Source organism: Chlorocebus sabaeus, chromosome 16 (genome assembly GCF_047675955.1).
Source record: "Chlorocebus sabaeus isolate Y175 chromosome 16, mChlSab1.0.hap1, whole genome shotgun sequence".
In the NCBI taxonomy this organism is placed as follows: Eukaryota; Metazoa; Chordata; class Mammalia; order Primates; family Cercopithecidae; genus Chlorocebus; species Chlorocebus sabaeus.
Genome location: NC_132919.1, coordinates 15,363,307 through 15,505,802, shown reverse-complemented (window position 1 = coordinate 15,505,802; position 142,496 = coordinate 15,363,307). Strand labels below are relative to the sequence as shown.

The 142,496-nt window shown below is 44.0% G+C and overlaps 4 protein-coding genes across 11 annotated transcripts; all 4 read left to right on the top strand.

Annotated features, from left to right (window-relative positions):
* The first annotated feature begins 7,156 nt into the window (after positions 1 to 7,156).
* On the top strand, positions 7,157 to 14,026 carry LOC140708551 (zinc finger protein 558-like). 4 transcript variants are annotated; one of them, XM_073004702.1, is made up of 6 exons: positions 7,157 to 7,250; positions 7,592 to 8,402; positions 8,487 to 8,584; positions 10,766 to 10,854; positions 12,329 to 12,476; positions 12,770 to 14,026. In XM_073004702.1, the coding sequence occupies exons 4-6, from the start codon at positions 10,822 to 10,824 to the stop codon at positions 12,880 to 12,882; spliced, it is 294 nt and encodes a 97-aa protein (XP_072860803.1). In that variant the 5' UTR covers positions 7,157 to 7,250; positions 7,592 to 8,402; positions 8,487 to 8,584; positions 10,766 to 10,821; the 3' UTR covers positions 12,883 to 14,026. The 4 variants fall into 4 exon arrangements, with proteins under 4 accessions (XP_072860803.1, XP_072860802.1, XP_072860801.1 ...); XM_073004701.1 differs by having other exon boundaries at positions 7,169 to 7,517; XM_073004700.1 differs by having other exon boundaries at positions 7,169 to 7,690; positions 8,279 to 8,402.
* Positions 14,027 to 39,456: 25,430 nt separating this feature from the next.
* On the top strand, positions 39,457 to 65,901 carry TRIM16 (tripartite motif containing 16). Of its 2 annotated transcripts, none has more exons than XM_008010449.3 (6): positions 39,457 to 40,307; positions 49,797 to 49,892; positions 54,991 to 55,224; positions 58,291 to 58,456; positions 59,302 to 59,397; positions 61,801 to 65,901. In XM_008010449.3, exons 1-6 carry the CDS (start codon positions 39,810 to 39,812, stop codon positions 62,382 to 62,384), a joined length of 1,674 nt encoding a protein of 557 aa, XP_008008640.3. In that variant the 5' UTR covers positions 39,457 to 39,809; the 3' UTR covers positions 62,385 to 65,901. The 2 variants fall into 2 exon arrangements, with proteins under 2 accessions (XP_008008640.3, XP_037843216.2); XM_037987288.2 differs by lacking the exon at positions 39,457 to 40,307 and adding an exon at positions 49,521 to 49,683.
* A 5,465-nt stretch (positions 65,902 to 71,366) lies between these two features.
* On the top strand, positions 71,367 to 114,014 carry FBXW10B (F-box and WD repeat domain containing 10B). Its single transcript, XM_008010444.3, has 13 exons — positions 71,367 to 72,295; positions 75,788 to 75,952; positions 76,953 to 77,153; positions 77,252 to 77,379; positions 78,158 to 78,280; positions 83,277 to 83,386; positions 85,549 to 85,749; positions 91,396 to 91,517; positions 93,456 to 93,604; positions 95,224 to 95,366; positions 104,934 to 105,092; positions 107,485 to 107,756; positions 113,139 to 114,014. Exons 1-13 carry the CDS (start codon positions 71,791 to 71,793, stop codon positions 113,957 to 113,959), a joined length of 3,099 nt encoding a protein of 1,032 aa, XP_008008635.3. The 5' UTR covers positions 71,367 to 71,790; the 3' UTR covers positions 113,960 to 114,014.
* A 1,875-nt stretch (positions 114,015 to 115,889) lies between these two features.
* TVP23C (trans-golgi network vesicle protein 23 homolog C) lies at positions 115,890 to 142,015 on the top strand. Of its 4 annotated transcripts, none has more exons than XM_037987292.2 (7): positions 115,890 to 116,013; positions 123,652 to 123,734; positions 125,198 to 125,342; positions 131,784 to 131,873; positions 133,025 to 133,156; positions 137,614 to 137,742; positions 140,309 to 142,015. In XM_037987292.2, exons 1-7 carry the CDS (start codon positions 116,002 to 116,004, stop codon positions 140,333 to 140,335), a joined length of 618 nt encoding a protein of 205 aa, XP_037843220.1. In that variant the 5' UTR covers positions 115,890 to 116,001; the 3' UTR covers positions 140,336 to 142,015. The 4 variants fall into 4 exon arrangements, with proteins under 4 accessions (XP_037843220.1, XP_037843222.1, XP_037843221.1 ...); XM_037987294.2 differs by lacking the exon at positions 115,890 to 116,013 and adding an exon at positions 116,024 to 116,226; XM_037987291.2 differs by lacking the exon at positions 115,890 to 116,013 and adding an exon at positions 116,285 to 116,495.
* Positions 142,016 to 142,496: the final 481 nt, after the last annotated feature.

Sequence of the window (142,496 nt, the reverse complement as noted above, 5' to 3'; positions counted from 1 at the left end):
TCAATCCCTCCAGGCTTACCTGGTGTTGTTAGTGGGGCCCTTGTTCCACAGGGGGAGGAATAAGTCTACGTGGGCCATCTTCTATTGCTAGGCTCGGGGTTATAAGATGCCCTACTAACATGATGTTCCTCCAGTCCTGCGGTCCCTCTCTACCCAGTCCAATTTCCTTTTTCTACCTGCCAGAGTTCTTGTTTGTTATTTCCAGTGTTCATAGTAGTCAGCAGGAAGGAACGAGGAAAAATAAATCTACCACACCTTGTCTGGACACTTCATAAACTTATAAAAGGAATGTGAGATCAAGAAGGTATAATGACTGAAAGAAAAATCAGTAATTGTAGTAGGAAAATTTTTCATAATCCTCTGAAAAACTAATATATCAAGTAGACAAAAGGAAGGAGAGCTTTAGGAGTTTCAGTAACAGGATTATGAATCTCAAGGTAATAGATCTACATGCAACTTCATATGCGACAAACAGAGAATATACATTCTTTTCTAGCACACATGCATTATTCAGGAAAGTTGACCTTATGCTAAAACACAGATGATTCTTCAGTGAATTTAAAATAATTCATATACATCAATACCACTATATATAGAGAGAAATATAATGTCAGCTACATATGTAATTTTAATTTTTAGTTGCTCTATTTTAAAAACTTTTTAAAAGAGGTGAAATTAATTACATAAACATATTTATTTAACCCAACATATCCAGCTACATATGTAATTTTAATTTTTAGTTGCTCTATTTTAAAAACTTTTTAAAAGAGGTGAAATTAATTACATAAACATATTTATTTAACCCAACATATCCAATATATTTTATTTTAGCTTGTAATCAATATCAAACTTATCAATAAGATACTTTATATTGTTTGCACTGTCTTCATAATTTGGAGTTATTTTACACTTACAACGCTTCTCAATTCAGACTAGGCAAACTTCAAGTGCTTGGTGCGCCCATATGGCTATATTGGCTGCCATTTTGGACAGCACAGATCTATTGCTGTTTGAGATAATGCAATAAAATTAGAAATAAAAAAGAAAAGAGAGCTAAAAATGTTTTCTGAATATTAAAAACAAAAATAAAGAAAACCCCACAATACTAAGTAAATTTGGGGTTAAAGAGATAATAGTGTAAGAAATTACAAAATACTTAAACCTGAATCACAAGCTATACTAAAATTTTAGAGTACATCTAGAAGAGTATTTAGAAAATATGTATAATTTAAATACATTTAAGAAAAATTGGAAACAAGTGAGCTAAGAAGTTTATTCAAGGAGCAGGTTAAGCCAAAGGAATACTAAACAAAGAAATAATAAATGCTCAAAAATCAAGGAAGTCCTGGCCAGGCACTGTGGCTCACGCCTGTAATCCCAGCACTTTGGGAGGCCGAGGCAGGCGGATCACAAGATCAGGAGATTGAGACCATCCTGGCTAACACAGTGAAACCCCATCTCTACTAAAAATACAAAAAATTGGCTGGGCGAGATGGTGGGTGCCTGTAGTCCCAGCTACTCAGGAGGCTGAGGCAGGAGAATGGTGTGAACCCATGAGGCGGAGTTTGCAGTGAGCTGAGATTGTGCCACTGCACTGCAGCTTGGGGGACAGAGAGAGACTCTGTCTCAAAAAAAAAAAAAAAAAAAAAAAAAAAAAATCAAGGAAGTCGTGTACACAAAAACCAATAAAAAGATTATTGAAACCAAAAGCTGGGCTGGGCATGGTGGCTCACACCTGTAATCCCAGCACTTTGGGAGACCGAGGTGGGTGGATCACCTGAGGTCAGGACTTCAAGACCAGCTTGATCAACATGGTGAAATCCCATCTCTACTAAAAATACAAAAATTAGCTGGGCGTGGTGGCACACGCCTGTAATCCCAGCTACACAGGAGGCTGAGGCAGGAGAATCGCTTGGACCCAGGAGGCAGAGGTTGCAGTGAGCTGAGATCATGCCACTGCACTCCAGCCTGGACGACAGAGTGAGACTCCGTCTTAAAACAAACAAACAAAGACCAAAAGCTGGTTTAATGAACAGATTAATAAGATACACAAACTTCAAATGAGAATGATGAGTTTAAGAGAGCAGACGAAGTTATACAACTGCAGATTGAATAAATAGAGAGGTACATCGTACATTATTAACCACCAATACATTTGAAAGCACAGATGAAGTAGATAAATTTAGGAAAACATGAAATAAATAAAAAGGTACAAAATGAAATTGGAAACTTCAATAGCTCAATTACCACAAAAGAAATTAAAATGTGGGGCCACACTCCAAATTCTACCGAACTTTCAATGTACCAATCTTCTCTGTTTTATATAAAAGATGTTCTAAAACAACTCAGAAGAATGAAAAGAGATAAAGCTGCCAGATTTATTTTAGTAATTTAATATAAACTTGGTTCTTAAAATGGATAAGAATAATACAAGGAATAAAAATGAAAATTATAAGCCAATTTTACTTATGGACGTAAGTACAAAACCTAAATAAAATATTAGCCAACTGAATTTTTCTTTTTTTTTCTTTTTCTTTTTTTTTTTTTGAGATGGAGTCTTGTACTGTCGCCCAGGCTGGAGTGCAGTGGCTCAATCTCCGCTCACTGCAAGCTCTGCCTCCCAGGTTCACGCCATTCTCCTGCTTCAGCCTCCCGAGTAGCTGGGACTACAGGCACCCGTCACCATGCCTGGATAATTTTTTTTTTTTTTTGTATTTTTAGTAGAGACGGGGTTTCACTGTGTTAGCCAGGATGGTCTTGATCTCCTGACCTTGTGATCCACCTGCCTCGGCCTCCCAAAGTGCTGGGATTACAGGCGTGAGCCACCTTGCCCGGCCAGCCAATTGAATTTTTTTTTTTTTTTTTTTGAGATGGAGCCTCACTGAGTCACCCAGGCTGGAGTGCAATGGCATGATCTCGACTCACTGCAACCTCTGCCTCCCGGGTTCAAGCAGTTCTCCTGTCTCAGCCTTCCGGTAGCTGGGACTATGCCCAGCCACTATTTCCGGCTAATTTTTGTATTTTTAGTAGAGACGGGGTTTTACCATATTATTTGTATTTTTATTTTTAGTAGAGACGGGGTTTACCATATTATTCAGGCTCATCTTGAACTCCTGACCTTAGGTGATCCACCCGTCTCAGCCTCCCAAAGTGCTGGGATTATAGGCGTGAGCCACTGCACCCAGCCAGCTAACTGAATTTAACCTATATCATGATCAAGTTGATTTTAACATCAGAAAATCTAGCTATGAAATTTTCTACATTAATGGATTCTAAAGGAAAAGTAAAACCAAATAACTAACTCAATAGAAATCATTGATAATGTTCAATATCTATTAATAATTAGGTTAAAAGTTAGTTTCTTAAGAAAAATTTATAACAGAGAGCTGGAAATAGAACAAGATGGCTGACCAGAGATGTATGGATCTTGCCCCTGCTCCTCCTACCCAGGAAGGACCAAAGCAATGAATAAAAAGGTAAAACAGCTACAATTTTCCTGAAATGTTGAAGGGAAAGCACTGGAGTGCAGTGGGGGAGTGGAGAGGCAGCTGAGGTGATTGGAAATCCAACAGAGCAGTGCGGAGTTACCCAGCCTCTGCAGCCCTATCTCCCCCACCCAGCTTCAATCAGCCTGGAGACAGGAGGGACTTCCCTTTACAGGAAAAAGGTAAGCAGAACAACTCCACCAGCCCCCATTGCCTTACCCACAGTCCTTACTACAGGAGAATCCCACAGTCCTTGAAAGCCTTGAGCCTAATTTAGAGAGCTGTCTGAAGTTCTTGCTACCGCACTGCTCTGGATTAGGAACAGAAAGTGTGTGCTCCCAACCTCCACTCACCCGTTGTGAGCCAAGCTGTGGCAGCAGCAGCACCGTGCCATCTTGAGACCAGAGCCACCTCTGGAGTGCACCATTCTATGGGGTCAATAGCCACTGCACCTCTGCAGCATCAGGGCTCCATCTTCTTTCTACAAATCTCACAAGGGCGGCTAAACTCCATAATCCCAACTATGCATAGATTGGGCCTAGGATCAATTGTGATTCTGGTCCTGCATAACAGAGAAGACAACCCCAACTGTCTGCACTTCGAGACAGAGGAACCACTTGGCAATCCTGCCCAGGGCAAATATGTCTTGAGCCGGCCAAACTGCTGACCACCATCCACAAAGCAGGAGAGGTCCCTGTGCCACCGAGCAGCTGACATGCTGCCCTGTCAGCAGAATGGCTATACTCCTGTGCCCACGGCCTGAGAAACAGCTCTGTGGTACCCACTCCCATTGTTGACGTGCCCCTGTCCTGCCCAAAGGACCCACACCCCTGATCAGGGCCTATGATGCAGCATCGTGGCTCACTCCTGGCAGACATGCCCTTCGGGCTGGCTGACCAGCTGTCCAACCACATCCCAGGCCTGAGAAACAATCCCACAGGGGGCCCCTGGAAGGCACGCCCTAAGGCTGATCCAGTAACTGTACCCGCACATTCCCAGCCTGAAAAAGTCTTTCAGGCCACCCCTGGCCAACCAAGAAGCCAGCAGTCCACATCCTGAACCTGATAAAAAACCCTGTGGGCCATGCTTAGCAGACATGCACGCAGGCCAGCCGAGAAGCCATGTGTCCATGTTCAGGGCCTGAGAAACAGCTTCACAGGCTGCCCCAGGCAGACACCCCACCAGGTCAGCTAAGCAGTGTGCCGACATCCCAGACCTGAGAAATAGTCTCATGGGCCACTCCAGGACACACATCTCCTGGCCAGCCAAGCAGCTTTGTGCCTTTGTTGCAAGCCTAAGTAACAACCCCACAGGCTTTGCCTAGAAGACATGCTCCCAGGACAGCCAAGCAGCTGTGCTCCTGTGTCCAGGGTCTGAGAAACAGAGCCACAGGCCACCACTGGCAGGCACCCTCTAGACTGGCCAAGCAACAATGCATTCGTGTCCCCACCCAGAGTTAACAGTCCCATAGCCCCAACCCCAGTGAGCCAGACCCCAAGTTGGTTGACCCACCATGTGCACAAATGAGCCCCTGACTTGAGAAACAGCCCTGTGCAAAAGCCACATGACCACCACCACCACCTCTTAGCCTAGGCCGCTGAGACATTCACAAATGTCACCAGCATGCTTGTTTGTTTGTTTGTTTGTTTATTTATTTATTTATTTATTTTTAAGATTGAGTCTTTCTCTGTCACCCAGGCTGGAGTGCAGTGGCGTGATCTCGGCTCACTGCAATCTCCACCTCCTGGGTTCAAGCAATTCTCCTGCCTCAGCCTCCCGAGTAGCTGGGATTACAGGTGCCTGCCACCACGCCTGGCTAATTTTTGTGTTTTTAGTAGAGACGGGGTTTCACCATCTTGGCCAGGCTGCTCTTGAACTTCTGACCTCTTGATCCACCTGTCTCAGCCTCCCAAAGGACTGGGATTACAGGAGTGAGTCACCACACCCAGCCTGTCATTAGCATGTATTACAGCTGAAGAAACTAAGTAGAGAATGCACTACTGCATCCACTTAGAACGAAAGCTAACACACTCCACTGAAGAAACACCCCAAGACCCATACGAATAAATCTTTCCCTGCAGAAGCTGCTCCATGAAATTGGAACGGTGATTATTTCATCATATGTGTATAAATCAACGTAGAGCTGGGTGTGGTGGCTCATGCCTGTAATCCCAGCACTTTGGGAGGCTGAGGTGGGCAGATCGCTTGAGCTCATTCAGGAGTTCCAGACCAGCCTGGCTAAAATGGTGAAACCCCGTCTCTACTAAAAATACCAAAATTAGCCTGGCATGGCAGCACATGCCTGTAATCTCAGCTATTCGGGAGGCTGTGGCAGGAGAATCCCTTGAACGTGGGAGGCAGAGGTTGCCATGAGCCAAGATCTCACCACTGCACTCTAGCCGACAGAGCAAGACTCTGGCAAAAAAAAAAAAGAAAGAAAGAAAGAAGGAGGGGAGGGAAGGGAAGGGAAGGGAAGGGGAGGGGAGGGGAGGGGAGGGGAGGGGAGGGGAGGGAGAAAAATGTAGAAACACATGAAACATGAAAAAGCAAGGAGCACGACACCTCCAAAAGAACACAATAATTTCCAGTAACAGACACCAATCATAAGAAAATATACAAAGTTCAACCATAAGAAAATATACAAAGTTCCTGCCAGGCGCGGCGGCTCACGCCTATAATCCTAGCGCTTTAGAAGGCTGAGGCGGGCGGATCACAAGGTCAGAAGACTGAGACCATCCTGGCTAACACGTGAAATCCCGTCTCTACTAAAAATACAAAAAAATTAGCCGGGCCTGGTGGCAGGCGCTTGTAGCCTCAGCTACTCAGGGGGCTGAGGCAGCAAAATGGCGTGAACGCGGTAGGCGGAGCTTGCAGTGAGCTGAGATCATGCCACTGCACTCCAGCCTGGGCGACAGAGCGAGGCTCTGTCTCAAAAAAAAAAAAAAAAAAAAAGAAAGAAAGAAAGAAAATATACAAAGTTCCAGAAAAAGAATTGAAAATAATAATCTTAAGGAAACAGTGGAATTCAAGAGCATACACTTACACAATTCAATTAAATCAAGAAAACTCATAATTTGAATAAGAAATTTAACAGAGATATAAAAAAGAACCATACAGAAAATCTAGAACTGGAGAATTCAATGAATTAAATGAAAAATGCAATCAAGACTCATAAAAACAGACTAGACCAAGCATAAGAAACAATTTCTGGGCCGGGCACGGTGGCTGGCACCTGTAATCCCAGCACTTTGGGAGGCCAAGATGAGTGGATCACCTGAGGTCAGGAGTTCGAGACCAGCCTGGCCAATATGGTGAAACCCCGTCTCTACTAAAAACACACACAAAAAAATTAGTTGGGCATGGTGGTGGGCGCCTGTAATCCCAGCTACTCGGGAGTCTGAGGAGGAGAATCGCTTGAACCCGGGAGGCGGAGGTTGCAGTGAGCCGAGATCGCGCCACTGCACTCCAATCTGGCGACAGTGCTAGAACCCGTCTCAAAAAAAAAAAAAAAAATTCTGCTCTATAACTTCACTTTTAACATTGTTTAGGGTTTTTTTTTTTTTTTTTTTTTTTTTTCTGAGAGGGAATCTCGCTCTGTTGCCCGGGCCGCTCCGGACTACATTTCCCAGGAGCCTCGGCGCGCACTTCCGCTTCCGGCCCCTTTGTCTGGAGGGGTTGTTCACGTGGCGAGTGTCTGTCCTCCCTGTCCTCCCTAACAGAGTCCCTCCCCGTGTCTGGACCGAGGGGGAGCAGACGCTGGACAGGGTTTGTGTGTGTTCAGCAGTGGATTGTCAGCCTTGGGTCCCAGCTGCTCCCCTTTGGACCTCTCCCTGGGCCCGCTGATCTGACTGATTCCTTCTACTGGAGCTAAGACTCGGCCACCTTGACGCGCCCCTCTGCCCCTGGAGCGTGTCTTTGGGTTTTGTGTGTGGGGGAGTGGGGTGTATGTGTGTTTCCTATCCGAGACACCTCCGGGTCGTTTGCTCGGAAACAGGATGAGGGCCCGCATAACTTGGAGCACTTGGCTGGAAGGTGAGGCAGGTCGTGTCCAAGGCTCCCGTGCCCGGGCCAGGTTAGGCACCAACGCGTCTCTTATGTCTCTGCAGCCTGCAGTGTGGTGGAACCGTTTTATAGACTGACAGTGTGAACGTGGAGATGGATATCAGAGATCCGTTTATCTACATTTTAAGAGAAAATGCTCTGATGTGAGTGTAAGCAGGTTACTCTCTGTGTCTCGTGTTCTTTACCTGTAATTTGAGGTTTGTTTTACCTACTTTTAAGTGGTGGTTGTGAAGATTAAATGGAATTTTGACATGCAACAGTTGACACAGGGCCAGACACCAAGTAAGGGATCAATCAGTTGTCGCTTTTATTAATAGTAGGCATCCATCTCCCCATTTGTACATAAGAAGGAGACACCCAAGAAGGAAAAGTAACTTGTAGGTCTCCCAGCCAACGAGAACATAGTGGAAATTAGAATCCAGGCACTTCCAGCAGGGCACTTTCCACCACCTTGCACTTTTGTATTCAGCAGGCACAGTATCTTTACTGCTGTCTGTAACTAGCTGTCTATGTTCCCAGCGTCTGACTCTGCAGGGCCCTGGTGGTATAAAGGTACTGAGACTTGCCTGTGTTTAGGGCTTCCTGAAGATTAAATGGCTGCTAAAGTTCTTGAGTTTAGCTTTGGCTCAAAAGATACTGCTTCAGACTCTGCGTTCTGAATAGAGTCTCAGAGAATGAAAAAAGAAATACAATGAAAAAGGGAAAAACTTCAATCCAGAATCTCTTGCCAGAGTTTCTGGGAGAATGCTGGCAATTCCCAGGAAGATATGTGGAGAACGGAAAGGTTGCTACACCCAAATAGTGTAGCAAAGGCTATGATTATGGAGGACTGGACCTGCAAACTACAGAACAGAGGTGAGAAATAGAAATAAAGGGTCCTGCCATTAGCCGAGAATCTACAGTGTGCACACACAACCTCATTTTAGTTTTTCTTTACAGAAACCTTATAAAATGTATGTGGGCAGCACAGAGACCTTGGGCAAGTTAACAGTTTCCTCATCTGTAAATAGTGATTTATGGAAAGCACCTGGTGCATGGTGAGTGTGCAAAGAATGGTAGTAATTTTACTAATATCATTCCCTTTTAATTTGAAACTCTGAAAAAACAAGATACTTTACTTCCATACTCTTTCCATTATGCCACCTGCCTCTCTGAAGAATGAGGGGGGATAAGTCAGACTCCTTGGAAGAGGAGAAAGAAATAGGTATGGAGAGGCTGATGACTTGATTTGACATTATAGCACATGGGAGAGCCCTAGTCCCTTGAACCTTCTATGAGCTCAGGGGTAGAGCTGGGGCCTGTGTCCCCAGGGTCCATGGCCCTGCTGCTCATTTCTGGCAGAATTAGGGACTGCTCCTTGGCTCTCTTTCAGTTTGTTCTCAAAAAGTGCTTTCTCTTAAGGAGATACAAAGGGGTGTCCCAGATTAGGGACTTCCATAGTCTATCTCTAGCCTGTTTGGCTCTCCTACAATATCCTGCCCTCAGGCCCTCTGATTTCTGGAAGTCCTGGAACTTAGGAGTTCCTAACTCTACCTTAGCTCCCACTGATTGCCAGTGTCCAGTATAGGGAGGGCACAGGCATCTTGTGGGGAAGTTGGATTTGGGAGTAGGACCAAACATATTGATCATACCTTTTTTCCTTGTAAAACAAAGTATAGAAAGAAAGTGCCATAAAGTCTTGGTTAATGTTGATATGCAGAAAATATTGAGAGTAATAATTAATTGATGATTAAATGACCTTTCCTGAGTGCTTATTCTGTACCAGGTACCGGTTTGGGCCATTTATGTGCATTAACACACATTGTAGCAGGGTAGGTACCATTATTATTATTTTTTTTCTTTTTGAGACTGTGTCTCACTCTGTTGCCCAGGGTGGTGCAATCTCGGCTCACTGCAACCTCTGCCTCCCAGGTTTACACCATTCTCCTACCTCAGCCTCCCGAGTAGCTGGGACTACAGGCGCCCGCCACCACGCCTGGCTAATTTTTTTTGTATTTTTAGTAGAGACGGGATTTCACCGTGTTAGCCAAGATGGTCTTGATCTCCTGTGATCTGCCCGCCTCGGCCTCCCAAAGTGCTGGAATTACAGGCGTGAACCCCTGTGCCTGGCCATTATTCTCTTTTTAAAAATTAGGAAACGGAAGCCCAGAAGAAACTTGGCTATGGTTGTACAGAGCCAGGATGTAAAGGTAGCAGGCAGGCAGACTCCGGAGCCAGAGTTCCAATGACAAAGGATTACAGGAGGCATGGATTCTACAAAATTGTGAAACCCTGTACTTGATAATAACTGAGGCCTAGAAAGAACTACTTCTTCCCCCAAACACATCCACAAGGAGCTTTAAGTACTGCTTTTTGGAGGTGAGTGGAGAGAGGATTGAAGAAATAATAGACTGTAAAATATTAGGAAAATATAGAATGATATGTAGAATAAGATAAATAGCATGTAACCCTACTACCTAGAGATAAGCTCAAAGAAGTACTCAAAGGTAATATGATCAGCAGTTTTCTCCCTACAGGCAGAAAATCAAAATGGAGAAGTAAATTATGAGCGGAAGGTTGCTTGTTGGGCATAGAATCAGACTGAGGGAATTTGGGGCTCATTCATTAATTCATTCACAATACTTAGGGACTACTGTCTGCCAAGTACACTGTGCTTGGTGCTTAGGACGCAGGGGTAGATGATATGACACATGCAATTTAGTGGAGCGCGTGTGGTGGAACAGACCTAAGATGGCCACAGACTCACCGTGGGCCTGGAATACTCACGATGGGGAGGCTAAAGGTGTCTGTGACCATGACTGCTGGGGTGGGCACTGCTGCCTTTTGCTGCTGTGATTCCCTTTTTCTTGTTCTATAAAATTGGTCACTTTCTCCATTTGAGAATAAAGAAGTTGAGCCTGTAGATCTTTAGGCACCTCTCCAACTGTAACATTGCACTTCTTGTTTTAGGGTTTTTTGGTCCCAAGGAACCTCATTTTCAGAGCAGTGGCTCACGCAGATCCTGAACCCAGTTAATGGTCGTACCTTTCCCTAAGTTTACATTCGTTCTATCCTCTGAAATTATCTTTGAAGTCTCATCATATAGATGTCTGTAAAATCCTTCAAGCTATGGATAGCCAAGGTCAGAGGCACATTTTGTCATAAGCGGCTGTTTCTAAACTCACAGGTTTGAGATACGTGAAGATAAACCAGATTCCTTTATATCGATTTCCTTCCAGTTCTGCCTTCTGAGGACCCTGCTGTTTCCCAAAAGAGGTGTCTTGAGAAGGAAAATATGGCTGCTCTTTGCCGGACAGCAGAGTCCCAGGTGAGTTGGGGATTTTCCTCTCTTCTCGGAAATCTTATTTTAATTGAGTTGGGGATTTTCCTCTCTTCTCAGAAATCTTATTTTAATTGAGTTGGGGATTTTCCTCTCTTCTTGGAAATCCTATTTTAATTCCTGAAGCAAATTTCTTTCTCTTAGCATGAAGCTTGTCAACCGCATTAGCCACAGCAGTTTGAAAGGAAAGGATCGAGTGGGTGGGATGGACTGCCAACGAGATGGCGTTCGAGTGTTCCTCAGTTGTATGGCAGCAGCAGTGAAGGTCAGGCGGCTTGGTAGCCTCGCCCATCAGTTGGCAGTGTAGAGAAAGGATGGGGGCGGCGGGGTGGGAATGAGGCCTCTTTAGCAGATAATTGAGGAGCATGACTCCTAGAAATGGTTGGGTGAGACTCAAGCTTCTTTTTGTTCACTTGAGACATCTGGCGTAGATACGCGAAGGCACGTGAGGCATTTCTTTCTTCCATCTGTTTAGAATATTTTGGGGAGAAAAGATGTACACAAATCTATGTGGCACAAACCAGCAGATTTATTATTCTTAAGGACCTTATTATTAAGGGCCCTTATTATTAAGGGCCTGTTCAATAATAAAGTGTCTTAGGGAAAATGCTTTTTAGACTTGGAGGAGCAGGAGCAAATGTGTCTGGCTGAGAGAGATTTAGGAAGGTTTTATTCATTCAACTAGCATTTTAAAGTTCTTTTAAGCAGCTCCTAGGCTAATGAAAGTAGTAAGATTTGATGTGGGCCCTGAAGGCTGAGTAGAATCTTGAAGGGTTTATAGAAAGTTAGTGACATAAATGACTTAGAATCAAAGCAAGATACTGATTCCTCTGGCACAGGAAAAAAGTCAGTACATTCAAATCATGGAGATGTTGTTCCACAAAAAATTAAAGGCTTCTTATACTCAAAGTTCTTTCCTAGATATGATTCTCAAGTTTGGCCTATTTTTTTTTTTTTTTTTTTTTGAGACAGAGTCTCGCTCTTTCGCCCAGGCTGGAGTGCAGTGGCGCGATCTCAGCTCACTGCAAGCTCCGCCTTCCGGGTTCATGCCCTTCTCCTGCCTCAGCCTCCCGAGTAGCTGGGACTACAGATGCCCACCACCACGCCTGGCTAATTTTTTTGGTATTTTTAGTAAAGATGGGGTTTCACTGTGTTAGCCAGGATGGTCTTGATCTCCTGACCTTGTGATTTGCCTGCCTTGGCTTCCCAAAGTGCTGGGATTACAGGCATGAGCCACTGCACCCCGCCAATAGTTTTCTTGTAATTGAGTTCTATATGTAAAATTACTGTAAAATAAAACTATCAAATTATGTCAAAGGGGTATACGCATTTTAAGATTTTAAGATTCTTTAATATACGAGTCAATAAAATCTTGTCTTTGACACTGTGAACATAGTTTAATCTATTTCCTCTCCATCCCATTAGTCTCCCCTAATTATGCCTCATTTAACTTTTTCTTCAGAACCCCATGCAGGTGTTTCAGGGCTTTGTGTCATTCAAGGATGTGGCTGTGAACTTCACTGACGAAGAATGGAAAGAACTGGACCCTGCTCAGAGAGTCTTGTACAGAGATGTAATGCTGGAGAACTGTAGGAACCTGGTCTCCTTGAGTAAGCTTGGGTCCTTCCACCCCAGATTGACCTTTCAGGATACCTTTGCCTTCTAAAGATTCCCTTGCTTCTATTAGGGGATGATAACAAATGAGGCTTTGGTTATTTTCCCCCACAGAATCCAGATCAGATCCTTAAACTGTTTCTCACCCTACTTGGGTAGAAATTATTTAATTGCTTTTGACAATTAGTTATTTCATTTTCTCCTCTCTAAAATGCAACAGAGTGGGACTGAGAATAGGGTGGTCCTTTCTCTTTTGAACTTAAAATTACATTCTGTTTGTGTCTCTTAGTAGGATGTCCATTTTCCAAACCTGCTATCATCTCCCAGTTGGAAGAAGTGGTAAACCCACGAACACACATGCAGGAGGGAGAGGTGCCAAGAAGCAGCTGTACAGGCAAGTGAGAACAAGGCAGATTGCATCTTTAGAAATAAGAGTTAGGGATTCTTCCCAAATCCTCCAGGCCTGTAGAAGATGTTGAATCCCCCTGCAGTCTCATCTTCACTTGACCACATCAGAATCCTAATAGCTTACCCCTCTGTTTCTTCCCAGACTCAAGGAAGAGATACTTCCTCCTTAAAGTTATAACACCAACACATAATCCAGAGATCACCTTTGTGCCTCATCCTGAGGCATTTTATGAGGCTATTCCCCTTTCCTCTTTAGTAGCCGGAATCACTTCTTCATTTACTCTGTCCTCATTCTACCTAGTGTTCTGCTGTCTAAGAAATACGAAGAGAAGGAAATAATTTGAATAATTCTAAGGTTATAAAATTGACATAACTTGTTGTATAGATTTGAGAGGTAAGGGAGTAACAGACAAAGAAAATTCTCAGGTTTCTGGTTTGGATGTGTAGGTGAATGGAAGTTCTCTTCCCCGAGATGGAGAACACAGGAGGTTTAGGGAGTGGAAGATGAGTTCAGTGTATCTTAAGTTGTTTGAAGTGTCTATAATAAGTCTAAACCAGTGGTTCTTAACCAGGGACAAGTTTGCCCCCCAGGGGACATTTGGCCATGTCTGAAGTGTGCTATGGGCATCTTGTGGGTAGAGTCCAGGGATGCTGCTAAATATCCTACAATGCACAGGACAGGGCCCCACACAAAGACATGTCCGTCTAAAATGTCAATAGTGCTGCAGTTGAGAAAACCTGCTCTAAGTGGTGATGTCTGGAGGCTAGATGAATATAAGGAGGACATGCCAAATGCATCTTAGTAAAGGAAAGAGATCTTAACTGGTGATACAGAGTTGGGAGTTGCCTGAGAATGGATGGTAATTGAAGCCATGGGAGTGGATAATATCACCCAAAGAGCACAAAAAGAGTTACAAGAGAGTCTGGAACCCTAATGAACACAAACATTCAAGTATCTGCAAAAAAATAAACAAATACATGTATATAGTATATAGTACATATATTTTATAGTATATATGCAAATATGTATGTGTATATATACTAAAACTGTAGTTATAATTTCAGCCTTAAGGAAGGGGGGAAAAAGGAAAATTCTAAGAAAGGGGAGATGGCAAAAGCAAAATAGATTCCTCATCAACAGAAGATACAATTATATAATTTTATAATTTATATTCTATTATAAACATAATATATATGTATGTATGTATATACGTATGTATATGTACATATGTGTATATATATACACAGGGCTTCTCTCCAGTGTGGATCCTCTGATGTTGGGTAAGACGGGCAGTTCTGCTGAAGGCTTTCCCACACTCCTGACAATCAAACGGTTTCTCTCCAGTATGGACCCTCTGATGCTGGGTAAGAGGTGAGCTCTGGCTGAAGGCTTTCCCACAGTCTTTACAGGTGTAGGGTTTCTCTCCAGTGTGGACTTTTGTATGTTTTGTAAGAGTTGAGCTCTGACCGAAGGCTTGACCACATCCTTTACACTTGTAGGGTTTTTCTCCAGTATGAGTTCTGTCACATAAATGTGGCAGAGCTTTCAGGTGTAGTTCAGCCCCCTCATTAGACATCAGAGACTTCACAGTGGAGAATCTACCTGAATGTCTGGGCAAATCCACTCAGACTCTTCATTTTGTTAAATACCAAAGAATTATACTTTCATAGGTTGTTACAGTGGTGATGCTTTTCTATTATATTTTAAGCGATGAAAATTCCCCCCTCTCCTACCTTAGTTATTTTCTCCTGCAAAGCTATCAGAATATCACAAATCCAAGTGAAGAAATACTGAACTGAAATCTGGAATATCCTAATAGACTCTAAAGCTCAATATTTTTTTTTTTTTTTTGAGGCGGAGTCTCGCTCTGCCACCCAGGCTGGAGCGCAGGGGCCCGATCTCGGCTCACTGCAAGCTCCGCCTCCCGGGTTTACGCCATTCTCCTGCCTCAGCCGCCCGAGTAGCTGGGACTGCAGGCGCCCGCCACCATGCCCGGCTAATTTTTTGTATTTTTAGTAGAGACGGGGTTTCACCGTGTTAGCCAGGATGCTCTCAATCTCCTGACCTCGTGATCCGTCCGCCTTGGCCTCCCAAAGTGCTGGGATTACAGGCGTGAGCCACTGTGCCCAGCCTATTGTGTCTTCTGTTGATGAGGAATCTATTTTGCTTTTCCCATCTCCCCTTTCTTAGAATTTTGTTTCTTTTTTTTCCCCCTTCCTTAAGGCTGAAATTATAACTATCACTTCTCAGAAAGTAAGAACCATTTATCTTGGAAACTGTCAGTCTTACATAGTAACTATTATGCAATCCCAACACAAGAGTTAGGGAAGATTTAGTCAACACTTTTAGAAAACGTTTTAGAAAAAAATAGTCATATGAATTTGTATCAGACTGTCACCAGATTAAGTTACTTGAGGCTGCCTGATGAAAATTCCTGTATATGGCTCTAAGAAATGTTATGTGTACCTAATAAAGCCAGGCATTATTTTTTGGTTACACTGTGGCTCAACACATACATGCAAACTTTTTTTTTTCCTTTCAAATCTTCCTAAGCTTAAACTGATATTAGAGTCACTTTTTAGGTTTCCATGAATTATTTTCCCTGCCTTTTTTTTTTTCTTTTCCTGTTTTAGGTGCATTTCAGTTACCTGAGAGTAATCCAATTGTATAGGATTGGAGTCCCTTGACTTTCCCGTATCATTCCCAATGTACTAGCCACAACCTGAGATTTCCATGCTTTCTATTTTTCTCACTACAAGGGCTATTCTGAACTCTCTCTCCTCACCTGCTTTCCTATCCTTCTCTTCTATTTAAAGAAGTCCGTGTTAGTACAGCTTGAAATTCAACAGGGCTTGAATTACAGAAGGCACAACTGAATTTAGAGAAGAAAAGATTTTTGTTCTGAAAATTAGCATTGAGACAGACCACTCTGAATAAATGGTAATATCTGGAAATAATTTTTGAAATGCCCAAAATCCTTAGTAATTTTAAGAAATTGAAAGGGGTTGGAGAGGATCATCTATAAGAGTGTCTGCATTAGAATAGGACTTCTTAAAGTAATGTTTGTTAACAATTTCGGTAACAAGGTCATTTCCAAACATTGTTCCTGGCACCAATTAGCTTTGGATTGGTGGAAATCATTGTTGTTCCTTCAGAGGCCTCATCTGTGGTAATTTGTTTTAGAACTAAAAACTCAAGACAGATGTCCTTGAACTAAAGGTCTGTCCTAGAATGGGTGGATTGCATGAATTCGTGGATTGTACTATAGTGAATTTGTATAATTCTCTTGTAGCCTAAATATAATTTGGATCCAGAAATATTAAAATTTCGAGGACATCATAGTGAAAATATTTGAAATCAGAACACTTCTAGAAATGTTATGACTGGGACTGGGGCTTATAGAGCCTTTTTGGTTTTGTTTCAGTTTACTCTGACTGTACTGTTAGTAGTGTGGTCTGTGCATCTACTCTCCTCTCGGATTTGTTTGTTTGTTTGTTTGTTTGAAACAGAGTTTTGCTCTATTGCCTGGGCTGGAGTGCAGTGGCGCCATCACAGCTCACTGCAACCTTGAACTCCCAGGATCCTTGATCCTCCCACCTCAGCCTCCTGAGTAGCTGGGACCACAGGCAAACGTCACCACGCCTGGCTGATTTGTTTGTATTTTTTGTAGATGGCATTTGCCATATTGCCTAGACTGGTCTTGAACTCTTGAGCTCAAGCGGTCTGCCCACCTTGGCCTCCTGAAGTGCTGGCATTACTGGCATGAGCCGCCATGCGCAGCATTTGGATATTTCTATAACAGGATTCTCTCTCGTGTGCTGTAGTGTAGACCACACTTACCCTTCATGATGGAGAATATAATTCCTCTCCTTTTATAACCTAAGCTAAAGCTCTGTGTGTTTGTTTGGTTATGGTAAAGTCTGGGGCGGGGTTTTGATTTGGAGTTTTAGATAGTACATGTTCTGATATTTTGATCTCTTTTTGGTAGGTAATCTGGATTCTTTAGTTTTTAAATAGTGAGTGTCTGATTTTATAATTTATAAGTTAAAATTGCCTGTATGCTTGGCTGATATGTGTCCAGTGAAGGGAAAATTGATTTACATGTTAAATTAATTCCTCCAAGCAAATTATCCTGAATAATTTGCACTGTCGTGATAAGCTAACTAGGGTGACCCGAGGCTTGATTTGAGGATTGCAGGAAGAGATATTTAGTGATTAAAGCAGGGCTTTCTGTCTTTTTGGAGGAGGCATTAATACTTGTTAGGTTTTCTTTAAGTTAAGAGGCAGTTGTCACTTTATCACTCTTTTCAGTTTGCAAGTTAGTCTCCTTTAGGACCCAGCTTAAGGTATCACCTCCACCCTCAGCTCTTCCTTGTCCACTGTCACTGAAAATAATCTCCTCCTCTGAATACCAGTACTGCTCACTATTTATATCATTCACATATGCCTATGAAACATGACAATTCTGGTTTGATACTAATATCCGGCCTTATTCTCAATTTTAACATCATCAGGGATCATGATTTTAACATCATTGTCATCATGAGGGAAACCTATTTTTGTTTAGGTCTTTTGTTGCAGATTTTACACAAAATAATACATATGGTTAAAAAAATCACATGAAATAGAGTTTTTCAATGAAAAGTCATTCTTCTAGGACCTTTGACCTATTAGATATATATCATATATTTGATGACTACTGGGTATGTTTTGCCAAGAGTCATCTATGCAGAATACAGTGGCTTGAGATAAACATCTCAGGAAAAATCATCTCCTACTTACATTTTACTTAACAAGAATTCACCCATATGCACCAAGATATACCCCCCAAACCAAAAGATAAATTAGTGTAATTAAGAATACTATAAAGTTGGCCGGGTGCAGTGGCTCACACCTGTAATCCCAGCACTTTGGGAGGCCGAGGCGGGTGGATCACAAGGTCAGGAGATTGAGACCATCCTGGCTAACACGGTGAAACCCCATCTCTACTAAAAATACAAACAATAAGCCAGGCATGGTGGCGGGTGCCTGTAGTCCTAGCTACTCGGGAGGCTGAGACAAGAGAATGGCGTGAAACCAGGAGGCGGAGCTTGCAGTGAGCTGAGATCGCACCACTGCACTCCAGCCTGGGCGACAGAGTGAAACTCCGTCTCAAAAAAAGAATACTATAAAATTATATTTTGCACACCTGCATAAAATTATATTATTTATCTATTTATACATGAGTTATTATCAGAGCTGTACACAAAACTAGCTGTATATTATGGGCAAATTCAAAGATTTATAAAGACAATATTGGTATTGCCCTATTTTCATCTTGCACGCTGACTACGGAAGTAACCTTGTGTAAGAGCGTGACTCCAGTGAGTCTAGTGGCCCAGCCAGTTCATTGGTGTGCTAGTTTATTCCTCTCCCTGAATGTTTTTGCTTCATTTGCCAAAGTTGACCGTATCAGACGATATGCCAATTTATCCTAGTAGGAAGATTGTTAGGATACAACAACACGGTGAATTAAGAAGCACTCCAGATTAATCCAAGTCCAAAAAAAAATCCACTTAATCTTAATCAGCTTCATATATTAGGCCTGGAATAAATATGACTATAGTGCAAGCAGAAAGACATTAGATAATATTCATTTGTATATTATTGTTATCAGATGAGGCACACTGACAAAAACAAAACCCTAGAAATACAGTAACTGTATAGTGAAGCCATGGCTTAGGATCCTTTGCTTATTCAGTATCATGGTTTTTATAGGACCCCAACACTAGAAATTAAAAAGATTCCCAGTAATACCAACTTAATTGCATGTAGAATAATCCTTAATGGAGAAAATACTTACAATTGTATAGAAAGCCTACAGTGGATCGTTTGTTATCATCCCTGTTCATAGATTTTAGAACCAAAAGGGAACTTTGAATATCTATTATGGGCCTTTTATTTTGCGAGTGAGGAGATGGAGATCTGGAAAGGTTAAATGATATGCCTATGCTATTTGGGGTGAGGGCAGTGGATAGCGGAGCTGAGCTTCCACAGACCTCCCCGCCCTGCATCAAAAAATGACCTTTCTGTGACATGTAGACCATAGAGAGCATCTGGGAGAGCAATGGGCATAGGGATGCTTCAAAGTGGAGGAAATTAGTGGCTGAATGAGGGACAGGAGGGAGCTGGTTTACATTAAGTAGTAGTTACTGACTGGAGCACCGTGATGAGGCCATGGTACAGAGTGCTTTGAAGTCCTGCCCTGGGCCTGGGAATGGAGTCTGGACACATATGATAGGCTTTTCATCCTTGTTGCTTCTGCCCTGTGGCAATTGGGGATTTACTGGATGAAAATGGGTTTTCTTGTTACTAAATTTAAACTGCAGAATATCTCCAAGCTATGAAAATAATTCTGTGTGTGTGCACCTGTGGGTTAGAACACTCATTCTAACCGACATGAGGAAATTATCTCATGAAGACTTTACCTGGTGTGATATTCTTATGAGTGAATGAATGAACACCTTTTGTTTCTCTACTTTGTACTCAAAGACTCGTTCTTTCACATTAGTGGTTGTCAACCAGGGGTGATTTTTCCCCCTCCAGGAGACAACTGCTAGTGTCTGGAGACAGTTTTGGTTGTCACAATTGGGGGAGGAGGTGTTACTGGCACCTAGAGGATAGTGGCGAGGAATACTGCTAATCCTACAATACACAGGACAGCCCCCACAAAAAAGGATTGTCCCACCTAAAACGGCAGTAGCACTGAGATTCAGAAATTTTTAGATAAGCAATTTACTGTGGCAGTATATCCCCACGAGGTGGCGGTACAGCCTCCTGCTGCCATGTTAAACTCAAACTACAGTAATTCACCCTGAGCAGTTGATTGTAATAGCAAATCTATTCTCTTTTTCAAAAAGTACACTTGAATGTTTTTTACATTACAAAAGTGAAATATTCTTTGTGACAGATTCAAATAGTATACTGTAGAAGTGTATAAGTAAAAGAAAGGGGTTCCTGAGTTCCCCCTTCAGATCCTACCCTTTAGAATTGATGTGTATCTTTTTAGATTCTTTTCTTGTGCGTGTGCATGTATAACTAGTAGTGTACTGTTTTGTTTTTCAACTCACTTATAACTTTCAACATTATACTGTAGACATCTTTAAAAATAATTTAGAAATATCTCATTTTTTAAATGGATGCATTGTGTTCTGATGTATGGATGTCCTATAATTTCTATATATTCTTATTAATGGGCATTTGGGTTCTTTCCAATTTTTTTCCTGATACAGGCAATTCAGTGGTCATGCCGCTATTTCCGTAGGATAGATTCCTGGAAATGTGAGAGCTGGGTCAGAGTACATTTAAAATATTGATGAATTGGCTGTACTAGTTTATACTCTTAACAGTGTAGCTAGAGTGCCTTTTTCTCTCCCTAACATTGGATACTATCAATATTTTATTTTTAATATATATTTTATTATATTTCATTCTTAATAATGTTGAATGTCTTTTCCTATGTTTATTTTTTCTGTGTTTATCAGTTATTTGTAGTTCTTCCATGCATTGCTTATTCATTTCCTTTTTCCATTTTTATTGGATTGCTTTTTATTAATTTGGAGTAGCTCCTTATACATTTTGCTTATTAATGCTTTGAAGTTTCTTTCTGAATATGGGGTAAGTTAAGCATAACATAGCTAGCCAATTGAACTAACTGTCCTTACTGAATAATTCCTCCCTTTCTCACTGAGTTGAAATATATACATATATGAGTCTGTTTTTGGACTCTGTTCCATGTAATGCTGTGCTAGTTTCACAGTGTTTTATTTATTGTGGTTTGTAGCTGGTTGGTGAAGAAGAATGGGAAAAATGTTAGGCGGTGTGTTTTCATGTGCAAAAGCCTAGAGATAGGAGAAAACGGCAAGGGGGTGAAGGAAGGCCAGAGGCTAAGGAAGGAACGAGGGCATGAAGAGGAGGGGGAATGAGGGAGAATGATGCTGGAGCACAGGTGGGGCTCAGATCATACAAGACCCCATGGGCCATTTTCAAATTTGGATCTTTATTCTTAGAGCCATGGTAAGATTTTAACCAGACAAGTGACATGATCAGACTTATATTTTTTGAAGCTTTCTTTGGACTTCTGCTTCTGGCTGTGATGGAGTAACTGGTACTAGGCTCACCCTCCCACCATAAACTGCTATACAACATGACAACATAGATGAGACAACTATTTTCAGGCAGTGAACAATAGGTCGCACAAAACTACTGATCCCAGACAGAGGGAACCTCATGAGGTGAACCCCATGATCACCCAACTTTCTGTCTTGGAACTACTCCCAACCATGGCACAGATAGCTGGAGTCCGTGTAGAGCACAGTGGTCCCACTGAGTGGAGGATGTGGAGATCAGGGTTCAGAGCAGCGGAAGCAGACAGATAGTGCGGGGTGAGATACAGAGAGGAGGGAGTTGTATAAGAGCGTCCCCAAGTACATGGATAAGTCCCTTGTAAGTCAAAGGTTGAGAAGCAAGCTGAACGTGAGCTAGGTGGGATCACTCAAGGGTTACGAGATAGCGGCTACTGTGGGATTGAGAGTAGAATAGTGTCACGGTGGGATCCTGGGACATACAAAGGACACTGGGAAAAACCAAGGAAATCCGAGTAAGTATGGACTTCAGTTAATAATGTATCAATATTAGTTCATTAATTGTGACCAGCTATCATAGAGTAACATAAGATGTTAACAGTAGGGGTATTGTATACCCCTATGGTAGAAAGATTGAAGGGTCTTATGTACCCCCATTGGGGGTGGGGTATATAGGAACTCTTAAAAAAAGAGTTTGATCTACCATGGTAGAGAATTTATTCTTTCCATAGAAATGATAGAATTCTTAGATGAAGAAGCATTCAAAGAGAAGTCACCCAAAACATATAGGAAGAAGAAAGTCATAGATATGTATCAGGAAGTTAATTGATTAAATATTCTCTCTGGGAAAATAAAAAGCTACTTCTTGCATCTTACACAACTGCACATGTACATTTTTTGCTGGAAAACCATCAGAAGTCCCATTTTGTCACTTAGAATGTTATAAAGTCAGGTACTCGAGATTTGAGATATAATGAAATTAATAATTTTTACTGTTGTTGTCAAGTACATTCTTAAGTGAAACTGGCTTCTTTTTAAAATTTATTTTCAATTTTTGAGTGTGTGGAAAAGTATAATGACTGCTAGCACAGTTTGGTGCCACTGCTTTGATATGTGTGCTGAGGCCCCAGCAGTTTTACTCACTATTGCTCCTGCATCATTGCACAAATGACAATATGGTGAAAAAGACAAAGAATACTCAAGTATTATCATGAAAATAGTTTTGACCTCACACATCCCTGAAAGGGTCTCAGCGAAGCATCAAGGGTCCACAGATCATGCTTTTAGAACCACTGGGTTAACAACAGGTACCTGGAGTTTATGTAAGACAAAGGAAGGCAAGCCTCTACAAATACTTTATGCTTTTAGACTTATCTCATTCATAAGCCTATTAGTTCTGCTCCATCCCACCCACCCCCACCAAGGCAGAGATTATTAGACTGAATAAAAAGCACGACTTGCTTACATGATGCCTATAAGAGATGCATTTTGACTTTGGGAGGCCGAGACGGGCAGATCACGAGGTCAGGAGATCGAGACCATCCTGGCTAACACGGTGAAACCCCGTCTCTACTAAAAATACAAAAAAAACTAGCCGGGTGCAGTTGCGGGCGCCTGTAGTCCCAGCTACTCGGGAGGCTGAGGCAGGAGAACGGCGTGAACCCGGGAGGCGGAGCTTGCAGTGAGCCGAGATTGTGCCACTGCACTCCAGCCTGGGCGACAGAGTGAGACTCCGTCTCAAAAAAAAAAAAAAAAAAAGAGATGCATTTTGAATATCAAGAGCCAGGTAGGCTGGTAAAAGGATGGGGAAAAGATAATACCAAATAGCCCAAATGTAGAACAAAACCAAATGCTCATCAGCGGGATAATGAGTAAACACGCTTGGCTATAGAAATAGCATGGAATGCTACTCAGCAATGAAAACAACAGGCTACTAATACACACCATGACGTGGGTGAATCTCATACATGTTTTATTGAGTGAAATAAGCCAGACACAATAGTGCCTACTGTATGTTTCCATTTATTTGACGTTCCAGAACAAGCAAAACTAATTTATAATGATGAAAATCAGATTCTTAGTTGCCTGGAACCAGGCATGGTAGAAAGATTGAATAAGAGGGCATGAGGGAGCTTCCTGGGTGCTGCAAATATTCTCTATCTTGATTGGGTGGTGGTTACCAGAATGGAGTTATTTGTCAAAACTCATTCACCTGGACATTTAAAATAGGTGAAGTTTATTGCATGTAAATTATACCTCAATAAAGTTGAGGTAAAAAAGCTTTCTCTGAGGGTGGGTACAGTGGCTCACGCCTGTAATCCTAACATTTTGGGAGGCCAAGGCCAAAGGATCACTTGAGACCAGGAGTTCGAGTCTTACTTGGGCAATATAGTGAGACCCTATCTCTAAAAAATAAAAATAAATAAATACAAAAATGAAAAGCTTTCTCTGGATGCAGAATGGGGAATGGATTGGCAGAAGCAATGAGTAGATGTAGGAATTCTAGTGTGGAGCCTATTGCCATAATCCAGGTGAGAGACAGTGATGGCTTGGACTCTAATAATGGCAGTGGAAATATAAAGGGTAAAGGGTTTGGAGATGTGTGAGATGTAAAATGGTGATGGGATGGACATGGGTTGTGAGGGAAAGAGTGAAGGTAGGGATGCTCCCTGGGTTTCTGATTTGTAGTCTAGTTGGGTGCTGGTGGCAATCTCTGAGAAAAGAACCATGAGGAGGGTCAAATTTGTTGTGGTGGGATCTGGGAAGGCCTTACGTTTAATTTTGGATGCATTAGATTCAAGGTGCCTGTGAGAAAGTCAAGTCTTTATACTTAGAAAGTAGTTGGATATACAGGTCTGAAAATTGAGCTGAGACATCAGTTTATGAGCCATAAACAGGTGGTAACTGAAGTTGTAGGAATGGATGAGCTCATCTAGGAAGAGAGACTAGGTTGGGAAGAAGAAGTGATCTTGGGTTGAACTTCAAAGAGCCTCTCACCTTTTCAGGCAGAGGAAGAGGAATAAGAAAATTGGACTGAAAACTAATGGCCACCGAGATGTGGGCAGCCAGGAGAATGTTATATCACTTGAATGTTACCCATTCATTATCTGGTTTCCTGATACATTATGTTGTTTCCTTTCCTTTCCTTTCCTTCCCTTTCCCTTTCCCTTTCCCTTTCCCTTTCCCTTTCCCTTTCCCTTTCCTTCCCCTTCCCTTCCTTCCCCTTCCCTTCCTTCCCCTTTCCTTTCCTGACGGAATCTCGCACTCTCACCCAGGCTGGGATGTAGAGGTGCCATCTCGGCTCACTGCAAGCTCCACCTTCCAGGTTCACACCATTCTCCTGCCTCAGCCTCCAGAATAGCTGGGACTACAGGTGCCTGCCGCCACCCCTGGCTAATTTTTTGTATTTTTATTAGAGACAGGGTTTCACCGTGTTAGTCAAGAAGGTCTCGGTCTCCTGACCTTGCGATCCAGCCACTTCGGCCTTCCAAAGTTCTGGGATTACAGGCGTGAGTTACCGCACCCGGCTTTGTTTTCTAACTTAGAATCTTACAGTAACCCCAACAATCAGACAAAACAGATAGTACTCTAATTTTACAGGTGAAGAAACTTGAGTCTCTGCAGGCAGATGGCTTCTAGTGAGTGTCAGGCAAATGGCTGAGCTGAGAAGCAGGCCCAAATCTTCTGACTCCTAGATCCTGGGTGGCTCTGTTGGTGAAGACACTCACTGAGCCACCATAGGAGCTGTGTCAACAAACAGATTTGCTTTTACGTTACTGTTTTCTAATTATTTAAATTATGCATTGTTATTTTACAAATTAGAAAATATAGGAAAGCACAGAAAGATGACTACCTACAATGATTTCATGCGGACACCCAGCATTACCATTTTTATCTCTTCCTGGTGTGTACATTTGCACATACATACACTTAAAGCTCTTCTTTTGACATAGTTGGGCCCGTAGTGTACAATCCACTCTACAGCCTTTTTAAAACTACTTAATGTGATCCTTTTCTCATGCTATTAAATAATGAAAAGTTGGTTTTCAGTGAGTTGTATAGCAGCAGCTTAGAAAAGCAAATAATAAAACTTTCCAGGAGCAAACACACCCTGTTGAGGAGGTGGTTTACAGTACCACCCAACTGCCTATGCCATTTTTTATTTTTATTTTTTGAAGTGGAGTCTCACTCTGTTGCCCAGGGTGGAGTGCAATGGTGCCATCTCTGCTCACTGCAACCTCCACCTCCCAGGTTCAAGCAGTCCTCCCACCTCAGCCTCCCAAGTAGCTGGGATTACAGGCACATGCTATCACACCTGACTGATTTTTATATTTTTAGTAGAGTCAGCGTTTCACCATGTTGACCAGGCTGGTCTCGAATTCCTGATCTCAAGTGATCCGCCCACCTTGGCCTTCCAGAGTGCTGGGATGACAGGTGTGAGCCCCCACACCCGGCCCTGCCTGTGCCTTTTAATGTACTCTTTAATAAAGCCAAAACACCTACCTTCACTTTTTGGAATGGAGAGTGGCACAGGAAGTAAAGTCTCCAGAACACAGATTTGTCATCCCTACCACTCTGACATAACCTTGGAGGGTGTGGGTTGTGTGTCTCCGCCCAGTGTGATGTTACCCTCCCACAGATAGGCACTGAGGGATGCACGGCCCAGCTGCTCTACCAGTGGCCCAAGTCTAAAGAAACATTCACAAACCTGCTAGTGAGTGACCACTGCCCTTGGATCCACCTCACAGGCATATGTTTCTAGTCTATGAGGACAGAATGAACACACTCTTCCCTAGGTTCCCAAGATGAAGCCACACCGTATTTGAAAGATGTAGCTACCAGTATCTCTACTTTCAACTGAGGGAAACAAAACCAATAGGTCAATATAGATGTCAAGATAAGCACCAAGCAGAAGCCTTCCAACCCAACACAGATCGAGAAGCCACATAGTCAAGTCCGGCGTGGCAGGGGGAGCACACTTGCTCTAGAAGTCATTGGAAATAGTGTTTCCTGGTTCTTGGTCGGGGCAGCAGATATAAGACACATCATGACATTGATACCGTGACAGGAGCCACCTCACTCAGGAAGCCTCCCCGAGGCGCATTTTCCAGGATGTAGTCTGTCTAGCTCTGAGACGCTAGAGCTGATGGGTCCTGCTGGGGAGAGAGCGCAGATCTAAACAGAACAGGGCGTGTGTGGCCACAGGTCATCTCTGTCTGGATCACATCAGTGTTTTGCCCACCTTTGTTGTCATTCAAACTCCTGACCTCAAGTGATCCGCCCACCTCGGCCTCCCAGAATGCTAGGATTACAGATGTGAGCCACCATGCCTGGCTGGCTTTGACTACTCTCACTCTCCTCCAGCTCTCATATTTACTTCTGTGCTTTACAAATTCTGTAACCAGTTGTGGCCAAACCTGATGCTGAATAGATTCATACTTTGTCAGCTTAACCCAAGCCTAGGTTCCCTAAGGCTACATCCAGTGCTACTACATGCTCTGTTTTGAGTTTCACCTATGCCCACTTCTCTGCCCTAGAAGAGAAGATGGGATCACCTGTGCTGCTGCTTCAGCCTTAAAATGGATTTCTTGCCCTTTTCTCCCTTTTTAAGTATCAGTGTATGAAATCCACCTGTACCACCCTTTCTGCCGTACAGCTGCTACTGTGTCTGGCTCCTAGAACCTGTTCTGCTTTCATAGATGATCTCGGAAGCAAGTGTTAACTTCATTTTTAAACCCCATCTTAGCAGATGTGTTGCTGTGGTCTGCTTGTATTCATCACGGGGCCTGTACACACCATGTGTGGTTTTCATCAAATACAGTGCCCTCCTTTGTGGTCACACGGGAGACCCATAACCCGATATAGCATCCTGGGCTGATGACAGCACTGCATCTGACCAGACATGGGATTGACCCAGGGGTGGGCAAGCGGAGGGAACGGGATTAGCCAGAGTTCTTTCACGGCATTCATTGTATGGAGAGCAGTAGGGACAAGGTCCTTTCCCGTTTTGGACCCCAAGCTGTAAGGAGACAGTTTGGGCCATTATTTGGCATCTTTCTTGGCACCTGGAGAGAGTGTGTCATTTAGGATGCTTCTGGCTGGAGCAATAAGGACACATTATCTTATATGACTTAAAGCCTGAAAACAAGCAGTTTAGATAGTTTAACAGCTCAACAGTGTCCCTAGGGCTCTTTCCATTTTTCTGTTTCTTTATCCTCAGCTTACTGACCTAGTCCTCACGTTGGTTCTCATGATTGCCAGAAGGCCTCTGCAGCCTGAGAAGCAAAAATATCAGTCAAATTAGAAGGGAAGGTGGAATTCCAGAGATGTGGTAAATATAGGACTGGCAGCTGTGCTCTTCATGGGCAGGGCGTGTGTCATATTCTGTACTTATTTTGTGACCTCCACAAATAAGTATCTAGTGTTCAGCATCTAATAGATGCAGAATAAATAATGAACAAATGAAGCGATCCTGAGTGGAGAGGAGAGTGCCATGTGCAAATGTTTTCCAAGTTACCTGCCAGGCCAGGCCAGACTCTGGGACAAATGGACATATCCAGAGGGCACTTGGGTGGTTGGGAAAGAGTTAAAATGAGGAAAGATGTTTCAGGAGAAAGAATAAATGCCAGTTCCCGAGGGAGTATTGTGCCCTGGTCCTCCTCTCTTGAGGAGGAGAAGGCTCCCAAGAGGACAGAGCTGAAGGTCAGTTAGGAACTGAGGGTTCACAGCCCAGCTTCTTCACCACCAGCCCAAGTCTAAAGAAACTCACAAATCTGCTAGTGAGTCACCACCTTCCTCTCTACTGAGCAACTGTAAGACACCTAGGAGTAGCCCTGCCCTATCCCAGAATTAGCCAGAATGTCCCCACATAGCCTACCAAGACCATTTCTGGCCCTGAAATCACCAGTGTGCATTTGAAGTCTGACTCCACCATATATCATGGCTTTGGGCCAGTTACCCAATCTCATTAAGTTACTGTTTTCTCATCTGTAAAACCCTATCTCATGGAGATAATATATTCCCGGCTTAGCACAGTCCCACACAGAATGGGTAGTCAGCTGTGATGGTGCTGGTGGTGGCGGCAGCAGTGGCAGGTTTCAAAGGCAGATCTGCTCTCAAGCTCGAGACAACACATGAATGAAAATCACAGCTTTGTGCTAGAAATGCTCTTTGATTGGGAGTTGAGGCTGGCATGTTCTAAGGGTCTAACTACGGGAAAGATGAAATTTAAGAACTGAAAACCAAGAGATTCAAAATAGAATGTGTGTGATGTGTGTAAATAGTAGAAGAAACGGGTGAGTATCATGAAGTTTAAAGAAAGCCCAGTGAAGTTGTGGTAAGGAATCTGGGACTCATAAAAACTGGAGGGACTCAGGAGCAGCCACTTCCTATCCCAGGATCCACAAGAAGGTCCCCCTCAGTACCTTTTTTAGCTTTGGAATCACAAGTGTGCATTTAAATTCTGACTCCATCATTGGGAGTCAAATGGGAGTCCCCATTTCTGACTCCTCATGGAGAAAGAGGCTGGTTTTCCAAATATCTCTTTTAAGAGCTGAGGACACTCCATCAATGTTCTTTTCATACATCACCAGCTTAAATTTGCAAAGACTTCTTTATCCCTGAAATAGTCACCACTGGCCGGCAGGCTGGAGTAACCAAGTCTGGCGCAGATAAACGGAGCCCATCCTGGGAGCTGGAGTGCATGGATGTTGGAGCGTCATGTTTTCTAAACTGTGGAAGAAAAAACAGAAAGCTATATTCTTCCAGGAGGTATTTAGAACAGAGGTTGAGTTTGGGATTCAGATGCCTGGGCCTGTGTATTGCACTTGCGGGACACCCCAGCAGGGGCCTCCTAATAGAAAACGCATCCTGAGAGAAGGAGTTAAGTATAAGCTTAGCTACACCTCAGAATTTCAGGGTCAGAGTGGGAAAGTGGTTCTAAGTAGGCCAGAATCTGTCACTAGGATCTGCTCTCAAGCTAGCTTCCGTGGCATCATGGAGCTTAAGGGAGAAAAGGTGCTCTGAGTAAAGAGAGAATGAGCAGTTTCCATAACATTGGAGGGACACATTGTACCAGGCATCCTTGCTCTGGGCTTCATCTCACAAACAGAATATATTATACTTCATTACCAGGCAACCTGGGCACCATTTGGACTACAGGGCATCAGAGGCACCCATGGTAGGAGAAGAAGGTGCCCAGTGGAAGACAGTGCTCCAGGGACTCCAAGAAACGCTGAGAGGAGGGGTCGGGCAGGTCCAAGACCCTTGCTTAGTACATAGGGAAAGGAGCTGCGAAATAAGAATGTTGCCTATAAATGTGACAGGCTTCTGGGGAAGTTGGGGTTTCTTACATTTTAGAGAGAGGAAGGTGATCCTTGGCCAGTATCTTGTCTCACAGCTTAAGAGAACTCACTGGAAGGAGCCTTCAGCTTCTCAAATCCTGCTGTGTTTGTGTCCATAATATGATTAGCATGCAAGTTTCTTTGCATTTGCATGATGTGTTCACTTTCGTTTTCTCACAAACCGTAAGGTTTTTATAAGGTTATTGGAGCAGATATTACATCCCCATTTTAGAGAAGGAAACAGATTCAGAGAGGTAAGCTACCTACCAAGGTCACACAGCTAAAAGGTGCTGGGATCAGGACTCCGACCACTTAACACTTCTAACTCCAGATTTTCTTTCTGACCATAACGGGAGCCCTCTATAACATATACCATTTTCCAAGTCTTCTGATTAATATGGCTGTTTCCTTCCTACTAAAACACTCTTGGCAAGGCAGTGCTTATTTCACTGTCACAGAGACAATATCCCCTCTGTGTTCCTTTTTTTTTTTTTTTTTTTTTTTTTTTTTTAAGACAGAATCTTGCTCTGTCACCCAGGCTGGAGTGCAGTGGTGCGATCTCGGCTCACTGCAAGCTCCGCCTCCCGGGTTCACGCCATTCTCCTACCTCAGCTTCTTGAGTAGCTGGGACTACAGGCACCCACCACCATGCCCGGCTAATTTTTTGTATTTTCAGTAGACATGGGATTTCACCATGTTATCCAGGATGGTCTCGATCTCCTGACCTTGTGATCTGCCCACCTCGGCCTCCCAAAGTGCTGGGATTACAGGGGTGAGCCACTGCGCCTGGCCCCTCTGTGTTCTTTTGAGCATTCTTGCTGCTTTATTTGCTTCCTGAGTTTATGCACATGCTTGGAGGAGGGCTGCCTCTCATCCCAGGAAACCCACGTACAGATATTAGGCTTCCTCCACGCAGACAATCGGGGTATAGAAATATGGAGTGTTTAACCATCTGGTTTTCAGCAGGGAGGTGGAAATCAAAACCATTTGAGCAAATGAGTGTCCCAGGGGAAGTGGAACGAAGAACTGAGCTTCAGTGGCTGCTGAGACATAAGCCATCCATAGAGGATTTGGCTGAGGCAGACTATGTTATTTGTAGAGAAACCGGCTCGTCCTCTGGCCCTGGCCACAGCAATCGAGGGAGGGGCACATTTTTGGCCCTTGAATGAACAATGTTTTTTCCTTCCTTTGTTGAGGGATCTAGGTCAGCCGTCCTTACTTATTGTTTTAAAAAAAGAAAAAACAAACCTCTCAGTAAATATTGGGAAGGTGAAGGGTGGAGGGGTTGGTTTCCTGAGATTCCTTCCAACACTGAAGGGCTATACCTCACTAGTAAAAGCAAGAGGACCCTCACCCCCACCCTGTAACTTGTTGCTACCTGAAGGTGTCTGTCCGCTTGCCTACCTGTGTGCTCCTGTCCAACAAGCCCAGCCTGCCCCGCCCTGGCCATTGGCCTTGCTGAGCTGCTGAGCTGCTTCTCTCAGTGCCCTGGAGGCGTTCACACCTGGCCTGAGATAAGTCTGCCCTTTTCGAAGGTGAGTAAGAAGGTGAGTACTGAGTACGGCTCCCTGGAATGTGTGGTATCCCAGCAAATAGCAAGATTAGAGGTGCCCATTTTGACTGGGAGCTGGACGGCTGCCCAAGTTCTAGAAAACCAACAGTGCTGAAACAACAATTGGCTCAGGGCCTCAGGGGAGCCGGCCTGGGAAACCATCTCATGTCCCAGGACAAGAGAACTTTTGTTACAGATTTTTTAAAGATTTACTTCATTAGGCCGGGCGCGGTGGCTCAAGCCTGTAATCCCAGCACTTTGGGAGACTGAGATGGGTGGATCACGAGGTCAGGAGATCGAGACCATCCTGGCTAACACGGTGAAACCCCGTCTCTACTAAAAAATACAAAAAACTAGCCGGGCGAGGTGGCGGGCACCTGTAGTCCCAACTACTCGGGAGGCTGAGGCAGGAGAATGGCGTGAACCTGGGAGGCGGAGCTTGCAGTGAGCTGAGATCCGGCCACTGCACTCCAGCCTGGGCAACAGAGCAAGACTCTGTCTCAAAAAATAAATAAATAAATAAAAGATTTACTTCATTTATTATGTGTAGGTTGTTTTGACATTTTTAGGCAAAACCCATAAAGGTAACTAGAGTTAGATTTGTGTGATTATTTGGGTTTCATACCAATGTTAGAGTTATTACAGAGGTTGATATGGAGGTTCAACAAAGCATCATTCAAACGTGCTATGTGCCGCATAAAATGTCACGCCCTTGCGTCTGGAATTTACTGAAGGTCATTTGAGATGTGGTCAAATTCTTGAGCTCTCCATTTCCAGGGCATTGCAGACTCCCCCAAGTAGGTTTCTAGGTGGTCCAGCTGCTAATTCTGGCCCTGTAAGCTTGGGTGGTCTGAGAAGTGATCAAAGTGGTGCCTGTGCACCACAGCCACACCCCACTGGAAGACAAAAGAGAACCCTAGAACTGCCCAGGACTAGACCTTCAGAGGCTTAGGGAAGAAATGACTGTGCTGCACCTCCTTAACTGGCAGATGTCTGTCGCTGAGGGCACAGTTGAAGCTGACTTCAGTGTTTTCTTCATCCAGTAGTGGGGTCCTTCAGGCTGTGTGCCAGGTACTGAGCTGGCAGTCTCGTCTTCTGTACCAACAGCTGTGTCCTCCTGTCTTTGTGAAGGGAAGGCACGTGCAGTGCCCTGGAACAGCCCCTCCTTCTTGGGGAGGAGCCGTCATTACAACAATCGTGTTCTGAGACTAGGAGCAACAACCCTTAGTGTCTGTAATCCGCTGTTCTTCTCACCTTTATTTTGTTCCTTTGTTAGTGGTAATTAATTACCATAGTGATCTAAGAGGCCATCTTATTTTAGGAGAAAGACAGGGCTGGAGACCAGTTTGCTGATAGTGACCCCAAACCAGAAAGTTCACTGGGCCCGCACCTCCAGGTAAGCCAGGAAAATTCTGGGCTGGTTTCTAGAGGAGTGATGCGACTTCCAGCTCAGTGGTTCTCAGACTTTGAGATTTTACGAGAAAAATTGCAGAGTGAATTTGGAGGACTGACTTAGATGTCGCTATTCTAGACATTCCCTGTCCTACACTCATTCCTATTATTTCAGAAAAGGTAAGACCTTTAATTCCAGAAAAGGGGGAGGACATAAGCTCAATAAAGTACAGTCCCATAAATTAATCAAATTCAGGGTTATGATCAGTTTATTATATTATTTTTATTTTTCTCAGTCTGATGGGCTGATTTGTCTTGAAGTCTGGTGGACAAATATTACCTGTGTTTGTGAGTCATAGCTCTGCGTGACTCAGCAGAGGCACAAATGAAGAAAAAAATCCAGTGAGATTTCTGAAGAGACAAATGAAAGGCTGCTTTTGCTTAGCAAAAAAAAAAAAAAAAAAAAAAAAAGCTTGGATAGCTTTTTTAGCCAGAAACTGCTAGAGAGAGTCTTTGGGTTAAGAAAGCTCTTCTTACTTGAGTTAACCTAGAGTCCTCAGAGTGATGGCCTTAAACCCCTAAACCAGGAGGGGACCTGTTGGCAGGCGTTGCTTATATCCTTTCAGAGGACATAACTTTCAGAGTTTGTCCATTGGTGGGATTATTTGTCACAGACTCAACGGGGTGAAAGCTGAATAATTACCTGCCTACTACCAATTGCCTACCACATCTCTTGGTAGCATTTGAGTCATCAGAATTCGGGGTGGGGATTCCTCCCTCAATTCTGGAAAGGAATCCCGAACCACACCTTGACCTCACATTCCTGGTGGTAGATTTGGTTTAGGAAAACAGAATATCTAGGTGAAGTTACATTTGTTTTGTGAAGACAAGAGAGACACTTCATTTTATGCAAGAGAGACTTCATTTTAGCCCCTGAATGCTTGGGGTTAAGGGGAAGCCAGTGATGTCCAGTCAACGCCTGATGAACCTGAGACATTTTTTCCACAGGGCATTTAAGCAAGCTGTAGGTAAAATCAGAGAGACGATTCTCAATTCATAAATTTGGAGGTTGGGATTTCTGTTGAATGCAACTCCAGGTGTGAGGAAGGAAATTCAGACGCGTGCTATGATATGAATGAACCTGGAGGACATTACGCCCAGTGAAATAAGCCAGTCACAAAAAGACAAACACGGTATGATTTCACTTCTGTGAAGTGCCTCCAGTAGTCAAAATTATAGACAGAAGTAGAATGGTAGCTTCCAAAGGCTGGAGGGAGAGAGGGAATGAGGAGTTATTGGTTAATGGCTACAGTTTCAGTTTTGCAAGATGAAAAGAGTTGTGGAGATAGATAGTGCTGATGACTGCACAACAGTGTGAATGTACTTAAAGCCACCGAACCGTACACTTAAAATGGTTATAATGAGCCGGGCACAGTGGTGTGCACCTGTAATCCCAGCTACTTGGGAGGTTGAGACGGGAGGATCACTCGAGCCCAGGAGTCAAGGCTGCCGTGAGCTATGATTGCACCACTGCAATCTAGCCTGGGTGACAGAGGGAGACCCTATCTCAAAAACAAGCAAACAAACAAACAAACGAACCCAGCTTGAGCAACATAACAAGATGCTGTCTTTTAATAAAAACAGTTAAGATGGTAAATTTTATGTTATTTGTATTTTATGTTAGGTGTATTTATGTGTATTTTATCACAATTAAAAATAAAAATAAATCCAGGTGTGGGTGGTGACCATAGCGTAGGTGACAAGCATTCAGAAGCTAGATGCAGTGGCTCACACTTCTAATCCCAGCACTTTGGGAGGTTGTGAAGGGAGGATTGCATGAGCTCAGGAGTTTGAAACTCGCCTGGGTAACATAGTGAGACCCCATCTCCACAAAATTTTAAAAATTTACAAATTAGCCAAGTGTGGTGGAGTACTTGTAGTCCCAGCTACTTGGGAGACTGAGGACTGAGGTGGGAGGATTGCTTGAGCCTGGGAGGTTGAGGCTGCAGTGAGCTGTGATTGCACCACTACGTTACAGCCTGGGAGACAAAGTTTTGAGACCCTGTTTCAAAAAACAAAAACAAAACCAACTGAACAAAAAACAAAAACAAAAAGCATTCAGAGGTAGAACGTTCTGAGAATAACAGAGTTGGGGTAGAGGGAGAGGCTGGGAGCCAGAAGCATAAATCTGCCACTAAGGGAAATGACTGAGAGGCTGTAGAAGACAGTCAGGAAGAGAGGAGGGTTGGTCTTTTGGGGCACATAAGGGGAGCAGGTTTTGCAAAGGGGCTGGGGAGGGGCAATGGTCTAGATGTTGTGATGGGGGCTGAGGGGGACTCCCCTCCCACCTAGGCATAGGAGATGAGAGAAGGAGCTACAGGGGTTCAGAGGTGGCAGGAGAAATTGTCTTTGGGGGACATTCAAATTTTGGTTAAGACAACAGGCAAAGCAGAATCGGAGGGGAGACAGAATATCAAGATGCCCCAGGACTGCTTGGGAGCAAAGTGGGGTGGTGGCTATAGAGCCTTTGAAGCAATAGGGAATTTGAGTTCAGAAGAATCAAGTGACTTTCTAACCTCAATATTTGGGTGCCGGGGGGTTGAGCATGGGCATTTGAGGCTTGATGGGATGTGTCACAGTCCCTAGAGCTTGGGCCTAGTGGTGTTCTGCTTCGAGGGTTGGCATTAGAGGGGACTTAGAAGTTGTGGTGAATTCTGTGGTCCCAGAGGGCTGGAGACGAACCTCCAGAGGGGCCACCACTCCCAATCCCATGCCCCTGCCAGACATCCCAACCTGAGCATGATGCCATCTCCCATTGAGCTCGGACATTCTCTTAGACCCTGCAGCAACATAATTCCTCAGAGGGCCAAACTAGAAATCGATTTACCGGCCTTGACTTAGGACAACATACTCATTTCATGGACAAGGAAACTAAGGTTAAGAGAGGACACGGGCTGAGCGTGGTGGCTCACACCTGTAATCCCAGCACTTTAGGAGGCCGAGGCAGCAGATCACGAGGTCAGGAGATGGAGACCATCCTGACTAACACGGTGAAACCCCGTCTCTACTAAAAATACAAAAAATTAACCAGGCGTGGTGGTGGGTGCATGTAGTACCGGCTACTTGAGAGGCTGAGGCAGGAGAATGGCATGAACCTGGGAGGCAAAGCTTGCAGTGAGCCGAGATCGCGCCACTGCACTCCAGCCTGAGCGACAGAGCGGCACTCCGTCTCAAAAAAAAGAGGGGACAAATGATTGGTGCAGGCCAGGCCAGGGCCCACATTCCCATTTCCTGTTTTCCACATAGCAGTGGAATGTCTGCTAGCTCAGCACTTCAGTGGGACATTGATGAAGGGCTGAGCACTCCCATGAACTGCTCTAAAAGGGTTAGCCATAGAGAAGCAGGTATGAAACAATTCATGAGAGAAGAAAGGGTGGGAATGAGATAGGGAGGGAAAGAATGAGGAAGAAGTGAGCCACGTGGAAACCCAAGCAGACTCTATGCCTTCTGATTTCTACTGAAGCTGTAGAAACGGCCAGGCAGGGCAACTACCTTTTCTTACCCCTTCTTGGAGAGATCAGAGGCCCTGTGGCATGCAGGTGGACCAGTTTGGCCTCCAGTACCAGGTCACTCTGAAAAGGGGATTAAAAGTTAAGCACACCTGTCCGTTAATACTGGAGAAAACACTGACAATGGTCTGGACTGGGAGAAGCCAGTCCTGGCTGGAGACATGAAAACCATGGAATTAAATTCCAGAACTCTGATAGAAGCCTGTGTGGCTTTGTGTGGTCTGAAAAGCTACATTTTTTTTTTTCTCAATTTTTAAAAAGCACCCAAAATATAAGGACTTCAATGATGGGACAGCCATTCATCTTTCCGCATCTCATAGTGCTGTGGGATAATTAAGGAATCAGAGAGACTGAGGGGTTGAGGAGGATACTTATTTATTATTTAGGTGCACTGGCCCAGTCAGATTAACATCCAAAAAGACTGAGCCCTGAACAAAGAGTTTGGTTACCTTTTAAGCATTTTGTGGGGTGTGGGGAGATCTGTGCAGGGGGAAGCATATTACAGATGCAAGAAACAAAGACAGTTATTCAATTAAGACATGCATTACATAATTTACTCTTCAAGGAAAAAACATGTTTTACAACTTGAGTTTATCTGCCTAGTGACCTTGTAGCTGCACAGCTGCAGAAACAGGGTCTTCACAATGCCTGGGAAAGGGAGAGATAAGGCTCACTGGCCACAGAAAAACAGGCAGTTAATTTTTAAAGGACTTCAGCTCTTTCTCTTCCTCAAGGGGAATTGGGTTTTCTTACGTACAATGAGTTTTTGGTTACACGTTCTTGGATTTATTTTAATTCCTGTTCCAATAGAACTGGACCTGAGGCAGCTAGGAATAGGATGCATGTTTCTGACCCTGGCCAGGATCAGAAAGCAGGAAAGCTCTCCTGAGGGTCTTCAGCAGTGGAAGAGGGCAGTCAGGACAGGGACAGTGAGGAAACATTACATCACTAAAAACAGCTACTTACGCGTATTCTATGCATGGTTGAAAATAAACAGCACTGCATCTGGAATGAATTTGTAAAGTCTTCTGTGCCTTCCAACTCTGAGTAGTCACTAGGTCTCTTGGATTTCTGAAAAGTCCTAGTCAGTGACAAGAAATATCCGTGTGTTTATCTAGTTTGATCCAAATCCTGTAGAACTCACCCCAGGGGTGCAGAGCCATAGGGAGTGTAATATCTTGGAACCATCCTAATGCCTAATCCCTGGGACTAGCTGGATCTGACCCCTCCCCCTCCATCTGATCTCTCTCTCTTCCATACGCCTTCCAAATCCATTTGAGTTCAAATGTATCTGATTAAATAATCCCGGGGAAAACTGTAGAAAGCTCTAGGATACAGAATTTGGGGTCCAGGTACCCTGGAACAATCCTGGATTCCTTCGTATCCATTTGCAAACGCTGGGTACACTGTATCCCCATCCAGGGGTCATGCCTCACAGCTCCTTTCTTCTAAGGAACTAGAGGCTTCCAGTCTCATGCCCTGACCATGTGTTATGGGCTCAATTGCATCTCTTTCCCCTACAAATGTGTATGTTGAAATCCTTGCCCTTAGTACCTCAGATGTGACTGTATTTGAGAGAAAGTCTTTAAACAGGCAATTGAGGGTGGGCCATAATCTAGTCTCACTGGTGTCCTTAAGAGGAGATTAGGACACAGATGTGTACAAAGGGAAGACCATGGAAGACATGGGAGAAGCCACCTGCAAGCCAAGGAGAGAGGCCTCAGAAGAAAGCAGCCCTGCCAATGACTTGATCCAGCTTCTAGAACTGTGAGGAAATGAATTTCTGTTGTTGAAGTCAGCCAGTGTATGGTTCTTTGCTATGGAAGCCCTGGCAAACTCATACACCATGTGTCTTAGTGTGTTTGTGTTGCTGTAAAGGAATACATGAGGGGGTGGTGGCAATGTATAAAGAAAAGAGATCTTTTGGCTTTTTGCCAGGCTGTACAAGAAGCACGGTGCTGGCATCTGCTTCTGCTGAGGGCCTCAGGCCGCTTCCATCCTCAGTGGAAAGGGTAGGAGAGCTGGAGTGGGCAGGTCACATGGAGAGAGAGGAAACAAGAGAGGGGGTGATGCCAGGCTCTTTTTAACAATCAGATCTTGTGGCAGCTAATATTAATAGAATGAGAACTCACTCATCACTGTGGGGATGGCACCAAGCCATTCATGAGGGATCCACCCCCATGACCCAAACACCTCCCAGCAGGCCCCACCCCCAGTACTGGGGATCAAATCTCAACATGAGGTTTGTGGGAACAAATGTCCCAACTATAACACATGTCTGGGAATGTTTCGTTAAGTGGGCAAAAGGGCTATTAACCTGAAGGGGCTGAATGGAGCATTCTGTGGAAGGAGACAAGTCTTCCCTGACCCTCCTGATCTCCACTGAGTACTCACGTGACGTTCATCTCCTGGAGTGTGACAGACATCACTGGAATGTTCAGGAAGATAATATGGAAAGGTCAGCATCAGAAGCATGCATCCTGGCTGGGCATGGTGGCTCATACCTGTAATCCAAGCACTTTGGGAGGTGGAGGCAGGCAGATCACCTGAGATCAAGGGTTTGAGACCAGCCTGGCCAACACAGAAACACTGTCTCTACTAATAATACAAAAATGAGCCCGGTGTGGTGGTGGGCGCCTGTAATCCCAGCTACTCAGGAAGCTGAGGCAGGAGAATCGCTTGAACCCAGGAGGCAGAGGTTGCAGTGAGCCAAGATCACACCACTGCACTCCAGCCTGGGTGACAGAGTGAGACTCCGTCTCAAAAAAAAGAAAAGGAACATGCATCCTATTACTAGCTGCATCATGTCTAGTTCTATGAGATGGGAGTAGATGAATGGCTGTCCTGGTATTGAAGTCCTTACATTTTACATCTCTTTAAAAAATGAAAACAAAAGGCCTGGTGCAGTGGCTCACGCCTGTAATCCCAGCACTTTGGGAGGCCAAGGTGGGTGGATCACGAGGTCAGGAGATCTAGACAATCCTGGCTAACACAGTGAAACCCCGTCTCTACTAAAAATACTAAAAATACAAAAAATTAGCCAGGCATGGTGGCAGGCGCCTGTAGTCCCAGCTACTCGGGAGGCTGAGGCAGGAGAATGGTGTGAACCTGGGAAGCAGAGCTTGCCATGAGCCGAGATCACGCCATTGCACTCCAGCCTGGGTGACAGAGTGAGACTCCATCTCATAAATAAATAAATAGGCCGGGCGCGGTGACTCATGCCTATAATCTCAGCACTTTGGGAGGCTGAGGCGGGTGGATCGCAAGGTCAGGAGATCGAGACCATCTGGCGAACACGGTGAAACCCCATCTCTCCTAAAAATAAAAAAAATTAGCTGGGTGTGGTGGCGGGTGCCTGTAGTCCCAGCTACTCGGGAGGCCGAGGCAGGAAAATGGTGTGAACCCAGGAGGCGGAGCTTGCAGTGAGCTGAGATCGCGCCCCTGCCCTCCACACTGGACGACAGAGCCAGACTCTGTCTCAAAAATAAATAAATAAATAAATAAAATGAAAAGAAAAATATGTAGCTTGTCAGACCACACAAAGCCACACAGGCTTATGACAGAGCTCAGGAATCTCCAGTCCTTTCCAGAGCAGGCACAGAGACACGTGGTCTTCATCAGAGCCTATAGGGTACAGATGATTCACATAAGAAGTTTCAGGGCTGGACCTGGGGAGGAAGCCTGAGCCTGAGCCGGCTGTCCTGAGCCTGAGTCGGCTGTCCTGAGCCTGAGTAATCTAGCTGCCTTGTTGTCATCACATCTGGCTGCCATCCAATGCCAGGACATAGTAATGAGAGACTGAGCTTCCTCTGGGAGGGAGGAAACAGTTAAAATCTTGCAGCAGCTGCAATCATCTAGGCGTGGTTCTCTTGTCTGACTTGGGCTGCACAGATCCTGGGCCAAGGGACAGAAGAAAGACAGCCCAGGAGCAGAGCCTCCCAGATGGCTGAATTGGATCTGATGGCTCCAGGGCCACTGCCCAGGGCCACTGCTCAGCCCCCAGCCCTTCTCAGCCCAGACTCTGTGTCAGCCAGCCCAGTGGAAGAAGAGGACATGGGCTCCTCAGAGAAGCTTAGCGGGGAGACAGAGGAACAGGACAGCGACTCTGCAGAACAGGGGGATCCTGCTGGTGAGGGGAAGGAGGTCCTGTGTGACTTCTGCCTTGATGACACCAGAAGAGTGAAGGCGGTGAAGTCCTGTCTAACCTGCATGGTGAATTACTGTGAAGAGCACTTGCAGCCACATCAGGTGAACATGAAACTGCAAAGCCACCTGCTGACCGAGCCAGTGAAGGACCACAACTGGCGGTACTGCCCTGCCCACCACAGCCCACTGTCTGCCTTCTGCTGCCCTGATCAGCAGTGCATCTGCCAGGAATGTTGCCAGGAGCACAGTGGCCACACCATCGTCTCCCTGGATGCAGCCCGCAGGGATAAGGAGGTGAGTGCTTGGGGTCCATTCATCCATTTGGGAGAGGGTGGTGGGGGATGGTATGCCTGGCTGGCTGCAGCTGCTGGGTCCACTGACACCACTACTATGCGCTGAGCATACCTGAAACAGACTTTAGTCTCAGCGTCTGCCTGCTGGGTCAGTGTAAATATACATTGCACTTGGTTTTGGAAACTGTGGAGTAGGTTGCTCTGTCCCCATCTCTGTCTCACTGTCTCTGTGCGATCTCTGTGTCGCGCTCTCCTGCTGCTTGCTAGTTTCCTGCTGTGCCTTATACAGCTTTTGGTGATGTGTGTTTGGGTGGAGGGCGCAGAAGTTGTGGGGCTTAGGACAGTGATATGTCCCTCTGGCTGGATCTGCGTGGCACATCCATTGTCAATTAATGAAATAAAACTTTGGCAGAAATTCAAGAGAAAAGAACAACTCTTTCTCCTAGTTTCTCCTTTTCTCTTAACCCCAAACAAGAGACCAGTAGAATGGGCCCCTCTGGAGATAACAGGAAATCTAAGAGCTTGAAAAGTGCTAAGATAGCAGAGAATTTGAAACTTAGGTCCAGATATAATGTCACAGGTGGCTGAGGGAAAATAAAAGTTCCTCACCAGATGGAGGTATCAGGAGAGACTAAGAAACATCGTGCTCATAGCCTGTCATTTTTATTTCCATCAGATAAGAAAACTGTTTCTAGAACAACTCGTTTTTCTTTGCCCTAAAGCTAGATCCTGGAGAAGTTCCTGGAAATTGGTTTGGCACTTTATATGCTTTTTTTCTTCTACTTTGACTTTCAGCGAACACTTTTAGTTTTCAGTTGGGAAGTGTAGTTGACGTTTGTCCCACATTTCTTACATTCATCATCAAGGAAATTCCCTGTTGACACTGTGTGCAGATGGCAGACCTATGGCCATTTCTTGGCAAATGTTCCCTGGCATCAAAGGAAAGAGGTTTCTGGGAAAGGGGGTCTACTTGCCAGGGCCCCTCCTCTCTGCCAATCCCTAGACATCGATTTTAGCTGGTGCTAGTGGGATTGTTCTGGAAACCTCTGTATTCCAGATGCCAATGAGTCACCGTTTCCGGCCCGGGAAGCCACTTGCCAAACTGTTTCCAGCGTTTCCAGGGTAGGGAGTGTCCCTTCTGGAGGATAGGTAGATGAAGAAATAGATCAAAGGACAAAGCTCCATAGAGTTGAGGAAAACAGCCTTCATTAAGTATTGCCATGTGCTAAATGCTTTTTGTGGATTTTCTCACCCAATCTTCAAATAACTATGAAGTCATCTCATATCCTCATTATCTCCACCACACTTGTCCAAGCTCATAGTCGACTAAGTCACAGAGTGAGGAATGGAAGCCTCTGGAAAGCCATCCTGCTGGAGAGACATGAAGAAAGGACACAAAAATCACAACATTATACTCTTTTTTTTTTGCACCAAAACCTGCCACACATATACAAGAATTTTATTATTTTTAACTGGAAAAGTGATGCATGAAGATGTTAAACAATAATCTCCACCAGCTGGGTGTGGTGGCTCACGCCTGTAATCCCAGCACTTTGGGAGGCCGAGGCGGGCGGATCACGAGGTCAGGAGATCGAGACCATCCTGGCTAACACAGTGAAACTCCGTCTCTACTAAAAATACAAAAAATTAGCTGGGCATGGTGGCACATACCTGTAGTCCCAGCTACTAGGGAGGCTGACGTAGGAGAATCACTTGAACCCGAGAGGCAGAGGTTGCAGTGAGCCAATATCAGGCCACTGCACTGCAGCCTGGTGACAGAGGGAGACTCTGTCTCAAATAATAATAATAATAATAGCAATCTCCACCAAACAGTGCAATCGAATTTACTAGGAAAGGAGGGTCCCCAGTCCATCTCAGATCACCAAACCTCCCTTTTCTCCTCGAAGACTAATACTGTCTACACTTTCTTGTTTCCTTGCAGAAATGTTCTATGCCTGTACCAACAGAGATACAATGTAATTTTTAAATATAGGGCACCTAATGTAGTACAGAGATGTGGGGTAATTGCAATTCCGAGCAGGAGGAGTTGTGTAGAGCACACAGAGATACAATGTAATTTTTAAATATAGGGCACCTAATGTAGTACAGAGATGTGGGGTAATTGCAATTCCGAGCAGGAGGAGTTGTGTAGAGCACACGCAGAACTCTGAATTCAGACATCCTAGGAGATAAATATATAAGGTAAAATGAGGACAACTGAGGAATGAGCTTGAGGGCAGTTTGGGGCTGAGAAGCAACATGGCTTTAGGTACAGTGCTAAAGCCCCATTCCCCAGACCCCTCTGCTTTCTGGTCTGCTTAAAAGAGCTTTTTGTCCTTCCCATCCTGTGTCCTTGTTTACAGCTCGGAGAGCAAGTTTACTCTGTAAGTGTAGCCACACTCTAGGTGGCTTGTCCAAATCTTAGAAGCCAAAAGTTTTCTTGCAAGGAGCCCAGGAGACCAGCCTAGAAGACACAGTACGTTGACGAGGCTAAAGCCTCCACCAGGGTGATTTTGAAAGTCATCAGACATAACTAAGGCTCTGGAAGCCCAGTAGTCCTTTCAGCTAGCCCAGGCCTGCTGGAGTTCCTCGCTGAAGGTCACTTTGGGTTGTGTGAAGGTCTAATTACTCGGGCAGTCATCCTGTGTACAGGAAACTGCAAATGGCAGGGTCAGCCATGAAGACACAAAGTGGCTGAGATCCTGCTTAGGGTCCACAGAACGATTCATTTCTGTTAACCAAGTGAGCCCTTTCTGAAGTTCCTATGGTTTCTAGCCACATTGGTGGGCAGACACTGTGTGCTTTGAGAAGTGGGTGTTCTTTGATTGTCTTTTCTCTCCTGCTGAGCTTCCAGAGCCCAGCTATTTTTCATGGGGACCTCAGCACTTCCCTTTGACCCAGCCCAGCATCTCCAGTCCCCTTTTTTTTTTTTTTTTTTTTTTTGAGACGGAGTCTTGCTCTGTCACCCAGGCTGGAGTGCAGTGGCATGATCTCTGCTCACTGCAAGCTCCGCCTCCCGGGTTCATGCTATTCTCCTGCCTCAGCCTCCCCAGTAACTGGGACTACAGGAGCCCGCCACCATGCCTGGCTAATTTTTTGTATATTTAGTAGAGACGGGGTTTCACTGTGTTAGCCAGGACGGTCTCGATCTCCTGACCTGGTGTTCCGCCCGCCTCTGCCTCCCAAAGTGCTGGGATTACAGGCATGAGCCACTGCGCCCAGCCGCCCCTTTGGTTTTAAGAGCAGCTGGTCTTGCCTGCTGGCTACCAAGTCTTCTCACCTTCTCTGAATCTTAGGCTTGCTATGTGGAAATGAGATCGTGTGTGTGTGAGTGTGTGTGTGTGTGTGTGTGTGTGTGTGTGTGTGTGTGTATAGGAAATCTGGACTCCTATGACTGCCTTTCCTGTTTGTTCTGATCCATGAAGCAGGTACAGTTCTTTCGTGTTCCTCAACCATATCAAATGTTACTAAGTGCTTCCTATCGCTAAGTGCTAGGCTGCACTGTCTCGCCTCCAGGAGCTTGGACTCTAATCAGGAAGCCAAGACACACACCCTAACTCCACGGGGTACCAAGAGGCTGGCACAGTGCAGTTACTGCACCTTTGGAGCCAATCCTGGGAGCGAGGTCAGGGCAGGTTCCTAAAGCAGGAAGACCTGAACTGAGCCTTGTCCTAGATCTTTGGAGAGCATTAATGCCAGGCCACGACACTGAACCTCCGCATCAGTCCCAGAAAGTTCAGGGCTGGATGCTGACTGCAGACACAGTCTCCATGGTGAGCAGGAGCCAAGTATCTAGAGCCAAAAGTATCCATGCTCATTTGGGGAGCAGTTAACTGGCATCACTCACAGCCTGTTTGCTGGCAGCCGAAAGGTGAATGATATGTGTATGTAGCCACTTGGGAAAGGAATTACTTGGGCTGGGAGCAGTGGCTCACACCTGTAATCCCAGCACTTTTGGAGGCCGAGGCAGGTGGATCGCCTGAGGTCAGGAGTTTGAGACCAGCCTGACCAACATGGTGAAACCTTGTCTCTACTGAAAAAATACAAAAATTAGGCCAGACACGGTGGCTTACACCTGTAATCCCAGCACTCTGGGAGACCGAGGCAGGCAGATCACGAGGCCAGGAGATCAAGACCATCCTGGCTGACACGGTGAAACCCCGTCTCTACTAAAAATACAAAAAATTAGCCGGGCATAGTGGCAGGTGCCTGTAGTCCCAGCTACTTGGGAGGCTGAGGCAGGAGAATGGCATGAACCCGGGAGTCAGAGCTTGCAGCGAGCTGAGATCACACCACTGCACTCCAGCCAATAATAATAAGAAGTATTCACATAGTTCAGAGAACTACTGGAAAGGAAAGCCATGAAGGCATCATTTAGTTAGAATCCAGCCCTCTGAGATGATGAAAGCTAAGGTATGATAATGTCTGCAACTTACTTTTATATTGTTGGCCCCTCTCTCCCAAAAGGTAAATATGACAAATATTACAAATTTTTGAGTGGGCGTGGTGGCTCATGCCTGCGATTCCAGCACTTTGGTAGGCCGAGGTGGGCAGAACACGAGGTCAGGAGATCGAGACCATCCTGGCCAACATAGTGAAACCCCGTCTCTAATAAATACAAAAAAAAATTAGCCCAGCGTGGTGGTGCATGCCTGTAGTCCCAGCTACTTGGGAGGCTGAGGCAGGAGAATCGTTTGAATCAGGGAGTCGGAGGTGCAGGGAGCCAAGATCGTGCCACAACACTCCAGCCTGGCAACAGAGTAAGACTCCATCTCAAAAATAAAAAAAATAAAAAATAAAAAATAAAGAAGAAGATAATATATTGTCATTTGCAGTTAATAAGACTGTCTACATAGAAAAACCAACTATTGGCCAGGCATGGTGGCTCACGCCTGTAATCCCAGCACTTTGGAAGGTCGAGGCGGTTGGATCGTGAGGCCAGGAGATCGAGACCATCCTGGCTAACACGGTGAATCCCCATCTCTACTAAAAATACAAAAAACTAGCCGGGCGTGGTGGCGGGCGCCTGTAGTCCCAGCTACTGGGGAGGCTGAGGCAGAAGAATGGCGTGAACCCGGGATGCGGAGCTTGCAGTGAGCTGAAATTGTGCCACTGCACACCAGCCTGAGCAACAGAGCGAGACTCCGTCTCAAAAAAAAAAAAAAAAAATTAGCTGGGCACAGTGGCGGGTGCCTGTAATCCCAGCTACTCAGGAGGCTGAAGCAGGAGAATCGCTTGAACCTGGGAAGCAGAGGTTGCAGTGAGCTGAGATTGTGCCATTGTGCTCCAGCCTGGGTGACAGCAAGACTCCATCTCAAAAAAAAAAAAAAAAAAAAAAAAAGAATTTCTTTCAGCCATTTTGAGGAATGCCCAGGACTCAGTATCACGTAACTTGGTTTTTCTTATTCTCCCAGGCTGTAAGTATTTTGAGAGGGGGGAGTGTGTGACTTATGTGACTGAGCTGGCATGTACTATATGTCCTGTGGTGAATTCTGACCAGCTGACCGAGGAATGCAGTCAGCGTCCAGGTGAACGCTAGTGCTGCCTTCTCTAGAAGGGCGAACCCTGCGTGCTTGGAATACAAAGGAAATGGCACAGTCTGGGATTTTCTTCTCTCTTCTCACTCCCCCTGTTCTTCCTATTTTTCATCTCTAACATGACCTGGCCGTCACTCTCTGTGTGCCGCCTTTGCCCTGTAGCAGAAGGAACTCTTCTGTTAGCATATTGATGTAGTCTTGCACCAGATAAGAAGCTAAATGACTTGAATGGCTTGATAAAGCCCATGTGGCCAGCAAGTGGCCGGTCGCATAATATTCCGGACTCTAAATAGTGTGCCTTTGACACGTTTGTCATTGTCTTGCTGAAGCAGGCAGAGCTGTCTGTGCCCTACCTTCCAGAGCTTTCTGTGCTCATGGGCACCACAGTCCTGCCTCTGGGCAGGGCCCACCCTTACCTGAGATGTGTGTGTGGCTGACCTCTTGGGAAACCCTGAAGCCAGAGTCGGAGGCACCCCATCATTTTCTAGGAACAGGAATAACTGGAGAAACAAGTCTTCCAAAGTGGCTCTACGTTTTGAGGTAACTGGGAGTGCCTTTTCTTGGGGTGACTCACTCAGGAAGGTCCCCGATTGTGTGCTTAAGGAGTCCTTTTCTCTCCTTTTATGGTAGTCTACAAATAGCAGAGAGAAGCCCCTTTCTCTGGATGCTCTCTGGGTGCCTCCCTATGGCCCTGCTGCTGCCGACTGCTTTAACGCATTCTTCTGTCCCTGCTGTTTAGATGCCGTGTTGTAGGAGCCTGTTGCTAGGGTGTGTTCTGTTGAGTCTTCCACCACCTTTAAACAAGCAGCTCATGTTCCTTTTCTCTCCCCTGGAATGGATCACTGTGTAAGCCTTTTTCATAGGTTAAGAATCCAGGATTGCCCCCAAATAGGCCAGACCCACCCCCACTCCCCACTCTCAGGCATCAGGTCTCAGGTATCAAGGGTGAAAGGTCACTGGGGCCCCCTCAGCTCCACTCTGAGTGACCTGGAGCCTAAGCAAACATTTCCTGCCTTCTGCAGTGTCCTGGAGAGGCGAGTCCTCTGCCTGCAGCAACTTCCCTCCCCGGGGGGGCCTGGAATTCCCCGCCCCCCCCGCCCCCCCCCCCCACCCCCACTGTCTTCAGTGGAGAATGGAGAGACAGTTTATGCCCTCTGAGTTCTATTAGGGCATAATGACTCGCAGCTTTAAATGCAGATGGAAGCTATTAAAAGCAGTGAAAGCTATTTTTTTTTTTTTTTCTTTTTCTGTATTGCCCTTGTGGAAGTAGGAAAGTGACAGGGTCTTTGAAGTTCACAAAGGCTTAAGTGCGCCTTGGCACACCTCTTGGTGGATGGTGTTTAGTGCATCCCAGGAGACAAGATTGAAGCTGAGGCCAAAGCAGGCAAACCCAAGGTTCTTGGGCAGGCACTTGCCTGGGCTGGAAGGTCTGGCTCTGCCTTCGAATACAGAACATGAATGCAAAGCAGCCATGGTAGCAGGAGTAATAATGATGATGATGATGATGCTGGCACCCATTGACATTTATGGAGCTCATTAATAATGTCCCTGGTACTATACAAAGTCCTTATTGACATACGTTATCTCATTAGTCCATTCTTTCCTAATCCTATGAAGCAAACACTTTACTGATCCCCATCTCACAGGTGAAGAAATGGAAGTTTAGAGATATTAAGTTCTGAAATAAACAGGCCAGGCACAATGGCTCACACCTGTAATCCCAACACTTTGGGAGGCTGAGGTGGGCAGATCACGAGGTCAGGAGTTCGAGACCAGTGTGGCCAACATAGTGAAACCCTGTCTCTACTAAAAATACAAAAATTAGCTGGATGTGGCGGTGTGCACCTGTAATCCCAGCTACTCAGGAGGCTGAGGCAGGAGAATCGCGTGAACCCGGGAGGTGGTGGTTGTAGTGAGCCAAGATTGCACCATTGCACTCCAGCCTGGGTGACAGTGCGAGACTCTGTCTCAAAAAAAAAAAAAAGAAACTTAGGTTTGGTCTCTGCCTCCATTTCCTGGCACCCAACAGCTCTTAGAACCCCCAGACTCAGAAGTGATAAGCGTCTGAATGCCGATGAGATGACTGGGTGACTGAGGGGGCTCCCAAGAGCCTCAGGATGGGGGCTAGTTGCCAAGGGAGCCAACCCTATGATTAAAGGGTTTGACTTCCAGCCCCATCTCCCCAGTCTCCTCCAGGGAGGGAAGTGAGGCTAAAGGTTGAGAGGATCACCAATGGCCAATGATGTAATGAATCATACCTGCACGATGAAGCCTCCATATAAACCCAAAAGGCATCAGGCGCGGTGGTTCACACCTGTAATCCCAGCACTTTGGGAGGCCGGGGTGGCAGGCGGATCATTTGAGGTCAGGAGTTCGAGACCAGCCTGACCAATATGGTAAAACCCCGTCACTACTAAAAATACAAAAAAAATTAGCCAGGTGTGGTGGCACATGCCTGTAGTCCCAGCTCCTTGGGAGGCTGAGGCAGGAGAATTGCTTGAACCCAGGAGACAGAGGTTGCAGTGAGTCAAGATGGCACCACCGCACTCCAGCCTGGGAGACAGAGCGAGACTCCATCTCAAAATAAATAAACAAACAAACAAACCCAAAAGGCTGGGCTTCTGGGAGCTTCTGGATTGCTGAAGGAGTGGAAGTCCCTGGAGGGTGCGCACCCTGCACCTGGAGAGGGCATTGAGGTGTCACTTCCCTCCCACATCCCTTGCCCCATGCATCTCTTCCATCTCCAAGTAGGGAGTGTCAGAATTGAGTTACATTTTAGGACACCCAGCTGATGTTGGAGAATGGCTTTGTGAAAGTGTTCTGTGTTGTGTGAGTATAAGACATAAAGAAAGTTTGTTTTGCCTATTCATAAGTAAATTTGCTCAAATTCTCAACTGCTAAGTAAAAAAAATGTGGACTTCCCACCTGGCCATCTGGCTCCAACCCTACACTGCCTATGAGGCTCTCGTGGGGTCAGCCTGGGCTCAACTCCATTGATGAACTTGGAAACACGACTTGATTGTGTCACCTGTACATTTGAAATAATAATCATGTTTACCTATGTTGACAAAAGGAGTCACACTCTGTAAAATATTTGAAGATATTCATCCTGAGCCAAATATGGGAGACCAATGGTCTGTGACACAGCTCTCGGGAGACCCTGAGAACATGTGCCCAAGGTGGTTGGGGTACAGCCTCGTATACGTTTTAGGGAGACATGAGACATCAATCAAATATATGTAAGATGTAATTTGGTTTGGCCTGGAAAGATGGGACAACTGGAAGCCGGGACTTCCAGGTCATAAGTAAATTCAAAGATTTTCTGATTGGCAGTTGGTTGAAAGAGTCAAGTTATTGTCTAAAGACTTAGGAATGTCTGAGTTAAGGTAAGAGGTGGTGGAAACCAAGGTTTTATCATGTGGGTAAAACCTCCAGGGAGGAGGTTTTGGAGAGAACAGATTGTAAATGTTTCTTATCAGACTGAAAGAGTCTGCTGTATCAGTAATTCCAAAAGGGAGGAGGTAATAATGAGCCATGTCTGACCCCCCTTCCCATCATGGCCTGAACTACTTTTTCAGGTTAACTTTGGAATGCCCTTTGCTGAGAGGAAGAATTCATTCAGATTGTTGGGGGTCTTAGGACTTTATTTCTGGTTTACAGCTAGTATGGGTATGGCAAGGATGGTGTGGGGTAATCCACAAAATGCTTGAAATGGTGAGCAGCATGGCATATGTGCTCACTGTATTTTTGCTGACTCATGCTGACTGCAGCCCCAGGAGGGCATGGGCTCACCGCTGACTCCTCATGCCTCCCGGCTGGTTTCTGAGATCAACCACAGAGGTTAAACTTCTGTCCAGGGAAGAAGGGCGGGAATGTCAGGGCCGGAGAATGCCTGGGTCCTTCTCTATGCATTGGGCTCCTTCCTCCTTAATTCTCTGCTTTCCACTTTTTAGGCTGAACTCCAGTGTACCCAGTTAGACTTGGAGCGGAAACTCAAGTTGAATGAAAATGCCATCTCCAGGCTCCAGGCCAACCAAAAGTCTGTTCTGGTAAGACCAGCCTGGGTCAGCCAGGCCCTTCTGGGGGTGTGCGACATGGTACTGCATGCCTAGCCTCCATTCCTGTAGGTTCCTCGGGGTTTCTCCACAAATGAGAATTGTAGATACAGTTGACTACACCATGGGGTAGCCTCACCTTGATGTCAGGATTTGTTATGAAATTAGTTTAAGTTTTAAACCTGGCAAGTGATTTGCTTTTTAATAATATAAATTAGAACCAAGATGAATCCTATAATAACAACATTCTTATTTCTACATTTGCATATGCTGTCTGGACAGGGTGTATGTGTGTGCGGGGCTGGGTGTTTAGTCAGAGGTCCAGAAATTATATGTAATCTTGGCTTCTTCCATTATATGAGTCTCACCAGTCCTATGACCTGGCAACTGGAAAAAAGGAGCTGAGAACTCAGGATTAGTGATGGTATTTGAGAAGGCCAGGCTAAGTAGGCAGTAAGTGGTCTCCAAGTGGACTCTGAGGAGTTCTGCAAATGCCTCTCATCAGTGGCAAGCCAATAACCACCACTCAGAAGAGAATGCACAACAGGCTGGGCGCAGCGGCTCACACCTGTAATCCCAACACTTTGAGAGGCTGAGGCGGGCGGATCACTTGAGGTCAGGAGTTTGAGACCAGTCTGGCCAACATGGTGAAACCCTGACTCTACTAAAAAATACAAAAATTCTCCAGGCATGGTGGTGCGCGCCTGTAGTCCCAGTTACTCAGGAGACTGAGGTAGGAGAATTGCTTGAACCCAGGAGGTGGAGGCTGCTGTGAGCCAATTTTGCACCACTGCACTCCAGCCTGGGTAATAGAGTGAGACTCTGTTTCAAAAAAAGAGAGAGAAAATGCAAAACACCTACCCTACGGAAGTGAATCAGCATTGTCATCTTTATATCCTGAGAATGAATGATTCCATCCATCCTCCATCCATCCATTCATCTACCCCTAAATCATGTATTCATTTCAACTTAAATTTTCACCTCCTGGGTGTTTACAACCAACTAGCTACTGAAGGATGAAACACCTCTTTCTTACCCACAATATTTTATTAAAGGAAGAAAGAGAATTATCCCTTTAAAGCCATATAAACCTTCAGAGATAATGGATTTCCAGGCTCAAGACATGGAGGGTCTTGTGTTTCCCAGCTCTTTAGTTTTCAGACACTTTGATCCCTTCTCCATTCTCATAAGTACATGACGACCAGGGGAGGTAGTTATTACAATAGCTACCATGCACAAGGGGCATGAAGATGACAAGACTTGTCTAGGGCTATCTAGATTGATGGAACGAGAGAACCTAGAGTTGTTGCTCCCTTGACCTAGGAATGACTCAGTATATTGACAGGCATGTACACCACCCTCAAATCTTTAAACCATTACCTGCTGGCTCCTTGGATGTGTTGAGGCCTCTCCTCTCTGTACTATTTCTACTTCAGTAATGCAGTAAGTAATGCCCTTTGCACATTACGTTTATATGCAAGAAAGAAGTGTTTCTCAATGGGAAGGTTTAGGAATGAGAGGCCAGGCCACAGCAGAAGTCAATCTCAATCCACCAATATCATCTGACGCCTCCCTTCCACCATCCTTCCTCAGGATGGCCTCAGTTGGGGCTGGGGGTGAGGATTTGGATCCTGAGTTTGTCTTTAGTCTCATGCCTCTTAGTCTTGTGGTATCTGCTTCTATGAGGAACCTATGGGTCGTAATTGTAGACAGGATTCTGCTCCTTTCCTACAACATCCTCATGCTGGTTCCCATGCTGTGTCCTGCTCCTGCTTTCTGGAGGTGATCGGGAGTGGGCAGTGCAGGCAGGGAGTACAATGTGGCCTCTGTGACTCGTAGAGCCTGGACACCTGGAGCCTGAGTGGACATGAAGGGTGAGTAAGCCGGGGAACTAGGACACATTAGCTAACACAAAGCCTGGATCAAACACTACCACCACTATTTGCCCCTGCTCCCAGATGGTTATAAGCAAAACTCTCCTGTCTTCTGAGGTGGATTTCTTCATCGTTACTTCTTTGCCATATGGAAATGTAATTTGACTTTTAGATTTAAATCCAGTCGTGATTAATATCTCAGGATTTACAGTATTTACAGTGTCAAGGAGGCAACGCCTGTAAACAGTTGGTTCAGGAATTGCTGGGAGGCTTGACCTCTTTCCCTCTTGGTTGCCTGCTCAGCAGCAGCCTGTGTATTTAGTCCATTATGGGCATAGGATGTTCCCCTAACTGGTGCCCACAGTGAACAAGGGGCTAGGCCCTGTCTCTCTTCGGGTCTTGGGAGGGGGCCGAACTTAAAGGTCCTTCCCTGCATCGTCCCCCCCAGCCACAGCCCATGGGCTGAAAGAAAGCTCAGCTGAACTCCTCGTGTGCCTCCCCAGCTCGTCCTAGTGAATGTGCCAGGGCCCAGAGGGAGAGGTCAGGCTGTGCCAGCAGGTGCTATACTGCAGACACATGGATCCCCAACCCTGGGCCCTACTTCGAGGCAGTGTGGAATGGTGGTCAAAGGGATGGACTCCAGAGACTAACAGTCTGGGTTCAAACCTTGGCTGTGTGATCTTGGGCAAATCAGTTCATTTATCACTGTCTCAGTTTCCTTATTTAAGAAATAGAGACCCTAATAGTACCTACCTTTTAGGGTTGCCAGGAGAACAGTGCCTGGCACATAGTAAGAACTTACTACATGTTGGTTGTTTTTATGATTATTGTTATATAATTAGAAGAGTGACCAGGCTGGCAGCAGAGGGTCCTCATTCCCAGGAGAGTGGCAAGAGGGAGAGAGGTGAAGTGTCAGAGGGCTGCAAAGCCTACGCGTGGCAGAGCCCCAGGCAGCAGGTTTGCCACCTGGGGGGCCTGGGTGGGGCCCAGGTAGCTTTCCTGGATCTCAGGTCTTCACTCTTCAGACGGTGCTCTGAAGCCTCCCACCCACAGTCCAGAGCCCATTCTCTGCCTGCCTCCTTCTCCACTATTGTCCCCACCTGCCGTCTCTCTGAGCAGCTGGTTCAGGTGCTGCTATTCCTCCTCCCAAGGGTGAGGGCCAGCCCTGAACAACAGGGCTCTGGAGGGAGCCATAACACCAGATAGCCTCAGGTTTCCCAAATCGCCTCTCCTGCTGCCCTGGCTTCTCAACACCATCACCTGTCTAAAAGCTTTTCTTGGTGTGAACTGGAAGAATTTGGATAAAGTCTACCATCCCCGCTCTTCCTTAATCCTATTACCACAGTTTATTTGCTCCCAGCTCTGTCCAGCTACCTAACCTCAAGGAAGCCAACAGGTAATGGAAAAGTTGGCATAAAAATGAGAATATAGGCAGGACATGGTGGCTCACACCTGTAATCCCAACACTTTGGGAGGCCAAGGCAGGCAAATTGCTTGAGACCAGGAGTTTGAGACCAGCCTGGGCAACATAGTAAGATCCTATCACTACAAAAAATACAAAAATTAGTTGGGCATGAAGGTATGCACCTATGGTCTCAGCTACTTGGGAGGCTGAGGTGGGAGGATCATTTGAGCTTGGGAGGTCAAAGCTGCAGTGAGCCGAGATTGTGCCACACCAACCTGGCAACAGAGGAGACTTTGTCTCAAAAAAAAAAAAAAAAAAGAGAGAGAGACAGAGAATGTAGGGAGATTGTCTGTGTCTTCCCACCATCCCCCTCCAGTAGGGATACCCCTTGCTTTCTTTGTCCTGCTTATTCTTCCCTTTGCCACCAGACTGAAGACTGATCAGAGACCAGTCATTCTCGTGGACTGAATTCCTGAGCCAGGCAGAAGACCTCCTATCTGGTGTCATCATTTTTTCTTCCCATCTCCCTCCAAACCTTTAGGCTCCCACCCAGCCTGGGCTCAGAATCCCATCTTTTCTGAGTCCTCTCCTTACCGTGCTCCCCTTTTTGATTCAGGTCTCATTCTCCCTCCCTCTCTCTTTCCTTGCCAGGGATGAGAGGTGCCCCTGGAACCTCTGCCCAAGGATATATGCTGTTTGACTCGCTTTGGAGCCCTGATGTTCAGAGCTGGCCCTTAACATTGGGAGGAGAAAGAGAAAACAGCACTTGGAGGGGAGCTTAGAAAGTCTCAGATGGGATAGGACTGGAGTGCAGTGCCTCGATCTCGGCTCACTGCAAGCTCCGCCTCTCAGGTTCACGCCATTCTCCCGCCTCAGCCTCCCGAGTAGCTGGGACTACAGGGGCCCACCACCACACCCAGCTAATTTTTTGTATTTTTAGTAGAGACGGGGTTTCACCGTGTTAGCCAGGGTGGTCTCGATCTCCTGACCTGGTGATCCGCCCGCCTCGGCCTCCTAAAGTGCTGGGATTACAGGCGTGAGCAGCCACCACGCCCGGCCGTCTGTACCAATTCTTAAGAATACCAGAGAAGAGGAAACCTTCAGAACTTGGAAGGATGTTGTAAACATGATATTGATCGAGGCATTCACAGAGGATGCTCACCATGCAAATGAGTCCACATGCATAAGCCCCATTGTTCAAACCCTTAATGTTTCTCACATGAGTTTTCTTTTATGTTTTATTTGAATGTCACATTCTGTTCTGCATATACATGCTTGTCCTGGAATTGCTTGGGTGCCATGGTCATCTACACGCTAAACATTTTGTGGTGATTCTGTATGTGGTAGAGACAGTATCATCTTAGACATGCATTTGGCTCTGATGGACTCAGTGTTCAGCTTAACCAGACATAATGAAATGCTAACTCATGCTGATTATACAAAAAAAAAAAAAAGCCAAATTCTTTACCTCTTGAAATATAACTATCAAGTAGACTGAGTACACGCATAGCTCTGGTAGGAAAATCAATTTCGGAAACTTGATTAACAATCCCAGAGTGTCAGGGTTGTGAGGGATCTCAGAGGTCATAGAGGAATTCACTCTCTCATCAAATGGATGAGGAGACCAAGTTAACAAGTAAATCCTTTTTCCAGGAACCTGGAATTCACATGAGAATAAAGGATTCCTTTTACAATAGGGAACTGCTCCCTAATATATGTTTCTCAAGCTGACATTTCTGTATGTTGAGCTTCTATCAAGTTGGACGCCTCACTAAGAAGTGCTTGGCTGCCTTCCACCCCATCCCCCCACCAGGTGTCGGTGTCAGAGGTCAAAGCAGTGGCTGAAATGCAGTTTGGGGAACTCCTTGCTGCTGTGAGGAAGGCCCAGGCCAATGTGATGGTCTTCTTAGAGGAGAAGGAGCAAGCTGCGCTGAGCCAGGCTAACGGCATCAAGGCCCACCTGGAGTACAGGAGTGCCGAGATGGAGAAAAACAAGCAGGAGCTGGAGAGGATGGCGGCCATCAGCAACACCGTCCAGTTCCTGGAGGTATGGGGGGTGAGGGAGCGGAGGCATCCCACAGCTGCCTCACGAAGCGCCCTCGCTTTGCTAGGCCCATGGCCATCTGTGAATGGAACTGTTTTTTGTTCAGTGCTGTGCACAGGGAACTGTGGGAACAGAGAGAAGCAGATTCTTCCTTTAGCAGAGTATAGGAGGGGTAGGGAGGGAGGACTGCTCAGAGCAGGGAAGCTTGAAGCAGGTCCTGGAAGATGAGTCAGGTTCAACGTGCAGTATGTTCCAGGTAGAGGGAACAACATAGGCAAAGGCAGAGAGGTTTGAGGAAGCACAGCTGATTTGGGGAACCAAGGTATTTTAACAAGGGTGGAGCCTGGGGTGCTGGGTGCAGAGTGATGAGGCTGGCACGGCCAGGCAGGTGTCTGGCTGGGAAGGGCTTCAGATGGGAGAGTGATGAGAGTCAGTGAGTATGTTTTATAAACCGCTCCAGCAGTCCACTGCATGGAGGTTTGCTTGGTAGGGATGAGACTGGAGCCCTGCTGCTTTTCAGAGAGGGCTGTGGCTGGAGTAATTGAGGAAGGCTCAGAAGAGGAAATGCTTTTCATTACAGTATATCATTAGACATTAAACTGTAAGCCATTGGAACCAGGAAATACTTTTCATTACAGTGTATCATTAGAAATTAAAATGTAAGCCATTGGAACCAGATCTGAAGAACATGTAACCTTTCAGGGAAGGAACACTAGGTTGGGGGTAAACTACAACATCTTGAGTCGGTCACTAAACAGCTCTGTAACAGCTCTTAACATCCCTGGGTCTCAAATTTCTCATTTATCAACAAGCCCACTGGAGTATATAATTCAGACATCCCCATCCAAGCTCTGATATTCTGAAATACAATTTTTTTATTGCTTCCATTTGTGAAAAAATTCTCTGCTAGTTACAAAAACAAATGTTTATTGTGAAAAACTTGGAAAATACAAAAAAAGAAGAAAAAAATTATCTGTAATCCCAATACACAAATACAACATAATTAACTTTTGAATGAGTAAAAGAGAAGCAGAGAAAGACAGACAAAAACCCCAACAGAGTTTCTCTCTTTCTGTCAGTTTCTTTGCTTTTCAATATCAAAACACAAAGAAAATATGAACAACCATTTAATAACCATTTGGCTTCCCACCTCACAAGTTTCCCTTAAGATCTACCCAAAGAGTATACAAATTATTTCTCTTTTTTCCTTTTGTAACTTTATTTATTTATTTATTTTTTTTTTTTTATTTTATTTTTTTTTTTTTTTGAGACGGAGTCTCGCTCTGTCGCCCAGGCTGGAATGCAGTGGCCGGATCTCAGCTCACTGCAAGCTCCACCTCCCGGGTTTACGCCATTCTCCTGCCTCAGCCTCCCGAGTAGCTGGGACTACAGGCGCCCGCCACCAGGCCCGGCTAATTTTTTTGTATTTTTAGTAGAGATGGGGTTTCACCGTGTTAGCCAGGATGGTCTCGATCTCCTGACCTCGTGATCCACCCGTCTCGGCCTCCCAAAGTGCTGGGATTACAGGCTTGAGCCACCGCGCCCGGCTATGTTTTGTTTTTTGAGATGGAGTCTTGCTCTGTCACTCAGGCTGGTGTGCAGTGATGCGATCTTGGCTCACTGCAACCTCCTCCTCCCGGATACAAGCAATTCTCTGTCTCAGCCTCCCGAGTAGCTGGGATTACAGGCGCCTGCCACCACGCCTGGCTAATTTTTTTTTTTATTTTTAGTAGAGACGGGATTTTACCATCTTGGCCAGGCTGGTCTCAAACTCCTGACCTTGTGATCCACCTGCCTCGGCCTCCCAAAGTGCTGGGATTGCAGGCGTGAGCCACCGTGCCCAGCCTGTAACTTTATTTTTAACATAAAAGACTTTAATACATATAACATAAATTTTAGTGTAAGATAACTTACTTATTGGCCAGGCACGGTGGCTCACGCCTATAATCCCAGCACTTTGGGAGGCCATGGCTGGCAGATCATGAGGTCAGGAGTTTGAGACCAGCCTGACCAATGTGGTGAAACTCTGTCTCTACTAAAAATAAAAAAAATTAACCAGGCACGGTGGCGCGCACCTGTAGTCCCAGCCACTCGAGAGGCTGAGGCAGGAGAATCGCTTGAACCCGAGAGGCAGAGGTTGCAGTGAGCTGAGATTGCGCCATTGCACTCCAGCCTAGGTGACAAAGCAAGACTATGTCTCAAAAAAAAAAAAAAAAAAAAAAAGATAACTTATTTATTTTGGCAAAAGATAACATTTCCCCCAAAATTGTTGGTTAGGCATTCAAAACAACATTTATTGAATAACTTATCCTTCTCCCACTGTTTTAAAATGCTACTTTTGTCACGTACAGTATATAGCATTAAAATGTTGAATTACCCTTTTCAATTCTCTGGTTTTGATTTCCATGGCTCTATCTAATCATTTTCATATAACTGTTTTCATTACTATGTTTCTGCTATACCTGGTCTGCTCTTCAATGCTTCAGTTGTAGCTGAAGTTTGATACTGTGTTATATCTGAAAGCATCTTTCCTGATCACATGTTGTTTTGAAACTTACAAGAAACTATGTGATTATCTCTGTGTAAACACTTTCCAAATACTAAAGCAAGGTACAAGAATTACAGGAATTTATGCATTGGATGAAATTGAAAAGGAAGAGGCAGCACTCCTGCCTGAGAGCTCCTCCATTTTCTACCATGGCTTGTGTTTGAATTGTCAAAAAACAAGTATTGACGGAATTAACAAAGCAAGAATATTCTTTATTTTTTTGGTCCCCAGTCTGGACTGTGTATTGCAGCTGTTCATGGCCATCTAGTACATCTTGATTTTTAAAAGCCCGCTTTCTCACTTAATTTTTTAAAATCCCACTTATTCTGAGGGTCTAGCAGCTAGAAAAGTGCTTTCTATTTTGTTAGACCCCGAGCTTGACACTTTACATGTACTTTCTTTGTCAAGGACACGTTACTGTCAGCCCATTTTACAGATGCAAAAAGTGGCTTAATGAGGAGAGAAGCCTAAGTTTAGAAATACAGAAACCACAGCAAGTTCTGCTGTTTCCTTTTCTGCAGGAGTACTGCAAGTTTAAGAACACTGAAGACATCACCTTCCCTAGTGTTTACATAGGGCTGAAGGATAAACTCTCCGGCATCCGCAAAGTTATCACGGACTCCACTGTACACTTAATCCAGTTGCTGGAGAACTATAAGGAAAAGCTCCAGGAGTTCGCCAAGGAAGGTGAGATGCATTCTGGGCCATGGACCATAGTGGGTGTGTCTCTAGCAGTAGATGATGGGAAGGTGACAGAGAGTCAGGGAAGTGAGAATGAAATCAGGGGAATGTCTCATTTTCTTTTCTTTTCTTTTTTTTTCTTGTGTGTGTGTGTGTGTGTGTGTGTGTGTGTGTGTGTGTGTGTGTGTGTGAGACAGAGTGTTGCTCTGTCACCCAGGCTGGAGTACAATGGCGCAATCTTGGCTCACCACAACCTCCACCTCCCGGGTTCAAGGGATTCTTCTGCCTCAGCCTCCCTAGTAGCTGGGATTACAGGCACCTGGCTAATTTTTGTATTTTTAGTAGAGACGAGGTTCCAACATGTTGGTCAGGCTGGTCTTGAACTCCTGACCTCAAATGATCTGCCTGCCTTGGCCTCCCAAAGTGCTGGGATTACAGGTGTGAGCCACCGCGTCCAGCCAAGTGTCTCATTTTCAAAGCCATCCTTTCGACAGTGTGAGTTACTAATGGACTCTCATCTTGATTATTTTCTTTTACAATTGAGACCCAGAGAAGGAAAATTAGTCATGCTTATATTATGCCATCGGCTGGCATTTCTATGACTAGCTTCCCAGGTTGCTGATGCCTGTACTTTTAAGTTAAATCCAAGACAGTCTGGATCACTTTTTCAGTGGTTTATGCCTTACCTACGAAAGAAATGTAGTCTATTGAGCATATTTCTGTGAAACATTTCTAGCCTTCAGCTCCTTCTTTCCCCAGGAAGCCCAGGGAAGGGTGGCTGGGAAGTCCTGATTTGCAGATTCTCCTGACCACCTGGACAGGTGTGCATTCACAACTCTCTGATTTTCTAGAGGAGTATGACATCAGAACTCAAGTGTCTGCCGTTGTTCAGCGTAAATATTGGACTTCCAAACCTGAGCCCAGCACCAGGGAACAGTTCCTCCAATGTAAGTTGTGAACAGCACCCCCTTCTCCATTGTTGATATCAGTGCAGTGCTTTGCTAAGTAAGAACCGTCATCTCTCATGTAGGTTTCAGGTTCTTACAACTTCATGTCTACCCCTAAATCATATACTTCTTAAAATTTAATTTAAACAATTTTTTAACTTTTCATTTTGAAATAATATGAAACTTACAAAAATATTACAGAAATAGGACAAAGAATTCCCATATATCTTTCACTCAGTTTCTCCTAATGGTAACATGTTACATAACTACAATACATTGATCAAAACCAGGGAATTAACATTGCTACAATGCTATCAACTAATCTACAGAATTTATTCAGCTCTCACCAACTCTTTCATCAATGCCCTTTTTTCTGGCCCAAAGTCCAATCCAAGGTCACAGATGTTTCCATGTCTTCTTAGTCCCCTTCAATCTGGATCAGTCTTTCAATCCTTGTGTTTCATGACCATAGCACTTTGAAGAGTCCTGGCTAGTTACCTGGTGGTTCATTTCCATGTATGACTTGGCCAGAATTGCATAACTCATTGACCTGCCATTAAGTGGTATTGACTTGGTCCATTAGCATTTTTAAAACACTGCACAGTTGACCCTCGAACAAGGTGGGAGTTGGGATGCCAATCCCTCATATTGTTGAACATCCACCTGTAGCTTTTGATTCCTCAAGAACTTAACTAGTAATAGCCTTCTGTTAATTGACATAAACAGTCAAGACATATTTTGTACGTTTACATATATATATGTAGACATATATATGTATGTATGTATGTGTATTTTTTGAGAAAGGGTCCCACTCTATTGCTCAGGCTGAGGTGCAGTGGCTTGATCATGGCTCACTGCAGTCTTGACCTCCCACATTCAAGCAATCCTCCTCCCTCAGTCTCCTGAGTAGCCATCGGCATGTGCCACCACATCTGGCTAATTTAAAGAAAAATTTTTTTAACAATTGTAGAGATGGAGCCTTACTGTGTTGCCCAGGCTGGTCTCAAACTGTTGGCCTCAAGTGATTCTCCCATCTCAGCTTCCCGAAGTGTTGGCATAAGCCTCTGCACCCAGTGAGAACTTTTTAAATTATGGAATTTTTAAAATAGCCTTTAATATGCTAATTCATTTGGCAAGCACATACTGAGCATCTTCTCTGAGCTAGAGAAGAATCCCATGCAAAATGCGAAGCTCATAGATTAGAGGGAGGACAAGCGGGAAACAAATACTCACATGAATGTATTATTACAAATGGGGAGGGGTGCCAAGTTTAAAAAGCCATGGTGCTCTGAGAGAGAGTGATTTAGAGTCACAAAGGGCCTCTTCGAGGACATGAACTCTCGGTTGTAGCCTGAATGGATCAGTAGGAATTACCAGACTCAAGGTAGGGCGTGAACACATCTTGGAGGGAACAGGTTGTACCAAAGGCTCAAAGAGGATTGAGTGGGGAGTAGGTCTGAGATCAGCATGGTGGGAATGTAGCAATCAAGAGAGAGAGTCAGAGACACGGGAAAGGACCAGGGACGCGGGGCCTGGTAGGCCAGGGCGAGGGGTTGCTGCTTTATTGTAAGAGCAAGGGGCACCATGAAAGGGTTTTAAGCTAGAACAACATGACTGGCCTCAGCCTACAGCTCGAAATAAGCAGCACAGCTCTGTTGTAGAGAAGCTCTTGAAGTGGGCAAGAGAGAACAGCGAATGACCAGTCAGGAACCCATTGCACGAGTCCAAGTGAGATGAGTGTTGGCTTAGGTTGGGGCTAAAGCACGGGGCTGGAGAGAAGTGGTAGAATCCATAGGAGTTGCTGCTGCCTGTGTGTGTGGTGAGGATGGGGGATGAGGGTGAGGGCAAAACAAATGTCAAAAATGACATAGAGCTTGACTTAAGCAGTGGGGTGCATGAGACCCTGTTATTCTTTGGGAGTGGGAGGAGAACAGGAGGGCATGTTTGAGAGTTCTTCGTGCTCCATTTGATCCATTCATTCATTTTTAAGATGTTTTTCAAATATTTTGAAAAATGAATGAATGGATCAAATGTGGGTATAGGAGTACCTGCTTCCCCAAACACTTGGCAACACTGGGTAGGACAATGCCAGGCATTCAATACATGTTTGTTGAATGAATGAATGAATGAGTAAAGTAATACATTTCTTGATTCAGTTCATCAAATAATATCATCAATGTCAAGCAATTTGAGCTTCATAAGGGAAGGGAGTAGATGATTTGTGCTCCCTGTTTTCCGGTCTTCACTCACCTCTTTGCCTTGGGAAACAGCAGCCTGGGTAAATAGAGAACAGAGAAATGGATGTTTTCTCATATGTGCTTTGGAGCCCAGCTGGGTTTAAAGTGTTCGTCTGAATCAGCTGTCAGTTCCTGAACCACTCTCCTGCCTTCTGTGTCTCCTCAGATGCTCATGACATCACGTTTGACCCGGACACAGCACACAGGTATCTCCGGCTGCAGGAGGACAACCGCAAGGTCACCAACACCACGCCCTGGGAGCACTCCTACCCAGACCTCCCCAGCAGGTTCCTGCACTGGCGGCAAGTGCTGTCCCAGCAGAGTCTGTACCTGCATAGGTACTATTTTGAGGTGGAGATCTTCGGGTCAGGCACCTACGTTGGTCTGACCTGCAAAGGCATCGACCGGAAAGGGGAGGAGCGCAACAGTTGCATTTCCGGAAACAACTTCTCCTGGAGCCTCCAATGGAATGGGAAGGAGTTCACAGCCTGGCACAGTGACATGGAGACCCCGCTTAAAGCCAGCCCTTTCCGGAGGCTCGGGGTCTATGTCGACTTCCCAGGAGGGATCCTTTCCTTCTATGGCGTAGAGCATGATGCCATGACTCTGGTTCACAAGTTTGCCTGCAAGTTTTCAGAGCCAGTCTATGCTGCCTTCTGGCTTTCCAAGAAGGAAAATGCCATCCGGATTGTAGATTTGGGAGAAGAACCCAAGAAGCCAGCACCATCCTTGGTGGAGACTATTCCCTAGACTCCAGGAGCCATATCCCAGACCTTTGCCAGCCACAGTAATGGAATTTGCATTTTAGGGTGATTTGGGGGCAGAAATAACTGCTGATGGTAGCTGGCTTTTGAAATCCTATGGGTCTCTGAATGAGAACATTCTCCAGCTGCTCTCTTTTGCTCCGTATGGTGCTGTTCTCTATATGTTTGTAGTAATTCTTTTTTTTTTTTTTTTTTTTTTGAGATGGAGTCTCGCACTGTCGCCCGGGCTGGAGTGCAGTGGTGCGATCTTGGCTCACTATAATCTCTGCCTCCCAGGTTGAAGCAATTCTCCTGCCCCAGCCTCCCGAGTAGCTGGGATTATAGGCGCCCGCCACCACGCCCAGCTAATTTTTTGTCTTTTTGGTAGAGACGGAGTTTGACCATGTTGGCCAGGCAGGTCTCAAACTCCTGACCTCGTGATTCACCTGCCTCAACCTCCCAAAGTGCTGGGATTACAGGCGTGAGCCACCACGCCCGGCCTGTTTGTAGTAATTTTTAGGCACCAAATCTCCCTCATTTTCTAATGCCATTCTCCTGTCTGTTCAGATAAACATCACACTGTGCCTCGAATGGATGACCAGGAACCTTCAGAGTGGCTGAAAAGCGTGCAGAGTTATCGTGATAAATTGCAAACTTGTGTCTTTCCTATGTGCTAGATACTGTCCTTGTGCTTTCTGCACGTTAACTCAGTCCTCACAGAACACCCGTTGGGTAGATGCTCATATCATCCTTTTTTTGCAGATGGAGAAACTGTCCGGGGCAGTTAGCTAATTTGTTCAAGGTCACTCTGGTCACATGGTGACTGAGTGGCAGAGCTGGGATTCAAGACTGGGTAGAATGACACTGGACTTTTTAACCACCACATCATATTGTCTTCCTTATTACATCGTGCACATTGTATGGAATAAAGTGCATAGCAGAGAAACTTCTTGAAGTTTGCAAATCCACACACAACATCTGACTCAGCCATCCCGCCATGCACTGGCTCACTGGCTCACTGCCTCACACAGCAGCCCTTTCTATTTGGGGACAGCAAGGATTAGAATAAATGTCTTAGCAGAGTCTTGAGTTTTAGTCCCTGTGACCTCTGAAAAGGGGTCCTACTCCTCTCCTCTAAAGTAACCTGGAGTATGTGGACTTGTGTGATTTCTCATTCAAAGAATGAGGTGCTTCAAGAACTGTCACGTAACCCCCACGCCCCAGATGTTCTTGTTTGCATATTAAATTTTCCACCTTCCTTTACGGTTCTCACTCCTTTCCCCCTGATTATTTCATTTTTCTTTTGGCAGATGAGCTTCCTAAGATTAATCACAAGCATTCATCAAGCCTTTAGGCAAATGGCAAACTGTCTTTAAATGAATTTCTGAGGCTATAACCTGAAGTCTCTGGTGGGATTCACTAGAAATATAAATTTTGAGTCTGTTCCTGTGACCTATGTCAAGGCCACAGGAACTCTTTTTCTTCAGTCAGTTTGATTGGCCTGTCTCAAGAGTATATTACTTTAGCATAACTTGACTTGTTACCTATATTTGTATCTAAGGATGTATACAGTGTAGGATTTAAAATGATTTTACTTTAATTTCATCACATCATTGCTTTATGCTGAGATACTTGCGATTCATGATTCCTTATCCAGTATATTTGCTCTCCTTCCTAGCTTAGTGTCACCTGCACAATTGGTAACCCTTTCTTCTTAAGTCTTATCCTTGTTGCTAAATATCTTGATGAGATTAGGACCAAATCTAGAATCTTTTGGCACTCAGTCAATAGCTTCTAGGTTTAGTTACATACAAATTATGCATGGGTGGAACTGTGCAATAATGTGGCCCCACCTTTTTCACTTTTATCCACTGAACTTGATGAAAGACGCTTTCAGTGGGAGAAATCAGCATATGCTATGTTTAGGCCAGGTGTGGGGGCTCACGCCTGTAATCCCAGCACTTTGGGAGGCCGAGGCAGGAGGATCACCTGAGCTCAGAAGTTCGACACCAGCCTGGCCAACATGGTGAAACCCTGACTCTACTAAAAATACAAAAATTAGCCAGCCATGGTGGCATGCGCCTGTGATCCCAGCTAGTCAGAAGGCTGAGGCAGGAGCATTGCTTGAACCCAGGAGGTGGAGGTTGAAGTGAGCTGAGATCGTGCCACTGCACCCCTGCCTGGGCAACAGAGCAAGACTCCATCTCCAAAACAAAACAAAAAAAGATATGCTATGTCTGAATTGCTTTGATCTATCTGTCTAATAATGATCTCAAGAGAAATTGAGATCAGCTTGGACTACCTTATTTTATTGAATCCCTGCGGGTTGTTGGTGCTTGGTCATGATCATTTTCTTTTCTAAATATTCACAGAATATTTGATAAACCACTTTAGATTTCTACTGTGGGTTAATATCACGCTCACTAGCCTGTTGTTTTCAGAATCTATCTTGTTTTTCTTTTTTAAAAAATTGAGATGCCTGTCCGCATTTGATATAATTTGGATATTTGTCCCCTCCAAATCTATGTAGAAATTTGATCTCCCATGTTGGAGGTGGAGCTGGGTGGGAGGTGTTTAGATAATGGGTCGGATCCCTCATGAATGGCCATGACGACACCATGCTTCTTGTACAGCCTGCATAACCATAAGACAAATCAATTTATTTTCTTTATAAATTACCCCGCCTCAGGTATTCCATTATAGCAACACAATGGGACTAAGACACCGTCCTCTATCATTCTCCCTAGTTTCTCAAAGATTCCCACCTGATTTGCAGTCACGTCATTAAGTTGTGTCAGATTCCTGAAATGTAATTTATTTAGGCCAGAATACTTGAGCTCATATAAAAGGAACCATTTAGGTGTCTCCTTACTTGTCTTGAGCTTCATTTTCCTGTTAACTTTTTGTCTATTAGTTTTCAAGTTCAAGACCTTTCTTCTTGATACAAAAGAGCAAAGCAAAATTAAGAGTTGGGCATATTTGGCCAGGCGCAGTAGCTCACACCTGTAATCCCAGCACTTTGGGAGGCTGAGGCAGGCAGATCACGAGGTCAGGAGATCAAGACCATGGTGAAACCTCGTCTCTACTAAAAATACAAAAAACTAGCTGGGCGTGGTGGCGGACTCCTGTAGTCCCAGCTGCTCTGAAGGCTAAGGCAGGAGAATGGTGTGAGCCCGGGAGGCAGAGCTTGCAGTGAGCCAAGATTGTGCCACTGCACTCCAGCCTCAGCGACAGAGCAAGACTTTGTCAAAAAAAAAAAAAAAAAAAAAAAAGAGTTGGGCATATTTGGGCCAGGCACGGTGGCTCATGCGTGTAATCCCAGCACTTTGGGAGGCCGAGGAGGGCGGGTGATGAAACTCCGTCTCTAGTAAAAATACAAAAAAATTAGCTGGGCATGGTGGCGCGCACCTGTAATCCCAGCTGCTCAGGAGGCTGAGGCAGGAGAATCGTATGAACCCGGAGGTAGAGGTTGCAGTGAGCCCAGACTGCGCCACTGCACTCCAGCCTGGGCGACAGAACGAGATTCCATCTCAAAAAAAAAAAAAAAAAAAAAAAAAAGTTGGGCATGTTTGCCTTCTGTCATCGCCTCAAGCAGTGGGCACATCTTTTTTCTTTTTCTTGATCTAAAAACTGAAAATTGACTAAAACAAATAAAAAAGGAAAAATAGAACAAGGGCTTATTTTATATTCTCTGGCATTTTCCTTAGCTGTGTGTATGCCACTCTTTTGTATTTACCCATCCGTATATCTTCTTCCATTATGTAGACTTACTAAAAACAAAACAAAACAAACAAAAAAAGAAACCACACTGAACATCTGGATTCACCAACAGCTCACTTTGGTGCCACATGGTTCTGCTCCATTACCAGACCATTTGTAATTGCAGAGTCAGAATGTAATTTTAACCACCACGTCCATAATTTATTCTTGTCTCAACGTTTTACAATCTGAGTGTATATAGCATTCATTTCTGAGTATCTTATGAATTATGGGTAAATTCTCACTTTCTCCCAAGATGCATGACGAAATGATGACATAATGGTATTGGCCCAATCACGGAGCTCTTATCCCCTCAATCTGGCTCAGCATGTTTTTGGAATGAAACCCCTAAATTAAGTAGATTCAATATACATGACATTTATTATTATTATTATTTTCTCTGAGAAGGAGTCTCGCTCTGTCACCCAGGCTGGAGTGCAGTGGCGTGATCTCGGCTCACTGCAAGCTCCGCCTCCCAGGTTCACACCATTTTCCTGCCTCAGCCTCCCAAGTAGCTGGGACTACAGGCGCCCACCACCACGCCTGGCTAATTTTTGCATTTTTAGTAGAGACGGGGTTCCACCGTGTTAGCCAGGATGGTCTCAATCTCCTGACCTTATGATCCGCCCGCCTCAGCCTCCCAAAGTGCTGGGATTACAGGCTTGATTACAGGCATCCACTGTGCCCGGCCTATACGTGGCATTTATAATGTGCAAACTGCTGTGCTAGACGCTGAGGAAGAGTAACCCAGAAACTAACCAGCTGCGTCATTTGATCACAAGAAGGGGATTTAAATTGAAGTAAAAGTGATCATATGTGAAGAGCTAAATAGGAATCTGCTCTTCAAGGCAATAATGGACAAGGTGATATATGAAACAGGTTTCTCACTCTATGTCCTAGGGTGCTGCTTCGTTTTTGCAGGCCATCTTTAGGGACTGGCTTCTGTCTTGTGTCCTTAAGTGACCTACTGCCTGGTTGCTCCCCATCTCTGCAGGCGCTGCCTCCATTCCAGGGGCCACCACTCCAGCCCCAGATGAAAGATGGAAGGAAATGTAGTGCATGCATTTCTTGCTTCTCCTGGCTTCTTCAGATTTCAGCACCGACTCCTTCCCTCTCCACCTGTGATTAGACATCTTGGTGGCTGGGGAGGAGGCCTTTGCAGGGCAACCTGCTGTTCATATGCCCCCAATATGTCTATGCAGGGCACAGACTGTGCATGGCTCAGGTAGAGTGTTCGCCATCCTTGCTTTGCTGGAATGTGCCTAGTTTTTAATTTCTATTTCTGGTTTGCTGTGTAGTCTTTTTTTTTATTATTTTTATTTTTAGACAGAGTCTCCTTCTGTCCCAGGCTAGAGGGCAGTGGTGCAATCTTGGCTCACTGCAACCTCCGCCTCCCAGGGTTCAAGCGATTCTCCTGCCTCAGCCTTCCGAGTAGCTAGGATTACACCATCATGCCCGGCTAATTTTTGTATTTGTAGTAGAGACAGGGTTTCACCATGTTGGCCAGGCTGGTCTCAAACTCCTGACCTCAGGTGATCCGCCCATCTTGGCCTCCCAGAGTGCTGGGATTACAGACGTGAGCCACTGTGCCCAGCCTGCTCTGTAGTCTTGTTGGGAAAATCCCACTGTCTCCCATAAGGAAAGAGTCCAAGTACTGGAAAAGAAGAGGGAGAACAGATCAGTTCACAAGGACCAAGGGTCAATATAGCAGTGGTCAGTCATTTTAGGTGAAAATCCCTTCCCCCACATTAATAACTTAAGTGGTGACCCTGATGATTACCTGAAAGGAGTTGTTTATATATGTGCATGCACTGGTTTCTCATGAACAAAAGCTTTTCAAATTTTCTTTTTCTTTCTTTTTTTTTTGCCTTTTTTTTTTTTTTTTTTTTTTTTTTTTTTTGAGACAGAGTCTCACTCTGTCATCCAGGCTGGAGTGCAGTGGCACTATCTTGGCTCCCTGCAAGCTTCTACAGGCACCTACCACCACACCCAGCCAATTTTTTGTATTTTTAGTAGAGATGGGGTTTCACTGTGTTAGCCAGGATGGTCTCCATCTCCTGACCTGGTGATCCACCCGCCTCGGCTTCCCAAAGTGCTGGGATTACAAGCGTGAGCCACTGCACCCAGCCGAGTTTTTTAAAATCCAACTTCCAACGAGTGTAATAACCACATGATGGGAAGGGAACAGATGAGACACTACACTTTCTCCACACTCCCTAATGATACTAATAATACTTGTTAGCTCCTCACATGGGGTAAAAGTCTACTCATTTGACCTTGAGAGCCACCTATGAGCTAGGTGGGACTGTGGTCTCTATTCTGTGGAAGAGGAGCAGGCTGAGACTAGCAAGTGAATTATCCAGGGGTATGAAGCTGCTCCGTGGCAGAGCCCAGTTCATTCCTCACCCTCCTACTGTGAAACCTGTGTGTTTCCTGAGTCCCTGCCTGCTGGCCAGGCCAGGTGCCAGTGGGGGAAGGCAGAGGGGCTGGGCTGGAGCCAGCAGAGGCTCAGGTCCTCTAGTGCAGTGTCAGGGGTGACATCAGAGCCAGATGGGTGTGACACATTTGTCCTCTATCCAGCCTAGCAGCGGCTGCACCTTCCAAGCTTCTCTGTACTATGTGGGAAGGCAGGAAAAGCAAGTGGAGATGTAGGGTTGTGTGCTGAAGCGGTTTCATCAGGATCACAAATAAAACAGGGCAGAAAGGAAAGGTAGGGGACTGGCATGAAGCCTCCAGGCTGCTCATAGCCTGAATACTTGAGAGGTCTCAGATGTCCTTCTCATCCTGTAGCCTTCCTCAGAGAAGTGCTCTCCCCCACTGGACTCCTGTGAATCAGTCTGATGAGGCCTATTTGCCCACCTGCCTCTTTGAGTACCACTGGCACCATGTCCCCGAATTGGCCTATCCCATCTGGCCCATCTGTCCCACCCTGTGCTAAGGCCCCATTTTTTTTTTTTTTTTTTTTTGAGACAGAGTCTCACTCTGTCGCCCAGGCTGGAGTGCAGTGGTGCATCTCCGCTCACTGCAAGCTCTGCCTCCCGGGTTCATGCCATTCTCCTCCCTCAGCCTCCTGATTAGCTGGGACTACAGGCGCCCGCCACCATGCCTGGCTAATTTTTTTATTTGTTTTTTTAGTACAGATGGGGTTTCACCGGGTTAGCCAGGATGGTCTCAATCTCCTGACCTCGTGATCCACCCACCTTGGCCTCCCAAAGTGCTGGGATTACAGGTGTGAACCATCACACCCAGCCTAAGGCCACATTTTTAACTGTAACACCAGATCCCAAATGGCTTCAACTTCCCCCCAAAGTCGGGTGTATGGACCAATCTCTAAAAGGTGCAGACCAGCAGGAGGCAGGGAGGAAGGGAGTGAGGTGCTGCCCTCTTGCACTCACTCACTCTGGAGCACTCCTTGTCCCTCTATTCTCAGGAGGCGGCCCCTTGTCATCTTCTCAAAGAAGCTGTTTAGAAAAGGAGGTGCCGAGGGGGCAACAACAGACTATGGTCCACAGGTGTTTGAGGAGAACCGTGTGTGTGCAGTGTTGAGGGAGAGGGGATGGAAATGAACCTCGACTAATGTCTGAAACCTAGTCTCTCTCTCTCTGACTCCCAAGTTTGTGGCCCTGAAATATGAAATAAAGACTAAGTTGGGTGATTAAAACTGCTTCCTTGGTCAGGGGCGGTGGCTCACACCTGTAATCCCAGCACTTTGGGAGGCCAAGGCGGGCAGATCACTTGAGGTCAGGAGTTTAAGACCAGCCTGGCCAACATGGCGAAATGTCGTCTCTACTAAAAATATAAAAATTAGCTGGGCATGGTGGCATATGCCTGTAATCTTAGCTACTAGGGAGGCTGAGGCAAGAGAAGCACTTTAACCTGGGAAGCGGAGGTTGCAGTGAGCCGAGATCACACCACTGTCCTCCAGCCTGGGGGTAGACCTAGACTCTGACTCCAAAAAAAAAAAAAAAAAAAAAAAAGGCTTCCTTGAGGAATGTCAGCCTCATAGATTAAAATCCAAATTTATTTAAATCTTTAAAAATGGCCAGGCGCAGTGGCTCAAGCCTGTAATCCCAGCACTTTGGGAGGCTGAGACGGGTGGATCATGAGGTCAGGAGATAGAGACCATCCTGGCTAACCTGGTGAAACCCCGTCTCTACTAAAAAATACAAAAAACTAGCCGGGTGTGGTGGCGGGCACCTGTAGTCCCAGCTACTCGGGAGGCTGAGGCAGGAGAATGGTGTAAACCCGGGAGGCGGAGCTTGCAGTAAGCTGAGATCCGGCCACTGCACTCCAGCCTGGGTGAGCGAGTGAGACTCTGTCTCCAAAAAAAAAAAAAAAAAATCTTTAAAAACAAGCTATTTATAATGTGTCAATTATAAATAAACAAGTTAATTAAGAAAAAAAAAAAGAGCTACTTTTAGTGTGCAGCACTTCTTAGGGTAATGTGCCCACCTTACAGATCCAAAGAGTCTGCTTCGGGCCTCCCTTCTCTTTGCCACCCTCCTTTGTCTGGCCTTCCTGACTGATTAAATATTAATCTACTCACACATTTTCTCCAGATTCCTCTTCAGACAGAAGAGGTTGAGCTGTGAGAACTGATCTCATTCTTAACCTGATTCCTATTCCCCCCATTCTGACCCTAGTATGTGACTACCATCGCCAACCAAACCCCAGCGATGGATTCCATTACCTTTCTCTGGTTATGCCTGGTCTTCCAACATGGGCATTAGAAAGGCACACAATATTGCAAACCTTTTGGTTTTATCTAGGGTAATGATGCTTTAGTAACAGTAACAATAGTAACAACAACTGATCTCAGATATTTAATGCAATCCTAGAAGGTAGTTATCATTTTTATTACCCGCTTTTATCTTCTCCATCCTCATAACTATGATGGAGACACTGAGGCTCAGAGAGGACAGGTTGCTTGCTAAGACCATATAGCTCCTAAGTACCAGAGTCAATGTTTGAACCTAGTCTTGCCTGAAATAGGAGAATTATCTCAGCATGACTTTGAAACTCTTTCTGTCAGCTGCCCAATATGTTTTGCCTGGGCACTTTGACAATGGTGAGATTTCTGGTTAGTATTCTGAAGCAGTTAAATAACTTAAGTTTATATTAAACATTTCTGGTTTTACTTTGATGATGACTTAAGAAAATGAATATAAACATATTTAGTATCATTGGGATAGCCACCTTGTAACTGAACAGATATAAACATAAGAAGTTTGCATCTTATTTTATATTCATGAATATTCAGAAGCCATATATAACAGTAATTAAAGCACAATACCAGTAATAGTCCACATATTACTTAAATTTGGCTAACAGTATTCTTGTTGTTCTAGAAATGAGATGACCAGCTCTTTCAGAATATACAACAACTGCCTCCACATAAAGCAGTACCAGGTTTAGGAGATTTACGGTAAAGCCATGTTTCCAAGGAGGTCTGTACAAAAAGCCAGACTTCTACCGGCAGTTTCTGAGAGAGATACGCTTTCCATCCATGGCAGCCATTTACTTTTGCTCTGGGAGACGTTTGTAATTGAAAAGGCACAACTGGGGTATTTATTCATTTCTCCTGTTCCTCTAGTGTTCGGTGGTGTTGCCGCTGCAAGTGGGCAGGGCTAAAATGAGCTGGTTATCTCAGGATCATGGAAAACCTGGAATCAACGCTCAAGAATGCCCCCTATTTTCATTGTGAGAAGGGAACCGATTCCATCCCTCTATGCCAGAAGTGTGAGACGTGTGTCTTAGCCTGGAAGATCTTCTCTACCAAAGAGTGGTTCTGCAGGATCAATGACATATCACAGAGGAGGTTTCTAGTTAGCATTCTGAAGCAGTTAAATAGCTTGTATTTGTTACACTATTTCCAAAATATCCTTCAGACCACACAGGGAAAGGATTTCATCTATAGCAGGTCCCGGATCGACCTCAGCAAGAAAGAGGGGAAAGTTGCGAAGTCCTTCTTGAACCAAATGTTGGATAAAACAGTAGAACAGAAGATGAAGGAGATCTTGTACTGGTTTGGGAACAGCACCCACTGGACCAAGGCGAATTATACTCTCTTACTGCTGCAGATGTGCAACCCCAAATTACTGCTCACTGCTGCCAATGTGATCAGAGTCCTGATTCTGAGAGAGCAGAACAGTATCTCAGGTAAACAAGGCCACAGGCAAAGACCAGAGGGCCCCCAAAAACCGGAAGGCAAGACTTCAGAAATCTATAGGGAACTGCAGTTGTAGACAACATAGGTAGACAGAGATTGCACAGAATGCAGCATAGGTTTTTTTGAACTGACACCTTGTCCTGACACCCGATCCTGTTTACCAAAGGAGAAATGACTGAATGTAACTTCCTTCTTGAAAATGATCAATGCAGGAGGAAGTACACAACTTTTAACTGACAAACATTTATCATGGATTTCTGCATCTCATAGGCCCAGAAATGGCTGGCCCCTGCCTCTGACCCCTTAATGCTGGTGTCATTCCTGCTTTAGGGATTGGACTGGGCTTGAAAGGATTGTAAAGGGGAAGCGATTGTTTTGCTTTTCAGCTACCCTGCACAGAAACCAGACCAAGAAGTCAAAACTTACGGCTTTTTTTTTTTTTTTCCATTCACTCTACCATGCTCCTTGCTTATCCATGAAATCAAACCTTAAAGTAGAGTTTCTCCAAGGCTGGAGATAGCTTAAGGGCCAAATAAGTCTAGGGTGGTAGTTCTCCAGCTGTAGCTTGTATCAGGATCTCCAGCAGGACCTGTTAAAACAAGCTCCTCCCCCAGAACATCGGACTCAGCAGGTCTGAGGTGGGCCTAGGATTCTGTATTTCTTTTCTTTTTTTTTTTTTTTTTGAGATAGAATCTCGCTCTGTCACCCAGACTGGAGTGCCGTGGTGAAATCTTGGCTTACTGCAACTTCCACCTGCCAGGTTCAAGCAATTCTCCTCCCTCAGCCTCCCAAGCAGCTGGGACTACAGGTGCGTGCCACCATGCCTGGCTGATTTTTTGGTATTTTTTAGTAGAGATGGGGTTTCACCATGCTGGCCAGGCTGGTCTCGAACTCCTGACCTTGTGATCCACCTGTTTCAGTCTCCCAAAGTACTGGGATTATAGGCGTGAGCCACTGCACCCAATCAGGGATTCTGTATTTCTATCAAGTTTCCAGCTAGTGCTGATGTTGCTGGTCTGGAGATCTCTCTTTGAGAATCACAGGCCTAGGGTGTTAGAGAATCCTGGAAGTGTTTGGCCAGCTAGTTCAGGGAAGCAGAAGAAACAATAAGGGTGGTGTCTGTTTTGCTTTGCTATAAAGGAATGCCTGAGGCTGAGTAATGTATAAGGAAATTTATAAGTAATTTATAAGGAAATGAGTTTTATTTGGCTTGCAGTTCTGCAGACTGTACCAGAAGCATGGGCATCTCTTTCTGGTGAGGGCTTCAGGAAGCTTCCACTCATGGTGGAATGTAAGGGAAATCAACGTATAATGTGGCAAGAGAAGAAGCAAGAGAGGGGGAGGGGTGTCAATTTATTTTAAACAGCCGGCTCTTTCTTGAACTATATTAATAGAGCGAGAACTCACTCATTACTGTGGGAAGGACACCAAGCCATTCATGAGGGATCTGCCCCAAACCCAAAAACCTCCCATCAGGTCTCACTTCCAATATTGGGGGTCACATTTCAACATGAGATTTGGAGGGGACGAATATCCAAACTGTATCAGAAGGCAAGAGAATTGAGCTTTGGAGGGGTCCGGGGGTGGAAGGGTCCAGTGTGGGGAAGCTCAGATTTAAGCAAGGGTGGGAGAAAGCTGGGAGGGTTGGTCACATGGAGGTGTTTTGGAGTTTTAGCTCTTGAAGGTGTGTAATTCCTGTCACCAATGAGACCTGAGAGGTGGTCATATTTGTAGACTAGTGGAATCCAAAAGAATTTCAAAGCTGGATGGCGTAGGACGCAGTTAGATCACAATGTATGTCACTTGATTTATTTGGCGTGTCAGGGGTATAAAAGAATGATAATATAGAATGAAGACACAGTGAATCCCAGGGTGTCAAAAACAGTGACTTAGATTGGAGATCAACTGACTGGTTGATCCTTAATATTACATAAGCAGACCAAAGTCCAGGGCATCTGAATGACTTCGCTTAGGTCACCCACCATGTGGGCTGAAAACCAGGATCCCCTCCTGAGCCTCTTCCACTCTGCAGTGCTGCCAGCAGCGGAAGGCCTGGCTTGTACGCACAGATGCAATGCTCTGCGGTGCTCTTCCAAAAGTTTCATCACGCACCATAGAAATGGGCTATTTACATTGGAGTTGTGTAAGTTCTATTACAGGTTGTGGCAACCTTCTTTTTTGTTTTTGTTTTTGTTTGTTTTTTTGAGATGTAGTCTCACTCTGTCGCCCAGGCTGGCCTGATCTTGGCTCACTGCTGCAAGCTCCACCGCCCGGGTTCACGCCATTCTCCTGCCTCAGCCTCCCGAGTAGCTGGGACTACAGGCGCCCGCCACCATGCCCGGCTAATTTTTTTTTGTATTTTTAGTAGAGACGGGGTTTCACCGCGTTAGCCAGGATGGTCTCAATCGCCTGACCTTGTGATCCACCCACCTCAGCCTCCCAACATGCTGGGATTACAAGCATGAGCCACCGCGCCTGGCCAACAACCTTCTCTTTTCTTAGAGCAGATTCTCTCTTTAAAAATTAAATGTTCTGGCTGGGCATGGTGGCTTACGCTTGCAATCCCAGCACTGTGGGAGGCCAAGATGGGCGGATCACCTGAGGTCAGGAGTTCGAGACCAGCCTGGCCAACATGGCAAAACCCCATCTCTACTAAAAATGCAAAAAATAGCCAGTTGTCATGCGCTTGTAATCCCAGCTACTTGGGAGGCTGAGGCAGGAGAATCACTTGAACCCGGGAGGTGGAGGTTACAGTGATCCAAGACCATGCCATTGCACTCCACCCTGGGCAATAAGAGCAAAACTCCGTCTCAAAAAACAAAAACAAACCAAAAAAAGGTTAAATGTTCTAATTTGACTCGAGGGTGGTTATTTCTATCATGGAAGAAAATTCATCTTGAGCTTCCAAAGAACATTCCCTGTTGCAATTCCGGACCTCGACTCTCTCTCTCCTTGTGTAAACAGCTCAAGATATTTTACATTAGAAGTACGCTGAAACACTAACAGGAAGCTTTCTGAGATTTTTGCATAGAAGTTTGGAGGCCCCAAATAAAAACAGACATAACTGCTCTGGTCCGTTCTGTACGTCTTTAAAAGAAGGAAGAATCACGCCTGTAATCCTAGCACTTTGGGAGGCCAAGGCGGGCGGATCACGAGGTCAGGAGATCAAGACCATCCTGGCTAACACGGTGAAACTCGTCTCTACTAAAAATACAAAAAATTAGCCAGGCGTGGTGGTGGGCACCTGTAGTCCCAGCTACTCGGGAGGCTGAGGCAGGAGAATGGCGTGAACCCAGGAGGTGGAGCTTGAAGTGAGCTGCAGTCGTGCCACTGCATTCCAGCCTGGGTGACAGAGTGAGACTCTGTCTCAAAAAAAAAAAAAAAAAAAAGAAGGAAGAAAAAATAAAAAAGTTTCTCTCCACCTCATTTTCCTCAACACACCTGCTTCAAGAGCAACCTTGTCTTGGTCTTTTGTTTTTCAGGGCTCAATGAAGACATCACAGATGGGTGTTTTTCCCCCAAGAAAGATGACAGCTCCAAGTCTGTGACCTCACAAGTCTATTGGACAGCCAAAACTCAGCACACATCCCTTCCTTTGTCCAAAGCCCCAGAAAATGAACACTTACTTGGGGCAGCTTCTAACCCTGGTAAGTCAACTTTCAACAAGAAAACCAATATGAAACCAATGTGAGATTGGGAAGACCCTGTGGAACTGGAGGGGCTGGCAGGGTGATAGCATCTGGGGATGGCAGATTTGAGGAACTCAGATTCATTTAGCATCTACAATGTGCTGGGCTCTTTGACATTTACTTCCCCATCTAATTATCACAGCTGGTAAGGGGAGGAGCAAGGATTGAAATTGATCAGGATGGCCCCCAAACCCATATTTTCACCTCTCCACTGCAGTGTCCACAAGACACATCTGAAAATAGAAATCAGAAAGGAGACTATCAATGGTTTCCTTTGGAGTCTTTCTCTGCTCCGGGCCACAATCCATCATCTAGTCCCTGGGCTCTGGCATGGTGGCCGGCTCTAGAATTAAACCCACCAATGGCTATTTTTGCAGTATTGGATTCAATCTTGAGGAGGGAATAAAATTAGTGGGGAATTTGGTTCCCCACCTCAAGGCACTCCTAAGTTGGGTTTTGAAGCAAGACATATACATGAAATATCATAGGAAACACAATATCGTAGGAAATACAAGGCATAGATTCTAACACACTTATATGGAAAATTTCAAATTTCAAAAGTATATAGAACAGTATGATAACCACCCACCCACATAGCACTGGCTTCAACAATTATCAACATTTTACCAATTTTATTCCATTCATTGCCCCCCCCTTTCTTAAATTGTTTAAAATTTTTTCTTGTGGGAGTATTTTTAAGAAAATTCCAGGCACAATGTCATTTCAGACTCTGATACTCTAGGCTTCTCCTTGGGCTGAAAAAGTTGAAAAGTACATGTATATTTGAGTCAAAAGGTTCTATTCTCATGTGGCAGAAGAGATGACAAAAATCTAGTGGCCTAAGGGTAGACTCTGAGGAGGTTTATTTTGTGGGAGAGCTTTTGGTGAGGACTTGTTCTTGGCCTGGAGTTTCTACAGAGCCAACTCAACCACATACCTTTCTCTGGCTTCACTCTAGAGGAACCATGGAGGAATTCACTCCAGTGTATTTCCGAAATGAATAGGCTGTTTTCTGAAAAAGGAGGCATAACCAAGCCAGGGTACGATCCCTGCAATCTATTGGTTGACCTGGATGACATCAGAGACCTGTCTTCTGGGTTCAGCAAATACCGAGACTTCATCCGTTACCTGCCCATCCACCTCTCCAAGTACATTCTAAGTATGCTGGGGTATTTGAGGGAATTTCCCAGACACCTCCCATCTTGGCCCAGTTCTGGGGTTTCTGGGTCCATCTTTTTTTTTTTTTTTTTTTTCCAGGAATGCTGGATAGACACACCCTGAACAAGTGTGCCTCTGTGAGCCAGCACTGGGCTGCCATGGCTCAACAGGTCAAGACGGACTTGTCAGCGCACGGCTTCATTCAGAACCAGATTATCTTCATGCAGGTACTTCCTGCAAGTCTGAAAGGGGAATGTCTGAGACCAGCTTCATTTTTGTGTTGAGGCTGATCTGACTGTGGACGTTTTGTAAACCCTTAGCTGGCCTCCTGCTCTACATTTGTGGCCTTTTAGGCTTCATAGGTCTTTTCTTTTTGGTCCAAACTCCTGTTGACGACTGAGTACTCTCTCGTGGTCAGTGCATCTCACAAGGACCATAAGGATAGAGACCACTCAGGAGCAGAGAGGCAGAGCCTTTCCAACACCTCACAAAGCAGAGAACCCCCAGTCCCCAGGGAGTTATATCACAGCTTACGCAGCAAGAAAGCCATTAATGTGTTTCTGCATCAGCCTCATATGGAACACAGATGTTTATGAGGCCGCAAAGTATTTTTTTTAAGTTAAAACGCAATTTTCCCCAATGGTAATCTTCTCCAGCATTTTTACTTCTCCGTTTCTTGCCAGAAGTCTCACCCTAAACCATGGATTTTGGTAACTTGAATTTTTTTCCCAGCAGAGAGGACAGAGGATGAGAAGCAGCAGCTATGGTGAGGCTGGCGACAGTCTGACCATCTTTGCTGGTCCCCCTGTGGCATTTGGTCTTTATTTTTCTCCTCCATTCGATCTGCACACACTGCCAGAGGAACTAGCCAGAACTGGGCCCGCCTGCCACAGCCAGGGCTTACGCATCCTTCAGATTTTGCCAAGAACTAGTTTTTCCCTTCTTCTTGCAGAGTCGGAGCCAAGAGTAGCCATTTTCTGTTTTTATTTTTTTGTCTTTTTCCAGGGGTCCTACACAAGAGGAATTGATCCTAATTATGCCAATAAGGTTTCTATCCCAGTTCCTAAAATGGTAGATGATGGGAAGCGTATGCGTGTGAAACATCCGAAGTGGAAGCTGAGGACGAAGGTGGGTTCCAACGGCATCTGGGGCAAGTAACTGTGAACGTCTCATTCTAATTGGCCATTGAAGGTTGAAGTCCAGACTCAGCCCTGGAGTGAGGACAGAGGATCATGGCAGGTAACACTCCTTAAGGAAGACCAGAGTTCTGTGTTGCTACTGACTTGCAAGATACTTCCTCTTCTTTTTTTTTTTTTCTTGAGACAGAGTTTCACTCTGTTGTGCAGGCTGGAGTGCAGTGGCGTGATCTCGACTCACTGCAAGCTCCGCCTCCTGGGTTTGCGCCATTCTCCTGCTTCAGCCTCCCATGTAGCTGGGACTACAGGTGCCCATCACCACACGTGGCTAATTTTTTGGTATTTTTAGTAGAGACGGGGTTTCACCGTGTTAACCAGGATGGTCTCGATCTCCTGACCTCGTGATCAACCCGCCTCGGCCTCCCAAAGTGCTAGGATTACAGGTGTGAGCCACCGTGCCCAGCCGACACTTCCTCTTCTTAAGCCTTGCTTTACTCATCTGTTGGATGGGTGGATTGATCTGGTTGTCCTCTCAGGGTTCTTCCTTACTTCAAAGCCCATGGCCGTGTTCTGTGTCCATGGCACCAGGTCATTCGGTGGCAGGTTCAGAGGCCAGGAGCAGCTCCATGAGCTCATGCCTCTGGAGGCTCCAGCATCTGCTGCTCAGGAATTCGAGGAGGACCCGAGGGGAGGGCCAGGGCTGGTTCCAGAATGCCTGGGGCCTAGATGAATTCGGCTCCCTTATCTCTCACTTCCAGGTTCATTCTGGCTCTAGGATGGAAGGAGAGAGTTAATTAAATGTAGCCCTCTCCACTAGTTCGTAGGCAACAATGAAGAGTGAACGGAAGACTCTTCGAGCTCTTTGCTTTGCCTATCAAGGCATGGTTGATATTCCTAAAACCATTAGATTTCTGCCCCCTCCTCACTGCTTAAAGTCCATTTTGAAGTCTATTCAGTTGGCCCCAAAAGGATAGTTAATAAGGGATGGTTTGACTGCCGCTTCCCAGAAGGAAGCTATGTTAAATTAGAATTTGAGACACAGAAGCATCCAGAGAGAGCATCTAGTTCATATGACCTGGAGGGGCCAGGCACGTGACACAAAGGAGGAGGCGGGTGGTGTGGGCAGTAGCAGACGGTGTGGCTGTCATGGGCTGGACAGTTCACCTGCATCTGAAGGGCCAGCTGCTGCTAATTATTGTCTTGAGAGATTGTCTTGAGGCCCCTGACCTGTTAGACCATCTAAGCCTTAGAAGATAGAAATCTGACATATTATGTGAAATCTCTTGCTTTTATTAAATGCTGGCAACCAGTCAAAAGCAGTTTTAAAAACTACATGTGCCAAAGAAAACACATTTCTGGGCCGGGTGCCGTGGCTCACGCTTGTAATCCCAGCACTTTGGGAGGCCGAGGTGGGCGGATCACAAGGTCAAGAGTTTGAGACCAGCCTGGCCAACATAGTGAAACCCCGTCTCTACTAAAAATTACAAAACATTAGCTGGGCATGGTGGCAGGTGCCTGTAGTCCCAGCTACTTGGGAGACTGAGGCAGGAGAATGGCGTGAACACGGGAGGCGGAGCTTGCAGTGAGCTGAGATCGCGCCACTGCACTCCAGCCTGGACGACAGAGCGAGACTCTGTCTCAAAAAAAAAAGGAAAACACATTTCTGGATTTCATTTGACCTGCAGTTATTCATTTCTGAGCTGGTCCCTTCACCCATTTTGTAGATAAAGAAACTGAGGTGCAGAGAAGTCAAGCTCTCCCAGCCAGCTGAGTCAAAGAGGCATTAATTTGAACATGGACCTGCTTTTGTTTTCAAGTCTGTCGCTCTTTTATGTATAATACAAACAACACCCTTCTTCCTTGGGTGATGCAGTCAGTAATGGCCCAACAGAAGGACTACCCAGCCAGTGTTTGACATTCTAGGAATGTATTGACAGAATTGAAGCACTGTCATCTCGGACGAACACCGTCACTTTAAGTTCCAGGTTCCTTTCTAGTCTCATGCGTTTCAAGGAAATCACTTCTCTTCTAACTACAAGCAGCCAGAAAGAGCAGACAGTAAAACACAGATAAGACATCTCGGGCACAGAGGGAGGTGGGGGGAAAGTCTCTTGGGTAACTGCCGGACTTCACCCTCATACAATGGGCCCCAGTAAAACAGTGGGCCATAATAAGCACATTCCTTTCCCTTCAAATGCACTAAGATAGGGAAGCTAAATCAGACTCGGGGGGGTATGTCTGCAGCTGCAGAAAGATGTATGGGGACAGACACACAACTCTCCCTCCCAGATAAGCACAACAAAGAGACACAAAAGCAGTCCGAACATCTGATAAACTCTCCCACCCTGAATCCTTAAAAACTCTTAGTCTCTAAGACAGTGTGGCTTCTGACCTAACTCGCTCAGAATTCCCTCCCAGATTTGAAATAAACCTGTTGACTGTCAAGCCACCCTTCGTGTTTCTCTCCTCTTTCTTTAATTCTCACATGTATAGTTTAAGAAAAGGGGCCAGGCGCAGTGACTCATGACGGTAATCCCAGCACTTTGGGAGGCTGAGGCAGGCCGATCACCTGAGGTCAGGAGTTCCAGACCAGCCTGGCCAACATGATGAAACCCTGTCTCTACTAAAAATATAGAAAATTAGCCAGGCATGGTGGTGCATGCCTGTAATCCCAGCCACTTGGGAGGCTGAGACAGGAGAATCACTTGTACTCAGGAGACGGAGGTTGCAGTGAACTGAGATTGTGCCACTGTACCCCAGCCTGGGCAAGACAGTGAGACTCCATCTCAAAAAAAAAAAAAATCAGAAAAAAAAAAAAACAGAGAGAGAGAGAGAGAGAAAAGGGAGAGAAGCAGGTGAAGCAGCATGGAGAACACATTAATAGCAAGACTAAGCAGTTATAGAGTCTTCTAGGAAAAGTGGAGGTGAGTGCTTCTCAGGGTGGTGAGTAATAGCATGAGTGTAAACTGTGTGCCAGGCACAATGCTTGTAGCTCTGCATGCAGCATTTACTTGACTTTACCATAGATCGAGGAGATGTCGTTGTTCCCAGATTATGGATGTGGAAATGAAGGATATGCTGTGAGAGAGTGCCCAAGGTCTCATAGCTGGGCACTGGCAGAGCTGGAATTTAAACTCAGGTCTTTTCCCTCCCAATGACTCCACCATGTGGCTTCTTGGGCTCACAAAATTTAGGAGATGAGCAAAGGCCAATGAATTCCCCCTGGGTTGGGAGAATCCAGGGCAGCATCATTTAATTCAGGCTGGGATATGGAAAGCTCCCTGGACCCTGGAGGGGAGGCAGGTTGGCAGATTCTTCCGGGCAGAAACTTCTTGGTGGACATTGCTACATGGTTAAAGATTAAGGAGAGGGAGCAGAGGAAAGAGGGCATCTGAGGAAGAGTCTAAAGGCATGGAGCAGAAGGCTAAGGTTTGGAAGGAGACTTCAGAGATGTCCCCAAGAGGACTCTCAGGTGCAAACATGATGCTGTGTTCTTCTTTGCCTTCAAGATAAATACATTCTGCTTTTTCTTTCCTGCTAGTCTAATGGGACTGTAATTTCTGGATATTTGAGGATAGAATATGGCAGGGAATATAAATGGAACTGAGAATGTAGTTCAGTCATCTATGCCAGAATTTAGCATGTCTGGAATGCCATACCTGCTCAGAAGGTGTGTGATAGAGGAAGAAAGGAGGGAGGAAGAATGAAGGCAGGCAGGAAGGAAATAAAAGAAAGACTGGGAAGCAAACAAAAGCGCCCCTGTCAAGACTTGATAAAATTGATTTCCTTTCCCTGAGTCCCAGATACCTTATCTGTAAAATAATGAGAACATTTTGTGGGGCAAGTAATCTACCTTGTAAGGCAGCTGCAAGGACAAATGAAGGTTGCAGATGTATGAAAACTTTGAAATGCAAATGCAGGTGGGGCGTGGTGGCTCAAGCCTGTAATCCTAGCACTTTGGGAGGCTGAGGCAGGCAGACCACCTGAGGTCAGGAGTTCAAGACCAGCCTGGCAAACATGGTGAAAACCCGTCTCTACTAAAAATACAAAAACTAGCCAGGCGTGATGGCGCATGCCTGTAATCCCCCCTCCTTAGCAGGTTGAGGCAGGAGAATTGCTTGGACCCGGGAGGCAGACGTTGCAGTGAGCCAAGATCGCGCCATTGCACTCCAGCCTGGGTGAGAAAAACAAAACTTTCTTTAAAAAAAAAAAATGCGGCCAGGTGTGGTGGCTCACGCCTGTAATCCCAGCACTTTGGGAGGCCGAGGCGGGCAGATCACAAGGTCAAGAGATCGAGACCATCCTGGCCAACATGGTGAAACCCTGTCTCTACTAAAAATACAAAAATTAGCTGGGCATGGTAGCGCATGCTTGTAGTCCCAGCTATTCTGGAGGCTCAGGCAGGAGAATTGCTTGAATCCAGGAGGTGGAGGTTGCAGTGAGCTGAGATCGCACCACTGCATTCCAGCCTGGCGACATAGCGAGACTCCGTCTAAAAAAAAAAACAAAAAAAAGCACATGCATAGCATGTATAGCAGTAATTTCACATGTGGCTTAAAATCCCCTGAGTGTGCTTTGTACTATCAGGTAGATGTAATATACACATGACATTCCGACTTCTGTGAAATGGTCAGTCAAAGGGCACCTGTGACTTTATGTTGTGAGGATACCCTTTGTGAGCTCATTTTTGAAAAAGTTGTGTTATTGGTGACATTTGGAATTCAGCCTGGAAAGTTCATGGAATCAGGGGACATGGAAAATCAAAGAGGGTGAAACAAAAATTAAGAACCTTGACCCAACACTTTCTAACTCACGGTTTCCTTTGGTGCTTGCTCACCAGCTGCTCCCTTCTCTGCAGAGAAGCAGCCTCAGCCTTCAGAGGAAGAATCCGTGAGCCCTGTGCCCTTGCCAGGGAGACCCTAGGGGCTCTGGGACTGTGGGTATTTGAAGTTACCACTGAGATTTAACTTCAAATATTACCTTGTTAGAATGAGTACAACCTGTGGACTGCATACCAGAACCAGGAAACGCAGCAGGTCCTAATGGAGGAGAGAAATATTTTCTGTGGAACCTACAATGTTCGCATTCTCTCTGACACGTAGGTACTGGGTTCAGAATCTGGGTCTCTAGGGACGCTTGAGTTATCCATACTGACACTTGGGATTTCCCTGACCTTTGTGTACATGGAAAGGCAAGCTCTCCTCACCTCAAGCTCCAGCCCTAAACTTGCACGTGATCCCATGAAGACAATAGCTGCTTCATTTTGCACCATTCTTGGCAGTGGGTAAAGGACATTTTCCCTTTATAAATTTTGGGTATGCTGACCAACAACCTTTTGCACAAGTCACACATAAAATCTTTATTTTTTGAAATCTCTTTATTTTGTTATATTAATTTTAGAAATAATATACAGTTATTGGAAAAAGTCTTCTAAATGCCAGAAAATGTATAGGGAAAGGCAAAGTTTTCCTGTAGTCTATCACCTAGCAATAACCACCATTAATATTGATGTCTACCCTTCTAGAATTCTTTTCTTTGCATACTTAGCAATATTTTAAGTAGCGGTGGTGTTATATTACACATATTTCTGTAACCCAGCTTAGCAAAGTACTATAGATATCTTCCCATGGTAAACATGACAGTCGTATTTATAATTGCATACTCTGACATCATTTCAATATGCCCAGAGAAGAAGGTTCTTTAATAATCAACTTTCTGCCATATTTAGGCCTAGGACTTCACTTTATATTCACAAGGTTTTGCAAAGTCCACCTCTACTTTATTTTTGGCCATGAATCTTATTAACAAATTGCATCTTGACAATAGAACAGTCAGTATGAGGAAGACAGAGAAGATAAGATAGGGGAAAGGCAAAGTCAAGTTTTTATGGATAGTGTGGTGATAACTGTTCTTTAGAAGAGATGGTGACTCGTTGAACTCTAGGTATGAATAAGGGCAAAAATATCAAGAATTGCTCCTTATAATATATGTGTGTACATATACATATATACACACACATATACACATATGTACATGTATGTCTATTAAAAAGTATATATACACACACATACACGTATGTACATGTATATGTATAAAAAAAGTATATATACACACACACACATATATATTTTAAAGAACAGTTATCACCATACTATCTGTATTTCTTTTTCCAGAGTGAACCTCATTCTGTCGTCCAGGCTGGCGTGCAGTGGTGCAATCTTGGTTCATTTTAACCTCCACCTCCTGGGCTCAAGCGATTCTCCTGCCTTAGTCTCCCAAGTAGCTGGGACTATAGGCACATGCCACCACACCTGGCTAATTTCTGAATTTTTTTGTAGAGATGGGATTTCGTTCTCTGGTTAGGTTGGCCTCAAAGCTCCTCGTATACATCCCTGTTTGTTGGAATGATCCCTCTCTACTCTGCAGTCCTAGTGTCATTAATAATAGTGTCCCCAGTTTGGGTGTGGTGGATCATGCCTGTAATCCCAGAACTTTGGGAGGCTGAAGTAGGAGAATTGCTTGAGGCCAAGAGTTGGAGTTTACAGGGAGTTATTATTGCGCCCCTGTACTCCAGCCTGGGTGACAGAGCAAGACCTTGTCTCTAAAAATAAATAAATAGTGTCCTCTTTCACAATAAAAATCTCTCAGTTTGGACAATACATTATTTGGTCATCCTGTTCATACTTTACCTATTTGCTAATAATCCTGTGATTGAAACATTAATTCAACTCACCTAGTTTTATGGGACAATAAGCTCATTATAAGTAAGGTCCTTATCTGATAATTCTTTATATTTCCTGTGGTATCTGCTAGCACAGGACTTTGAACCTAACGTATACTCACTGGATATTGATTAAGGGAAAAAAGAAAAGAAAAGAAATATAATGTGCAGAGGACTTCCCAACTGTGTTCCTCTGATGTTTTCCAAGAAAAAAGGTTTCCATGATCAGTTAAATTTGGGCAATGCCACATACTCCATTCTCTCTCTTGGGGATTTAGCATACATTTACAGAATTTTTTAAAAAATTGCCTTTTGTCTTTAGTTTTAAAATTTGACGGAAATGGATTTTTGTCATGTATGAGAGTGGGGATCCCTCAAGGCCTGTTAATTCTCGACCTTGCCTTCTGCTGCCTCCCTTGTTGAAAGGCCCTGATTTTTTCTTTACACCACTGCTGTAGGCGAAAGTCAGGGGGCTAAGTCAGTCCCAGGAAGGACACAGACTCTTCTTTCATGGATAATCCTTTTCCCCTGGCACTCAGGTGGGATCAAAAAAGAGTCATCCACTATTCCGGGGGAGATCTGATAGCTGTGTCATCTAATCGAAAGATCCATCTTCTGGACATCATACAAGGAAAAGTGATACCTGTTGAATTCCGAGGCCATGCTGGGAGTGTCCGGGCCCTCTTCCTATGTGAGGAGGAAAATTTTCTCCTAAGCGGGAGCTATGACCTAAGTATCAGGTGAGGAGTCCAAAGGCATCATGATCCCCATCCCACCTAAGGCCTAGAGGCAGCTCATGGAAGAAGTGGGCATGCTTCTTTCTTTTTATATTTAACAGTTATCCTAGAAGATACTGACTTCTAGAATAGCTTCAGCTTATTATTTTGGCAAGGAAAAAGTCAGGAATGTATATAATGCTTAAAATTTGAATGAGATAGATTTATAACAGTTATCAGATATATTTTCTAATTGATGAGTACAAGTCAGAAAAATTTTCTTTATTAGCATTCTTAGATGAAGAAATAATTTACCTTTGTTCTTACAGATTCTTTCAGGGAACATGGCTTTTTATGGGTATGAGACAGACTATAGAGGCAAAATAGTGTTTTAAAAATGCATATGTATGTATATTTTTATATAGTATAACAAACACTCATGCATCCATTACTCAGGCCAAGAAATAAGATATCACCATTTCCTAATCCTCTCACTATGCCTTTTTCTTCTTGCTTCTTCCTGCCAACCAGAGGTAATGTTATCCTAATTTTATACTAATTATTCCCTTGCATTTCTTTATCATTTTTGCTTCCTTCTTATATATCTCCAAAAGTATTAATTACTTTTGCCTGTTTTTGAACTCAACATAAAAGGAATCATATTTTTAAAATTTGTTGGTACTTCATTCTTACACGGAACTATATTTTTGAGATTCACCTATATGATGTAGGTGGCAGTAATTAACTTATTTCACTGAGATACAGTATTACATTTGATGATTGTATCATAACTCATGTGTTTGTTTTTCTGTTGGTGGACATTTGCATTCTTTCTAGTTTTTTGTTTGTTTGTTTGTTTTTTGAGACGGAATCTCGCCCTGGTCGCCCAGGCTGGAGTGCAGTGGCACGATCTAGGCTCACTGCAAGCTCCGCCTCCCGGGTTCACGCCATTCTCCTGCCTCAGCCTCCCAAGTAGCTGGGACTACAGGCACCTGCCACCACGCACGGCTAATTTTTTTTGTATTTTTTAGTAGAGACGGGGTTTCACCGTGTTAGCCAGGATGGTCTCGATCTCCTGACCTCGTGATCCACCTGCCTCGGCCTCTCAAAGTGCTGGGATTACAGGCGTGAGCCACCATGCCCGGCTCTTGTTTCTAGTTTTTCATTATTTCAAAGAATGCTGCCAGAGACGGGTCTTGGATGTGTCCCCTGATGCCCATGTGCACGAGGGTTTTAAAGGTATATTCTTAGCATGGGAATTTCTAGGAAGGAGTACTAAACTGCTTTCCAATGTGGTTGTATTAATTTACATTCCCATTGGCAGCATATGAGAATATCTCTTCTTATGTATTCTCACAAACACTTAATATTGTCAATCTAACAGTTTTGTCAATCTGATGGATATTAAATAAAACCCACTGTGTTTTATTGGGGTTTAAATTTTAACTTTTCTGATTATTAATGAAGTTGAGCACCTTTTCATATGTGTATTAGGGTCTCCAGAGAAACAGAACCAATAGAATGTGTATATACATAAGAGATTTATTATAAAGTATTGACTTGTGTGATAAATGCGGCTGGCAAGTCCAAAATCTGGGGACTAGAGACCCAGGAGAGCCAACAGTGCAGATGAAGCCCAAAGGCTGTCTGCCAGAGAATTCCCTCTCACCAGGACTATCTATTAACTTTGTTCACAGTATCTACATGAATTTTGTTGAGCAAAAATTCTCAACATGGGCCGGGCGCGATAGCTCACGCCTGTAATCCCAGCACTTTGGGAGGCCCAGGCGGGCGGATCATCTGAGGTCGGGAGTTTGAGACCAGCTTGACCAACATGGAGAAACCCCATCTCTACTAAAAATACAAAATTAGCCGGGCATGGTGGCACATGTCTGTAATCCCAGCTACTCAGGAAGGCTGAGGCAGGAGAATTGCTTGAACCTGGGAGGTGCCACTGCACTCCAACTTGGGCAACAAGAGCGAAACTCGGTCTCAAAAAAAAAAAAAAAAAAAATCAATATGAATGTAATAAAACATCAATTTATCAGGGTTTTTTCCCCTTCATTTTTGTGATTCTTCCCTCTTCCAGGTCACAGAGATATTTTCTAATATTTTCTTCTACCAACATTATGGTTTTATCTTTTGCATTCAGTTTTTTAATCTATTTGCAATTCAACCTTATATGTGGCGTTAGGTAGGGTTTCCATTTCATTTATTTGTATTTAAATAAAGTCAGCAGTCTCTCCCCTACAGCAACTACTATATAACCTGCCACTTCCTCCACTGATTTGTGGTGCTACCTTTATCACACGGAAATTTCCCGTATGTGCATGAGAATGTCCCTGAGCTCTCTGATCTAGTCCATTGTCTGTTTTTCTGTTTTTAATCAAAATCCCCCTTCTTGAAAATTGTTTGTTTTATTTTTAGGTATGCATTTAGAGAATGTTTTAAAATGTGATGGGGAGGGAAATTCTACTTTTCACTTTTCTTTCTTTTTTTTTTTTTTTTGAGACGGAGTCTAGCTCTGTTGCCCAGGCTGGAGTGCAGTGACGCCATCTCGGCTCACTGCAAGCTCCGCCTCCTGGGTTAACGCCATTCTCCTGCCTCAGCCTCCCGAGTAGCTGCGACTACAGGCACCCACCACCACGCCCGGCTGATTTCTTGTATTTTTAGTAGAGACAGGGTTTCACTGTGCTAGCCAGGATGGGCTCAATCTCCTGACCTCGTGATTCGCCTGCCTTGGCCTCCCAGAGTGCTGGGATTACAGGCGTGAGCCACTGCGCCCGGTCTCACTTTTCTTTTTTATGTAACAGCTATAGTATATAAGTTTTGAGTTTTTGGAGTAAGTTGATCAACTTTCAATAAAACCTAACTAGACTTTTTATTGGGATTGCATTGAATTTATAGATTAGTTTGGTAAACACACTCTATTAAACAATCTGTGTTCTTTCTTAGAGCCTTAAAGTTTTTTTCATAAAAGTCATGTGTATTTTTACTTAATGCCTGTAAACGTTATAATTTTGTTACTGCTGTGAATGGTATCTTAATTTTGCTTATGTTTTCAAATTAGTTATTGCTGGCATAGAGAAATGCAATTGATTTTTGTTAATTGATCTTGTGTCTGGCATCCTTGCCAAACTCTCTTATTAGTTCTAAAAGCATGTATGTTTAATAATTGGTTTTTCTATGTAAACAATCTTATCAACTGCAAATTACTATATATATATTTTGTTGTTGTTGTTGTTGTTGTTGTTTTTTAAGATAAAGTCTCACTCTGTTACCAGACTGGAGTGCTGTGGCATGATCTCGGCTCACTGCAACCTCCGACTCCCTGATTCAAACAATTCTCCTGCCTCAGCCTCCCGAGTAGCTGGGACTACAGGCACATGCCACCATGCTTGGCTAATTTTTTTTTTTTTTGTATTTTAGTAGAGACAGGGTTTCACTATGTTGGCCAGGATGGTCTCAATCTCCTGACCTCGTGATCTGCCCACCTCAGCCTACCAAAGTGCTGGAATTACAGGCATGAGCCACTGCGCCTGGTCAACACTATATTATCTTCTTTTCTAATGCCTATACTACCTTTTGTTTTTCTTTCCTTCTAACTTTGCCTAGGCTTTCCAGTGCTGCGGCAGGCAGTAGCAGTGAGAGTGGGCATCTTCATCTTGTTCCCCTTCTGGAAGGGAATACATCTACAATTTCTCCACTGAGCATAATATTTACTGTTATGACTTTGGCTTATATCTTTTACTAAATCCAGAAAGTTCCTTCTATTCCTATTTTTCTAAAAGTATTTATCAAATACCTTTTCTTGCATAAATTTAGAAAACCAACCTGAAGACATAAACCACCATACTGCTAGAAACAGAAATTCAAAACATGCTTTCTTTCAGAGCACTGTGCCATCATTCAATGCACTGTGGCTGCATTGGAGGCTCTGAGAAACTGGTAAGGCATTGGTAAGGCTGCAAGATCCTTGGGAATATTAGAAGAAAAAACTTAACATAGTCAAAAAACTCCAAAGACATATTAATCGTTTTTATATGCAAAACCTCACAATAACTCTATGAAGTAAGTGCAATTTTTTTTTTTTTTTTTTTTTTTTTTTTTTTTTTTTGAGACGGAGTGTCGCTCTGTCACCCAGGCTGGAGTGCGGTGCCGTGATCTTGACTTATTGCAAGCTCCACCTCCCGGGTTCACGCCATTCTTCTGCCTCAGCCTACCGAGTAGCTGGGACTACAGGCACCCACCACCACGCCTGGCTATCTTTTGTATTTTCAGTAGAGATGGGGTTTCACCGTGTTAGCCAGGATGGTCTCGATCTCCTAACCTCGTGATCCACCTGCCTCGGCCTCCCAAAGTGCTGAGATTACAGGCGTGAGCCACCGTGCCCGGCTTTATTTTTAATTTAATTTTTATTATTATTATCTTTTTAGACGGAGGCTCGCTCTGTTGCCCAGGCTGGAGAGCAGTGGCGCTATCTCGGCTCACTGCAAGCTCCACCTCCCGGGTTCACGCCATTCTCCTGGGTGGGACTACAGGTGCCGCCACCACGCCAGGCTAATGTTTTGTACTTTTAGTAGAGACGGGGTTTCTCCATGTTAGCCAGGATGGTCTCAATCTCCTGACCTCGTGATCTGCTCGCCTTGGCCTCTCAAAGTGCTGGGATTACAGGCGTGAGCCCCCCCGCGTGGCCATTAGTACAATTATTGTCCTCAGTTTACAGATGAAGAAACTGAGGTACGTGGTGGTTCAGTAACTTGCCCAGGATCACACAGCTGGGAAGTGGTGGCCCTGGGAATGGACTTCAGGAAGCCTGCTCCAGAACCATTATCTCAGCATTCTGCTTTGTCCTGTCTCAAAAGCAGCCTAGCTGAAGCGGAAGTGCAGTTGAGAGACCTTGGGCACGTGTTCTTAACAAAAAACAGGATAATTCATCTTTGCTCCCATCTGTCTCTTAGATATGCTCTATATGTACATAAATATTTTGGATCTAAGTGACTGGTAAAGGATTCTGTTGCTCTTGTTTGAAGATCTGCTGTACCACTGAATCAGTGCCGTGGATTATAAGGCTGGTGGTCATTCGGGACGCTTCTACCTGAAAACCACCTGACATTGATCAAGCATTTTGTACAAGTTAGTCACTATTCCAGTGTTACCTCCACTGGTGCAGGGTTTCTCAACCTTGGCGCTATTGCCATCTGGGGCTGGGAAATTTGTTACTGTGGGGCCTGCCCTGTGCGATGTAGAATGTTTAGCAGCATCTCTGGATTCCACACACTAGATATCAGTGTCTCTTCCTTCCCTGCTTGTGACCACCAAAAGTATCTCCAGCTATTTCCAAATGGCCCCTGGGGGTAGAAGTTACCCAGGGTTGACAATCACTGTATTAGTCCATTTAATTCTTCACAAAAACCCTATGATGTAACTACTCATTATTATTTCCATTTTATCAGTGAAGAAAGGAAACTTACACAGAAATTAACTTCCTCAAAGTTACACCAAATAGGTGCTGCAGCTGGGATTCAAATCCAGGCCCCTGACTCTTAAGCTGAACCATGAGGCTCTGCTGCCTCCCAACTACCTACTTATCTACAGGGATTCTACGCAGTATGATCCTCTGAGCCCTCAGGAGCTCTCACAAACATTCTTTTGGCCTGATTCCTGCAGATACTGGGATCTGAAAAGTGGGGCTTGCACACGAATCTTCAGTGGTCACCAGGGGACTATCACTTGCATAGATTTGTGTAAGAACAGGCTCGTGTCGGGAGGAAAAGATTGCCAGGTAAAAGGTGAGAAAGAAGTGCCTTAAATTTTCTAAGAAGTTTCCTGCAACTTATGGGTTACCAAAATGCTTTGTTTTGTTCATTCCTATAGGCCGGTAGTCATTTATTCCCTCCCTTCCTTCCTTCCTTCCTTCCTTCCGTCCTTCCCTCCCTCCCTCCTTCCTTCCATCCATCCATCCATCCATCCATCCATCAATCCATCCATTCAACAACTATCTGTAGAATACCTACAACAAGCTACACACTGAGCTAGGTGCTGAGGAGAAAAAAAAAGGAATAGGATACGGCCCTTTAGATACAACTTTTTATTTCTTCAAAGGGCTCATAGTCTCCTAATGGAAGCAGATACATAAATATATAGTGGGGAATATAATAAATCCATGAACAACAACAGCTGCCATTTACTGAGTACTAATTTTGTGACAGATGCTTAACATACATTATTTAATCTTCACGAGAGCCCCATTGGTAATTTTATAAATGGGCCAAGATATATACATAAAATATAAGCGAAGGAAAGCATACTTACATAGTTAGGGCTAACCTAGCATAAATGGTTAAGCACATGGCTTCTGGATCCAGACTCCCTAGGTTCAAATCCCGGCTTTGCCACTTACCACCTACATGACTTGAGCAGGCAACCTAACTTCTCTATGCCTCAGTTTCCTCATCTGTGTAGTGGGGAATAATAATAGTACTTTTCTTGTGAAGATGAGCTCATGCATGTCACACACCTTGAGTGGTCGCCGGCTTACTGTTAGCGCCACATAACACCTTGAGTGGTCGCCGGCTTACTGTTAGCGCCACGTAAGTATCAACTCTGGTTGTTGTTATATTTTGTCTCAGGCCACTTGTCCTGTTGCCTGAGGAAGAAGGTGCTTTTGGGAAGCACCTTTGAAGGAGACTTTAATGTTTTCATTCCTGAATTCATAGAGTTCACTTTTAACTTCTTCTTTTTTTTTTTTTTTTTTTTGAGATGGAGTCTCGTTCTGTGGCCAGGCTGGAGTGCAGTGGCACGATCTCGGCTTACTGCAACCTCCACCTCCCAGGTTCAAGCGATTCTCCTGCCTCAGCCTCCTGAGTAGCTGGGACTACAGGCACGTGCCACCACACCCAGCTAATTTTTGTTTTTTTAGTAGAGACAGGGTTTCACCATGTTGGCTAGGCTGGTCTCGATTTCCTGACCTTGTGATCCACCCATCTCGGCCTCCCAAAGTGCTGGGATTACAGGTGTGAGTCACTGGGCCTGGCATCAACTTCTTCTTTTTAGGAAACCCTGTTCTGCCACCCACCCACCCACCCACTCTCATCCCCACTACAAGATGCCAGGCAGTTGCTGTAACACAGTCTGTGTTGAAGCAGCAGTAAACCCACCCCCAGCCGCGACCATTTCTCCATAAAATCCAAAAGTCAGATTCAGAAGTATTTAAAAATGTAAGTGAGGGTAGATGACCTTCTTTTATCTTGGGGATAGAAGGTGTGGGTCAGGAAGACAGCATCTGGGAAGAATGACAACACTACATGTATGCCGTGATTTTCTATTTCTTTCTTTTTTTTTTTTTAATTTTACCTGCTCCTACTCAAGCTGTATGCCATGATTTTTATGAAATCTACTTGATAGCAAGCATGTTTCAGGCTTGATGAATCAGCTGATTGGAGACGAGCTGTCTAGCACTTGGGCCTCAAGGCTAAGTTCTAGGGCCATAGCCAACAGGTGGCTCCCCCAACCACCTGTATTCAGGGCACATCTGTGCTGTGGGTACATGAGCTGTTGGTGAGCCTGTCCTGTGGAGGTGCTAGGCCAGGGGAAGTCCTTCTAGAGTCTGACTTGATGGGCTCGATGAGTCTTTTGCTTCTGTGATGGGGAGCAGAACTCCACTGTCAACTTTCCTCTTCCTCCTTTTTCCCCACTCCCATCTCTTCCTCTCTCTCCCTCCTGTTCAGTATGGGATGTAGACACAGGGAAGTGCCTGAAGACGTTTAGACACAAAGACCCCATCTTGGCCACCAGGATCAATGATACCTACATTGTGAGCAGCTGTGAGCGAGGGGTGGTGAAAGTGTGGCACATTGTCATGGCCCAGTTGGTAAAGGTGAGTGGGCAGTGGGCTGCCTTGGGGGAAAGGGCACTGGGGAGGAGATGGGTGGGTCCCTGGGCCCCCCCTACCTAGCTCCTCAGGTCATCCTAGAGCAACTGAGTATGGCCATCAAGAAGGACAGTCCTGAAGCTCTAAAGGGGAGGGCCCCCAAATGGGGCATTCAGAGTCCGTGGAGGGTAGGGGCTCCACTGCCCACATCATGACCCATGGTATCATGGGGTTGGTGGAGGAAGGCTGCATTCTGACTCAGCATGAGTTATGGGCTCAGGGCCTTCTAACAGCAGTGGAAGTGAAGTACCTTTTTCTCCTCAAGAGTATTGCACGCAGTGGCTCACACCTGTAATCCCATCATTTTGGGAGGCCGAGGCGGGCGGCTCATGAGGTCAGGAGTTCGAGACCAGCCTGACCAACAGAGTGAAACCCCATCTCTACTAAAAAAAAAAATACAAAAAATTAGCCAGGCATGGTGGTGGGCGCCTGTAACCTCAGCTACTTGGGAGGTTGAAGCAGGAAAATCGTTTGAACCCAGGAGGCGGAGGTTGCAGTGAGCTGAGATCATGCATCTCCAAAAAAAAAAAAAAAAAGTGTTGTATTCTGGCATGGGGTGAAGGGATGAACAAAGCATTTTTTTCCTAAGAAGAAAATACTGGGGGATGAACAGAGAATGTTTTTTCCTCCTTGCTCTCTAATGAAGAGAGAACATGGATGGTCTTGAAAGTGATTGGTTGGTCATGAAACATATTCTTGCTGGATCTGAACCCCTGGCCTTAGCGGGTGGTGGATATATATGATTTGCAGCAGGAACACAGGATCACAGTGAAAAGTGGCTGGCTTGGCCTGTGGAATTTTCCCACCAATCCTGTCACTATGGCCAATCCAGCCGTTTCAGGCACAGGGATGGCCCATGTGCACTCTGGGTTCTGGCAAGGAGCTGGGATGGCACACGTTGCCTTCGTCCTTCTGACAGCAAAGGACAGTGATTTCTGGCCCTTTCTGGTGCTCCAAGAAGGTAGTGTCTGCCCCAGACACAGACCCACCAGGAACATGGCCCCTCCCTGATCCCATTTCTCTGTAACCAGAGAGAGAGCTCTACATGGAATGGACTCCATTGGCCTTCTTTTTTTCTTTTCTTTTTCTTTTTCTTTTCTTTTCTTTTTTTTTTTTTGGAGACAGAGTCTTGCTCTGTCACCAGGCTGGAGCACAGTGGCGAAATCTTGGCTCACTGCAACCTCCACCTCGCTGGTTCAAGTGATTCTCCTGCCTCAGCCTCCCAAGTAGCTGGGATTACAGGTGTGCGCCACCATGCCCAGCTAATTTTTATATTTTTAGTAGAGACGGGGTTTCACCATGTTGGCCAGGATGGTCTTGAACTCCTGACCTCATGATCCGCCCACCTCGGCCTCCCAAAGTGCTGGGATTACAGGCATAAGTCACCACACCCGGCCTCCATTGGCCTTCTTACAGCAAAAGCAAGGTTAGCTCAGGTACCTACCAAGTGAATGGCAATCACAGATTGATGGGGGGTGGCTTTGGCATTCATCTGAAGAAGCCTCAGCTTTGGTTCTTGGAGGAGTCACAGTCTGAGTTGAAGACAGTGGTATCTTTTCTTGCAGACTCTCAATGGCCACGAGGGAGCCGTGAAGTGCCTGTTCTTCGACCAGTGGCATCTCCTCTCAGGAAGCACTGATGGCCTGGTCATGGCCTGGAGCATGGTGGGGAAGTATGAGCGCTGCCTGATGGCCTTCAAGCATCCCAAGTAGGTGCCTGTGAAGCCTGGAGCGGTGAACCTGGTGTCCTTCTCTTCCCCGTCATAGCCTAGAGTGCAATCATTGGTAGATCTTCTGCTCCCTGTGGACATCGTGTTCTCTGCACCTCACCCTCTCTGCTTCCTTCCTCTTCCACCTGGGACCCATTTTTCCCCACCATCTTCTCTGTTTGGCTATTAACCTCTTCCACTCTTCCTTGTTTCTCTTGCGAAGTAATTATAGAGCTGAGGGTTTTGAGAAGTTATTGAATTCTTTTTTTTTTTTTTTGAGATGGAGTCTCACTCTGTCACCAGGCTGGAGTGCACTGGCACAATCTCGGCTCACTGTAAGCTCCACCTCCCCGGTTCATGCTGTTCTCCTGTCTCAGCCTCCCGAGCAGCTGGAACTACAGACACTCACCACCGCGCCCGGTTAATGTTTTGTATTTTTAGTAGAGACGGGGTTTCACCATGTTAGCCAGGATGGTCTTGATCTCCTGACCTCGTGATCCGCCCGCTTTGGCCTTACAAAGTGCTGGGATTACAGGCGTGAGCCACCACGCCCAGCCTGAAATTTTATATTTATGACCCTCATGATAAATTCATACCTGAAATTTTATATTTATGACCCTCATGATAAATTCATACCTGATAGCTGTCAGACATATGAATACTGGCAGAACCATCCCAAATAATGCCAATTCTAATAAACTTAAAATTCTAGGAATTGGTCTTTATCCCAGGATGCTTGTGCTCACAAAAGCTTAAAAATGATCCAAAGACTTTAAAAGAGCTGAGAGCTTAAAAAGAGGCACTTATAACTACAAGTCTACAGGCTGGATCCTATTCCAGGGTAGCAAATGGATTTCGTTTTACATGCCAATTCAAATTTAGTGGTGGTGGCTGCTTGGAATCAAGTAATAAGCATTCTGAGGTCACATCCGTGCTTGTTTGGAAAGAGTATTGTGGTCAATTCTGCCATGGTCATCAGTTTTATATGCTACTCTATGCTACTCTTATACTACATGAATATAGCTTCTTTCCCTGAATGCATTATAAAAATTTCCGGGAAACTAAATGCTACCTTAATTGATTAAAAGAATAAGTGGGCTTTTGGCCGGGCATGGTGGCTCACACCTGTAATCCCAGCACTTCGGGAGGCCAAGGCGGCCAGATCATGAGGTCAGGACATCCTGGCTAACACCGTGAAACCCTGTCTCTACTAAAAATAAAAAACATTAGCCGGGAGTGGTGGCGGGCGCCTGTAGTCTCAGCTACTCGGGAGGCTGAGGTAGGAGAATGGCATGAACCCTGGAGGTGGAGCTTGCAGTGAACCGAGATGGCGCCACTGCACTCCAGCCTGGGTGACAGAGTGAGACTCCGTCTCAAAAAAATAAAAAAAAAAAAAATAAGTGGGCTTTCTAGGGGATCCATCAGGGGAAACTTATTTTTAGTAAATTGATCTTTTTTTCTGGCCTACAGTGACTTACCTTACCCTTAGATATTAAGAGTCAAAATGAACCATGATTGCTTCCTGATTGCAGAGTTTTGTGCGAAGCCCTCTTAGTCCCCACCACAAGACTATAACTCCACCCAGCCAGCTTAGTAAACCTTCTGGATTATCAAGCCTTGATCTCCGGGAGGAAGTCAAGCTTTATGAAATCACCTGAAAATGTCAACTATATGTTTTAAAAGCTTCTAAGCAGGATTCAGTAGGATTAGTTAGTGAGCGGAAAATAATTTGTTCCCAGCAAGCCCAGCAATTTCGTCACGGTTCCAACATACCATTAGCCTCTCCCTCCACCTCTGCTATGAGACCTTCTCGGACAATTCCCACTCCTATTGAATGACAGTCCCTAATATACCATTCATATTAGCTCTTGCTATCCTGCATAGTAACAGAAAAACCATAGACATTTGGAAGACAGGGTCAATACTCTCATTTGTAGGTCTCTTTCTCCCAACTTGTCTGTAGGAGCTCTGTGCTCAATAAATGTATCTAACTGATTGGTAACAAGGAATAATTTGACAGCTTGCCTTTCTGGAAAGTTCTAACGATTGGACTGATAACTCATCTTTTGAATGTGACATAGGTGAGAAAGCAGATATAGTTGCTATCTGTCCTTTGATGGAAGAAGGGCTGGAGAAAGTGGTCTTTCCATTCCTGATGTAATATTTTTTCAACCAAAATTAAGATTTTGCACATAGGGTGGGACAGAATGGATATGAGGGAGGAAATTTGAGGATGCAAAATAGGACTGACAGGAATGATGATCTTTGGAAAAGCTTCTGTACTTGTAGTGTCTTTTTATAACTTTATTTATATTTATATTTTTATTATTATTATTTTTAATGGCGTGTCGCTCTGTTGCCCAGGCTGGAGTGCAGTGACGTGATCTCGGCTCACTGCAACCTCTGTCTTCCAGGTTCCAGCAATTCTCCTGCCTCAGTCTCCTGAGTAGCTGGGACTACAAGCATGTGCCACCACACCTGGCTAATTTTTGTATTTTTAGTAGAGGCAGGGTTTCACCAAGTTGTGCAGGCTGGTCTCAAAGTCCTGACCTCAAGTGATCCACCCACCTTTATATTAGTATATAGTATCCCAGATTCCCAAAGTGCTGGGAATACAGATGTGAGCCACAGTGCCCTGCCTGTAGTGCTTTTTTCTTTTTTTTTCAAATATAAGCCTGGCCAACATGACAAAACCCTGTCTCTACAAAAAATACAAAAATTAGCCTGGCATGGTGGCATACACCTGCAGTCCCAGCTACTTGGGAGCCTGAGGTGGGAAGATCACCTGAGCCTGGGGAGGTTGAGGCTGCAAAAAGCTGTGATTGTGCCACCGCACTCCAACGAAATGAGACCTTGTTTCAAAAAACAAAACAAGAAACTTTATTCCTTAATGTATTTTCCATAGCTCACATTGTAATTTGTCTTTTGCTGCAATTTTTAATTAGGATATGATTCACATAACACAAAATTCACCACTTTTGTGTGCAATTCAATTTTTAAAGTATTTTTTAAAGTATATTCATAATGTGCAACCATTACCACTATCTAATTACAAACATTTCCATCAGTCAGTAGAAATGTCCCCTGCTTTATTCTTTATATTAGTAATCTGAGTCTTCTCTCTTATTTTCTTGGTCAAAGATTTGTCAATTATCTAGCTAATAGTTTGTTGACTTTTTTTTTTGTTTTTTTTTGAGACAGAATCTTGCTTTTTCTCCCAGGCTGGAGTGCAGTGGTGCAATCTCAGCTCACTGCAACCTCCACCTCCCCGGTTCAAGTGATTATCTTGCCTCAGACTCCCAAGTAACTGGGATCACAGGTGCCCTCCACTGCACCCGGCTACTTTTTGTATTTTTTAGGAGAGATGGGGTTTTGCCATCTTGGCCAGGCTGGTCTCGAACTCCTGACCTCAGGTGATCCAACCACCTCGGCCTCCCAAAGTGCTGGGATTACAGGTGTGAGCCACCACGCCTGGCCGTTTGTTGACTTTTTAAAAAAAGAACCGCTGGGTGTGGTGGCTCATGCCTGTAATCCCTAGCACTTTGGGAGGCCGAGGCGGGTGGGTCACTGGAGGTCAGGAGTTTGAGAGCAGCCTGGCCAACATGGCGAAACCCCGTCTCTACCAAAAATATAAAAATTGGCCGGGCGCCTGTAATACCAGCTACTAGGGAGTCTGAGGCTGGAGAATCGTTTGAACCCGGGAGGCTGAGGTTGCAGTGAGCTGAGATCACGCCATTGTACTCCAGCCTGGGCAACAAGAGCAGAACTCTGTCTCAAAAATAAGTAAATAAATAAGCAAATAAAAAAATAATAAAAAGAGAACCCACTTTTGGTTTCATTTGATTTTCTGTAAATTGTCTATTTCTAATTTCTGCTAAAATCTTTATTATTTTCCTTCTGCTTCCTGGTTTGAGTTTCTTTTTTTTTTTTTTTTTTTTTTTTTTTTTGAGACGGAGTCTCGCTCTGTCGCCCAGGCTGGAGTGCAGTGGCCGGATCTCAGCTCACTGCAAGCTCCGCCTCCCGGGTTCACGCCATTCTCCTGCCTCAGCCTCCCGAGTAGCTGGGACCACAGGCGCCCGCCACCTCGCCCGGCTAGTTTTTTGTATTTTTTAGTAGAGACGGGGTTTCACTGTGTTAGCCAGGATGGTCTTGATCTCCTGACCTCGTGATCCACCCTTCTCGGCCTCCCAAAGTGCTGGGATTATAGGCTTGAGCCACCGCGCCCGGCCCCCTGGTTTGAGTTTCATTTGATCTTTTTCAAGTTTTTTAAGGTGAAAGATTATTGATTGGAGAAAGGTAGGCATCTACTGCTATAAATTTCCCTCTGAGCACTGCTTAGCTTCATTCCATAAGTTTTGATAGGTTGTGTTTTCATTTTCATTTATCTCAAAACTACTTTCTCATTGCCTTTCTGATTTATTCTTTGACTCAGTGGTTAAGACAAGGTTGTTTAATTTCCACATAATTAAGAATTTTCTAAATTTCCTTCATTATTCATTTCTAATTTAATTTCATTGTAGTTGGAGAGCATACTTTGTATGATTTCAGTCTTTCAAAATATATTGAGATTTGTTTCGTAGCCTAACATATGGTCTATCCTGGAGAATGTTCCATGTGCATCTGAGATAAATGTGTGCTCTGCTGTTGTTCGGTGGAGTGTTCTGTATATGTTTGTCAGCTCTGGATAGTTTATGATGTTGCTCGTGTCTTCTGTTTCCTTGTGGATCTTCTAACTAATTGTCCTATCCAGTCCCAGCTATTCAGGAGGCGGCTAAGGTGGGAAGATCGCTTGAGCCCAGGAATCTGAGGCTCCAGTAAGCTATGATCTCACCACTGCACTCCAGCCTAGGTATGGAGTGAGACCCTGACCCCAAAGAAAAAAAAAAAAAAGACTTCTGTTATTATGCTGTTTTCCATAGTCTTATGTATTTTTGTTCCTGAATTATTTCATTGTTGCCTTTCTTTGCGTTAAATGGATATTTTTAGTGTGTCATTTTAATATCCTTGTCATTTCTCTTTTCTATAATTTGAATGTGTCCCCAAGAAGTATGAGTTAGAAACTTAATCCCTAATGCAACAGTGTTAGGAGGTGGAGCCTAATGGGAGGTATTAGGTCACTAGGGCTCTCCTTTCAGGACTGGACTAATGCTATAGTGGGAATCGGTTCATTATTGTGGGAGTGGGTTCCTTATCAAAGGATGATTTCAGCCTTCTCTTCCTCTCTCTTTTGCCCCCTCTTTGCCTTCGGCACAGCAAGGTTCTCACAAGATGCCAGTCCTTTGGCCTTGGACTTCCCAGCCTCTAGATCCATGAGCTAATAAGCTTCTGTTGATTAGAAATTACTCAGTGTATGGTATCTTGTTATAACAGCACAAAATGGACTAAGACACTTTTCTTTTTTTTTTTTTTTTTGAGATGGAGTCTCGCTCTGTCATCCAGGCTGGAGTGCAGTGGCGCGATCTCGGCTCCCTGAAAGCTCCGCCTCCCGGGTTCACGCTGTTCTCCTGCCTCAGCCTCCCGAGTAGCTGGGACTACAGGCGCCCGCCACCATGACTGGCCAATTTTTTGTATTTTTAACTGGTTTCACTGTGTTAGCCAGGATGGTCTTGATCTCCTGACCTTGTGATCTGCCCACCTTGGCCTCCCGAAGTGCTGGGATTACAGGTGTGAGCCACCATGCCAAGCCAACTAAGACACTTTTCTAATGATAAATCATCTATTAATCTTACTGAGGATCCTTTTTACATGAGGACCTACTTCTCTCTTGTTGCTTTCATTATACTCTTCACCTTTGGTGTTTGAAAATTTGATTATGATGCATCTAAGTGTGGACCTCTTGTAGTTTATCCCAGTTAGAGTTTGTTGAGCTTCTTAGACCTGTAAATTAATGTTTTTCATCATATTTGGGAGGTTTTCAGCACTCATGTCTTCAAATATTCTTTCGGCCCCTTTCTCTACTTTCTTCCTGGATCTCCTACTATGCATATATTGATTTGTTTGATGATGTTATACGGATTTCTGGGGCTCTATTAATTTTTCTTTATTCTTTTTTCCTTTCTGTTCCACACACTGCATAACTTCAGTTGACCTTGTTTCAAGTACTTCGTTTCTTCTGCTTGCTTAAATATGCTGTTGAGCCCCTCTAGTGAGTTTTTTTTTTTCCCCCTGTAGTTATAGTTGTCAGAATGAGGTCCATTCTGTTCCCTCCACCACCAGGACTGGAGGCTGTTACTTTCATGGCTACCACTGGGCTGGGGGAGGTGGGAAGTGGGACTAAGTTAACATGTCGCAAGTCTCACTATTCTTTATTCTTTTTGTTGTTTTGTAGACATAGTTTTGCTCTGTCACCCAGGCTGGAGCGTAGTGGCACAATTTCGGCTCACTGCAACCTCTGCTTCCAGGGTTCAAGTGATTCTCCTGCCTCAGCCTCCTGAGTAGCTGGGATTATAGGTGCGCACCACCAGGCCTGGCTAATTTTTTGTATTTTTAGTAGAGATGGGGTTTCACCATGTTGGTCAGGCTGGTTTCGAACTCCTGACCTCTAAGTCTCATTATTCTTATTGACACTATGCCATTTTACTTGTGTAAGTCCTCCCTGGGTTGCTGTAAACCTTTGATTATTTTCCAGAGTTCTGGATAAATTAATTTTGGTGAGATTGTGTCACGGCACTCCAGCCTGGGTGACAGAGCAAGACTACGTCTCAAAATAAAAAAAAAAGAAAAAAGAAAAAACAAAACTGAAGACTGAGAGATTAAATTACTTTCTGAATTTAATCTGAAGGTTATGCAGCCCATAAGTGGTAGAGTCAGGTTTTGATCCCAGGTTTTCTGATCCCAAAGCTTGTGGTTTTAATTACTAGGCTACAATGATATAGACTGAACTACCAAATATCACAGGGATCTATGGGAAGAGAAGTATGGACTCAGCTCAGCAAGATCAAATGAGATACATGAAGAGGCAAACTTTTCTATCACATGGAATCTCTCCCAGTGCTGGAGTACATGACTGGCAGACTGTGCTGTGCTTAGGATACCATCAAAGTTATTATATTTCCACCTTGAAAAAATTTAGAAATTTGTTGGGTCTTTCTTTCCCTTTCCCACCCTTCCTTCCCTCCTTCCTTCCCTCCTTCCTTCCCTCCTTCCTTCCTTCCTTCCTTCCTTCCTTCCTTCCTTCCTTCCTTCCTTCCTTCCTTCCTTCCCTTCGTTTCCTTCCTTCCTTTCTCTTTCTTTCCTTTCTTTCTCTCTCTCTTTTTTTCTTTCTTTTGTTCTTTCTCTTTCATTCTTTAGTTCTTTTTTTTTTTCCCCTAGGGTCTTACTCTTTTGCCCAGGCTGTAGTGCAGTGGTGCAATCATGGCTCACTATGACCTCATAATGTAAAACTTTTGTGCTCAAGTTAGCCTATCACCTTAGCTTCCCAAGTAGCTGGGACTACAGGCACACACCACCATGCTCCTGGCTAATTTTCAAATGTTTTTTAGAGCCAAGGTCTCAAACTCTTGGTCTCAAGCAATCCTTCCACCTCAGTCTCCCAAAGTGCTGGGATTATAGACATAAGCTGCTATGCTTGGCCTTGTTAGAGTTTTTAATACTTATTTTACAGCTGAGTTCTATCTATCTATCTATCTATCTATCTATCTATCTATCTATCCATCCATCCATCCATCTATCTATCCATCCATCTATCTATCTATTTATCTATCTATCTATATCACATAATCAGGGGTTCATATCATATTTGCCTCCTTGCTGTCCTTTGAGTATGCTGATCATGCTCCTGCCTTTTGAGGTCTTTGTTATTTCTGTTTGGTTAATGGTTGGGGCCTTGGAAAGTCTTCATCTGATCCTGGGATCTGACCAAGTCTGAGGCCAAATGGCACAGGGCGGACGTCATTCTTTTAACACATTGTAGCAATGACCATACTCCGAAAACATGAGCAGACAGTCACTTTTTCAACAAATATATATTAAGGACCTACTATGGGCTGAGTGCTGTGCTAGGTGATAAGTATGCAATGATATGAGGTGTGCCCAAGAGAATCTGAAAGTATACTTGAAGTTTGTGTACATGTGTGATGGGGGGAGATGTAGGACGGAATTAAGATAAGAGATGGCTTTTTGGAGAAGGTAGCACATGAACTAGGCCATGAATGGCCTTGGATGGGTAGAGCTGGCAGGAATTGATGGACTTGCTTTGCATATAGAATCTAACAAATTGGTGGTATCAAATTCAACTTTTCGGTGTCATTAACAGGAATAGGGAAATTATACTTCTTAGAATTGAATACTCCACATATCTGGAGTCTAATTGGAACCCAGAAAGGTTCTAGAAAGGATTTTGTTGGAGGAATCTGTCTAGATCTTCTCCTGGTCCCCCCTCTCTTTTCCTATTGGCCATCAAAAAAGGACATTCTTAAATTTCATCCCTGGATACAATTTTCCTTAAGGATATTTCACTGAAAGAATAAAAGTCACCAATTTAAGATAAAAAAGAAACTGCTCAAATGTAAAGTATTTGCTTTATATAATGATAATCATTTTCCTTCCTGTTTTTTCTTTTTAAATATGATATTATTATTATTTTTTTGAGACAGAATCTTGCTCTGTCATCCAGGCTGGAGTGCAGTGGCTCGATCTCAGCTCACTGCAAGCTCCGCCTCCTTGGTTCACGCCATTCTCCTGCCTCAGCCTCCTGAGTAGCTGGGGCTACAGGCGCCCACCACCACGCCCGGCTAATTTTTTGTATTTTTAGTAGAGACGGGGTTTCACCGTGTTAGCCAGGATGGTCTTGATCTCCTGACCTCATGATTCACCTGCCTTGGCCTCCCAAATTGCTGGGATTACAGGCGTGAGCCACCGCACCCAGCCGATAATACTATTTTAAAAAGAATCAAAACATTAAATAATTCTCAGCATGACTATTGTATAAGTAAAAGCTAGGAATCAAATTGCAAGAGACAAACATGATCATCTATATGTTAGATTAAAAAAAAGATTGTGACGTCAGCCCTTTTCTTTTGTCATCTGTGACCCTGTGACCTAATTGCAGGGACAGTAGCTGCAGAATGGAAAGAGGTATGTCTTGAGAGTAGCTCATGGTTTAGTTCCACAATTATAAAATGACAGCAGGCTGGGCGTGGTGGTGCACACCTGTAATCCCAGCACTTTGGGAGGCCGAGGTGGGTGGATCACCTGAGGTCAGCATTTCGTGACCAGCCTAACATGGAGAAACCCTGTCTCTACTAAATACAAAAAAATTAGCCAGGTGTGGTGGTGCATGCCTGTAATCTGAGCTACTTGGGAGGCTGAGACAGGAGAATCGCTTGTACCTGGTAGGCGGAGGTTGCAGTGAGCCAAGATTGCACCATTGCACTCCAGCCTGGGCAACAAGAGCGAAACTCCATCTCAAAAACAAAAAACAAAAAACAAAAAAATCACAGCAAACACCTTTTCAAGGCCAGTTATGACCACTGCCTCTCAATCACACACAAAATACCCCCAACCTACTAACAAATCCAGGCATTTTACGAGAGGATGGGTACTGCCTGCTGCTCTGTTCCCTTCCAGGGAGGTGCTCCATGTGTCCCTTCTCTTCCTCCGGGTCATCAGCGGCTGCGCAGATGGCAAGATCAGAATTTACAATTTCCTCAACGGGAACTGTATGAAGGTGATAAAAGCCAATGGCAGAGGCGATCCTGTGCTGTCCTTCTTTATTCAGGGCAACAGGTGGGTGGTAGGTGCGGAGGTCAGAACTGTGAGTGATTCCGTTTGATTTTTTCCTGCCTTGGGATACCAGCCCTGGATTTGCTGTCAGGAGAAGACAGTGTGCAGTGACTCTCTACAATTTTGGCTTAGTTCCACAATTATAAAATGGTTTAGTTCCACAATTATAAAATGACAGCATACTGGGCGCGGTGGTGCATGCCTGTTTTGGTGGAGCAACAGTCTTGTTGTGGGGACTAACAGGGCTTTGCACAAAACTTAGTAATTAGGAAGCAATCATGGTTCATTTTGACTTCTTTTTTTTTTTTGAGACATAGTTTCACTCTGTCGCACAGGCTGGAGTGCAGTGGTGCGATCTTGGCTCACTGCAACCTCTGCCTCCCGGGTTCAAGCAATTCTCTGCCTCAGTCTGCCAAGTAGCTGGGATTACAGGCGCCCACCAATATGCCCAGCTAATTTTTAGTATTTTTAGTAGAGACGGGGTTTCACCATCTTGGCCAGGCTGATCTTGAACTCCCGACCTCGTGATCCACCTGCCACGGCCTCCCAAAGCTCTGGGATTACAGGTGTGAGCCACCATGCCCGGCCTGTTTTAACTCTTAATTTATCCTGGGTATTTGTGGGAATTGCAGTGAGTGCAACATAACGCTTCTGTAAGGACCACAGTTCTACCAACGTGCAGCCCCTGCTTGCTCTTTGATCATGCCTTTGGCTGCCTGAGAGCTCTCTCAGCTAGCTATCTTTGATGCCTCACTTCTAATGCAAACAGACATATAGGAGGGTGGGGGGTGGCAGCAGCAGGGGGTACAGTGCGGGGGAGCTGAGCTGGTGAGCTTACAAAACCAGTACCATGACTGACTGCATTGTATATAGTACTGTGCTTATATATGCATAGATTCAGGGTGCTATTATAGGAAAAAAACCAAATAGAACTAACCTGTAAATTCTACTTCAAGCTCACTCGAGACATCACTTAATGTCCCTGAACCATATTGCCTTCCTTTTAGTGAAACTTCATTAGTATTTATTTACCATCTTAAAGAGGGCAGCCTGGTGATAAGCCTCAATTAATGAACACTTTTCAGTCATGCTGTTTTAAAAAAAAAAAAAAAAAAAAAAAAGCTCTGACCGGTTTGCACTCACAGCATCCAAAGAAAGGTGTTTTCCTTTCAGCTTGAGTCTAAAAGGGATTTCTTATTGGCATGACACCCCGCATTCCATTCCAGCAGTTCCAGCCAAAACAAGTTACTTTTCTAGAGAGTTTATGCTGTTGGTTAAGGTCTTAACATTGCAGCCTTTGGAGCAGAAAGAAACCTGCCAGAGTGTTTTCATTTCTTGTTTACAGTTAAGGGAAGAGCACAGAAAGGTGAAAGCTGCTCGCTTGTAAAACTGGTGGGTTGGGAAGGCAGTGCTGCGGGGGCACAGGCAGGGGACAGGGAGGGCAAGCTCTGGAGCTCTCTGTCTACGGAGCATACAAGTGGGGAGTAGAGAAGTTAGAAATCATCTAACTTTATAAAGTACAGATGTTCTGTCTACATCTAGAGTGTGTGCAGAGATCCTGGAGTGACAGCATGGAGTGTGTGGTGTCTGTGTGGAGGGTCTGTGAAGGAGAGGAGTCCTCCCCATGAGAGAGCTTTCCTTATTCCCAGCAGCAATAGTAATATTGGGTTTTGAAGCTGTGCTTGAAACAAACAAACAAAAACAGTGAATTTCAAGACATCTGTGTGCAGAGTACCTTCTTGGCACCCTAGGTACTTGGCACTCACTCCAGGAACAGAAATTCATTTAAAAGCATTTTAACTTGAGGCCAAGCGCAGTGGCTCATGCCTGTAATTCCAGCACTTTGGGAGGCTGAGGCGGGTGGATCATTGAGTCCTGGAGTTTGAGACCAGCCTGGGCAACATGGTGAAACCCTGTCTCTACTGAAAACACAAAATGAGCTGGGCGTGGTGGTGCGCGCCTGTAGTCCCAGCTACTCAGGAGTTGAGGCACGAGAATCGCTTGAACCCAGGAGGCGAGGTGAGATCATGCAGTCAGCAGAGATCATGCCATTGCACTCCAGCCTGGGCGACAAAGCGAGACTCCCTCTCACAATAAAAAAAAATAGAAAAAAATAAAAAAAGCATTTTAACTTGAGAAGTGAAACAATCAGAACATATGTGCCCCAATCATGTTTATTTTTTAAAGAAAAGAGTGATAAAGCTAACGACTCCTGCTGCATGGCCTGGTAACTTTCACCACTCTCCACCCTCCAGCCGCCTACACTACTAGTCTGTTTGGTCATTACCTGGGCACTGTTCCCTTGGTCTAAAGACTAGGTGGGATGGTAATTGCAGTGCATCTTTCGGTGGCCTCCACACTCCTTTTGTGGACAACCCTGTTGTTTCGGTTCCAGGATGGTGGTCAACACAGAGAGCAATGTTCTCATGTTCCAGTTTGAACACATAAAGTGGCAGTATGCCATGGAAAAAACAAAACAAAAGAATAAGAAGGAGAAAGAGGAGGAAAAAGAAGAAAACAGCCTCATGGAAATTCTCTCTAAGTCTAATATGCAGGTTCACAGCCCAAGAGAATCTGTATCCAGTAAACAAACTGTGATCCAAGAGCTCCTACCGAGCAAACCTCCCAAGTCCCGAGTACTCCTGAAGCCGGCCAAGTTCTCTTCAGGTAAAGAACGGAAATACCAGCAAGTTCAGTGATAACCCACACAGCAGATCGGGTTTGGTCGGGGTGGTGGGAGCGGGGAGGACTGGTTCCTTTATGGAATATTTTGGCCAATGGTTTCCTGAGGATATATATGCTAACCCTCCAGGAAGGTAGGAGCCATTCTCTCTGATCCGCCAAACAATTTATCACCCAGTTAACAGGAACCTTCTGGTTTGCAAGATCTAGATTTTCTTTCTTTCCTTCCTTCCTTCCTTCCTTCCTTCCTTCCTTCCTTCCTTTCCTTCCTTTCCTTCTTTTTTTTTTTTTTTTTTTTTTTTTGACAGAGTTTTGCTGCTGTTGCCCAGGCTGGAGTGCAACGGCGCGATCTTGGCTCACCGCAACCTCTGCCTCCCAGGTTCAAGCGATTCTCCTGCATCAGCCTCCCAGGTAGCTAGGATTACAGGCATGAGCCACCACGACTGGCTAATTTTGTATTTTTTTTTAGTAGAGACGGGGTTTTTCCATGTTGATCAGGCTGGTCTCAAACTCCCGACCTCAGGTGATCCTCCTGCCTCAGCCTCCCAAAGTGCTGGGATTACAGGTGTGGGCCACTGCGCCCGGCCTGCAAAAGCAAGATTTTCAAATAATCTTTGCACATTAGATAAGACTAGCTTTAATACTTACTAATGAAACAAAAAGCGAGCAACCAATACCCCCAACCCCCCAAATTTAAAACATATATTACAAAACTATTTCTTCAAGACAGAGACAGAAGTTGTTATAAGCAGAAAAATGATCTATGCAGAATGTTTTTAGATCTGAGAGATAATATTTGTAGCTGGAAAAATCTTACATATAAAGCAGGTGTGTGTGCGTTTGTGTGTGTGTATGTAGGTGGGGGTGCAGGCATGGCCAATGCCATTTATAAGACATCCAAAGAATAAATTATGTGTGGGTTAGAGTAGCAAGACTCCTTCCTTATTCCAGCCCTATATTTGGCAGGTGAAATTGGATCCACAGATCTATAGAGAAAACTATAAATCACCCCCAAGCATATCACACTACAAATAGTCAGCTATCTCTTGAGAGGAGGGAACTGAGACTGTTAGCTAATGCTTAACAGCAGGAAAAGTGGGTCGGAGGGGGAGTCAGGCTGCGATCTAGGCCTTAGACTTGCCAACCTAAAATAATCAAAAGATTCAGGATCTAACTAAAAGAGTTTATCCAAGTGCAAAGTTTGAGGGCAGCATCCAGGGACACCAAAGACTAGTGACCAGTGCTCCTGGAGTGGGGAAAAGCGAACATCCTTTAAACAGACAAAAACAGAGGTGCTGAACAGAATTCAATTTTCCATACAAAGGCTAACATACAGATGTAAGACTAGATTGGCTACTATTGATGACCTCTAATGGTTGCTTAGCATTCTGCTGTAAAGAGGTGACAATCACAAGGGGAGTTGCTTCACATTCTGGTGTAAAGAGGTGACAATCACATCATTTAGTCTCGGTTTCAATGAAGAATAGGGAGTCTGGTTAATGGAAAAGACCTCAGCACAGAGGTCTGGAAGCAGGAAAACAGCTGTGCTATGTGACTCAGTTTCCAGGGCTTCACTTTTCCCTGTCACATAGTCAATTTAGAAGGTTGTTACACTCTCTTTATTTTCACGGACTCCAGGTAACTACTTGGTTTCATACGACAATAAACAATATGGTGTTTGGTAGAAAAATACAGTTAGACGGAAGAGATATAAGTTCCAGTGTTTGGTTGCACAGTAGGATGACTACAATTAACAATAATGTATAGCCGGGTGCAGTGACTCACGCCTGTAATCCCAGCACTTTGGGAGGCTGAGGCAGGTGGATCACCTGAGGTCAGGAGTTTGAGACCAGCCTGATAAACATGAAGAAACCCCGTCTCTACTAAAAATACAAAAAAATTAGCCGGGCGTGGTGGTGCATGCCTGTAATTCCAGCCTTACTCGGGAAGTGGAGGCAGGAGAATCCCGTGAACAGGGAAGTGGAGGTTGCAGTGACCGAGATCGTGCCACTGCCCTCCAGCCTGGGCAACAGGAGCAAAACTGCATCTTAAAAACAAACAAACAAAAAACCAATAATGTATTGTATATTTCAAAATAGCTAGAGGAGAAGATTTGGAATGTTCCCAACACAAAGAGATGATAAATGTTTAAGATGACAGATATCCTAATTATCTTGATCTGATCATTACACATTTTATGCATGTCTCAAAATATCACATGTACTCCATAATTATGTATAATAATGTACCCATAAAAAACAAGATGGTGATATTTTGTATAAAAATCAGTCCAATTATCAGCCCCAATTATGATTGATTATATTATTTTATGCCCTAATTGAAGTATATAATGACTACAGCTTCTTCCTCAATCTCAATTTAGCAGTGTTAATAGAGGAACCTCAAAGTCAAGGAAAGTCAAAATCACCCCGAAGAGATGGTAAAAAGAGAGTTTATTCTGTTCATAAGGGAACAAGTGGCATGGATGGTGGGCAGGAGAATTTGGAAGCAAAATCCATAGCAGGAGATAAGACAAACAGTGATACTTAATTCTGAATTAGTGGCAACTCTCTCTCTCTCTCTAGTTTCCTATCGTTTTCCAGCAGGCCACTACCTTTGCTTATCTTTGAGAATCTGGAATGAATACAATGCCTGGCTTCTCCCAAGAGTGACTGGTTTTCCTTAATTGTCCCTTTTCTGACTTGAGGCCACAGAGGGAGAACTTTTTTCCAGTTTTTGGCTGACAGCCTGCCTGTGTTCCCTGCCAGCTTCCTCACTTCTTGGACTGTTATGTCATCAAGCTGAGAAATGGGCACAATAAAAGAGAGAACAGGCAGTTGAGGCTGGTTTCAGGGAGCATTTTAAGAGACTTTATTAGGAACGAGAGAGATTGGGGGCAGGTGCTATATATGTGAGATAAGGAGATAAGGGAGAGAGAGAGAGAGAGATGGGGATGTGCCTTTTAAGAAGGGTTGCTGGGATGGGCATGGTGGCTCATGCGTGTAATTCCAGTACTTTGGGAGGCCAAGGCGGGAGGATTCCTTGAGGCCAGGAGTTGGAGACCAGCCTGGGCCACTTAGCGAGACCCTTATCTTTAAAAACAATTTTAAAAATTGGCCAGATATGGTAGTACACACCTCCTAGCTACTCAGGAAGCTAAGGCAGGAGGATCCTTTGAGCCCAGGAGTTTGACGTTACAGTGAGCTATGATTGCACCACTGGGTGATAGTGACACCTAGTCTCTTACAAAAAAAAAGTGGCCAGGCGTGGTGGCTCATGCCTGTAATCCCAGCACTTTAGGAGGCTGAGGTGGGCGGATTGCCTGAGGTGAGGAGGTCGAGACCAGTCTGGCCAACATGGTGAAACCCCATCTCTACTAAAAGTATAAAAAAAGTAGCCGGGCGTGGTGGCATGTGCCTGTAATCCCAGCTACCTGGGAGGCTGGGGCAGGGGAATTGCTTGAACCAGAGACGGGTGGGGTTGCAGTGAGCCGAGATCATGCCACTGCAACTCCGGTCTGGGTGACAGACCAAAACTCCATCTAAAAAAAAAAAAAGGTTTCTAGACATCATGACTCATGACTGGGATGTCCCTTTGTTATTTTTTAAGGACATAGGTAAAAATTTAAAATGTCTTTCAAATATTTTTGACTAGTGTAATAGTGTTTCTTTGGAACAAACTCTGTGCAGAGACTGGTTTCAAGGTGAGGGGAAAACAATTGTTTTATGAGGGCTGTGCTAACAATGGGCATCCTTGTATAAACCTATGTCAGTGTACAGGTACAGGTATACCTGAAGGGTAAAGTCCTACGAGTGAAATTGCTAAGCCAAAGGGTAAGTGCATTCAAAAACTAGAAAGATATTGCCAACGTTGTCCTGAAAAATATTATATTAATTTACACTCCCACAAGCAATGTATGGGAGACCCCACTGCATCTGTGCCAACTCTGGGAGTTAGCTGGCATTTTGTACTTCCTTGTATAAATAAACATGGTGTCTGCATTTTCTTCTAGGTTGATCATTGACAAACTAAATGTCCACCAACAGGCAATGGCTAATTAATAAAAAATCTATTGTATGGAATATTATATATGGCTAAAAGTTGTATGATGAGGATTTGTATATACGAACTCAGAAAGCGATCCACAATACATTATCATTTGAAAAAAGACAAATTAATAAACAATGAGCTCATCATAATTCCTTTTTTTATAAAAGGAGAAAACTTCTCTTTTTGAGTTTGCAAGGAGAATAGGGAAGATTTTGACATCTTGATTTCACTTTTTTTTTTTTTTTTTTTTTGAGATAGAGTCTCACTCTGTTGCCTAGGCTGCAGTGGAGTGGCAGCATCTTGGCTTACTGCAACCTCTGCTTCCTGAGTTCAAGCAATTCTCCTGCCTCAGCCTCCAGAGTAGCTGGGATTACAGGTGCCTGCCACCACACCCGGCTAATTTTTTTGTATTTTTAGTACAGACAGGGTTTTTCCATGTTGGTCAGGCTAGTCTCAAACTCCTGACCTCAGGTGATCTACCCACCTAGGCCTCCCAAAGTGCTGGGATTACAGGCGTGAGCCATCGCACCTGGCCTGAAGACAGGTTTTATTTTGGGCAACATTCAAGATTATTTGGAGTCAAATTCGATTAATAAGGTAAAGATCAAATTTTGCAATATAATTATTGTTGAAAAATACAGTTATGCTACTATAAATTTATTAAGATCTGCTTTGTGTGAATCATAAATGAGATGTGAAGATAATTCCCAACTTCACATTTTCTTTTTTTTTGAGACGGAGTCTTGCTCTGTCGCCTAGGCTGGAGTGCAGTGGCACGACCTGGGCTTACTGCAAGCTCCACCTCCCGGGTTCATGCCATTCTCCTGCCTCAGCCTCCTGAGTAGTTGGGACTACAGGTGCACGCCGCCACGCCTGGCTAATTTTTTGTATTTTTAGTAGACAGGGGGTTTCACTGTGTTAGCCAGGATGGTCTGGATCTCCTGACCTCATGATCCGCCTGCCTCGGCCTCCCAACGTGCTGGGATTACAGGCGTGAGCCACTGCTCCCGGCCCCAACTTCACATTTTCAAAAATAAGTAGAGCATCGAAATCACATGTTGCCTTCAAAATATGCACACTTAGAGGCGAATATACACTTTACTCAATACTAGCATTTTATTTAAAACTAGTTTTATTAAATCGTTTCTAGTATCAGCATTTCTAATACGACTGAGGATGCCTGCCTGTATGGTGGCATACCTGTTGGACAACAAAGACCTCAATGTGCTTTGAAGTCTGAATGCCCAAGTACTTAATACATACGTACTTAATATTTTTCACAGAATGCCGATTTTTTTTCATTTTCTTTTTTTGAAGAAGCAGATGATGTGGAGAAAGCACAAAAACAAGGACAATTGGAAACTCCTGAAAACCTGCTCAATCACCCAAAGAAAAAGTCTTGGAAAATTCCTATGTCACCTGACCAATTCCTCCTGACTGTCAGCGCCCTGCAGCAAGCCCATAATTCCGGGAAATTCGCCTATCCCTGTAGGCCCCGAACAGAAATTATTGATGTCTGGGGACCTTCAATTTCACACCCAAGGAAGGTCTTGAATTTCAAAGGAAAATCAATCCAACATGCAGTTGATCAGTTGAGATTGAGCAATCCTCCTATAGATGTGAAACAAACCAGTATTCCCCTTGAAATCCAGAAACTGCAGCCCAACTTGAAGATCTCTTTGCACAGTCCCAGTGTCCAGTCCACCTTGCCGCAGCCCATGATTATCCGCTCCAGGTTCTCTCGCAGCTTAAAGGGTGGAGACCAAGTGACCAGTTCAATTGAAAGGGCAGTGTGCAGTCCCCTGACCAGTATGCAGGTCATTAAACCAAACCGCATGCTAGCTCCACAAGTGGGCACAGCCACCCTGTCTCTTCACAAAGAACGGCCTCGCATCTACACAGCCCTTGATCCCCTTAGAGTGAACACTGAGTTCGTGCTGTTGACCGTGAAGGAGGAGAAAGAGCACCAGGAAGCCAAGATGAAGGAATATCAGGCCAGGGAGTCCACTGGAGTGGTTGATCCAGGAAAAGCCAGCAAAGCTGCATGGATCAGGAAAATCAAAGGCCTGCCTATTGATAATTTCATGAAGCAAGGGAAAACAGCGGCCCCTGAACTTGGACAAAATGTATTTATCTGAACCAGCCTTGGGAAATTACAATGTTTTGCAATAAACAGCCAAGTGGATGTTGCTATTTGGCCTTTTTCTTTTCTTTTCTTTTCTTTTTTTTTTTTTTGACTGTTCTCTTCCTGGTAATTAATGTGGGAACTCCCAGTTAGCTTCCTCTGAGCCAAATATCTGATATCATCAAAATAAGAAAACAGAAGGAGGTTGGGTGAGATTAGCATCTGTACTCCCACTGAAAAAAATTTAGTAAGCATTAGGAAAGCCCAGTTTCGTTGAAGGGGGATGGGGAGACGATCATTGGAAATTAGATACCATTCATCACTATCAATTTAGTGCTATTAGTTCTTCCGGCAAATGAAGTTATGGGATTATATCAGGGTAATGCATTGGAGTTTTCTGGTATTTTTGCATAGAAGCCTGATGAAATCCATTAAGAATTTAAAAGGGGAAGCCCTTAATGGGGTTGACCTGTTGCATTTGACGACATTGAGCTTTTCCTTCTCAGGGCTAACTCCTAAGGAAGAGAATTAGCATAATATCCTCTGTACAAAGAGGGCCAGTACCATCAAGGGCATTGAGGTTTCTGCTTAAACCTTTGGACTATGGTGTCAGGGACCAGGTAATTTAGAAGACTGCAGCCCACTGAGCTATGGCCCATCAGAAAGTTCAAGCCTTGGCCAGGCGCGGTGGCTCATGCCTGGAATCCCAGCACTTTGGGAGTCTGAGGCGGGTGGATCACCTGTGGTCAGGAGTTCGAGACTAGCCTGACCATCGTGGTGAAACCTCGTTTCTACTAAAAATACAAAATGAGCTTTAACAACTAGCTATTAAAAATTAAAAGACGGTAATGAATTAAAACAGAATGCCTTAAAAAACAAAAACACCACAAAACTCCACAGCACTGAGTGGACCACTGAAAACCTGCCATGGGCAGGCTGGATGTACAGGCCCCAAATTTGTCAGCTTTTCATCTCCAAGGGCATGAATGCGATTGTGCTGCCGAACTTTCTCGCCTTTGAGAAACGCGTGTGTGTTTCTTCCCCTTTCATTATTAGAATATTAGGTTTTAAATGGCACTGGCAAACAACCACGTAATATTTGTTATTTTAATAGAGAAAATCCCTTCAATCAAGGAAACGTGCAAATATCACTATGCCAACAGCAGCAGTCTGACTAGGACAGACAGATAGGATACTGTCATCATCACCGTTTCAAAAATGACTTAACGCCCCTCAATTTCACATCCTTTGTTCAGGCAAGATCACACATGAGCTGCTGGACTTAAAACAGTAATAAGAATAACGACTCCCATTTACTAGTAAGGAAACCATTATCATCCCCACTTTACGACTGACGAAAGAAGTACATAAAGGTTGGTGATATGATTGGCAATAGAGGACACAGGCGTCCAAGCTCCAGGGTGCAAGGTGTCAACTCCTATTTCTTAGTTTCCTGGCGTCTAAGGTTATACCTCCCATAATGCCATCCATTACTTACTCTAGAGTTCTCCTGCCTTGTTTTTCTTAACGTTTTACTTCTTCGCAAGCACATATTTTAAAAAGTTGTTTCTACAATTTAAAGTACAAACGTAATACTGTACAGGAGTACGTCTTTGTAAAATATTCAAAGAAAATTAAGTTATAGAATAAAACCCCGACCTCCTGCATTCCGGGCAGCGACGCTGGCGGGAATGACTTCAGAATTTGCACTGGATGGACAGCAAACACTTCCTCAAAACAGAGCACGAAGCTTTCCACTTGAGAGCCCACTGTGGTCCCAATGCCTTTCCCAGCCCGTTTTCGCTCCTGCTCCAGGCTCCGCCTCCGCCGTGTCCGCGCTTGTCGCCCCGCCCCACACAGCAGCTCCGCCCCCGCTCGCTCCGCCCCCGGAGTCACTCCTCTGGCGTTGCTCCCTCAAAGCGGAAGTGAAGCCGGACTGAGGCTCCTACAGTGGTACCTCCTGGCCTTTGGTGACGAGTCGCGTCAGTTCCGACCCGGACCCGTACGCTGCTGCGCTGACGTGGCTACCGGAAGTAGGGCTGGCGTAGGGCCGCCATGTTGCAGCAGGTGAGGGGCTGAGGACGCGCAGGGAGGATGGCGGTTCCTGGGATGGGCTCTGCAGCTTCCTTGGGATTGGAGTCCACCTTCCCTGCGCCCGCTACTCGAACTCGAGGAGGAGCGGGGCGGCCAGGAGTGGAAGGCTGTGGGTAGTTGTCTGAGGAGGGTAGCTGGGGGTTCTGAGGCCTCTGGAGGAGGCGTGACTCGTGCGGCGCCGAGCAGGTACTGCTTGCGGCTGTGGAGAAGCCCGTTGTTGACCAGCCCGAGCGGGGGTCTCTCTTCCCTCAGCCCTTAGTGCGGGGGTGGAGGTGCGGAGTAGCGGCCTGCGGGCCTCTTAGATCCCTGACCCCCAGAGCTGCGATGCGATCTTGTAGGAATCGGCGACACCGCCAGAGCCTCGCTTTCAAGTTGCTGTTCCCAAACTAATGTTGTTGGTGATTCTCTCTTTCGTGCTCTTAAATTGTAGTCCACATGTTGGCAACCGGAGACTAGTAAGATTAATTTAATAATCTCTTCTTTTTAGAAAAAATTACTGTTTATAGTCACTTAGATTGTCTTACGTGTTTTTTTCTTTCGGCTCACACATAATTTATTGAGGGATTACTATGACTCACACATGGTTGTAGGCCCAGGGATAGGGCTGTGACCAGTACAGACAAGTTTTTTGCCCCGTATTTTCGGGTTAGAGAAGTGGGTTCTAGGAGATGGGAGTGGGGTGGGGAGACACGATAAATTATATAACCAAAGATATTTTCAGATAATTGCAAAGGCAGGGTGATGAAATAGCAAGTGTCTGAGGATAGGACAACGAAGATTTGTGGTCAGAAAAGACTGCTTATGAGGAGATGCCTTGAGTGGAGAAAATCTAATAATGGTTAAATTCAGCTATGTTACAGGAAAGGCGTCCTGATCCAGGCCCCAAAAGAGGGTCCTTGGGTGGGCGCGGTGACTCACGCCTGTAATCCCAGCACTTTGGGAGGACGAGGTGGGTGGATCATGAGGTCAAGAGATTGAGACCATCCTGTCCAACATGGTGAAACCCTGTCTGTACTAAAGATACAAAAAGTAGTTGCGCGTGGTGGTGCATACCTGTAGTCCCAGCTACTCGGAGGCTGAGGCAGGAGAATCGCTTGAACTGGGGAGGCGGAGGTTGCAGTCAACCTCCACTGCATTCCAGCTTGGCGACAGAGGGAGACTTCCTCTGTCCCAAAAACATTCTTGGATCAGGCAAGAAGGAATTCAGGGTGAGTCTGCAGTGCAAAGTGGCAAAGTGAAAGCAAGTTTATTAAGAAAGTAAAGGAATGGCTACTCCATAGAGCAGCCTGGAGGGCTGCTGGTGGCCCATTTTTATGGTTATTTCTTAGTGATATGGTTAACAAGGGGTGGATTATTCATTCCTCCCCTTTTTAGAACATAGTAACTTCCTGATGTTGCCGTGGCATTTGTAAACTGGCATGGCGCTGATGGGAGTGTAGTAGTGAGGACGACCGGTGGTCACTCTTGTGGCCGTCTTGGTCTTGGTGGGTTTTGGCTGGCTTCTTTATTGCAACCTGTTTTTTCAGCAAGGTCTTTATGGCCTGTATTTTGTGCCAACCTCATATCTCATCCTTTGACTTAGAATGCTCTGTCTGGGAATGCAGCCCAGTAGGTTTCAGCCTCATTTTACCCAGCTGCTATTGAAGATGGAGTTGTTCAGGTTCACGTGTTTCTGACATCTGAACCTGGCACCCAGGCCGGATGAGGCTGGAGAAACACAGCCATACCGACTGTTCCCACTATTTATGTATGTATGTATTTATTCATTTATGAGACGGAGTTTCACTCTCATTGCCCAGGCTGGAGTGCAGTGGCGCGATCTCGGCTCACTGCAACCTCCGCCTCCTGGCTTCAAGCGATTCTTCTGTCTCACCCTCCAGAGTAGCTGGGATTACAGGCGCCCACCGCCATGCCCGGCTAATTTTCGTATTTTTGGTAGAGATGGGGTTCCACCATGTTAACCAGGCTGGTCTTGAACTCCTGACCTCAGGTGATCCACCTGCCTCGGCCTTCCAAACTGCTGGGATTACAGGCGAGAGCAAGGCCCAGCCAGCTGTTCCCACTTGGTAAGTTTGTGACGCGAACCTCAGTCAAGCCCTTAGTGCTGCCAGGTGGTCATTCTCCATTTCTATAGCCCCTTCACCCTCTCACCTTAGGCAACTATTAAAACTCAAATCTTCAACATTTCTTCTCTTATCCTCTCTCAGCTGGTAATGTTGCTTCTTGTTTCACTGAAAATGGAAGCCATTGGAAGACAATTTTCACACTAGCTGCCTATTTATTTGCATGTTTACTCATGGTCTCATGTTCTTGTATGATAATTGGACTGTCCGTGCTCCATTCTTAGGTCTTCCTGTCTACTGTGTCCTGGTTTCCATCTCCTCTTGCCTACTGGAAGGCATTGTTCCAGTAATTCTCTTTCTTGCGTCGTCAATTTTTTAATCCTTTTAAATGTTTGTTCACATCAACATATAAACATGTTTTAATTTCTCTTACCTTAAAAAATGAAAACTTGACACCATATGCTCTTTGACTTGTCACCCCATTCTTTTTCCTTTAAAGACTTGTATCATGTATACTTGTCTTTTAATTCTTCCAGCCTTTCTTCTCCTCTCCCAACCATACTGGAACTGAGGTCCCCGATGACCTGTTAAAAATACAGTGGCTGGCCGCGGTGGCTCATGCCTGTAATCCCAGCACTTTGGGAGGCCGGGGTGGGCGGATCATGAGGTCAAGAGATTGAGACCATCCTGGCCAACATGGTGAAACCCCATCTCTACTAAAAATACAAAAATTAGCTGGGCGTGGTGGCCCTTGCCTGTAGTCTCAGCTACTCGGGAGGCTGAGGCAGGAGAATTGCTTGAACCTGGGAGGCGGAGGTTGCAGTGAGCCAAGATCACGCCACTGCACTCCAGCCTGGTGACAGAGCGAGACTCCGTCTCAAAAAGAGAAGAAGAAGAAGAAAAAATACAGTGGTCACTTTTTGGTTTTCATCTTACTTGTGAGCAGCATTTGACACAGATGATGGATCCTCCTCCTGGAGGCACTTCGTTTGGTTTCCAGAACACTGCCCCCTCCTGGCTCACCTCATGTTCCTTGGTACTTCTTTTTCAGTCCCCACTGCCTATTCCTTCTTATCTTTGTGATCCCTAATTATTGGAATGCCAAGAATCTGTCTTAGCCATCTTTATCTTTTTAGTTGTTCAGGACAAAAACTTTGGAATCTTCCTTGATTCCTTTTATTTACCCTTCCTCCACCTCCCCAGTCAACCCATCAGCAAATCCTGTCAGCTCTACCTTAAAATGTATTTGGGATCTATTTTTCATCACCTCCACTGCATCCACCCTAGACCAAGCCATTACTTCTTGGCCTCGTGATTGAAGTAGTTTTCTAATCAGTCTCCTAGCTTCATGCCTTTGTCCCTCCTTCCTCTCCCCTCCCCCTCCAGATTTTTACTACAGTAGCCAGAATTCTCTATTTAACAGGTGAGTCAGAACATGCAGTCTTACAGTTAGAACACTCCAGTGGATCTCCCTCTCAGCTTTTTGGTTTTAAAGATACTAGCATCTTAAAATGTCCAAAATCAAACTGCTGATTTTGCCCTGAAATCTTTTGTGTCTTCCCCATCTTAGTAAATGCACATTAGTAAATATAACTCCAGGAGTGCAAAGCTATTTGTCTTTTTTTTTTTTTTTTTTTAAATCTGTACCACTTACAGCAGTACCTGAAGGCACGCAGTATTTACTGAATAAATGAGAAGAAATCAGTCTTTCAAAGAGCAGGGTAAGAGAAGTGTTCTAGGTAGTATGAACCATAAGTGCAAAAGAACCTGATGGGGCCTAAGTTTGGCATGTTTAAGGACTGAAAAGAAGGCCAGCCTGGACATGGTTGCTCATGCCTCTAATCCTAGAACTTTGGGAGGCCAAGGCAGGAGAATTGCTTGAGCCTGGGAGTTTGAGACTAGCCTGGGCAACACAGCGAGACCCCATTTCTGCAAGAAATTAAAATATTAGGTATGGTGGCTTGCAGTACTCAGGAGGCTGAGATGTAGAGCCTGTAGTAGTGACCCCTGATTGCTCCACTGTACTCCAACCTGGGCGAGAGCCAGACCCTGTCTCAAAAAGAAAAAAAAAAAACCAGTCTGGCAGGAGCTTACATACTGTATAAATTTCCTATTGCTACTGCAGCAGCAAATTTCTATGTACTGTTGTAAAGTTCTGGTGGTCAGAAGTCCAGAATGAGGCTCCAGGGGTTAAACATCAAGGTGTGGGTAGGGGTTCTGGAGAATGAGTTTCCTTGCCTGTTTCAGCTTCTAAACACCTGGGATCCCTTCCCCATCTTAATGCCATCAGCACAGCATATTTGAATCTCTGTCTCTGATCTCTACTTTGCTTGTTTCATCACCTTCTCTGACTGACCCTCCTTTGTTTCTCTTGTAAGGACCATTGTGATCACATCATCTGGCCAGCCTGGGTAATCCAGGGTAATCTCTTCACCTCAAGATCCTTAACTTAATCCCATCTGTGAAACTCTTTTTGCCAAGTAAATTCACATATTCACAGGTTCCAGGGATTAGAACCTAAACATCTTTGGCAGTGGTGAGGAGGTATTCAGCCTGCCACAGTTCATGAAGGGTGAGTGGCCTGAGATAAGGTCTTAGAGATTGGCAGGTACCAGGTCATGATAGATCATGATAGGGAGTCTGTTTTTCAGTCATAGTGCTGAGGGGTTTCAGTAGGGGAATGATATGATTTGATGTGAAAAAGTCTCCCTGGCCTCTGGATGGCGATTAGACTGTTGGGATCAAGAGCAGAAGGCCTCAGCTTTTTATTCGTAACATCATACGGTGGATCTCAATCTTGGCTCTACATTGTGATCACACCTCAAAGCAGTTATATCTGAACCACTGAGGGCTGGACCCAATTATCAGCTTTTTTTTTTTTTAAAAATAAAAAGAGCATTCTAATTGTAGCGAAGGTTGAGAACCACTAGTCTCATAGATCTGAATCCATTTTACTTTTTCAGCCTTAGCTCGATAGGAGCTTCTCCCATCTGTCACTTACTGCATGGGCTACTTGGCCATTTTGTGCCTTTCAAAATATACCTAGTCTAGGGAGGCCTGTGCGGACTATCAGGGCCCAGCTGCTAAACTTACCTCCAGAAAACTTCTCCAGTGCCCTGTAGTAGGAATGATTTGCTTCCTTCCCCAGCTCCCATTTGTACTTAGATTTCTCAACCCTGATCACAGTCAGCTGTATACTATAGTCTCCTTTGCTTATTTACTCATGCCTTCAACAAATATTGTACCACTTGGCTGAATGCTCTGCTAGACACGAGGATTTATTACAATGCAAAGACAGTCCTGGTTGGGCGTGGTGGCTCACACCTGTAATCCCAGCACTTTGGGAGGGTGAGGTGGGCGGATCGCTTGAGGTCAGGAGTTTGAAATCAGCCTGGCTAACATGGTGAGACTCTGTTTCTACTAAAAATACAAAAATTAGCCAGGCTAATTAGCTGAGATGCACTCCTATAATCCCAACTACTGAGGAGGCTGAGGCACTAGAATCACTTGAACCCAGGAGGTGGAGGTTGCAGTGAGCCGAGACCATACCACTGTACTCCAGCCTGGGCGACAGAGCAAGACTTTCACACACACACACACAAAAGACCTTGTCCTCCAGGTCTTCCAGCAGTTTATATATGGAGGTAGGAGTGGGTAGACTTGCAATAAGAATACTCCGAGATAATTGTTCAAATGGAGATTTGTCCAAGTGCTGTAGGAACGTGGGGTTTTCAGAGACAGGTTTTCAGCTATTTCAGTATTTGAGCTAAAAAACTTGAAGGATGATTTGGTATTTGCCTGGTGGTGAGCGGGGCATGGGGAAGGGAAGCGTTTTCTGAGACAACGTGTGAAAGGCAGGAGATGGGAGAGAGATTGCAGTGTTTCTTAGAGACCATGTAGTTAACAGTATTGCTTCAGTGCTCAACAGTGCTCAGTGAAGACAGTGTCAGAAGCAAGTGTGGGGCATTAGATTCCGTGATCATCTATGCTTTTTGTGAAGGAGTTAAATTTTATCCTATACTTGTAGGGATGCCATTGAAAAATTTGAGCAGTAGAGTGACATGGTATGATTTCCATATTGGGAGGATTGCTCTGGGTAATGTAGAGGAGAGGCTGGAATAGAGAGGGATAAAGGCAGGGAGGCTGTTGAGTGGCACTAGGAGAGGAACAGGAGCAGGTTCGTTGTCGTTGAGGGGAATTGCAGTGAATTGAGGTGTGAACCACTCTTAGAAGCCTAAGGTTATGGGGCTGGACATGGTGGCTCACGCCTGTAATCCCAGGACTTCGGGAGGCCAAGGCAGGTGGATCACAAGGTCATGAAATCGAGACCATCCTGGCTAACACAGTGAAACACTGTCTCCACTAAAAACATGCAAAAAATTAGCTGGGCTTGGTAGCACACGCCTGTAGTCCCAGCTACTTGGGAGGGTGAAGCAGGAGACTCACTTGAACCGAGGAGGCGGAGGTTGCAGTGAGCTGAGGCTGTGCCACTGCACTCCAGCCTGAGCGACAGAGCAAGACTCCATCTCAAAAAAAAACAAAACAAAACAGGCTAAGGTTGTAAAAGGAAGCAATGCTTTGGGAAAGTAGAGGATTGAAGGGGAGATTCAAGATCAGGGTTCTTAAAATCTTTTTTGCCTAATAAGTGGCCTTGAAGAAGTTTATATGCATATGCTGATTAGAAAGATTCAGTAGAGGCCGGGCTCGGTGGCTCATGCCTGTAATCCCAGCACTTTGGGAGGCCGAGGTGGGCAGATCACCTGAGTTCAGGAGTTCAAGACCAGCCTGGCCAACATCGCGAAATCCCGTCTTAACTAAAAATACAAAAATTAGCTGGGCGTGATGGCACTCACCTGTAATCCTAGCAACTTGGGAGGCTGAGTCTGGAGAATCGTTTGAACCCAGGAGGCAGAGGTTGCAGTGAGCCAAGATCATGCCATTGCACTCCAGCCTGGATGATGAGCAAAACTCCATTTCAACAACAACAAAAAAGAAAGATCTGATAGATAGACTTGAAGGTAGAAGAAAATGTAAATAAAGGGGAAAATGATGAAACAAGTCCCTGAGGAGGCATGAAAAGAAGTTATTCTGAGCACAAATAATTGGTTTAGCCTTGGATAAGAAGAGAAGGAATTGTGAGAAGGGATCATGGAACTAAGGATGCAGTCAGATGATTTTGTGAAGGAGCCAGAAACCTTGAGATTATCCCCAGTAGCCTCGGCTTGCTCTGTGACTTGGGAGAGAACAGGTGAGGATAGGTGTTAAGTTTTTAGTAGCATCATCTGCACCCCAGAGTTTTCTCAGAAAGTGCAGCCTAGGGGCAGGAATGGAGCAGTTGAGACTTGGATTATTACCTGGGGTTGTTGCCAGATGATTTGAGGAGGATGGGATGGAGGATCTGCATGTGTCCTTTTCCTAGGTTTTGAATTCCTGATGCTGTAACCACATTATTTTATCTTCTATTTTGATGAGTATGCAGTTTTGCATGCAGTGACTGTGTAAACACTGAATATCCTTTTGCTTCTTGACCATTTATTTTTCCTACTAGGATAGTAATGATGACACTGAAGATGTTTCCCTGTTTGATGCAGAAGAGGAGACGACTAATAGACCAAGAAAATCCAAAATCAGGTAGGAGGAGAAGTTGCATGAGCTGTGTTAGTGTCCAGTGCTGTTCTGTATGTATGTCGTTGTTTCGCTGTGCTTGTGAATACTGCATGTTGCTGGTTTGACAACATGCAGTATTTAGTGTAAGACCAAGATGACATTTCAGATTTTCTTGCGAATAATTGGCATATGGAATTTTACTTAATACTGAGTTTTAAAATTAGCAGATCCAATTATTTGAACACCTGTGTTTTAATTCTGTGCTGTTTTCCAAGAATGTACCATTTCTTCATATAGTTTCTATAGATACATTACATTTTGATTTATTGTGCACATTTCAAAATCACATGACATTTCTATTCTAAATTTAATTCTCTCTAAAGAAATTCACTTACTGAAAGCAAATTCTACCTGAACCCTGCTAAAACGCTGTTTTTCACTTTTCTTTCATCTTTCATGCCAGTCACAAAAGACCAGATATTGTGTGATTTCATTTGTATGAAAAGTCCAGAATAGGCAAATCTGTAGAGACAGAAGATAGATTAGCTGTTGCTAGATACTGAGGGGTTTGAAGGTAAATGGGGAATGACTGCCAGTGGGTACAAAGATTCTGTCTGGGGTAATGAAAAGTTGTAAAATTGATTGGAGTGATGGTTGTACAACTCTGTGAATGTACTACAAACCATTACAAACCATTAGATTGTTTACCTTAAGTAAGTAAATTGTATGATATGTGAATTATATCTCAAAAAAGGTGTTAAAAAGCAAGAAACAGGCTGGGTGCAGTGGCTCACGCCTGTAATCCCAGCGCTTTGGGAGGCCGAGGCGGGTGAATCACGAGGTCAGAACTTTGAAACTATCCTGACTAACACAGTGAAATCCCTCTACACTAAAAAAAAATACAAAAAATTAGCTGGGCATGGTGGTGGGCGCCTGTAGTCCCAGCTACTCAGGAGGCTGAGGCAGGAGAATGGTGTGAACCTGGGAGGCAGAGTTTGCAGTGAGCCGAGATCGTGCCACCAGACTCCATCCTGGGCGACAGAGCGAGACTCCATCTCAAAAAAAAAAAAAAAGAAAAGAAAGAAACAAAACAAGAAACAACCTACCTGATAACTTTGTCTTAATTTCTGAAGTGATTTCTGAGGGCTAAGGAATTCTTTTGGCATGGTTTGAAAATATGATTCAGATTCTAAGATATAGTTTCCTTATTTCTCCAAGCGAGGTAAAGTTCTTTATTATATATTTTGTGAAAGTTTATATTCAATGAAGTGTTAAAGCCATCTGTGCATAGTGTATTTTCTGTGACAACAGGGCCTAGTCAAATAGTGAGACTTAAGAAAAAGAGAGGTAGGACGTTTGCTTCCTCCTAAAGTCATCTCTTATTTTGACAAAACTCTTCACAGTTACACCACGGCTAAAACATTTTTTCTCTACATTTGCTAGTACCTGTAGTAAAATGTAATTGCATATTGTGTTTTGGTTTTCAGACATCCAGTAGCATCATTTTTCCACTTATTCTTTCGAGTCAGTGCAATCGTCGTCTATCTTCTCTGTGAGTTGCTCAGCAGCAGCTTTATTACCTGTATGGTGACAATTATCTTGTTGTTGTCGTGTGACTTTTGGGCAGTGAAGGTAATTTTGATTGTTTTTATTTGAAAATTATATTTAATATGAAAATGATGTATAAAATAATGAGAGCATTTTGCATTAGTATTAATCTTTTGTTACTTCAAACCTTGTCTGTGTTAAAGTGCTAGATATATCAAATTGCATGTAGATTTTTTTTTCATTTTTTCCCTTTGACGATACAAGATGAGACATGTAGGTTACTGTGCTGCTGATTTTTCTCTGCCATATTCTAACCTACATCAGCTTCAAAGTCAAATAAACAAATGTGACTAGCAATCATACACCCTACAATGTTGCTTCTAATCCATACCATGGGTTTTGCTTCAGGCTTACCTGTAGGTGTGCTGTATATAATTTCTAGATAAGGCCCCAGTGTAGGTTGTCCACAAATACTTAAAAAATACCTACCTTTTGCAGAAGCTCCTATGGATGCTTTAGGGCAGTGTTTCTCAACCAGAGACAAGCTTGCCACCCACTGAATATTTGTCAGTGTCCAAATATTGGAGGTGGGAGGAGTGTGCTATTGACATCTAGTGGATAGAGGGCAGATATGCTGCTAAATATCCTAACACACAGGACAGCCCCCCTGCAACAAAGAATTACCCAAAATGTCAGTTGTGCCAAGGTTGAGACACCCTGCTGTAGGGGATAGAAAGGAGTGTAAGAAATGGTTTTAAACTCAAGAACAATGATTAGAGAGATGGATGGATGGATAGATAGGTACATGGATAAATAGATAATCAAGTAAGCATAATAAAATATTAAATATGGACTCTAGATGATATTTGGGTATTCGCTGTAAAATTTAACTCTGTATGTTTGAAAATATTCATAGTAAAATAGTGGAGAAAAAAAATCAAAGGCTAATTTTGGAGTTTCAGAGACATATACTGATTTAAAGACCAGTAAGATGTTACAACCCTATTCACACCCACCAATGTGTCCATTTTTAGATCTTTTAATTCTTGTTTTATTTTTTTTGAGATGGAGTTTCACTCTTGTTGCCCAGGCTGCAATGGCATGATCTTGGCTCACTCACAGCAACCTCTGCCTCCTGGGTTCAAGTGATTCTCCTGCCTCAGCCTCCCGAGTAGCTGGGATTACAGGCATGCACCACCATGCCTGGCTAATTTTTTTGTATTTTTAATAGAGACTGGGTTTCTCTATGTTGGTCAGGCTGGTCTCGAACTTCTGACCTCAGTGGATCTGCTCGCCTCGGCCTCCCAAAGTGCTGGGATTACAGGCGTGAAACACCGCGCCTGGCCATCTTTTAATTCTTATAGATATCAGAAGTGGTTGGCTTGGTGATGGCCAGTTTCCATAGGCCACATAATACCAAGAAGGAAGATTTCAAAGGTCTGTTTTCTTTAGGTTTTTCTTTTGTCCACTCTTCTTTGGCTTGCATTTATTTGAATTTCTTCTGTTACTTTATGCTCTAAAGTATTTAGTACATACCTACTCACAGTTTTGATATGTGTTTCTTTTTGTTGTTCATAAAATTTCTATTCAGCCAAACAGAATATGCTTTCCAGTCACATCTTCCTGATAATTTCCAAACTCTTAAAATTTTTCTGGGTTTAGAGTTTTAAAAAATGTGATCAAAATAGTTTATTTTCTGATAAGGTTTTGTTTTTGTTTTTTTGTTTTTAAACAAGGGCTTAAAAATGGCACCCTTTTATCCTTGGCAAAATTGTAGATAGCTAAACAATGGAGATATGAAGCAAAATTAAGAAGTCAAGAATAGGGAAGTTATTAAGTGGACTTCGGATAAGCAGGGTTCTGAAACAGTTAAAATAGAGATGTGTCATAATTGTTATAAATCTCAATGTACTTACTAAAAAAACAAAAAAGCAATCTTTATCTAAACCCCTAGGTGTCCAATCTTTTGGTTTCCCTGGGCCACAGTGGAAGAAAGAATTGTCTTGGGCCACACATAAAATACACTAACATTAGCTGATGAGCTTAAAAACACACACACACACAAAAAAAAATCTCATAATGTTTTAAGAAAGTTTACGATTTTCTCGGCCAGGCGGTGGCTCATGTCTGTAATCCCAGCACTTTGGGAGGCCAAGGCGGGCGGATCACGAGGTCAGGAGATTGAGACCATTCTAACATGGTAAAACCCCGTCTCTACTAAAAATACAAAAAAAAAATTAGCCGGGCATGGTGGTGGGCGCCTGTAGTTCCAGCTAACCTGGAGGCTGAGGCAGGAGAATGGTGTGAACGCGGTAGGCAGATCTTGCAGTGAGCTGAGATCGCGCCACTGCACTCCAGCCTGGGCGACAGAGTGAGACTCTGTCTCAAAAAAAAAAAAAAGTTTATGAATTTCTCTTGGGCCACATTCAAAGCTGTCCTGGGCAGCATGAGGCCTGTGGGCAGAGGGTTGGATAGGCTTGCCCTAGGTGATGTTAATGAAGATAAAGAAGAGGTAGAGAACGGAAAATAATTTAAACGTATGTTTAAATGCTAAAGCTTATATTGATTTTTATTTTATTCTTCACTCTGACAAATTGAGTAAAAAAGGTTAAATAATGGTTTTAAAAATTTAATGACAACTATTAGTAAAATTTAAAACAAGTCATGTGTCTTCTGAAACATTAGAGAAGATGGAACAAGTAAAACAATTCATAGAGCAAAAGAAGGAAAACAAAGCAAGTGTCAAGGAAGCTTAAATCAGAAAGCACATGTATAAGGTGATGTAAGTAATAGTAAATTCATTATAATAGTAAATGTAATTTGATTAATATACCCATTTAAAGACAAGAATATTAAGATCGGGTCAGAAATCAAAGTCCAAACAAAAGATCTAACCAAATTAATGACATTAGAAAAAATAAAAGAAGGGAAAGATAACATCAGATCAACTCAAACAAAAAGAAACTTGGCATTGTATGATTATCAGATGAGATATGAATCAGAATAAGAAAGCACAAAGAGGAACAAAAAAATGTCATTTTATGAATCACAGTTAAGATCATTCAGAGTAAAATTATATCAAACTATGTATAAAAAAATTAGAAATATTAGAAGATAGAAAAGCATTATGATAAGTCTAACAAACTACAATCTTTAACAAACCAAAGTGCCAAAAATAACTAAGGTCTGAAGGATCTGAATGAAATAATTAGCAACATCAATTTAATAGCAGTTTTTGGGACTTTGTATGACAGAATACTTTCTTGTAAAGTGCCTGTGGAGCATTTACAAAGATTGACTAAATATCACTGTGAAGAAAATCGAAATAAAATTGCCCAGAGCACCTACATTTTCTAGTCCAATGAAACAGAACTAGAAATTAATGGAAAGTGGTTGTCAAAATTGGAATTCTTTTTAAAAAACCAACTGCTATGTAATTGGGTTTAAAAGGAAGCAAAAAACTGTAAATATAGGTTATTTATACCTTAATGGTGATCATTTACAGTCAAGCTTTCTGAATATGTCAAAAACTGAATTCAGAGGGAAAATAATAGAGGGAAAATAATGGACTACTTGAATCCAGAAGTTTCAAAAATAAGCAATAGGCCTGAGAAATTAGGAAAATAAGCTAATAAAGATAAAAGCAGGAAAGAGTTGGAAAATGGGAACATGGAAGAGTTTGAAAGTATTCTGAGAGCATTCTTTGAAAATACCTCTGGTTTAGATCTCCCTTGCCAGCTCTTTTTTTTTTTTTTTTTCCCACTTAACATCTCTTCCATAGGAATTTTGGTTTCATAAGACTCTTCCTTTTCTTCTGTATTCCTTTCCTAAGGAGTGCCATCTGTGCTTCTGGTTTTGATTGCTGATCTGTAAGCTGTGTTGCCTCCCAGATCTGTATCTCCATTCAGGTTTGTCTTCACAACTCAAGGCCTCTCCTCATGTGTCTTCTTCACGTTTTTATGTGGCTGTCTTGAAGGCATCTCAGATCTTTTTTTTTGAGGTGAAATCTCGCTTTGTTGCCCAAGCTGGAATGCAGTGGTGCGATCTCGGCTCACTGCAACCTCCGCCTCCCGGGTTCAGGCGATTCTCCTGACTCAGTCTCCTTGGTAGCTGAGACTACAGGCATGTGCCACCACGCCTGGCTAATTTTTGTATTTTTAGTAGAGACAGGGTTTCGCTATGTTAGCCAGGCTGGTCTTGAACCCAAGTGAGCCACCATGACTGGCCAGGCATCTCATATCTTAACATATGTAGAATACTACTTGTCATCTTCCACTCCCCAAAAACTCTTCTTCTTTAAGTGTTCCCTTTCACAGGGTCTGGAATCACTACTTTTTTTACTTGAGCAAACGAGAAATGTATCAGTTGCCTCCTTCCTACTCCATATCCTATTAATGACCAAGTCCCATAAATCCATGGATTATACTTTATTCATTAGGGCGTCAGTGCCTACTACTCTATCTGGAATGCTCTTCTTGCTCCCACATCACCTTAATACAGGGATTCCTAATCTTTTTATGCCATGGGCCCCTTTCATAGACTCATGATAATGTTTTCACATATATAAGGTACATAAGATTACAAAGGAAGTCACTTATATTGAAATATAATTTAAAAATATTAAGTAAATTTTTGATTGAGTGGTATGTGTAGTAGTCCCCCCATTATCTGAGGTTTCACTTTCTGTGATTTCAGTTATTGTAGTATACTATACTAAACAGTAAGATATTGCATGAGGAGAACCACATTCACATAAATTTTATTAGATTATGTTGTTATAATTGTTCTATTTTTATTTCTTGTTATTAATCTCTTACTGTGCCTTACTTATAAATTAAACATTATCATAGGTATGTATGTATAGGAAAAAATATAGCATATTTAGGGTTTGGTATTATCCACAATTTCAGGCATCTTCTGGGGGTCTTGGATTGTATACCCTGCAGATAAGGGAGGACTACGATACTTTATAAATTTATTAATGGTAAGATCTAGTGGCAGGTCTAATAACTACTTTCACAGCAGTAGTGAGCATAAACAATATTTTGAGATAACTGCAGCAAGTATAGTATGAAATGAAAAATGTCTGTGGTTTCTATTGTGTCAGGGTGTTTTTAATTTTATCTATATTCGTAGTTTGTTGTCTCCATTAATAATTTAAAGATATACTAACTACTTTCAAAGCAGTGGTGAGCCTAAACAGTATTTTGAGGCTGGGTGCGGTGGCTCACTCCCATATTCCCAGCACTTTGGGAGGCTGAGGCCGGTGAATCACCTGAGATTAGGAGTTCAAGACCAGCCTGACCAACATGGAGAAACCCCGTCTCTACTAAAAATACAAAATTAGCTGGGCATGGGGCGCATGCCTGTAATCCCTGCTACTTGGGAGGCTGAGGCAGGAGAATCACTTGAACCTGGGAGGCAGAGGTTGCAGTGAGCTGAGATCGCCCTATTGCACTCCAGCCTGGGCAACAAAAGCAAAACTCCATCTCAAAAACAAAGAACAAAACAAAACAAAAAAAACCCTACAATATTTTGAGATAACTGTAGCAGGTATAGTACAAAATAAAAAAATGTGATTTCTGTTTCGTCAGGGTGTTTTTAATTTTACCTACATTCATAGTTTATTGTCTACATTCATAATTTAAAGATATGTTAAATTTCAGCCAGGGGTTAATGGAAATGAAGATAACATTTTTTTTACCCATCGAAGTTCACAGAACCACTGAATCTATTAGTGGACATCATTAATTAAACATCCCCGGTACTGTTGATTCTTATTTATTCTTTAAATTTCATTCCAAATGTTGATTCCTCAGAGAGTCATTTTCTGATACCCAGACTAGATCAAATTTCACTGTTAATACTCTTCAATCATCCCACACTTTTCCCTTGCAGGACTTTACCTCAGTTGATAATGGTACATTTGTACATTGGTTGTCTGCTCCCTCTTCACCTCTTTCTCTGAGAAAAGAGATGGTATCTGTTAGTCACTGTTGTATTACCAGCACATAGTAGATGCTCAGTAAATATTTGTTGAGTAAATAAACATTAGGAAAGCTATCAAAGGAATTTGTTACCTTAGTAAGTAGGAAAAGAGCTTGGTACACTTGAGAGACTGACTGAAGGCTAGTGTGTATAACCATTTTTGGGGATATGTAGTTGTAAAATATATGTAGCTATAGTCAGGATGTAAGGTAGGTCACAGTAACCAAATAGCAAGGAGTTTAGGGAAAATTAGGGAACGGGAGAAAGGGCAAATTGTTCATGAGGGAAAAGAGAAGGGGTAATGTTTATGGGTAGACTTGTGGCTTTCTCTGTTACCTCTACCTTTACTAGTACTGCCATTATCATTTTACTTAATCATTTAGCCAGGCCTGATATATAGTAGTCTTTGCTAACTGGATATTATGAAGGTAAAGCTGAAGGTTTTTGTTTGTGAAATGTTACACTTAAGATATGAGCTGATGATAGATCTTTAAATAATGCTTTTAAAATGTGCCTGTTTACATTAATCTTCACCAGAATGTCACAGGTAGACTAATGGTTGGCCTACGTTGGTGGAATCACATTGATGAAGATGGAAAGAGCCACTGGGTATTTGAATCTAGAAAGGTAAAGTGCCTTTTTTGTTTTAAATAGTGTTATCAGCTAAATTGTTTGTAGATTATATTTAAATATTAGAAGATGAAGTATTCAGAATTGAAAACACTTAGCAAATCACTTGGCATGTCAGTACTAAAGGAGATGGCCTTCTAGAATTTAATGCATTTTTCTGTCTAGTTCAGACCGGAAACAAGCAATACACAGAACAGAAGCCTTTGAGGAAAGACGCTGGGTCAGCGTTTATACAGTGTGCTAAGCTGCCTGTCAGGGACTGCTGATAAAATACCTCTGTGTTGCCTTCGTTAGTATCTCCATGAATCCCTCTATGCCCAGCAGATAACTGCTTTCAACATCTTGTTTTGTCTTTGCTCCTGTGGTCGTCTTTCCTTTCTGGGCAGGAAAAAGGAGGAGGAGGAGTGCAACTGGATAGAAAAGCTGATCAGAGCACTCTATTCTTCAAACCTCTGCCTTCAGGAGCCCTGGGGGTCCCGGTCTGTTTTGGGTTAGCCTGCTACACTATAGTGAATATTCACTTTCCTCATGGAAATAAGTTTTGGAAGCAGAGGACCAAATTCTTGGCGACAGTACATCAAGGGTATTGACAAGTTATTTTAAGAAAGTGGCACTGTGTTCAATGAGCCTGTATTCTTTTATATTATAGAATCTACCTTGGACACAACTTACCACCCTTGTAAATTCCTGGATATTGCTAAGACATTTTGATAATTGTCTTGAATCCCTTAATTCCAGTTTTTTCACCCTCTGGATGCTAATTTGACCTTTTAGTCTCCAGAATGATTATAACTGTGATTTCCTTGATCCTTAGTCAGAAAGGTGTCATTTAGAGCTTCCTTATGAATAAGTAGTACAAGTGCAAGAAGAATTGAATAGAAGCCTATCAGAGACCACTCTTTACTGTCATGTGTTGTGGTAAACCATCCATCCTGTCCTGAAAATGCAAAATGCAAAATTCTTGAGTTAATATAGATCAGTTCCTAAAATTACAAGAGTGGAAGTCATGTTTTTATGGCTTCTGACTTAGGACTTGGGCTGTCTGTATTAATATTTGAACTTGTGAGTAATATGTTTTTTATTAAACATGTTGAACTTTTTATTGATAAATCTCAGAACATGATAAATGAATTTATGTTCTTTTATAGGAGTCCTCTCAAGAGAATAAAACTGTGTCAGAGGCTGAATCAAGAATCTTTTGGTTGGGACTTATTGCCTGTCCAGTGCTGTGGGTGATATTTGCCTTTAGTGCACTCTTCTCCTTCAGAGTAAAATGGTTGGTGAGTATCAATGTAGAACTTTCAAATAATCCATTAAGATGTCTGATGGTAATCATAGGAAGCAACAACCGAGTTCTTATCATTAGGGATATGTGAAATTTTTTCACACAATATTTACTGATATCAGGTATATTTTGACCTTAATTATATTTTTCCTCCTAATTTGTAGTATTTTTTTAGTTCTGTTTTGCGATACAGGTTCTATTTTTCTTTGTGTGTGCTCATACATTCATACTTCTTTGGATTTGGAAACTTACTATCTTTTTCAGTTCTTCTAGTAGTTACCTTTAATTACTTTATATGTTTATATCGTTACCCTCTTTCATGAATTAGGAAATTTATTCAATATTTGTAGATTTCCTGCTCTGCAAAATGGGAAACTTTATACTCATATGGTTTCTTTAACTTCTCCCTGTTCCTACCTCTAGAGTTTTGCTTATTGTAGTCTTATTTTAGTCCTTCTAGTGGTTTTCTTTGTAACATTAATTAATGTACTTAAACCTGTTTATTGACTTAATAGACTCTGTTTAGAAAGGGAAGAAAATAAACACTCATATTCCTTCCTATGAGTCTCCTCCTTTCTTTCTTGTTTGTTCTAATGTTATTTTTGTGTTACCAAGTATTATAATAGTTATCTTTTGAAAACATATTTCTTAGTGGGTGTTCAGTCTTTGATCTGTTTTTTAAAAAAATCGATTCATTGCCTATCATCAGTCTTACTGCAGCTTCTCCTTTTACTTATTGGTTGGTTACATTTTCTTTTGACTCATGTTTAAACATATGAGCCTATTGACCATTCTTGAATGATGACCTGGCTGGATTAATATTCTTGGGTCACAGTTTGTTTCCTTTTGGAAGATGCTAGTCCATCATTTTCTTATATTGAATATTTTGGAGAAGTCTGAGGCCAGGCTTACTTAACCTTTGTAAATCTCTCCCCATAAGGTTTTGTTTTGTTTTTTTTTAGTTCGTGTAATCCGGATGTATCTGTATTTATCTTTCCATATCAGTTTTCTGGAGCCTGTGTGCCTTTCTGAGACAGGCAGACTAAAGTTTTACTTGGAATCAGGAAAATTTTTTTCTGTTAAATCTTTGCATTTATTTATGTTCTATGTTTTGACCTTTAATTTTGAAGTATTAGTTATGTCTATGTTGGATCATTTTTATTTGTTCTCGTCTACTATTTTCTTGTTGCTGTAATTATTCATTTCTTTATTTATTCAGCAATTTTAAGAGTTCACTGTTATGTCAGAGCGGCCTGGGGACACAGGGGGATAAGTTAGGGGACAGGTAAACAAGATGACTGTTCCAGTAGAGCTTGTGTTCTAGTGGAAGGTAGACAGACAGTAAAAAATGCAGTAGGGTATGTTACTTAATGATACAAAGTAATGGGGTAGAGAGGGCAGAGGAGAGAACAGTAACTATTTTAGGTGCTCAGCTAAGGCTTCTCTCTGTATTTCCTTAGCTTTGTCAGCTCCGTTTTCATCTCCTGTTATCTCATCCTCATGCTTTTTGAGTTCTTATCTTTAGGTTTTTCTATAGGGTGAAATATTCCCAGGAATGCTTTTATTTTGATGGTTTTTTTTTTCTTTCTGAGTAGATTCTTCACCTATCTTCTGTATACTGTGCTGCTTTTTTCTTTTTTTGCTATAGTTTTGCATAAATGCACTTCCCTTTGTCCTTATCCATTTTGCTTATCCTTACAGTGACAGCCCTGTCTAGCCCTTCTCTTTCTGCTGGTTTAGTGAGGGTGAATCTTCCTTGACCACCTTCCCCTGATGTCTGAGGCATGTGGCTGCTGCTCTGAGCTGGAGTTGCGGTGCTGGGTTTGGTGGCATTAAGACACAGGTGTGAGGTGCGAGGTGGAGACCTCGCCAGGCTCTGGCTGTCTTGGCTGGGCTGCCTGGTTTTGCGTTCTCTTCCTTAGTGGAGCTCTTGTCTCCTAGTTGGCTATGCACTCTCCTCTGGTTTTTCCCGTCTGCTTTGGATTGTTTGTGAGACCTTGGAGTTTTAGCATCCATCCAGGAGAGTCAGCCCAGTCTTTTTTTTAGCAGTGTTTCTACTTCCTTAAAACAAAACAGGGAGAGGTTATGTGAAAGCCAGTTTGATCCTGTGTTAACCTACTTATGCCTAGTGTTCCATTATTGGAACGCTAAGCATGTAGGAGTTATTTATATCCTACTGCTCAAGGTCATCACCAAAGTCTGATTTTTCACTCATGCAAAAATTTACAAAATTGCAACCTACAGTATAAATGGGTTAAGACTGCTGGGTATAGTGGCTCATGCCTGTAATCCCAGCACTTTGGGAGGGCCGAGGTGGGCAGATCACTAGGTCAGGAGATCGAGACCATCCTGGCTGACATGGTGAAACCCTGTCTCTACTAAAAATACAAAAAATTAGCATGGTGGCAGGCGCCTGTAGTCCCGGCTACTCGGGAGGCTGAGGCAGGAGAATGGTGTGAACCCAGGAGGTGGAGTTTGCAGGGAGAGATCGTGCCACTGCACTCCATTCTGGGCGACAGAGCAAGACTCCATCTCAAAAGAAAGAAATAATTAAAAATAATAAAAATAAATGGGTTAAGACCACAGGACAGGAAGGGGCTTCACCCAGGCTCTCCATGAGTCTCCCACCTTTTCACTTCTCTTAAGATGATCAGCTGTCATGATTATTGATGCTTCTGTGCTTCCTCTCCTGCCTTCTTCCCACCTGGTGGCACCACTGTGGCCAGCTGCAGGGATTTTCCTGCCTTTTTGGGCCATTGTTAGTTGGGAGGAGTTTCTGTTGTCATGGCTATTTCTGCATTTTTTTTCTCGGGTCTTTTGCTTTTCTGTAAGTTGCTAGGGATGGCAGTTATTAGTGAAATCTTCCTTAGAGCTTCTTTGGAGAGTGTGGAGCTGTGTAGAGCTGCTCCAGGCTGGCTCTTCGGCCACCAGCCCTTTTTTATGTTTGTTGGTATTAGTTTATTTGCGTTTTTAAAAACGCTGTTTGCTGTTTATACCTTAAGGGGAGGAAGATCTTCATGCCTGACTTTACTGCACCATCTTAAACCAGAAGTTTAACTTATAGATTTTAACATTTGTTGCCATTGAGTAAATTGATGCCTTAGCAGGACCTGTGATTGGTCTGTGAATTCAGGTGTACCCTTGCATGTTGATATATACATACCCAGCAGCGCCACTATTTGAGAAGCATGGGAAGTTAAAAGGACATTTATTCAAATAAAGACACAGTTTTATGTTTATGTAGGTAACTAGCAACCTCTTATTACACTAACACGTTTAATTCCATGAAACATAAGTTTAGAACAGAAAGTACCACCTCCTCGTCTTTTACTAGGAATGTGACCCTGTTCATTAATCAAACATTTAAATCTATTAATTAAACATTAAAATCAGCCATACATCTTGTTAAGGGTAAGGAGAATAAATCTAGATTGGAAAAAGACATTTCATTGAGCTCCTTTGCTTGTCACAGATATAAAAGAGTAGAATGGTCGATGAGCTGTTTATTCCAGAACAAGGGTTGGCAAACTATGGCTTGCAGACCACATCCAGCCCGACACCTGTTTTTGTAAGTTTTTATTGAAAAGCAGCCTTGCGCATTTATATATCGTCTATGGCTGCCTTTGGATTAGAACATTAGAGTTGAGTAATTGCAACAGAGACCGTATGGTCTAAAATATTTATGATTTGGCCCTTTACAGAAGAACTTTGCTGATCACTGTATTAGAATCTTTAACCATGGGAATTCCTCACATTGTCTTAATTTTTCTAATTGAGATTAATTAGAAATTTTTAAAGAATGGGTTTTGAGTTTCTTTTTCTCACTTCTCATTGATCCTAATGGGACCACCGTAGGTGAGAAAAAGAAACTCAAAGGAACAAACAGCTCTGCAAAAGTACAGTTCCCCTTGGAGCTGTCTCCCTTCTCAGGGAAGGCAGGCATCTGTTGATTGCTCCCTTAGGGCATTGCATCCCCTCTACTAGAAGCCAGTTGTCACATAGAGCAGAGATTCACCCCTGCCTGCTCTCAGTTTATTGGACTTGATCTACCTCTTGACTGTTCTTTTGTAATTCTTACAGGAATAATGAACATTTGAGCCTTTCCTGAGTCTCATTTACTTTTCCTAACTTTACTCACAGACCAGTGGGAAACAGAGAGCAAGAAGGCTTCCCCTTCACTGCATGCCCAGCAGCTAGTATGTGCCTGGCACATAGAGCGGTTGTGTTCAGTAAATACCTGCTGGGTGAATGACTCGTGCCTTGTGCAGAGCGTCTATCAGTTGGGTCTATTCTGGCAGCTGTCTCTGGAAAAGTCTCACTGGCACAATCATGGCTTTGCAGAGCTTCCTCTTCCCTCTCTTTCTCATGACAATCTGCCTTGTCTCATTTATGGCACAGAGAAAGGTCAATTTCAGGCCAGTAACCACTGATTATTTTTTTCCCTTGTCCCAGGCGGTGGTTATCATGGGTGTGGTGCTACAAGGTGCCAACCTGTATGGTTACATCAGGTGTAAGGTGGGCAGCAGAAAGAATTTAACCAGCATGGCTACTTCATATTTTGGAAAGCAGTTCTTACGACAAGTAAGTGTTTTCTGGATGTGATCAGTGACTGATGCAATTATTTCTAATCTTTTTTTTTAGACGAAGTCTTGCTCTGTCGCCCAGTCTGAAGTGCAGTGGGGCAATCTCGGCTCACTGCAAGCTCTGCCTCCCGGGTTCACACCATTCTCCTGCCTCAGTCTCCCGAGTAGCTGGGACCACAAGTGCCCGCCACCACGCCCGGCTAATTTTTTTGTATTTTTACTGGAGACGGGGTTTCACCATGTTAGCCAGGATGGTCTCGATCTCCTGACCTCATGATCCTCCCGCCTTGGCCTCCCAAAGTGCTGGGATTACAGGCGTGAACCACCGCACCCAGCCCATAGTTTAATTTTTATGAAACGCTCCTGAACAGAAGTTTTTTAAAGGCATTTAGTTATTTAAATATAAAGATAAAGATGTTTTAATTGCTCTTTGGGGGTGTTCAAGATATTCTGAAAGTGTATTGTCAGTATCCTAAAATTATTTTAAAGCCAGGAAGGATAAACTATCATTGATAATAACTTATTTTTTAAAAATTACTTTTAAGTTCAGTTGTTTTTCATTAATTATGGGAGCTTTAAGTGAATATCCTTGAAGAATGTATGTCGTATGGTTTTTTTGAGATGGAGTCTTGCTCTGTCACCCAGCCTGGAATGTAGTGGCACGATCTCGGCTCACTGCAAGCCCCGCCTCATTCTCTTGCCTCAGCCTCCCCAGTAGCTAGGACTACAGGCACCAGCCACCATACCCGGCTAATTTTTTTGTATTTTTAGTAGAGATGGGGTTTCACTGTGTTGCCAGGATGGTCTCGATCTCCTGACCTCGTGATCTGCCCGCCTCGGCCTCCCAAAGTGCTGGGATTACAGGTGTGAGCCACCGCGCCCAGCCTGTATGTTGTATGGTTTTAGGGAGAACAGTTGAATCACAATAGGACCATAACATTTGTACTCAGATGTTTTTTTCCCCCTAGAACATAAGGATTTTACTATAATACCCCAACATCAGGGTTTTCAGGAGGATGAGTAGTCGTCGTAGGTAAATAATTATTGGTTAAATCTCTTGGGAAAAGTGACAAGGTCAGCCAGGTGCGGTGGCTCATGCTTATAATCCCAGCACTTTGGGAGGCCAGGGCGGGCAGATCACCTGAGGTCGGGAGTTCGAGACCAGCCTGATCAATATGGAGAAACCCCATCTCTACTAAAAATACAAAATTAGCCAGGTGTGGTGGCACATGCCTGTAATCCCAACTACAAGGGAGGCTGAGGCAGGAGAATCTCTTGAACACGGGAGGCGGAGGTTGTGGTGAGCTGTGATCGCGCCATTGCACTCCAGCCTGGGAGTTTGCTCTTCTTCCAACAAGAGCGAAACTCCGTCTCAAAAAAAAAAGAAAAGTGACAAGGTCTTTATATGAGTAATACCTTGCATTTGGTTAGTACAGTAGGTTGGGCAAGTGATGTTATATAGGACAGGAATTCTCAAACTTGAACATACATGAGAATCACCTAGAGGGCACAAGATCGCTGAGTTCCACCTCCAGACTCCTTATTCAGTAGATCTAGGGGTAGGGTCTCATAATTTGCATTTCTCCCAAGTTTCTGGGTGGTACTGAGGGTGCTGGTCCAGGGATTACATTTTAGATAACTAAAGCCCTGAGAAATTAAATTATTTACTTAAGATTATACAGCTAATAAGTGGTACAAAGCTAGATCTTAAACCCAGCCCTTCGTACTCAAAATTTATCGTTCTTTTTATGCTACCGTACAGTTTCTCTTCCAGAAGATGAAAAGTAGAGAAAGTGAATATTCACGTAGGGACATGATCATCTCATTCTGAAGGATATTTGCATGGTCCCAGTATACCTTTACTGTGGTCCACCTTAGGGTAACTTTCATGTATGTTCTTATTAGGTTTTTATCCTTAGAATTTTCAGTGTTTCTGAAGGTCTGGGGAGGGACATGGAATACAGGTGAAATTAAACCTTACACCTGGCATAACATGGATAGGGTTAGTGTCTTACATGGTACTGGCATCTGCTCAAATGGGACAAACCGGACAGCTGGGTGGATGATGGTATCCATGGGTTTACTTCAGTAGTGTGTGTCTACTTTTTTTTTTTTTTTTTTTTTGAGATAGAATCTTGCTCTTTCTACCCAGGCTGGAGTGCAGTGGCATGATCTTGGCCCACTGCAAGCTCTGCCTCCTGGGCTCACGCCATTCTCCTGCCTCAGCCTCCCGAGTAGCTGGGACTGCAGGTGCCCGCCACCATGCCCAGCTAATTTTTTGTATTTTTAGTAGAGACGGGGTTTCACCGTGTTAGAGCCAGGATAGTCTCCATCTCCTGACCTTGTGATCTGCCCACCTCAGCCTCCCAAAGTGCTGGTATTACAGGGCGTGAGCCACCGCTCCTGTCCTGGCATGTCTACTTTTAATGTGATTGGGCCATTGTCTGTAAGGTAATGCTCTGCTTAGAAATATAGAATGTTTTCCTAGGCGTAGGCCTTGAAGTCCATGGTGTGTGAAGTGAAATAACTTTGATATTAAGGAGTTTTTTTTTTGTCTTTTGCAGAACACTGGAGATGATCAGACTTCCTGAATAGAGAAAACTTAATGTGCTTTGTTACATTGGGGAACAACTGAAGAGATTCTTGACTCTGAACCTTTTAGAGCTTAGTCCATGTTGCAACGAGGAGTGTTGGCTTTGTTTTTCCACTTAAAAACTTTATTTATAAAAAGGAAAAGTAGTTTTCATGTTAAGTTTTTATTTCCTTTCCAGCATTTGGGGCTAGAAAGTATATGTTGGCACTAGAAACATTGTCAAGATTTATTCTGTGGTGTAGGTATGCACATGTTCCATAGGTATGCACACAGCCATGTAATATCAGTATATCCCAAGTTAATGAAAGTGTTCATTTACATAGGTAATGGAGACCTTTGCATTTTGATCCATAAAACATGGGAGGATGTTCTTAGTCTGTCTCAAAGCTCTGTGTGTTTACATATTATTTCTGTAGATGATTTTCAGGAGTAAATTTTGCTTCCATGGTTAAGAGTGAGCACTTTGGCTTATGTATAAGTCAGAAATTATTGTTAGTTTTTAATATGTACTTCATGGGGAAATTTCTTAGACATATACAAGCAAGTGAAAACAGTTAGGGCCAGTGGTATTAACTACTTTCTAAAATCTTATTTTTATTTGTAAGAAGTCATTTACTTAAGGCCCAGTTAATATAAGTGGAATCATCATTGTTTGTTTAAGGAATACCCAGAGATTGCTGCTGTTCTATTTATTTTACAGAAAGGGTAGCTAGATTGAAAGCTCTTCAGTGGACCTTGCGCTAATAGATCTTTTACCACTAAAAGAGCATTATTCTCATGTCATAATGAGAATAATCATTTACATACTTGGCATAATAAATGCCTAAAGGACATTTTATTTTCTGAATCTATTTTTTTCTTGCTATAATGGGGATATTGTAAATTATGCATTTGTATTAATGGTATTTCTTAAAGCATTCTGTGTAACTGTAAACCAATCTACAAACTATTGTAGGCATTTGTAAATTCTGTTGTAGGTATTATAAATTTGTTGAAGTCTTAATCAGCAGATTATGTTGTGAATATATTTGTACATTGTTAAAATAGTTTTTAAGATTATTTGTTTAATTGAATAAGTGTCTTATTGGAGTGATAGCTTTGAAGGTGCAAAACTTTATATTTGTATAAAATTCTACTGTTTACAAGGCATTTGACATGTGTAATCTCATTTAATCCTCATGACAAATATGTAATACTTAGATGATGTAACAGAACTTCCGGTTATTGAGTGACTTTCCTAAGGAAAACAGATTACAGGAATATCTGTAGGATATAAAACACGATATATTAGTATTTTTAGAGAAAATATTTGCTCTAAATGCCTTTTCCTTTCTTAAAAATTAATAATTTGTTAAGAGCTTGTTTATTTTACTTATACTCAGCTGTTCTGTCTGGTGAGAAGAATTGATACTGCACTGAAGACATTTTAAAAGTTAATCTGAAAGATCTAACCTAAATCTTTAGGGTTGAGAGTCTAACAGAGGATACATTGGTATAATTCTTTTAGATAACTGTGTTGTTTGAACTGTAATCCTAAACCAAGTAACAACTGAATTTTAGAATATGCATGTGGCAGGAGCTACCATGTATTCCCTAATACTCGTTTTTCCCCTTCTACAGATTTACCACCTAATTAGCTAGGGCATGGCATCCTGGAATAAAGATAACCTTTCCCACATTTTATTGCTGTATCTTGGTGTGGCCACATGACCGAGTTCGGGCCAATGGATACATTTCCAGGAAGTATCCTTAAAAGGAGGAGGCATGCCCATCCCTTCCCCCTTTTTCCTGAAAGGTAGACACAGTGCAGGAACTAGAGCAGCCATCTTGGACTATGTGGTAAAGGCTTTGTTTTGTGAATGGCAGATAAATGAGGTAGATATTGTCTGAATCCCATCTTGTGTATAGCATCCCTGAACTGCTTGTCTGAATTATTTTTTGAGACAGAGCTTTTGCTCTTGTCGTCCTGGCTGGAGTGCAGTGGTGTGATCTCGGCTCATTGCAACCTCTGCCTCCTGGGTTCAAGCGATTCTCTTGCCTCAGCCTCCCTACTGGCTGGGATTACCACCCTGCCACCATGCCTGGCTAATTTTTGTATTTTTAGTAGAGACGGGGTTTCACCGTGTTAGCCAAGGATGGTTTCTATCTCCTGACCTCAT

Bases quoted from the DNA above. Each gene is read 5' to 3' on its own strand.
- FBXW10B (XM_008010444.3), top strand. From the start codon at position 71,791: ATGGAAAACCTGGAATCAACGCTCAAGAATGCCCCCTATTTTCATTGT. The intron at 75,953-76,952 runs GTAAGTCAACTT...GCTTCACTCTAG, and splicing joins TGGGGCAGCTTCTAACCCTG to AGGAACCATGGAGGAATTCA. The intron at 77,380-78,157 runs GTACTTCCTGCA...GTCTTTTTCCAG, and splicing joins ACCAGATTATCTTCATGCAG to GGGTCCTACACAAGAGGAAT.
- TVP23C (XM_037987291.2), top strand. From the start codon at position 116,430: ATGTTGTTGGTGATTCTCTCTTTCGTGCTCTTAAATTGTAGTCCACAT. The intron at 125,343-131,783 runs GTAATTTTGATT...AATCTTCACCAG, and splicing joins GTGACTTTTGGGCAGTGAAG to AATGTCACAGGTAGACTAAT. The intron at 133,157-137,613 runs GTGAGTATCAAT...CCCTTGTCCCAG, and splicing joins CCTTCAGAGTAAAATGGTTG to GCGGTGGTTATCATGGGTGT.
- LOC140708551 (XM_073004702.1), top strand. From the start codon at position 10,822: ATGGCTGCTCTTTGCCGGACAGCAGAGTCCCAG. The intron at 10,855-12,328 runs GTGAGTTGGGGA...CTTTTTCTTCAG, and splicing joins GCCGGACAGCAGAGTCCCAG to AACCCCATGCAGGTGTTTCA. The intron at 12,477-12,769 runs GTAAGCTTGGGT...TGTGTCTCTTAG, and splicing joins TAGGAACCTGGTCTCCTTGA to TAGGATGTCCATTTTCCAAA.
- TRIM16 (XM_008010449.3), top strand. From the start codon at position 39,810: ATGGCTGAATTGGATCTGATGGCTCCAGGGCCACTGCCCAGGGCCACT. The intron at 40,308-49,796 runs GTGAGTGCTTGG...TCCACTTTTTAG, and splicing joins CAGCCCGCAGGGATAAGGAG to GCTGAACTCCAGTGTACCCA. The intron at 58,457-59,301 runs GTGAGATGCATT...CTGATTTTCTAG, and splicing joins CCAGGAGTTCGCCAAGGAAG to AGGAGTATGACATCAGAACT.